The 103,123-nt window shown below is 33.9% G+C and overlaps 11 protein-coding genes, 3 non-coding genes and 1 pseudogene across 18 annotated transcripts; 13 read left to right on the forward strand and 2 right to left on the reverse strand.

Moving 5' to 3' along the window:
• Nucleotides 1-11: 11 nt before the first annotated feature.
• LOC114727376 (pyridoxal kinase-like) lies at nt 12-3,965 on the forward strand (the record flags this gene model as incomplete). The annotated part of the gene is made up of 7 exons (XM_028914086.1): nt 12-76; nt 1,551-1,614; nt 2,296-2,361; nt 2,613-2,669; nt 3,366-3,410; nt 3,509-3,562; nt 3,783-3,965. Coding segments are annotated over 7 exons (492 nt in total), but the record flags the coding sequence as incomplete, so codon positions are not given.
• An 8,307-nt stretch (nt 3,966-12,272) lies between these two features.
• Nucleotides 12,273-19,540, forward strand: LOC114727366 (protein AAR2 homolog). Of its 2 annotated transcripts, none has more exons than XM_028914074.1 (13): nt 12,273-12,449; nt 13,081-13,163; nt 13,456-13,513; nt 14,429-14,488; nt 14,981-15,110; nt 15,228-15,457; nt 15,606-15,698; nt 15,783-15,854; nt 16,667-16,699; nt 17,319-17,402; nt 18,026-18,082; nt 18,827-18,922; nt 19,007-19,540. In XM_028914074.1, exons 1-13 carry the CDS (start codon nt 12,354-12,356, stop codon nt 19,052-19,054), a joined length of 1,140 nt encoding a protein of 379 aa, XP_028769907.1. In that variant the 5' UTR covers nt 12,273-12,353; the 3' UTR covers nt 19,055-19,540. The 2 variants fall into 2 exon arrangements, with proteins under 2 accessions (XP_028769907.1, XP_028769906.1); XM_028914073.1 differs by having other exon boundaries at nt 17,277-17,402; nt 19,007-19,538.
• A 5,670-nt stretch (nt 19,541-25,210) lies between these two features.
• Nucleotides 25,211-28,821, forward strand: LOC114727365 (receptor-like cytoplasmic kinase 176). The gene is made up of 6 exons (XM_028914072.1): nt 25,211-25,619; nt 26,141-26,466; nt 26,586-26,721; nt 26,830-26,972; nt 27,056-27,179; nt 28,191-28,821. Exons 1-6 carry the CDS (start codon nt 25,568-25,570, stop codon nt 28,622-28,624), a joined length of 1,215 nt encoding a protein of 404 aa, XP_028769905.1. The 5' UTR covers nt 25,211-25,567; the 3' UTR covers nt 28,625-28,821.
• A 2,849-nt stretch (nt 28,822-31,670) lies between these two features.
• Nucleotides 31,671-40,746, forward strand: LOC114727367 (receptor-like cytoplasmic kinase 176; annotated as a pseudogene).
• Nucleotides 40,747-41,244: 498 nt separating this feature from the next.
• LOC114727356 (uncharacterized) lies at nt 41,245-42,281 on the reverse strand. The gene is made up of 2 exons (XM_028914060.1): nt 42,273-42,281; nt 41,245-41,949 (listed from the first exon to the last, which is right to left on the reverse strand). The coding sequence occupies exons 1-2, from the start codon at nt 42,279-42,281 to the stop codon at nt 41,245-41,247; spliced, it is 714 nt and encodes a 237-aa protein (XP_028769893.1).
• Nucleotides 42,282-45,364: 3,083 nt separating this feature from the next.
• On the forward strand, nt 45,365-48,453 carry LOC114727357 (alpha-L-arabinofuranosidase 1-like). The gene is made up of 13 exons (XM_028914061.1): nt 45,365-45,517; nt 45,600-45,654; nt 45,768-45,970; nt 46,075-46,193; nt 46,277-46,430; nt 46,532-46,601; nt 46,703-46,848; nt 46,952-47,050; nt 47,131-47,570; nt 47,668-47,724; nt 47,813-48,005; nt 48,086-48,229; nt 48,358-48,453. Exons 1-13 carry the CDS (start codon nt 45,365-45,367, stop codon nt 48,451-48,453), a joined length of 1,929 nt encoding a protein of 642 aa, XP_028769894.1.
• A 1,116-nt stretch (nt 48,454-49,569) lies between these two features.
• On the forward strand, nt 49,570-53,909 carry LOC114727385 (serine/arginine-rich SC35-like splicing factor SCL30). 3 transcript variants are annotated; one of them, XM_028914098.1, is made up of 9 exons: nt 49,570-49,645; nt 49,985-50,144; nt 50,238-50,315; nt 51,664-51,828; nt 51,943-51,983; nt 53,023-53,101; nt 53,182-53,361; nt 53,473-53,597; nt 53,671-53,909. In XM_028914098.1, the coding sequence occupies exons 2-8, from the start codon at nt 49,993-49,995 to the stop codon at nt 53,594-53,596; spliced, it is 819 nt and encodes a 272-aa protein (XP_028769931.1). In that variant the 5' UTR covers nt 49,570-49,645; nt 49,985-49,992; the 3' UTR covers nt 53,597; nt 53,671-53,909. The 3 variants fall into 3 exon arrangements, with proteins under 3 accessions (XP_028769931.1, XP_028769929.1, XP_028769930.1); XM_028914096.1 differs by having other exon boundaries at nt 49,571-49,645; nt 53,692-53,909; XM_028914097.1 differs by having other exon boundaries at nt 49,579-49,642; nt 49,983-50,144; nt 53,692-53,909.
• Nucleotides 53,910-59,150: 5,241 nt separating this feature from the next.
• LOC114727388 (elicitor-responsive protein 1) lies at nt 59,151-61,052 on the forward strand. Of its 2 annotated transcripts, XM_028914102.1 has the most exons (6): nt 59,151-59,217; nt 59,433-59,498; nt 60,268-60,406; nt 60,572-60,707; nt 60,868-60,965; nt 60,994-61,052. In XM_028914102.1, the coding sequence occupies exons 1-5, from the start codon at nt 59,151-59,153 to the stop codon at nt 60,922-60,924; spliced, it is 465 nt and encodes a 154-aa protein (XP_028769935.1). In that variant the 3' UTR covers nt 60,925-60,965; nt 60,994-61,052. The 2 variants fall into 2 exon arrangements, with proteins under 2 accessions (XP_028769935.1, XP_028769933.1); XM_028914100.1 differs by having other exon boundaries at nt 60,868-61,035.
• A 493-nt stretch (nt 61,053-61,545) lies between these two features.
• TRNAK-UUU (transfer RNA lysine (anticodon UUU)) lies at nt 61,546-61,617 on the forward strand. Its single transcript has one exon. It is a non-coding gene; the product is annotated as a tRNA-Lys (tRNA).
• Nucleotides 61,618-63,343: 1,726 nt separating this feature from the next.
• Nucleotides 63,344-63,415, forward strand: TRNAK-UUU (transfer RNA lysine (anticodon UUU)). The gene has a single exon. It is a non-coding gene; the product is annotated as a tRNA-Lys (tRNA).
• Nucleotides 63,416-64,886: 1,471 nt separating this feature from the next.
• Nucleotides 64,887-74,291, reverse strand: LOC114727375 (AP3-complex subunit beta-A). Its single transcript, XM_028914085.1, is given in 16 exon segments — nt 64,887-65,516; nt 66,217-66,480; nt 67,341-67,915; nt 67,918-67,970; nt 67,973-68,330; nt 69,236-69,436; nt 70,764-70,873; nt 70,951-71,077; nt 71,429-71,537; nt 71,539-71,600; nt 72,331-72,963; nt 73,190-73,389; nt 73,392-73,438; nt 73,603-73,651; nt 73,654-73,680; nt 73,983-74,291. Coding segments are annotated over 16 exon segments (3,402 nt in total). The 5' UTR covers nt 74,206-74,291; the 3' UTR covers nt 64,887-65,152.
• Nucleotides 74,292-80,878: 6,587 nt separating this feature from the next.
• LOC114727373 (uncharacterized) lies at nt 80,879-82,068 on the forward strand. The gene is made up of 3 exons (XM_028914082.1): nt 80,879-81,338; nt 81,493-81,707; nt 81,822-82,068. The coding sequence occupies exons 1-3, from the start codon at nt 81,126-81,128 to the stop codon at nt 81,940-81,942; spliced, it is 549 nt and encodes a 182-aa protein (XP_028769915.1). The 5' UTR covers nt 80,879-81,125; the 3' UTR covers nt 81,943-82,068.
• A 2,878-nt stretch (nt 82,069-84,946) lies between these two features.
• LOC114727372 (CASP-like protein 4A3) lies at nt 84,947-86,363 on the forward strand. The gene is made up of 3 exons (XM_028914081.1): nt 84,947-85,278; nt 85,395-85,536; nt 85,639-86,363. The coding sequence occupies exons 1-3, from the start codon at nt 84,956-84,958 to the stop codon at nt 85,837-85,839; spliced, it is 666 nt and encodes a 221-aa protein (XP_028769914.1). The 5' UTR covers nt 84,947-84,955; the 3' UTR covers nt 85,840-86,363.
• Nucleotides 86,364-92,955: 6,592 nt separating this feature from the next.
• On the forward strand, nt 92,956-96,171 carry LOC114727371 (serine/threonine/tyrosine-protein kinase HT1). Its single transcript, XM_028914080.1, has 4 exons — nt 92,956-93,223; nt 93,581-93,988; nt 94,550-95,005; nt 95,757-96,171. The coding sequence occupies exons 2-4, from the start codon at nt 93,629-93,631 to the stop codon at nt 96,009-96,011; spliced, it is 1,071 nt and encodes a 356-aa protein (XP_028769913.1). The 5' UTR covers nt 92,956-93,223; nt 93,581-93,628; the 3' UTR covers nt 96,012-96,171.
• Nucleotides 96,172-97,242: 1,071 nt separating this feature from the next.
• TRNAL-UAG (transfer RNA leucine (anticodon UAG)) lies at nt 97,243-97,322 on the forward strand. Its single transcript has one exon. It is a non-coding gene; the product is annotated as a tRNA-Leu (tRNA).
• The last annotated feature ends 5,801 nt before the right edge of the window (nt 97,323-103,123 follow it).

Genomic DNA, 103,123 nt, shown 5'->3' on the forward strand with positions numbered 1-103,123 from the left:
AATTTTGTTAGGTTGTTCCAGTAGCTTCGATGTTGACTCCCAATCAATTTGAAGCTGAACTGTTGACAGGGTTCAGGTAATCATATAACAACTGAGATTGGCTAAATTTTCCCCCCAGTTTTATGTGTTCTTTATTTTCTGTCTCTTCAAGTTCTGATATATTGCGTGGGCTGGTACTTGGTAGCATAGCGCTATGCTTTGCCTTATATTGTTCAGTATATAATACTGAACGTAAAAGAATATTCATAGGACTTTGAAGTTTTGCGGTGGATTTGGAATATACTGTCGATTATCTTCAGTGCGCATCAAGTTTTGCCGGCTTGTCTTTGAGCAGGGGTTAGCTATGAAGTTTGGAGACAGTGACATTGGAGATAAACCTTGAAAAATTGTTCCAAAGAACAATGAGAAAATGAAGGTTATAAGCATGTGGCAATCCTAAACAAGTAGTTAATCGAGTTTGGAGAGAGTGTATACAAAAAATAAACGTGATATTAATACTGCCATGAGATTGTGATAGATGTTTGTAACTCTGACAGGAGAGAGAAAGAGGGAAGGGAGGGAGTTGAGAGATAATTGAGAGAAACAGGAAGGAATGACGAGAACGGGGAAACAGAGTCTGAGTAATGCGCACTGAATATTCACATCATAATTTGAATACAACCTAAGTGTATACTCTATATATGGGTTCAATACCTTTCAACTACTCTTATGGTCTTTTCCTAATTAACTTCATAAACTCCTCTTCCCGTCACCTACGTGATTACAATTATACAAATTTTTGAGACTAAGGACAAAAATGTTGGACCCAAGTTCACGAGTACATGCCCAGGCATTGGAAAAAATGAAGATTGTGACCTAAGGCATTTGAAACTCAAAGAACACGAGCCTAGTGAAATAGAATTGGATTTGGACATTTGAAGAGTAGACTTATTAAAAGAAATTATGGCCTGCTCAATAGAGTTCCAAATCCAGGATTGGACAATGAAGGACCACACCCAATGTTAAGGCAACTGAATAACTGCATTCAGGAGAAAGGGGAAAAGAAGAAGAGTGAGCCAAGTCCAGTTACATTGATGAGATGAATGAGTCCAAGTATAAGTCTATTTTGGATGTTGAGTTGATGGTGGTGATTGATAAGTCCCAAAAAAAAAGAAAAAAAGAAAAAAGGATAAGGTTCCTTTTTTTTTTTTTTTGGTAGGTGAAGGAGCATAAGTTTCTTTGGCAATGAACTCCTTGTGGCTTGAGGATTTCTTTTAATTATTTATTTTTTATTTCTTAGGGAGTGCACTATGGGGATTGACGAAGTGACTGGAAATCTCATGAGCTAATTTTATTTGTTTTCTTATCAACGTTATCTTGTTCTTTTTTTTTTTTTGGGTTTTATTTCCAAATTATGTAATTTTTTGAAAAATAAAAATGTTAACAAGTGATTGAAACAATTTCCGTAGACTAATTTAAGTTCTTCAATATTGTTTATGTTTTACTTCCACACCATAATGCTACTTCACAATATTTTGCTGTTTGATATCTAAGCGCTTGCAATTTTACAGGATTCAGTCTGAAGGAGATGGCCGGAAAGCCTGTAACCTTCTTCATGATGCTGGACCTTCAAAGGTTGCATTTGTGCTTGCACCTGGGAAGCCTATGTTCATATTTTTACTCTCTCTCTCTCTCTCTCACACACACACACACGCACACACGGACACACCCACACTGAACTCTTTCTGTTCTCGAATGTTTTCTTTTCCTTTGGAAATGGACTTCTGATCTTGATTCATGCTTTCTGAATTGTCTATCTGAAAGGTGCTTCTCTCTCTAAATCCTATAAACTTCCATGTGGTCATCCATTGTAACCAATCAGCTGCAAATGTCTCATGCTTTTTGCTACTCCTCCGGTCCTAATGTAAGACCCTTATACTAGTGTATATAAGGATCTTATATTTAGGACTAGAGGAGTATAATGCATCACACACTGGAATCTAAGCTGCGTGCTTAGGGGGAACGAATTTTCACTTATTGAAATACCACATGCAGTGTAGCAATCTAAGCTATATCTGTTTCAGTTCACTTATTTGTGTAATAAAATTCCATCTTAATGCTCCCCACAACGGACAAATCCATGGCTCAAATCTCTGTTACACGTGTTAATTATGGGCAGTAGAAACTGAACTGTCTCCGAGATAATGTTTGGGTTCTTGCATTTCACTGTAGTATAATGTCAATAACTTGTCTTTACTTAACATCACATGTAACTTGCGTACAATGGATGTCAATACAAGTTCTGTTGCCTTCCAGGTTGTAATTACTAGCATAAGTATAGATGGCAGTCTCTTCCTAATAGGCAGCTATCAAAAAGAAAAGGTAGGTATATCTCATGTACGATTCCATTCAATTTTCAATTTCTGATATTTGAGCGGTTATGTTATTTGAAGTGTTTACTTTTCATAATTACCCTGCATAATATAGTTGCTTGTATCTTGACAGTCATAAACAATCTTTTTCCACAACTTTTTCATACATTTTATATTTTATATGCTATACTTTCGATTTCTAAAATCCTATCTGCCTTCCATTTGACAATGGCTTATGATTGCATTACCTTTATGTGGCAGGGACAGCCTCCCAAACAATTTAAGATCGTGATACCCAAAATTCCAGCTTATTTCACAGTATGAATACTTCATTGCTGTAAATTTATCGTTGAATCTGTGCTGAAATCCATCAGATTGTTTTTCACAATGCAATGCTATAATTGTTTTTTCGTAAAGGAAAGTGAATGTCACTGTTCATTCAACCACGGATGATTTTTAGTTGAACTGGTCCATAGTTGAGTGCTGTATGACGTATGGATCTACAATTATCTATTTTTCCCCATTATTTCAGAGTTCAGGCTCCAATTTATTAGCTTGACAGTCCTAATAATGAGATTTTTCTGTTGTTCCCATGAAATCAGAATTGACAAAGATTTTAAGAGGCCTTTACCACCATCATTTGTAAATTTATGACTGGGCCATCGATCCCTTCAGGGCATCTGATAAAATTGGGATGACTTGTTTACCGCAGATTTCTCTTTCATCACTGCCTGTCTGCTGCACCGAATGGAAATACAAATAATGCAATTAGAACTGACAAGTTAATGCTTCCAAAAAAAAGGGGCAATTTCAATGAACTTATTTGATTGTTCTTACAAAAAATTAAAGAAGAGGGATTGCAACGTCATTTGAGGATTTCTTGACATCACCTGTTTGTTCAGAAATTTATAATAGTTTTTCCTAAAATCTTATTCTCTTTAGAGTTTCATCCATACATAGAATTACTGGAGCTTACTTTTTTCCTTTTTTTGTTATGCTTTTTTATTCTCGTAGGGAACAGGGGATCTCATGACTGCTCTTCTTCTTGGTTGGAGCAATGTACTGCTCATTCTTATTTATCTTATGGCTTTAATTGTATTCTTTATTGCCTAGTAATTCCATAATATTCATAGAAAATCTCTTTCTGCGCGTTCTAGAAATACCCGGATAATCTTGAGAAGGCTGCAGAACTTGCGGTATCAAGCCTGCAGGTATTTGTTTTATTTCTCAATATTATGATTCATTTTATTCATCCCTCGCAATATTGCGGAGCGTTGCCTCAGAAATGGGGAGTCCTTCATCATTTGAGATTTTTCATTTTTCTCTGATTCTTGATTCTCTGTCCTGCAATGCCGTGAAATTCGGTTTTCTTGATTTCAAAACTTCTGAATGATGGGTGATTAATATTTTTTGTGCCACCAAATCATGCAGGCACTTTTGCAGAGGACAGTCAATGATTACCGAAGAGCTGGACATAATCCTCAGTTAACCAGCTTAGAGATCAGATTAATTCAAAGCCAGGATGATATTCGTAGCCCCCAAGTCCTATTTAAAGCTGAAATATACAATTAAATTGGTGATATGACCGCCTACGATATGTGATCTTTGCTTCTCGTTATAATATTCAAGTGCTTCCAGAACTCCAAGCTGTACGTATAATGAAAAGGAAAGATGGTTTATTCATATTTGTTCATCAGACACAGAAAATAAATTTGTGATATGTTTAGCAACAAAGGCCTACAAAAAGTAGACTTTACTTTGCTAGGGTGACAATGATAGAATAACTGCTGATATGATTGGCAAGAATTAAGTTATTATACATAATGATTATTTACAAAAAGGGAAATCGACAAAGAATTAATAATAGAATTTAAATTGGGTGGTTTAAATGAAGAAAAGTTATGTGAGTTATTTATGACTAGAAAGTACTTAATAAAGTGAAAAGAAAGCTTTATCACATTGTTACAAGACCAATAATGCTATATGGAAATGACTGTTAGGTTTTATAGGGATACCATGGGTATAAAGTGGGATACTGAATATGAGAATGTTTAGATAGATGTATGGTCATATAAGAAAAGATGGGGTTGGAAATAAACATATAAGCCAAAAAGTTGGAGTGACTTCTATTTAAAAGAAAATGGTAGAAATTTTTTTGAAATGATTTGATCACGATTAAAGACTCTTTGGATTTGTGGATAAGGAGGGTTGATTAAATTGAGTGAGATATTTTGATCAACAATTTTCTTAAGGATTTGGTCTTTTGTAGAGCTTAATGGTATCAAACAATTCATGGAACTGACTCTACCTAACAGGATAAGTTTTATTGTTATTGTATATAATGATCAGTGTGGATCCTCTTTTGAATAGGAGAGAATCTAAAAAATTCTAATGCCAATGTTTGAATCTTCTCTTGGACATCAAGGTGGGTCATGGGCATAGAATTTGGATCTTGGCTTGATCCCTTTTTACCACCTCTCTTCCTTCTCGTTCAAAAACCCTTCCATATGAGTTAGCAGATGTCAATAACAAAGCATAGAAACTAGAAATGTTTTCTCGATCTAGATGGTAAGCCGCACATCCGTTTATGGTTTATTAGTTAACGGATGTTTGTATGAATTAACGGTAGTAATACTTTTCCACTTACGAATGCTTTATGGGCAGATGTACGTCTTAACTCCATAAATAATGTCCAATTCGATTCTCATTGATGCTACCATTGTGAAGGATCCAACATAAAAGGGAACGAAAGCAAGAGTAATGAAGTCTTGAGGTAGCACATCTTTCCTACGCAATTCCTTGAAAATTTGGAGTGCAGCGTTATGTTGTTTTAATAGAAAAACAACCAGGTTATAAGGACTAGCAGAAAGAATTAATCCCTCACAATCGAATGAATTAATATTTGAATTCATGTTAGAAGAGGTGTTTACATTTAGTGCTTGATAGTCGCTCAAATAAGATTGTCTCTAATCGGGAAATAATCATGCATAGCCAAAAAAAAAAAAGGGTGTATGTGGGTCACTGATGTAACCTGTATTATTGAAAAAACCAATAGATAATCTCTTCGAGTCTTTGATCTGAATAGTGAGTCTCATGAATCACCAATAGGATAATTCCTCGGTACAGCAACTCAACAATGATAAGACCGATTATTTACCCCTTGATTTAAATATTTGGACAAATGCAAAATTTTCTTATGTAAATTATCATTTTCGTTTGCTTTCCATTCCTTTTTCTATTTCAGAGCGGGTGGGTTTTAGATTTTAAGACTACCAATAAGAGAAGACAAATTAATATATATTTTAAAGAAAATTAGTTAACTCTGTAATTTTTTGTGCTCTCATTTTCTAATATCAACCAAGATTTTTGCAAAAGAGGAACAGAAATGAGGAACATTAGGAAATCATCAGAATAATGTTAACATAAAATATAAAATTTATGACAAATTACATTACTTATAAGCAACGACGCATAACTTATTTTTTTAGACATTGTGATAATATACAAGCGCATCTAGTTGCACATGTAAGTGACTTTTACCTTGCACATACTTTTATCTCTTTGAGGTGTAAAAATAGAGATACTAATATTATTTTTTTTGGAATATTTCTTTTTAAAATTTAATTCTTGCCCAAACATATGGGGAAAAAAAAAATTAAAACTGAGTTTTTTTTTTCAAAAAAAAAAAGAACCTGTAGAAAGCATGATTGTTAGTCGTATTTTATCACGGTATATCGTTATTTGTTGATGAGTTGCATTTCATTATCTTTGATCTTTGATCTTTTTGGTTAACAATAACAAAAGAAGCACTAACTTATGACTTGTAAGAAGTATAATTTACTACTAATTTATATGCATTTAAATTTGGTGGAAAAATATGCATTTGATTATTGTTAAAAAAATTGATAATATAGATATTTTTCGGTTGAATTACATTAAAAATGTTAAAGAAATTTTTTGGGGTAATAACTTGTTTAGAATTTTTCAATTCATAAAAATTCGCAAAAATTAAATAAAAAAATCACTCGGAAAAAAGTATGGTTTTTTCACTTTTTACCCCTCTTTAGTGGGGAGTATAACGGAAGTTCACATTTCTTCTCAGCAGAATTTATTTGGAAAATGACATTGAGGTCCCACAGAACAAAAATACAGCAAAAAGGTCTCCTGAAATCCCATAATTTTTTTGAAGTCCCAAAGGGACTTAGATGCAATTTTCAGAATCTGGAAATTACCCTCTTGCCCTTGCTTATGAGATTCGAAAATGCTGAAAGGAGATTAGAGCCTCTGTTTTTTGTTTGACCGGAAGAAAGCTGAAACCCTGTTGTGCTTTTGTGCTGCTGGAAATCCGGTGACAACCCATCGCGATGCTCAAATTCCCCTCACAACCCGCCGAAAATCGTGAGCCTTCGTGCTGGTTGGTGTGTGTTGTGATTTAAGTTGGGTGTGTAGAATGATAATGGGTGCTCTGTTTTTGGGTTGTTTTTGGGTGGTTTTCCTCTGTTCTGACGTTGGTTTAGTGGCAAAGGAAGAAAAAGATGAAGGTTAGTGAGGGTAGAAACCCTTAGCACGAAATGGGACTGTGTTGTCAATCAGGCCGCGATTGTTGTCAATGTGTGCCGCTACACTTGTCAATGTAGCTCTTTAAGTTGTCAATGACAGTTGCGTGCTTCTTGATGCAGGTTTAAGTTACTGATGGTATTTCAAAGCTTTTGTTTTTGGTTTAGGATTCAGAAGTTAATGAATGGAAAAGCTGTGTTTTTGGTTGGTGTGTGTTTGATTTAAGTTGGGTGTGTAGAATGATAATGGATGCTCTGTTTTTGGGTGGTTTTCCTCTGTTCTGACGTTAGTTTAGTGGCAAAGGAAGAAAAAGATGAAGGTTAGTGAGGCTAGAAACCCTTAGCACGAAATGGGACTGTGTTGTCAATCAGGCCGCGATTGTTGTCAATGTGTGCCGCTACACTTGTCAATGTAGCTCCTTAAGTTGTCAATGACAGTTGCGTGATTCTTGATGCAGGTTTAAGTTACTGATGGCAAGTACGTCTGGAAAACATCTATTTTGCTTTGTTCACATAAGGGGAAAGTTTATAAATGATGGAGAAATAATATGAGATATGTGGGAGGTAGTGTAAGAACAACCAATGTAAAGGAGGGCACAAGTTATGAAGAATTGAAGGAAATTATATCATCAATTGTTGGAAAAGAAAGCAACTCATTTCTTTTGAAATTCTCAGTTGTGTTTGATAAAAAAACTTTTGTGGAGTTGGTAGATGATGATGGGGTGGAACATTTGATAAAGTTCAATGAAGAAAGTGGTCATGTGTATGTCGAAGAAAATGAAAATGAGGACCACATAGAAGCAACAAGGGATAATACAATGGAGGAGCAAGATGTGCAAGTATAGTTGAACAAAACTGTAAATGGGTGTGAAGGGAATTTTTTGTAAATGGATACACACCAATAGTTAGTTTCTCGTAATTACATGCAATCCCTGTGTTTTTTTGGGATGGGTTGTGAAATAGGTGTAGTTTCATGTATATGAAGGTGTAAATGAAAGCTGACTATGAATTGGCATGTTAGATTCTGCTGTCATTTAAGTTGTCATACCTGCACCTTGTATTGTCATTAGACCTGTTATGACTTATCAATAGAGCACTGTCACTTGTCAATTAATTTGTTGATGTAAGTTGTCAACAATATGAATTCAAATTACATAACTTGTTTTAGTAACATATGATATTTTCAATCACTCTGTCATATTATATTTTTGGTTATTTGTCATATATACCATTATTAATGAAGTGTCAATGGTGGCACTGTGACTTGTCAATGGTGGCATAGTGACTTGTCAATCATGTCCTTAAGACTTGTTAATGGTGGCGCTGTGACTTGTCAATGGTGGCACTGTGACTTGTCATTGGTGGCACTGTGACTTGCCAATGGTGGCACACTGACTTGTCGTTGGTGGCACTATGACTTGTCAATCATGACACACGGACTTGTCATTGGTGGCAAGATGACTTGTCAATCATCGCACCGTGACTTATCAATGGTGGCACTGTGATTTGTCAATGGAGCACTGTGACTTTTCACTGGTAGCACTGTGACTTGTCACTGGTAGCACTGTGACTTGCCAATAGAGCAGAGTGACTTGTTAATTGAACATAACTCTGAGTAACACCTTCTGATTAATTATATTTTAATATAAATATCACTTAACATTACAAATAAATAACACATTCAGTTGTAAAAATTTTGAATATCAATTGTTAATATCCACATATTCATTTGTTATATCACTTGTCATTAACTCATGTTATATTACTTAAATATTACATAAATTTGTCGATATCAATAAAGATATAAAACAACAAAAATAAAAATGTGAGTTGTCCCCAAGAAATTGGTATCATAACATCTGATAACAAAGATAATAATATTATAAACATAATTTGATCAGTTTGTTACAAAAGGACCTATTGACCATTAAGCTATTGCCACTCATGGCTCACACCCTTAGGTGCCAATCATCTCATAACACATCCTGGCATAACAGAACAAAAAATTAATGGACTCCTCTATCTCCTCCTCTTGCTCTTGTTGAAGTCCGATAGCATTGACATCACTTCATCCCTATGTTCATTTTGTGGATGGGTAACCAACCACCACAAACAGCCAACCTTCAACTCTTGTAATTCATCATTGGAGTATCGTGGCATGGTATATCCTGCAGCATCACGAATAGTGCCATCCCACTCTTGTAGCCAAGAGAGGACATGAACTCCACATGAATCATTGCCAAGCAAATTCAATATGTAAGCAGCATGCAATTTTTATTGTGAACAAACACAACATAACACAATCAAACAGAACAACTACACTCACGTATCATTCTGCACATAAACTTTAGCCCATTTCACTTCGTTGCCAATTTTGTCCTCATTGGCAAACAACTCTGGCTTAACAGCACGCAACATCGTATGGAAACAGTTCATCTGCAAAAAAAAAAAAACACACATAATCAAAAGGTTTTACTAACAACACAGCATCCAGTGACAAGGGACAGAGCATATTGTGACAAGTAACATAGCATCCAGTGACAAGGGACAGAGCATCCAGTAACAAAAAACAGCATCCACTAACAACTAACAGAGCATCCACTGAGAAATGACAGAGCATCCAGTGAGAAATGACAGAGCATCCAGTGTGAAGTAACAGCATCCAGTGACAAGTAATAGAGCATGTAGTGACAACTAACAGAGCATGCAGTAACAACTAACAGAGCATGCAGTGACAACTAACATAGCATGTAGTGACAACTAACACAGCATCTAGTCAACTAAGCATCCACTGACAACTAACAGAGCATGTGATGACAACTAACACAGCATCCAGTGACAACTAACAGGGCACGTGATAACAACTAACACAGCATCCAGTGACAACTAACACAGCATCCAGTGACAACTAACAGGGCACGTGATAACAACTAACAAACATCCAGTGACAACTACATAGCATGCAGTGACAACTATAAGAGTAGTCATTGACAAGTATAACAGTAGCAAATAAATACACACAGTCTGTGTTGCCATAAGGTGTTTGGGATTGAAGTGCCCTTTATTCATCCTCTTTTTCAGATGCAATCATCAATATGGAAATAGAAATCCCCATAAAGGAATATAGTAACCACTACAGAGCATACAATCTTCACAAATACTTTGAACTCCAAGCAAGGCATATCAACTATTCAGCCTCATTTTTGTAACTTTAACAATCCACCGTGGTGCTCAAAATCCACTCAGTGTGTCACCATTGGCAAGTCAAAATGCCACCATTGACAAGTCATCTTGCCACCAATGACAAGTCCGTGTGTCATGATTGACAAGTCATAGTGCCACCAACGACAAGTCAGTGTGCCACCATTGGCAAGTCACAGTGCCACCAATGACAAGTCACAGTGCCACCATTGACAAGTCACAGCGCCACCATTAACAAGTCTTAAGGACATGATTGACAAGTCACTATGCCACCATTGACAAGTCACAGTGCCACCATTGACACTTCATTAATAATGGTTATATATGACAAATAACCAAAAATATAATATGACAGAGTGATTGAAAATATCATATGTTACTAAAACAAGTTATGTAATTTGAATTCATATTGTTGACAACTTACATTAGTAAATTAATTGACAAGTGACAGTGCTCTATTGATAAGTCATAACAGGTCTAATGACAATACAAGGTGCAGGTATGACAACTTAAATGACAGCAGAATCTAACATGCCAATTCATAGTCAGCTTTCATTTACACCTTCATATACATGAAACTACACCTATTTCACAACCCATCCCAAAAAAACACAGGGATTGCATGTAATTACGAGAAACTAACTATTGGTGTGTATCCATTTACAAAAAATTCCCTTCACACCCATTTACAGTTTTGTTCAACTATACTTGCACATCTTGCTCCTCCATTGTATTATCCCTTGTTGCTTCTATGTGGTCCTCATTTTCATTTTCTTCGACATACACATGACCACTTTCTTCATTGAACTTTATCAAATGTTCCACCCCATCATCATCTACCAACTCCACAAAAGTTTTTTTATCAAACACAACTGAGAATTTCAAAAGAAATGAGTTGCTTTCTTTTCCAACAATTGATGATATAATTTCCTTCAATTCTTCATAACTTGTGCCCTCCTTTACATTGGTTGTTCTTACACTACCTCCCACATATCTCATATTATCTTCTCCATCATTTATAAACTTTCCCCTTATGTGAACAAAGCAAAATAGATGTTTTCCAGACGTACTTGCCATCAGTAATTTAAACCTGCATCAAGAATCACGCAACTGTCATTGACAACTTAAGGAGCTACATTGACAAGTGTAGCGGCACACATTGACAGCAATCGCGGCCTGATTGACAACACAGTCCCATTTCGTGCTAAGGGTTTCTAGCCTCACTAACCTTTATCTTTTTCTTCCTTTGCCACTAAACTAACGTCAGAACAGAGGAAAACCACCCAAAAACAGAGCATCCATTATCATTCTACACATCCAACTTAAATCACAACACACACCAACCAAAAACACAGCTTTTCCATTCATTAACTTCTGAATCCTAAACCAAAAACAAAAGCTTTGAAATACCATCAGTAACTTAAACCTGCATCAAGAAGCACGCAACTGTCATTGACAACTTAAAGAGCTACATTGACAAGTGTAGCGGCACACATTGACAACAATCGCGGTCTGATTGACAACACAGTCCCATTTCGTGTTAAGGGTTTCTACCCTCACTAACCTTCATCTTTTTCTTCCTTTGCCACTAAACTAACGTCAGAACAGAGGAAAACCACCCAAAAACAACCCAAAAACAGAGCACCCATTATCATTCTACACACCCAACTTGAATCACAACAGACACCAATCAAAAACACAGCTTTTCCATTCATTAACTTCTGAATCCTAAACCAAAAACAAAAGCTTTGAAATACCAAAGGCAAAAACGAGTTTTTCATTTTCCATTCCCAAATAAATGCACAATCTGTCAAGAAAGGTAGGAGAGGAGAGAAAAAAAAGTTCCACACCTGAAGATTTGTCAAGCTTCAACATTTTCTTCACCCATGGAAATCCTCGCATTTACAGAAGCTTCACCATGATAATTTTGCGTGGGAAATCCTCACCAAATGAACTTCTCCCGTCTCTTTTTCTAATAACAGGTCCAGGGCAAGAGGGTAATTTCCAGATTCTGAAAATTGCATCTAAGTTCCTTTGAGACTTCAGAAAAATTATGGGATTTCAGGGGACCTTTTTACTGTATTTTTGTTTATGTGGGACCTCAATGTCATTTTTCCAATTTATTTTGTTGGACATCCACGACGCTGCGCTAGAAGGCTCAAGACGCTTCAGAACATTGCCCCGCCTTGTTCTTCCATCTACACGAACACGAAGGACTGCAAACCGAAGCTTCATAGTTGGAAACATGGATCCTGAAACAGCGTTAGAACTTGTGAAGCATGGAGTCACTCTTCTCCTCCTCGATGTTCCTCAGTATACCCTCGTCGGAATCGATACTCAGGCAAGTGAATTATTAACATTTTCCCTCATTTCCTTTCTGGTCAAATAGGATAGCTGGAGCTTTCACTGCATTCGGTCAATGAAATAGTAAGCTCGATATGGTCAAGAATAGCATTTGCTATCTTTTCCCTGAGTTGTCTTGAAGCATACTTAATTGCGCCCCCATTGTAAGTGAGTTTACTTTCCACAGTCTTGATTTACATACATACGTTCACTCACACACACATGCATGCATACATTCCTTTGTGTTTGGTTGCACATGCTGTTTTGTTTATGCTGGAGCGAACATTGTATCACAGAAGTGTTTTGATACAACGTATTACGGAAGTTAAATTTAATACTGCAAATTTTGTTTTTGTTGGCTTGTTAAAAATTGTAGATTACGGAAGGGCATACATAAAACAACTGATAGGGCCAATTAAGATGGAAATTTGATCTTATTTTCTCAGGTAGTGTAGAGGTCATCCTTTAATTTTCTTTTGTTGCACGTACTTTTGTTTTAAAAAAAAAAAATCTTTGTATCTGGAAATTGAGTGTAGCTATGTCGGTCTTGGAAAAGGAAAAAGGGGGAAAATTTTCTTGTTGCTTTCAACTTCCTCTGACACAGGTGACATCAAAATTCCTTTTGGCAGATGTTTTCTGTGGGACCTGCTTTTAAGGGTATTAAGATGATCCCTCCTGGTCCTCATTTTGTCTATTACAGTTCTTCAAGCAGGTAAAATCATGCTTCTTATTATCCAGCTCTAACTCTTCCTTAAATAAATTAGCCTTTACTCTTTGGATGAGGGAAGTAAGCATGAAAAAGATGTCAGACTGGAGCAGTACTTATCGGTACCATTATTATTTTGTTTAGCAGATCATAAAATAATAAGCATTAATGCATGTTTTTTATTGAACTTTTGATACTTTGGTTCAACTGCATCCTATATTTCAATACTCTTGTCCATTGTGTGCCTCAATAAAGTTGTTGCATCTTTTCATTTGACATTCTATTTTTATTTTCACAGGGACGGCAAGGAGTTCTCACCAATAATTGGGTTCTTTATTGATGTTGGTCCTTCAGAGGTTAGAAACTTTATATCTCTCTTGTCAAATCATCCACATACATGCTGAGATGGTTACTATAACTTATAATTGGTTTTTCCCCAACTCAAAATTTGATAAATCAAGCGCAGCTGGAGATAAGGAATGCTTTAGATTTTCTTTTAAATTGGTTATTCTGATCTGTATTGATATTACCTCGAGAATCTTGAACATCAGTGTCTATTGTCATCCTTGAGATTTTGTATCTTTTAATTCCTCCATGCTTGAATAGAATTATTCCTAGATTCTACCAAGATCCTGTTCAGACACTTTGTTGGGTTGTGTACATTGTTGTCTTGTTTCATTTCAGATAAGCATGAGAGTTTTAACAAGGAAAGGTAGTTGTAATGTGGTGTGTTGTGGGGGTTTGTTTCATATTGAGCGACATCTTTGGCTTTTAAAGTTTCATTTGGAGTTGTCTCCCATCCACCGTAAACTCTCAAAGGAAAGCATTCTTGATATGCAAAAGACTGGAAGATTTTTGCAAAAACAATTATTTTGCATTTTACTTCGTGAATAACATTGTAGGAGATACTGTAGAAAGAAGGCAAAGTGAATAACATTTTTCCTGTTTATAGTGTTAGAAGTGTCCTAATGCCTTGACGTTTAGAATATCTTTTCTCACTAAACTCTTATCTCTGAATAAATTGAGGTTTATACACTATTCCTACACTCCTAATGATACTCAACACCTGAGATGGATTGGTTAGAATTAACTAATGGCTTTCTTGTTGAAGACTTGAATCCATTCTTTGATGGACATCATAAAGGAAGAAAATTTATTCATTCTTTAATGGACATGATAAAGGAAGAAAACTTAGTGCGCGGCATTGTGTGTCCGAAAAATCTCAAAGGTCTGTATAACTGTGTTTCCTGATATTTAACATGGATACACAGGTAATTGTTCGAAAATGGGATCAACAAGAGGAAAGGCTGATAAAATTATCCGAGGAAGAGGTAGGTGTTCCTTGAGTTGTATATATATTCTTTATCTAATTATTTTTTAATGCAAGACTGATATAAATAAAATAATATATAGTTATCTTTTATTCTTGTTTAGTATTATGTGATTTCTTGGTCAATTTAGACATTCTAAGACAATATTAGGCGAAATTATGCATCAATATAATTAGTTGGTGTAGAAGCATGAATTCCAAAATCTTTACAAAGTTAGAATCACGATCCTCTTCTTTTATGTGGCAGAACAGGGCATTTTGCTTCTGCTAAGCTCAGAGGTTTATTGTTAGTACTAGTGGATAATTAGTAGATGGATTGATTTTTTAGTTGGATTCTTAATAATGGGGTATCTGGAGCAATTTGTTGTTATTCTTTGCTTTTGGCAATCTATCATTTTTATCTTTTGTGTTTCTTTTACTGTCCATTTTTTATAGTTTTGTTATTATCTTTATGAATAAATGGTTTCTCATTTGCCCCCACTTTTTTACCTAGGAGGAAAGATACCGTCAAGCAGTTAAAAATTTGGAGTTTGACAGACATCTTGGGCCATACAATCTTAATCATTATGTAGACTGGAAGCGATTATCTAATTTTATTTCAAAGAGTGTGATAGAAAGGCTAGGTATGCTATTTTCTTACTTGCAAGGCGTTCTGTATTAAACTGATGGTGGAACGCCTTTCTTCTGACTTACTGTTTTGCACAATATTCAGCTTTTTAACTGATAAACTTTATGGGCAGAGCCCATTGGAGGTGAAATCAATGTTGTACATGAGAGTGGGATGGTTGGAAACACTCCAAAGACGCCAATGGAGAAGGCTCTAGAAAAGCAACTTAAGGCTAGTAAGTTTGCAACATCAGCTGACAAGTCTCAGAGTCAGAGGAAAGGATGCTACTATACATCTGTTCCCAGCGTTATAAAATGTAAAGGGATGCAAGGACAAGAACTTACTTCTTTGAATCTTGACAAGGTTGTTTGTGTACATATTATTGAATACCTGGTCCCAAAAGGGGGGGGGGACTTTGTATGTTGGTATTAATTTAGCATGTGATCTCAGTGCAACATTCCAGTCCTTTGTTCTCTGATTTATGTGGATTCTCTTTTGTTGGTTTATTCAGACACAATTGTTAGAAACTCTGCTGGAAAAAGATTATGGAGGTTCTGAGGACTTGCTTCTTGGAGAACTGCAGTTTGCATTTGTTGCCTTCTTGGTATAGCAGATTAAACTTGATTTCTTGGTAAATTATTTATCATATTTGACCAAATATGAAATTTGATATTTTGTAAATGTGCAGATGGGGCAATCACTTGAAGCTTTTCTCCAGTGGAAGTCCTTAGTTAGCCTTTTTTTAGGCTGCACTGAAGCAGTGAGTATAGCTTTGTAGTTATATCCCAGTTGAATGATGCATGCAAGGACTTTTCAAATGACCTTTTGAATTTTAGTTTTCTTATTTATGCTTGTTTCTCATTAAAGACACAAAGTTAAGAGACTGAACTGCGGATGCTGCAAAATAATATATCTTCCGTAATATTCAATTTGATAGGATAATTAAATCAATCTTGGGGCTCCTGCTTAACAGAACAGCTTAACCTGCAGGGTTTTTCGAGGCTCAAAATCTGGCATGCTTAGAATTCATTTTTGCTATGTCTGGATATTTCTCTAAAAGGATATTCTGCATATTTTGCTTGCAAAACTTAAGAAGGCTCTGAACCTTTCAGAAAACTTGGTTGAGAAGATCGTTTTGACCAAGTCCAACGTACTGTTCTTGAGAGTGGGACACAACATTGAGGGTTTAAAAACCCTTTACCTTCAGGGAAAGGAACTTGTCATATTAAATTTATGTGATGTAGATGAAAATTGAAGCTTCTTTTATTTGAGCAGCGCTGAAGCTTATACACAGAACAGAAAAATAACTTGACATATCAAAATGGGGTTCTATATCCATTGTAATATCTTAAACTTGATAATCTTCAATTTTGTCCCCGCATGGAAATTTTTCTCATATTTCTTCATATGGCAGTTTTTCCTTATTTCCTGGGACATTTTGTTGGTAGGCTATGTATTAGGTGTCATGTTATATGCTAAAATTATAGTATGGGATCAAAATTGGGTGGAGTGGTGTTATGAAATGATTATAGATATATTTATTTCTCTAAGACTTTGTCCAATCTTTTGCAGCCCTTCCATACACGGAGTCAACTATTCAAAAAGGTAAACGTTGGAACTGTATTTTATTCTTTAAGATTCTGATGGGCATCTGCTTGGGAAACCCTCCCCGTATAAGCCAATTACTCAAGCATTCCATGTAACATAATGCAGGGCTTAGGCACCCCATACCATCTTGGTTCGTATACAGTACAAAACAATCAACATATTACTTTGAATATTTTTACTCTCAGAAGGCCGCCTAGGAGCATAAAGGCGGCTGAATTTGGATAACGAGTAAAAAAAGCTGTGACTTTTATCAAATTTCTTTGGATGATGCAAAAGTCCTCAAATCAGGACTTTAGATGAAAAATGGGTGAAATAATTCTTAAAGGGTGAACAAGTTTTGAGGAGCTATGAATTGCAGAGTTTGATATCTTCTAAAGTTTTTGGTGTTTAACTAGTATATTACCATATTAAATATAGCTGACTTGTATTATTATGCTATGCTGTGGTTGCTTGTAAAAATAATTTCCTATTTGAGATACTTCTTCGATTTACAACCTGCTGCTTTCATCTGCTCTTGTGTTTGCTTTCCCCAACTTCACTTAGCTGAAATTTGGAATTTTATGGATTCTCATAGTTCATAAAGGTAATCTACTATCAACTAAAATATGGACTACAGAAAGATCGCCCAGATGAAACAGGGCCAGCATTGTTGGATGATTCTTGGTTTTCTGCCGACAGCTTTCTGCACCGTCTTTGTAAGGTAGCTTGATGATGTTATGAACCCAATTTTTAACTTCTCAGATTTGTTGTGTTATCTTGCATACCTATTCTGGCACAATTGCACTGGTTCTCTTGATTTTTTTTCCCCCTTCACCCGGTTAACTTTGTTGAATAGCTTGATTTTTTTAAGTGTTCTAGAGTACATTTTCCCAGCTGGAAATATTTGTCGGTATATGTACCTGCTTTTCCATTTTTCAGATATTCCATCCGTTGTCAAAAAATTTCCTGACATCATCAATCATCAATAACATCTAAATGAGAATTCTCCTTTAATTATCTCTAGGAATTAAGTTGATAGCAGCAAAATGTGTCAAGGATTCGTTAAAGTCAGAACTAACACAAAGTAAAGAGGACTTAACGGGAAATGTAATGTCTCAAATATTGTCGAGGGAGATCTGCTTTGTCTATCCGTTCTTGTTCAATCCTCCTCCCTACAAGATGTAGTCGCTTTTAAGGCCTTGGATTCTTGTGATCTAATTGCCCAATATTTTGGCTGCTTCCGCTAGTATTGATTGAATCTTTATCTCAGTACAACGTCCAAATAGTTGATTTAGCTTGTTGAGTTTGTGTTAATCTATGACTCGTACCATTTTTGAATTCCAGGATTTCTTTTCTCTGGTTCAAGATGCCTCTGTTGTTGATGGAGATCTTTTGTCATGGGTATGAGCTCTGATCCTGTTTTTATCATACTGGTACATCTTCTGCTTCTTCCCTCAAAAGAAAGAGAATTATAATTAGGAATTGAAAAATTGCCGGAACTGAAGGATGGAATGAAGATGAAATCGCAATTTCTTTCTGGTTTGGTATGCCTGGAATGTATCGTGCACTAGTAAGCACAACAGGGAGGGATTTGGCCCATTTGGTAACTGTAGGGGGAAAACAAGTTAATTGCCTAGTTACATGTGTCTCCTGCATACACAGCTACACAAGACAAGGAGCAACGCAGCCTTCCCCTTTTTTTTTTTCATTTTAAATAAACAATTATTACTTACCTTGATTATCAGATGATTAGATATGATATGCTTTTTAATGTTATTCAAATAAGCGTGTTGTTGACATGTGTAGAATTAAGATTAAAATGCAAATATTAAAGTTCACTTTATAGTCGCATGTGTAATAGGAAAATGTCAAACCTATGTCTTAAGCCTGGGCAAAATTGCAATAGATGACAGTTGCTGTTACTTGATGATGGCAGTCAACAGCATTGAATCATGGTCATTGATGGCAGGTATTGGTAGTTAAGAGGGCCAAAATAATTGCATAACGACCCTTCTGTAGATCCGTACTTTTGATATAAATTTGGTCTGCTCTGAATGAAATTTTTTGCAGCCTGTTCTTCTGGCTGCAGGGTTTTGACTGGTTATTATGAAGAAAATAACAATTGACTTTTTTCATTCATCGCAGACGAGAAAATTCAAGGAGCTGCTTGAGAGCAGTCTGGGATGGGAGTTTCAGCAGAACAGTGCCGTTGATGGGATATATTTTGAAGAGAATGACGAGGTGAGTTTATTCAATAGTATTACTCTCTTGTCCTTGCAATCTGCGTGCTTCCTACATGGACCTTAGTCACTATTCATTGTGCAGTATGCTCCTGTAGTGGAGATGATGGATGATGAACCTCCGGCCTCATAGAGATTATGTATATCACACACACACAAACCAACATCTGAGAGTTAATTATGACGTGGAATTTCAATTTGTCCTAACCTGCTGTCATGACATGACTTCTGGGAAATTCCATGTATTTACATTGTACAGTAGAATGCAATAACATTCTTGGAAATGAAGCATTTTAGTATTTTGCTTGGTATATTTAAAGAGTTGGTCGATGTGAGATCCGTGTAACCACCCTCATGAATGATACAAGGTTTGTTGTTATTGTTATTATTGCTGCTGCTGCTGACCGCATGGGCTTCCTGAAGATGCAGTCAGCAAAATTCTGTAAAATGGCTTTTATTTGGCTCTTGAAGATAATACAAAGAAGCTTGCATGGTTTGATTCAATTTTGAAAATGTGCGGTGCCCACAATTACAGTATTTTTACTGGAAATTGAATTTTTCCTTTTGGAAAATTGGTAAACAGTAGTCAGAGACGCCAGACAGTTAATTCTACCCAACAAGGCACCAACTGAAATAAGTTTCCGTGGCTTTCAAATGATGGAGGGAACTCTGGGCATGGGGACTTGGGCCGTAGTCTGTAGACTTGATAATGTACAGTTGGTAGAATTATTGGAGTCACAGCAGGGAAGGGCCCAAGTGGAGTTGGCTCCACGTCACGAGACAGAAAGAAATACTATCTGTGGTCCTCAATATAAGATCCTGTTTGATTTTTATTTTGATCCTAAATATAAGATCTCAATCCACTTTGTTTTTCATATTTACTTAATTTTTTTCAAGATAGTCGTTCTAATAATTATAGTTCTAGTCAATACATTTGATTAGTGAGGATATTTGAGGAAAGACGACACCTATTTAGGACAAATAACTAACTCAACTTATATTTTTAATCTCTTCAAATTAATTAACTAACTCTTATAATTAGGACCAGAAGTAGTATTAAAGAAATTACAAAGTCCACTGGGCGGTCATAGTATCAGTAAAAGGTCAAAAAAAAAATGGGAACTCTATAATGTTGACTTCCTTTAGTGGGAGTGACAATCACGAAAGACACAGATCTATAGAGAACCGACACTTGGGACCTCATGAAAAGGTTAATATCATAAAAGATTTTTTTAAAAAAAATATGGAAAAATCCCAGAAAAAACCCTTGGAATATACCAAATCTCAGATTGGGTCCTTAAATTTCGAAAATGACAGAATGGGTCATTGACCCAATCTGTCATTTGTGAAATTCAGGCGAATTAACAATTTTGCCCCTAAGCAAAAGTGAGTAGTTATTCTCTAAACAAATCTAGGTAACGCTTACACTGTTCTAGTAATTACAAGATTTGTTGTAGTTAATAATAAGGTACCTGACAATAATAAGATACCTGACTATGAAAAAATGAATAGTTATTCTCTACACAAATCTAGGTAATGCTTACATTGTTCTAGTAATTACGGAATTAGTTGTAGTTAATAACAACACACCTGACTATGAAAAAGTGAGTAGTTATTCGCTACACGAATCTAGGTAACACCTAAACTCTTATAGTGATTCCTTAAATCATTGTAGTGAATGAATAAATGAGGGCAAAATTGTCAATTCGTCTGAATTTCACAAATGACAGATTGGGTCAATGACACATTCTGTCATTTTCGAAATTTAAGGACCCAATTTGGCATTTCCCATATTCCAAGGACCTTTTTTGGGATTTTCCCAAAAAATATCTTTAGCATTAAAATATAGAAAATTGAGGACTGTGATCATGTGATGCCTCCTTAAATCTAATGCTGACTTGCTCCATATCTTGTTGCATCCTCTTTTATTTTGTTTCTTTTTTTTTTTTTAAACTATTTGTCAATATGATGCTACTAAACAAGTTTTAGCAATGTTTGAATTGACGTGCGCTCGTTTCATAATTAATACTCATGAAACTAAAAAAAAAAAAGAAAATAATTACTAGCTAGTCCCAATAATAAGTGAGCAGTTACTGTTTACTATCCTATAACTTGTTACTACATATTGCTCTATTATTACTAAGATTTTTTTGAAATTATATCCCTTCATAACAATTCTCCCAATAAAAAGCATCATATCACACAATGTAACGTGAGTTGTGAAGGGGAGTTGAAAGTTAGGGTCTGCTAAATATCTGGAAGTAAATAAAAGACCGACACATATTTTAAATTTCCTGACAAAAAAAAACATATATTTTAAATGCATTTCTTTTTGAGGGTTCCCTTACAAAGAAGTTACACAAACTTGCAAAATGTCAGACATTTTAATGGATGAAGATGGGAATTTATTGTTTTAAAAAAATATTTTGAGAAATTATCAGGCTGGCCAAATAAGAGTCAAGTCAATGGAGCAAATAAATGTCAAGTCAACGGTCCGGAAGATGAAGAGCTGAATATATTTTTTTAATTATTCTCGTTTGACTTTTATTTTAGTCCTAAATATAAGACCTCAATCCAATTTGTCTTTCATATTTATTCATTTTTTTCTAAGGTAATCCTTGTAATACTGATAGTTCTAGTTGATAGACTTGATTAGTAAGGATCTTTTAGGAAAGACAATACCTATTATTACAAATAACTAATTTAATTTATTTTCTTAATCTACTCAAATTAGTTAACTAGTTCTTATATTTATGATAATAGGTAGTATGTATGTGTGTGTGTATATTTAAGTGCTTCTATTCACGGACGAAACTGGTTTCTTCTGCTGCTTGCTATTATTTTAACATCTATGCGATATAAAGCTATCATGTGTTATACGCAAATTGGCATAATAATACAAAATTATGAATAATGATGCTTTTACTTCACGTGTTTTTCTTTTTAAATAATAACGCCGTGGTACAAAACCTTCTGGTCCGAAATATGAGATTTAATTTGTAATGTTAATTACATTACATCTTATATTTAGAATAAAAGGTACTAGCTCCGTTTCTTAATATAAGACTCAGTTTGATTTTTATGTTGGTCCTAAATATAAGATCTTAATCTATTTTATCTATCATATTTACTCAATTTTTTTCAAGATAGTCATTCTAATAATTATAGTTTTAGCTAACGCACTTGATTAATAAAGATATTTTAGGAAAGACAACACCTACTTATTACAAATAACTAATTTAACTTCTTTTTTTAATTTTATCAAATTAGTTAACTGGATCTTATAATAGAACTGGAGGTAGTAATAGTTATAGACATATAAGGCTAAATCTGATCACAAAAATTTTCTAAAATATGGTCAATAAAAAGACCTTCCAATCACATATAAGAATATTTCTGATCCTTTTGACAACGTTGATGAGAGGATGATTGTGTTTGTTTTCGCTTTGTGTGAGCTCAATTTATTTTCATATAATTTTCTTCCCATTAGAATTTAAGACTTTCAAGAATGCCCAAAAGTTCAGCAGTATTATTTTGAATGTAACCCAAAAATTTTATGAACTGTTTCAATCGAAACTACAAATCCATCCCCATCTAATTTGACCCATCCAAAATTGAGAGATATCCATTTAGGGTATATGTCTCTTTGCTAATTTTTCCTTTTTTAAAATTTTTTTTTAAACAATTAAACACATGCATGCATATAAATAAATAAATATGTCAACATTAAGTTTAAGGAGGACCTTATTCAAGCGTGACAAATACCGTTATTAAAACAACTTGTATTGACATTCTTTGAAATACTATTGTCTTAATTTATCTTTTTATATATTTTAATATATATTAATGAACAACATTTGCCTGGTCGCGTTTCATTATTTGAATCTCATAAAATCCAATGTTGTTAAGAAAAGAGGAAAAAGCGCTCCCTCAATTTTATTTATAAATTACTTTGAACGTGTATTATCTAAAAAACTAAACTAAACTAAATTAACTCTATCTTGAAATTTAACATTTAATAACAGTACAATTTAGTACATATATTTTTCAGACAAATAACAAATTATACATTAATAAATAAAAGGTAAAATAATATATTTATGTTAAAAATTTAGTAAAAAAATTGTAGTCCAATATATAAGATGTTGTCAGGATAATTAATGTGATTTTTTAACTTTCACTCTTATTATATATATGAGAGAGTGGAGAGAGATGAGAGATATAATAAAGTGTAATATAAAATGCAATTTTATCATTTTTTAGGCATAAAATAGAAAATTATTATTTTAGGACATATCTAATGACTAAAATTTTATTTTTTAGCATGTAAAAAAAAACTAATTTTTTATATCATAGACCGAAGGAAATAACTAATAAATAGAACAAGACAATCTCTTTTGCGAGTCTGTAACTTGTAAAAAAGATGAAAACAATATTAATTGTAGATCTCTCCAAGTCAAACCCTGTATTGCTCTAAATCACAATCCTTAAAATATGCAGCAACTTGTAGAGGGACATTGGCTTCAAATGTCAAACAGCTTGATTTTTCAAAGACAAAAAAATCCAACCTTTTCTTGTTTTCATTTAACTGTTGTCTTGATTTTTCCAAAAGACAAACTTTTCCTCATATATTTTATTTAATTGAGCATATGCTGTCGCCCACGCTGACTTTTTGGCTGTCGATTTTCCATTCAACTTTCATTATTCTTTTGTAACTGCACATAGTAATTATGAATTGTCTTAAATATGAAACCACATTTTTGTTTTTTGTATCTGAGTTACTCAAGCAAACCTAAATAGTAAGAACTTTTATCTTTTTGTTAAGTGATCTGATTTAAATTCTTTGGAAAGTACATGATTTTATTTAATTTCTTTTTTTTTTACCAGCAGATTTTATTTAATTTCCAACCCTTATAGTAAGGAAAATTAGTATTTTGCTACTGGCAGACAATACTCCTGATCCCAAAAAAAAAAAATGTCTATATGAGTATTTGATACACAAAATTACAAGTTGATATTTTAAACCAAAGTAGTATGAATGGATTGGTGAGTGTATTTTATAAATAAATAATTTAACAATTATTGTATTTATTAAAATATTAATAAAAATAGGAATATATCTATTTATGTATATAGTGTATAATATAAAAATGTTTGTATATGCACCGTCACCTACCGAGCACCAACCCGAGCGGCATCAAAATTTGACAAGATAAGAGAAACGGTAGGTGCCAAACTCGATGGAACTTGTGTTCTCTCAAGAAGGGAAGGGTTTATTTCAAAAATTATTTTCCTTAAAATTACTTTATTTAATTTAACATTACTGTTCATACTCTTCAAAATATTACTAACTCCGGTCCTAAATATAAGAGTTAATTGACTAATTTGAACAGATTAAGAAGATAAGTTGAGTTAATTATTTGTAATAAATAAGTGCTATCTTTTTCTAAAATACCCTTACTAATCAAGTTTATTAGTTAAAACTATTACTGCCTCCAGTCTTAATTATAAGAGCTAGTTGACTAATTTGAGAAGATTAAAGAAATAAGTTAATTTAGTTATTTATAATGAATGAGTGTTTTTTCCCCTAAAATATTCTTACTAATCAAGTGTATTAACTAGAAATATCATTATTAGAATGACTTTCTTAGAAAAAAAATACATAAATATGAGAGATAAAGTGGATTAGGGTTTTATATTTAGGATCAAAATAAAAATCAAACGAGGTTTTATATTAAGAAACGGAAGTAGTATTATTACAAAGACTATTTTGGAAAAAATAAACAAATATGAGAGACAAAATGAATTGGGATCTTGTATTTAGAACTAAAATAAAAATTAAACGAGATATTATATTAAGAACTAAAGGTAGTATTATATAGTGTTCTAGACTAAATGAGAATTTATGATCTTTTAAGACCACCTTTTATGTTTTTCTTTTGATCTCTTTTCATAAGAAATATTTGACTAAACCACTTGAATGAGAAAATTAGTTAACGTTTTGAATATATACAAGTAAGAATTGTAAAGTTTACAAAATGACAGCCTGTATTTGCTTATAATCATGAAAATTCAATGTTTAGAAACTATTACCGAATAAATTATGTATACTTAGCTACTTAAATAATTAATTAACATCTTTCCTCTTTTGTCAAAAGCTCGGATGGGGCCATGCGCAGATGATGGGATTGGACAAAGAGAAGGATAAGCTTGAGATTGAGAGCGTGGAACGAAATGAAGGTATTTTCCGAGTCTCCTTCCCCACTAGCTCTCTCCTAAATGAATTGAAAAACCGGAGTGACAGCTTGGTCAACGGTCCCTGCATTTTGTCCTTCTCGACGGTCTAAAATTATGATCTTTCCTCGCAATTCCTTCTCACCCCTGTTCACACGTTTACTTTACCCATTCAATTCGTTCCAAGTAGCTTTGCGCATTCAATACATATATTTGAGGATGAAGTCTCCGCGGTTGACAGCTAACCCACATGTGGAAAAAACCTCCCTTTCACACTTGGATATCTGTTTTTCCCTTTTCCCGAGTGCCTGTTTCTCATTGAAAACAAAGGGTTTTCGGTTCTTTCTCCACTGAAGCTGGTGGGTTCACTGAAAATAGCGAGAAGCAGTTCTGGGCTCTGAGGTTTGTCGCTATGGGTTGCTGCTTTAGTGCGAGAATCAAAGCTGAAAGCCCTCCACGAAAGGGTAACATTGCTGTTCTTCTTCGTTGCTTCCTCAACTAATTTTTGATTGATCAGCTTGTTTGGTGCTTTCTCTGGTTGATTTGGCAGGGGTAGTTAAAATTGGGTTTTGATTCATTTAACATAGTCATATACTTACAAATGCTCCGGCTACTTTATTTGCGTCTGTGAATTATGGATTTCTTTTTAATGTTTTGACGGCTTGAAAGAGAGGAAGAAGATAAAGGGTCTGTTTCTTTTCTGTCTTTCAGTTATGAAATCAACCCTTCAATCATGGGATGCGTGGGAAAGAGTTTAAGTAATTTCTCTCGTTTCCGCATAGCGTAATTTCTATGTTCAGTGTTCCGGTACCGTCAGGCTCCTTTGTTAACTTAACAATGCGTCTTAAAAATGCTAGCAAAAGTTTTATGCAACCTCTACACCCTAACCCACGTCTAGGATGTTTCCATGCAACCAGAAGCTTAATTTGTAATTAGAGTTCTTATAAATGTCCTGAAAGGTGGATCTCTTAATTTGAATGTGCAGCGAGGAACTCAAGCCATGACAGCAAAGAAGAGGATGGTTTGATGGGTGGAAGCAGCAAGTTCTCCACTTCCTCGGTGCCTCCAACTCCCCGAACAGAGGGTGAGATCATGCAGTCCTCCAATTTGAAAAATTTCACATATAACGAGCTAAGAACAGCTACAAGGAACTTTCGTCCTGACAGTATGGTGGGCGAAGGTGGGTTTGGTGGCGTATTTAAGGGATGGCTTGATGAGCAGACACTTGCACCTGCTAAACCGGGCACTGGGATAGTCATTGCTGTCAAGAAGCTTAACCAAGAAAGCTTCCAGGGACACAATGAATGGTTGGTGAGTGTCACTTGTGGTTTGCGGGGCTTATTTACAATAAGAAATTTGGTCCAGGCATAGATAATGTCTTAGATGTTTGTTGTTATTTGATGCTGTCACTAATTAGTCTTGTGCTTTAGACAGAGATCAATTTCCTGGGACATCTGCACCATCCTAACCTTGTGAAATTGATTGGCTACTGCTTAGAGGATGACCATCGACTTTTGGTATATGAGTTTTTGACCAAAGGCAGCTTGGATAATCATTTATTTCGAAGTGAGTGGTTAATTTTCCTTCGATTACTGCCATTTTAAGTTTATGTGGGTTGACACTATTTAGTACCTTAAAGGCTCAGACTTTCAACTATGTTTATATTTGGAACAGGGACATCTCATGTTGAACCACTTTCTTGGAGCAACCGCTTGAAAATTGCCCTTGATGCCGCAAAGGGTCTTGCATTTCTTCATAGTGACAGAGTAAAAGTGATATATCGAGACCTAAAAGCTTCTAATATCTTGCTTGATTCAGTATGTGAATTCCCCTGAACTTATAAGATTAGAAGTAGTTAGCTGGATTTACTATTCTAACATCCCATTTTTGTTCTCATTAGAACTTCAATGCAAAGCTATCTGATTTTGGATTGGCCAAGGATGGACCATCAGGTGATCGGAGCCATGTCTCTACAAGGGTCATGGGCACATATGGCTATGCTGCTCCTGAGTATATGGCCACAGGTATCTTTCATATTGATGATTAGTTTTTACATTATGATCACCTTAGATGGTCTATCCTGTTGTGTGCATGCAATCCTGTCTCCGTAGTTGTTCTTCATTTGATATGTAGCATTTCATTTCACATGACAACCTTCATCAATTGTGCATCACCTTTGTCAGCTTCTCATTTCCTTCCTACTGCAGAACACATTCTTCCTACTTCCAGTATTGGAGCAGTTTCTCTTCTCCTTTGGAAGTTAAATAATTCACTGGATGCCGAAAAGGTTGATGCATCTCCCAATAACATCTACGATCAATTATGATGCCAACTCTTTGTTTGAGGCCTTTATCCGTGAATTGGCCGCCAAGGATTGACTTGGTTACATAATTTCCTGGGAAATATGATGTTGAGTCCGGGACTTGTGTTGGCCATCAAGGGACCTCGTAAAAGCTAGGTTAGACCAGGAGAGATAGATGGGGGTGAGAGCAGGAGAGGTAGAATTTTAGTATTCATGTGGGTGTTCCTTGCCCCCGATTACTGCAGACATTTTTCTTTAACCTATCCGCATAATTAGGCAGCCGTCTATGTGAACTGTAACTGGATCCATTTTTCATAGGCTTTATGGTACAAATAAAATAAAGTGAGTGAACCATCTAGTCTTAAACACATGAAAACATTTCCCTCGCCCTTTTTGCAAGATAGCACTGATCAAGTTCTCGTCAATATCTTTGCTGAAAGAAATCCAGAGCATCCCTGAAGTGTGATGTACCATAACTATGCGATTTCATTATCACAAATGCAGTTTGTAGGCTATGTAGTCTGTTTCAACTAGTTATATTTTGCGGTTGTACTGGTTTTGCTTTGAATTGTTACATTTTGAGAACCCGTTTTCTAAGCTCTATGCTGCTGCTTCCTAGTTCACTTCACTTTATTAAGAGCTCCTTTATGCATTGGCTTTCACTTAATAATTCGGCTTGTAATCTCTGCCCACACTTTCACTGCTAATCCTTCTCCATTGTCTTTCTCTGAAGGTCACCTGACAAAGAAGAGTGATGTATACACTTTCGGGGTTGTTCTGCTTGAAATCATGTCAGGCAAACGTGCGTTGGACAGAAACAGGCCATCCAGGGAACAGAATTTAGTTGAATGGGCCAAGCCGTACCTTTCGAGCAAGCGCCGGATTTTCCAAGTTATGGATGCTCGTATCGAAGGCCAGTACCTGGTACGTGAAGCCATGAAAGTAGCGAAAATCGCAATCCAATGCCTGTCTGTAGAGCCCCGGTTCAGACCGACCATGGCTGATGTGGTCAGAGCATTGGAGCAGCTTCTGGATACCAGTGATACTGGTGGCCCAAGCAGCAGCAGTACTAATAATGTTCCTAAACAGCACAAGAGAAGTACGAGTGAATCTTTAAATGGGGTTGACACTTCTAAACCCACATCATCTGCATCTCATTCCACATAAACGGAGGTAAATTGATTGGATTGAACTCATACTTAGCTCCTTTTTTAATCGGCTTCAAAGAAATAGAGTTGGCCCATTGTATATCTCTGAACTTGAGCGTGTCTTTTTCAAGACAGGTGATTGCTGTACAGCTTTTTGATTCTCTCTATTATTAAGGTGGGAATCAGGGGACCTGTAGGGCTAGCGGGTTTAAAAAAGCCAGCTCTATAGGGTGGAAATTTTAAAAATACTCTAATTTATCAGCCCGATTCTTAAGTTAACGGGCTCAAAGTCAGTCCGCGGGCTTTCGGCCGTTTAAGGTGGGGAAAATGCTATTTTTAATAATTCTCATATTTTTTTATCAAAAAATGAAAATAAGCCAATGAAATTATTAATAAAAGACACAAATATGAATAAAATTAAGTTACAAATACAAAATATCATCATATATAAATATGTATTAATATCCAAAAATATCTAAAACATTCATTAAGAAGATAACATCTAAAAGTTTTATCTATAGTATAAATGTGCAATAAACGAATGTTATCATTAATATTTGAAACTTTATCATCATTATAATCAACTCTTTTTGTGAGTATGCTTTTCTTTCGTAATAAAAACATCAAGTTTTTCTTTTTTATCGAAATTTTACTTTTAAATTTTACAATCTAATTATTATTTTATTTTAGTTTGAGAAATATTGTTGTTGAAATTTATAAATTTCTAATTCAAATTGTAGAATCACAAGATATATAAGTATAAAAATACTCTCTTATCAAATATATGGAGTTTAAAAATATCAATGCATATAATATAAATCAAATCATTATTAAAGTCCAAACTAACTCATTTTTTAAAAATTTAATTGGATAAATTATTATCTAAAACTAAATAAATCAAATCATTTTGTGAAATTTAATTTTAAAATGATAATAATAACTAAATATTTAAAATATCATTAACAATAAAAAAAATTAATGATATTAGAATTACATAAAAAATTTTAAAAAAAACAAAAAAAAATTATAAAAAGGCCAAAACAAGTCGGGACTGAGGCCCGTTTAAGCCCTCAGCCCTATAGGACTAGCCCTGTAGGGCCTGTTTCTCATTTGAGAGGAAAAATTCAAAGCCCGGTTCTCGTAATTTTCAGGTCTAAACGGGTTCGGTTCGTTTTTCCGGCTCTAATTATTATATCCTAAATTCCTTTGTCTTCCTTGACGCCAAAAAAAGAAAAAACAAAAAAAAACCTTTGTCTTCCTCCATTCGATTTCCTCGTTCATAGGCATGAAGGCCACCTGACTCTGATATGAGATGGGGATTGCTGTTCAGCTTTTTATATTCATACTAACAGAAAATTAAACCTCTTTTTGTGCAAATTCATTAACAAAATAATTATTATAATTTGGTTACGAAATAATTATCTTCAAAAAAGAGACTCAAATTCTATGGGTTTGTTGTCATTATAGTACGCGGTGCTGAGTTTGCTGGGTTATGAGCTGCGGTGTTTTTTTGGATTTGGCCTCATATATAAAATCATCCTTGATATAAGAACTAGATGATCGATTTAAATAGATTAAAAAATTAGTTTAATTAGTTATTTGTAATAAATATATTGTTTTCTTTACAATATTCTTATTAATCATTAGAACTATCATTTCATGAAACCTTTAATATGTGTAATTACTACAAGGGCTATTTTAACAAAATAAATAAATAAAAATGAAAGATAGAACAAATTTGGGTTTTATATTTAAAATCAAAATGAATGTCAAACTAACTCTTGTATTAAGAATTAGAGATATAGTATTATTCACTCTTCGGCATTGTTAACTACCTTAATAGAAAGAAGCAGTTTATTAATTGATATTCCTAGGTTTCCTTTTAAAGAAATTGCCCCCATTTTTAATTACAATTGCTACTCTTAATATCTAGTGCCAATCATTGATAACTTGCAAACTTTGACACCCTTCCCTCCCGTTTTCAGTTTTATTCACAAGACATTTTCAACTGTTGTTATTAACCCAGTAACTGTTACATTCTGAACTTCATCCACACATCGTAAAGTGTATAACCGATGAGCTTGAACATCAGTCACATGTACACCTTCATTTAAGTTGATATGAAAAGAAACATCATTAAAAGAAGACCTTCAATCTCAGTTTGACTTGAATTTCTAGAGATAGGTCTAAACATGCATAAGCTGATCAACCTGCTGCTGAAAATACTCGATCAGTCCCTCCCTAATGAACATCAACTTTTCGGATCATGAACATCAATCTGATTATCAGTAATATTAATAGAGTCCTCTTGACTGTTGTTGAGTATAAAATAGAAATGAAAACCACCATCTTCTGTGATACGCTTCCTATCTTCTGGCTTTTTGAACTTATTAAAAGGGAGAAATGGTTGGACTGTAATTACCCACCACAAGTCACCAAACAGGTCCTGTCATGCTGCATGCATGCAAAGCCTTACGAGCCCCTTCGGTGAGCATCTTCTTAGCATGACGTAAAATGAAAACCAGTGCATGATACGAAAATTTTACTTTGGTTAAATCTCAAATCAATTCCTTGACGAGGATGCCTACGGGGATCTCGAACAGTGTTCTCCATCAATTCAAGCAGATGAAACTTATGCAAGAAGAAAACTTTGATGGAAGAAACCAACGATTGCAATTCAAACGAGAGAAGAACTTTCTAACTTCTCCATTAAAGAAACAAACAGAGCAAATGAGTTGTTGGAATGGACAAACGAAAGGATCCTGAGAAGAGGTATCAGCGTTGAGAAAGGTGGCCTTCTCGCCGGCGGGTGAAAATAAAAGTAGATTCCGGCGAGATGGGTGCCATTGCAAGGGTCGGACATCGAAGCTCCGGTCGGCCGACGCTAGGTCAACGGCTGCTGAAATTTGCCTTTCTCAATGGTCCAAACTTGTGATCTTTCCTCGCAATTCCATTATCTTCCCTCGTTCAAACCTTTACTTTACCCATTCAACTAGTGGAATTATTTTTATGTATTCAATAATTACATTTGAGAATGAAGTCCTCGCGGTTGACTGCTAACGCACCTGTGAAAAAGGCTCCACTTCATAATATCTTTTTCTCTTGAAATTGAAGGGTTTCCGATCCTTTCTTCGCTGAAGCTGGTGGGCTCACCGAAAACAGAGAGAAGCAATTCTCGGCTCTGAGTTTCACAGTCATGGGTTGCTGCTTTAGTGCGAGTATCAAGTCTGAAAACCCTTCACGCAAGGGTAACATTGCTGTTCTTCCCTACTTCCTCAACTAATTTTTGCTTCATCAGCTTGTTTGTTTGGTGCTTTCGGAGATTGATTTGGCTTTGGTGGTTAAAATAGGCTTGCATTCACGTAACCTAGTCATATGCTACAAATGCTCCTGCTAGTTTATTTGCGTCTATAAATAATAACAATAGATTTTTTTAGGAAGAAGATAAAGAGTCTGTCTATTTTCTGTCCTTTTGTTATCTGTACGGTGTACAAATAAACTTCGTTGAAATGAAATACATCCTTCAACCATGGGATGCACGGTAAAGTGTCTAATTAACCTGTCTGATTTCCGTGTAGCCTAGTTTTTACGTTCAAGCATTCCGGTCCCTACAGACTAACTACATAATGAATCATAAAATGGCTTGCAAATTTTTTGTCATTCTCCCTACAATCGACCTATTTATCGGGTATTCCAGTACAATGAGTAGCTTATTTTATAACTAGAGTTCTTATAAATGTTTTGAAAAGTGGACCTCTAAACTTAATGTGCAGTTGTGAATATAACCCATGATAGCAAACAACAAGATGGTTTGACTGGTGGAAGCAACAAGGTCTCCCAATTGAAAATTTTCAAATACGATGAGCTAAAAACAGCTACAAGGCACTTTCGTCCGCACAATATGGTGGGCGAAGGTGCATCTGGTAGGGTATTTAAGGGGTGGCTTGATGAGCAGACACTTGCACCTGCTAAACCAGGCACTGGGATAATCGTTGCTGTCAAGAAATTTAACCAAGAAGGCTTCGAGGGACACAAGGAATTGATGGTGAGTGTGACAAAGTGGTTAGCAGGCCTTGTTTACAATAAGAAATTCGCTCGAAGCATAGATAATATTTTAAGATGCTTTATATTATTTGTTGTTGTCACTAATTAGTCTTATGTTTTAGGCACAGATCAATCATCATCCTAACATTGTGAAATTGATTGGCTACTGCTTAGAGGATGACCATCGGTTTTGGTATCCGAGTTTTTGACCACAGGCAGCTTGGAAAATCATTTATTTCTTAGTGAGTTGTTAGTCTTTCCGTTTATTATTGCCATTTCGGGTTTATATGTGGGGTAACATTATTTAGTACCTTAAAGATTGAAACTTTCAATTATCTTTTTTTTTTTTTTTAAATAGGGACATCTTATGATGAACCACTTTCTTGGAGCAACCGTATGAAAATTGCCCTTGGTACTGCCAAGGTTCTTGCATTTCTTCATAGTGATGAAGTAAATGTGATATATCGAGATTTAAAAGCTTCTCATATCTTGCTTGATTCAGTATGTAAATCCCATTGATCCTACAAGATTAGGAGTCGTTATCTAGACCAGCTATTCTAACATCCCATTTTATTGTCATCAGAACTTCAATGCAAAGCTATCTGATTTTAGTTTGGCAAGGGGCGGACCATCGGGTGATGAGAGCCATGTCGCTACAAGGGTCATGGGAACCTTTGGCTTCACTGCTCCTGAGTATATAGCCACAGGTACCTTTTAGATTGATGAGTAGTTCTTAAATTATGATCACTTTAAATGGTCATATCCTATGTTGCCTGTAATCCTGGCTCCGCGCTTTCTGTTCTTCATTTGGTATATAGCATGTCATTTCTCTTGACAACCTTCATCAAATGTGTATCACCAGTGTCAACTTCTCATTTCCTTCTTATGTCAATGGCACACACTTCCTACTTCCTGTATTGGAAATAGCAGTTTCTTTTCTCTTTTGGAAAGGGAGGAAAAAAAAGAATAGACATACATAGTAATTCACTTGACACCATGAAGGTTGACGTATCTTCTAATAATATCTTGAATAAGTTATGATGCAATCTCATTGGTGGAGGCCTTAAAACCTGAATTGGCCACTTTAAATTGACTTGGTTACATAATTGCCTGGGAAACATGACAGTGACTGGGATTTGTGTTGTTCATCAAGGGAACTCGTAGAAGCCTGGTTTGAGAGCAGGAGAAATAAGAGTTTTAGCATTCATGTGGGAGCTTCCTTGTCCCCCGAATACTGCAAACATTTTTCTTTCTCTTTTGTATTAATTGCTGCTAGCTTGTCATATAATCAATATAAATTGCATAAGAAATGCACAATTTTTAATCTGTGAACAGCGCGGCTCATTTTTCAAAGGCCTGCCTTTTTGGAGTTATTTCGGTTGGTTGACTTTCAAACCACCTGCATTATTAGGTAGCTATATATCCATGTGAACTGTATCTGGATGTACTTTTGATAAGCTCTACAGTGCAAGTCAAATCCAGAACGTGAACTATTTAATCTTAAAACAAATGAAAACATTTCCCTCCTCCTTTTTCTACCTCTATAGGACTGATTAAACCCTCCTTACCCTAGCACTTGATGCACTTTTTGAAACTGTTAAAGTGGACATTTCGAAGAAATTCACAACCATCCCTGAGTTAACAGTGTATAACATAAATAAACTACGCAATTTCATTATCACAAATGCATTCTGTGGGGGCGTGTGGTCTGTTTCAAGTATTTTGAGGTTGCACTGGCTCTATATTGAATTGTTACGTTTTGAGAAGAAGTTTTCGAAGTTCTGTGCTCTTCTGCTTCTTAGTTCATTTCTCTTTATTGGTAGCTTCTTTATTCATTGGCTTTTACTTGAGAATTAAAACTTAAGTTGAAATAATCTTGACATCAGTAATTCAGTACTGCATCTTATAATCCCAGAGCTGACTCACATTTTAACTGCTAATCCTTCTCTATTGTCTTTCTCTGAAGGTCACCTGACAAAGAAGTGTGATGTATACAGTTTTGGGGTTGTTCTGCTTGAAATTCTGTCAGGCAAACGTGCACTGGACAGAAACAGGCCAGCCGGGGAACAGAATTTAGTTGAATGGGCCAAGCCGTACCTTCTGAGCAAACGCCGGATTTTCAAAGTTATGGATGCCCGTATCGCAGGCCAGTACCTGGCAAGCGAAGCCATGAAAGTGGCCAAAATCGCGATTCAATGCCTGTCTGTTCAACCCCAGTTCAGACCGACCATGGCCGATGTGGTAAGAGCATTGGAACAGGTTCAGGATTCCAGTGATACAGGTAGCTCAAGCAGAAGCAGTGGTCGTGTTCCTGAACAACGTTAAAGAAGTACTAATGGATCTTTGAATGGGGCTGGCGTTTCTTTGAAACATAGCAATTAAATATTTTAATATAAAATTTAGTTTATAGTGTAAATTATATTATAAATTAAATTTATTAATGCCAAACTCAAAATAACTTTTGAGTCCAAAAAAAAAAAAAAACTCAAAATAACTTCCGTTCCTCCCAGAATCTATCATTCAGACTAAGTTCTATAATTGAACTCTTTCTTACAAATTCGTAAAAAATTTCTTATCTATATACTCAGACTACGTCTCAGTCCAAAAAGAAAAAAGAAAAAATTTCTTTAAAAAAATAGTTAAATAATCTAAATTTTCATTTAGGTCATTAAATTTCTCAAACTTCTAATTAAGTCACATGGCCTCAAAAAAAATTTTAAAAATTTATGAAATGACTCTAATATTTTTATCATTAAAAATTAAAAGAGAATTCTAAATTAGTATATTTTATTTTATAATTAACATATTTCAATTCTAAATTAATAACTTTTTATTTTTATAATACATTTACAAGAAGCCTTTAATAAAATTTTATTACAACACAACTTTAAAAATAAAAAAGTTTAATTACGTAATTAACAAGTTTCAGTTTTAAATTAACAGCTTTATATCTCTATAATACACTTATAACAAGTTTTTAAATAAAACTTGATTACAATATAATCTTTAAAATTAACATATTCCATTTCACTGTTAACACATTTTAATTCTAAATATTTTAATATAAAATTTAATTTATAATACAAATTATAATATAAATTAGGTTTTATATTTAGAATTAGAGATACTCTGAGTTAGCCAGCAAAATGATAGTATGCCAAGCTCAATTTAAGTTCTATGATTCAGACTAAGTTTTATAATCGAACTCTTACAAATTCATTAAAAAAATTCTTATTCATTTACTCCTTCGTGTCATGACAGAGTATTAAAGATCCAATTTAACTACCATACAAAGGAAAAATTATGAAGAGGTCTTAAAAAAATTTTAATTATAAAAAAAGTCTCAATAATAAGTAAATGTAGTCATTCTCTATTTTAGCATTGCTTACTCTGCACTTATTTTTTTTGGGCCAATACTCTTCACTTATCGATATTTTTAGGATAATTAAATCCCTTTCTTGATATTGTAATTCTCTCAACTAAAAATGGTAGTTAAACACAAGTTACATGATCAATAGTTGTATTTGAAAATGAAGTTTTCACGGTGTGCTGCTAACTCACCTGTGAAAAGCCTTCGCTCTATAATATTACCTCCAGTCCTTAATATAAGAACTATTTAATTAATTTAAGTAGATGAAAGAAATTTATTAAACTAGCTGTTTATAATAAATATGTACTCTCTTTCTTAAAATACTCTTTTAAATCAAATATATTAGTTTTAACATTTAATAAAACATTTCACATGGGCAAATGTTACAAGAATTATCTTGAAAAAAATTAATAAATATGATAAATAAAATATATTAAAGTCTTGTATTTAAGATTAAATTAAAAGTCAAACTGTTTCTTATACTACCTCCGGTCTTAATTATAAGAGTTAGTTGACTAATTTGAGAAGATTAAAGAAAGAAGTTAAGTTAGTTATTTATAACAAATAGATGTTTTTTTTTCTAAAATATTCTTACTAATCAAGTGTATTGACTAGAACTACTATTATTATAATAATTACTTTGAAAAAAATAAATAAATATGAAAAATAAAATGAATTAAAATTTTATATTTAGAATCAAAATAAAAATGAAATAAGATTTTATACTGAAGAAAAGAACTATTAAGTATTATATGTTTTTCTCTTGAAAATAAAGGATTTTCGATCCTCTCTTCGCCGAGGCTGGCGGGTTCACTGAAAATGGCGAGAAGCAATTCTGGGCCCTGAGTTGCGCGGTCATGGGTTGCTGTTATAGTGCGAGGATGAAATCTGAAAACCCTTCACGCAATGGTAACATTGCTGTTCTTCCCTACTTCCTCAATTAATTTTTGCTCCATCATCTTGCTTGGTGCTTTCTGAGATTGATTTGGCTTTGGTTTTTAAAATTGGCTTTTCATTCATGTAACTTAGTCATATACCACAAATGCTCCAGCTAGTTTATACGCGTCGGTAAATAGTGGATTTTTTCCTTAATTCTTTGTAGAGGAAGAAGATAAAGGGTCTCTTTCTTCTCTGTCGCTTTGTTATCTGTGCGATATACAACGGAACTATGTTGAAATGAAATAAACCCTTCAACCATGGTATGTATGGGAAAGTTTTTAATTAACTAGTTTAATTTCCGCGTGGCCTACATTTTACGTTCGGAGTGTTTCGGACACTTCAGACTCCTTTCAAAACTAAACAATGCATCTTAGGGTCTGTTTGGTTTGAGGGGAGGGAAGGGAAGGGAAGGGAAGGGAAGGGAAGGGAGGGGAGGGAGGGGTAGGGAAGGGGAGGGGAGGATTTATCCTCACCTTGTTTGGTTTGATTAAAAAGGAGGAGAGGGGAGGGTATTTAATGATCTCTTGTTTGGTTCAAGGAGGGGAGGGGAGGGGAGGGATAGTAATAATCAATTTACTATTTTACCTTTACATATTAGTTTATGTTTTTTATTGATATATTATATAAATTAATTTACATCTTAATTTAAATTATATAATTTAATAAAAATTCAGTCTTTTTTTTTTATAGTAATAAAAATTCAGTCTTATCATGTTACTATGTGTACTAAAAAATTGGTATAGTAATTTTTTATTCTAATTAATATAATAATATATTTAAAATAATCAAATTAACAAATTTTATATGTTCTAAGAAAAATGAAATTTTATTTTCTTTAGGCTATCTTTTTTTCCAGCTTTAAAATATATTTAATAAATAATATATTTATAAAAAACAATTAATTTTATATATTATAATTTTTTATTTTTAAATAATTTTTATAATATATTTTTAATTATAATAATGTATATATTTTTATTTTTTTACTTAGGATAATATATTTTTTATTTGAAATAAATATTATAATAATATATTTTATGGGTAAAAGTGGAATATTAAAAAAACCATAAGGGTATAATGGTCCAAAATTTTGGCTCCCCTCCAAAAACCCCCAATTTGGAGGGGAGCCAAAATGGGGGAGGGGAGGGGACATTTTAGCTCCCCTCCCCTCCAAAATTTTTAACCAAATGAGGGGAGGGGCTCATTTTCCCTCCCCTCCCCTCCCCTCCCCTCCCCTCCAACCAAACACACCCTAATTTTTTGTCATATGATCGGGTGTTCCAGTACAATCAGAAGCTTAGTTTATAATTAGTGTTCTTATAAATGTTTTGAAAAGTGGACCTCTTAATCTGAATGTGCAGTTGTGAATATAACCCATGCTAGCAAGCAAGAAGATGGTTTGATTGGTGGAAGCAACAAGGTCTCCCAATTGAAAATTTTCAAATACGATGAGCTAAAAACAGCCACAAGGAATTTTCATCCCCACAATATGGTTGGGGAAGGTGGATCTGGGAAGGTATTTAAGGGGTGGCTTGATGAGCAGACACTTGCACCTGCTAAACCGGGCACTGGGATTGCCATTGCTGTGAAGAAGCTTAACCAAGATGCCTTCCAAGGGCACAAGGAATCGTTGGTGAAGGTTACTTTGTGGTTACCAGGGATTATTTGCAAAAAGAAATTTGCTCCAAGCATAGATGATATTTAGAAGCTTTTTGTTATTTTATGTTGCCACTAATTAGTCTTGTGCTTTAGAAGGAGATTACTGTTCAGGGACAGCTGCATCATCCTAACATTGTGAAATTGATTGGCTGCTGCTTAGAGGATGACCATCGGCTTTTGGTACATGAGTTTTTGACCAAACGTAGCTTGGAATATCATTTATCTCCACGTGAGTTGTTAATTTTTCCTTCCATTATTGCCAGTGGGTTGGCATTATTTAGTATCTTACAGGTTCAAACTTTCAATTATCTATTGTTTTTCGAATAGGGATATCTCATGTTGAACCACTTTCTTGGAGCAACCGTAAGAAAATTGCCCTTGATGCTGCCAAGGCTCTTGCATTTCTTCATAGCGATGAAGTAAATGTGATATATCGAGATTTAAAAGCTTCTCATATCTTGCTTGATTCAGTATGTAAATCCCATTGATCTTACAAGATTAGAAGTCGTTAGCTAGACTAGCCATTTTAACATCCTATTTTATTGTCATCAGAACTTCAATGCAAAGCTATCTGATTCTTGTTTGGCGAAGGATGGGTCATTGGATGATGAGAGCCATTGCTGGGTCACGGGAACCCATATCTATGGTGCTCCTGAGTATACAGCCACAGGTATCTTTTAGATTGATGAGTAGTTCTTAAATTGTGATCACTAAAAGGGTCATGTCCTTTTTTTTTCCCCGCATGTAATTCTGTCTCCACAGTTGCTGTTCTTTTGGTATATAGCGTGTCATTTCGCATAACAACCATCATCAATTGAGTATCACTTGCCTTTGTCAACTCATTTCAAGGCCTACCTTTTTGGAGTTAACTGTTAGCAGAATAATCTCCTGAATAGTGGCTCATTCGTCTGACTAACTTTCCAACCATCTGCATTATTGGGTAGCTACCCATCTGAACTGTAACTGGGTTTACTTTTGATAAGCCTTGCAATGCAAGTCAAATCCCGAAAGTGAACCATTTAATCTTAAAACACATGAAAACATTTCCCCTCCTTCCGTTTTTCTTCTGTCGGACTGATTAAATCCTTTTCACACTAGCACCAGCTGATGTACTTTTTAAAACGGACATTTTAAAGACATGCACAAGCATATCCCTGAGGTATGGTGTACCATAAATTGACTATGCAATTTCATTATTACAAATGCATTTTGTAGGTGTCTGTGGTCTGTTTCAAGTAGCTAGAATTCGAGGTTGCATTGGTTCTTTATTGAATTGTTGTGTTTTGAGAACAAAACTTCTAAGTTCTGTGCTGCTGCTTCCTAGTTCATTACACTTTATTGAGAGCTCCTTTATTCACTGGCTTTCACTTAATAATTAAAACTTAACTTTAAATAATCTTAACATCAGTAGTTCAGTACTGCATCTTACACTGCTAATCCTTCTCCATTGTCTTTCTCTAAAGGTCGCCTAATCAAGAAGTGTGATGTATACAGTTTTGGGGTTGTTCTGCTTGAAATTCTGTCAGGCAAACGTGCATTTGACAGAAGCAGGCTAGCCGGGGAACAGAATTTAGTTGCATGGGCCAAGCAGTACTTTCCGAGCAAATGCTGGTTTTTCCAAGTTATGGATGCTCGTATCAAAGGCCAGTACCTGGTACACGAAGCCATGAAAGTGGCCAAAATCGCGATTCAATGCCTGTCTGATAAGCCCCAGTTTAGACCGACCATGGCCGATGTGGTAGGAGCATTGGAACTGGTTCAGGATTCCAGTGACACAGGTAGCTCAAGCAGAAGCAATAATAGCGTTCCTAAACAACATTAGAGAAGTGCTAATGAATCTTTGAATGAGGCTGGTACTTATTAGACCCAGATCATCTGCTTCTCGGTTCTGATTAGGTAAGTTGATTGGATTGAACTCGTGCTTCAATCCTTTTTACTGGCTTCAGGAAATTGGTGATTGCTGTTCATCTTTTTGATTCGTTATATGCTAAACTAGATATCATCTTCGCGGTGGTGGTGAGAGATTGTGAGGGATGAAAAATGTAAATGTGATAGTGGAAGAAAACGAATTTGATAACTAAATTAAAAAAAAGTTTATAACATGAGCCATTAGTCTTGTGTAACGTTAACTTTAATATTCTTTTCATGTTCATGGCAGCGACACTCAATTTTTAAAATTTGATATTTTGGCCAAAAAAATTGATGTAAACGTTTTTATTTGGGGGAAAATTTTGATATAAACCATGTCAATTAAATTATGATGAATGAATGGATTATTTTTAAAATAGTAATAAAAGAACATGTTAATATAGATATTGGTCCTTTAAGTTTGTGCTTATTTTGTTTTTGGTCTCTCAAGTTTTAAGTCGTAAATTTTTGTCTTTTTATTTAAAGCATTAGTCTCTATAATATAATAAAAACTTAGATTATTTTACTTTTTGAGAGAGTAAAATCTATGGTTTAAAATTTGAAGGATTAAAACTAAAATGAGAATATATATTAGTCCTAAAAGAATTAACAAACATTGCATGCAAGCACGTCTTTGACAAGCAAAGCAATAGAATACCGAACTCATTTTTTTTTTTGGTCAAAGAAACGATGTATATTAATTCCAAAGAAACAGAGTTTCATCCTATGCCTTCTCTACAGTTCGACCTATCAGAAGTAAGCAAGATCAAAAGAGGGGATGGGGGAGCCAACTCCCAACCAAAAGACCACATCCCCTTACAACCAGATTTGGCTAGCCAATCAGCTACCAAATTGCACTTTCTAGGAACAAAGGATAAGCTAGAGTCTGTATAGGAAGCAAAAAAGCCCTTTAAATCAGCAACCAGCCCGTTTGCTTTCCAATCAGGACAATGAGTATTTTCCTTGATTGCTTTTACCAAAGGAAGACAGTCTGATTCCACATCCACCTTGCCTAACTCTCTATCTTTATAGCGAAAGATAGCCTGATGTAACGCCTCAGCTTCACTCTCAAAAGCTGATAGCACTCTACCTTTTTGGCAGAATAGATCTACCACTTGGCCCTGAGCATCTCGCAGTACAAAGCCCACACCACTACGATTTGTACCTATTACAAAAGAGCCATCAACATTTAATTTTAAACTATTAGGAGGAGGAGGAGACCAAACCATATCTTCTAATTCATTAGCTGAGGAAACCGAATGAGATTCACTCCAGCGCTTAACACGCCACAGTTCATTTACACCAGTAGAAGCAGCAATTAAGATCCAATTCAGATCTGGGTTTTTGTTCTCAAAAATCAAACCACAACGGGCCTTCCAAATGTACCAACACACATAGGCCACCACAGCTTTCAAAAAGTCATCCTGCTTAAGGTCATGCAAGATTTTAGCAAGCCAAAAATCAAAAGAAACCACATTTAGCTCATGCACCACAATAGCAAGCGGTGAGGCAAACCAAAGAATACCGAACTCAATTTAACTTCTGTTCTCTCTTAGAATTCCTGATTCAGACAATTAAAATTCTTATTTATATACTCCTTTGTTTCATAATATAGGTCATAGATCCAATTTAACTATCATAGTAGTACAGACTAAGAGTTGTGGCAAAAACAGAATCATACGAACTTAAAGTGGTGGTAGAATAGAAGTTGACGTAAGAAAAAATTTGTTGTACTTCATAAATTTACCCTTATCATTGAAAAAAAAAAATGCTCTAGATGTTATAAAAGTTCCACTTATTATCAGAACTAAGTAAAGTTGAGAGAAAAAACTTATATTGCGTATCAGAAGGTTCTTTTTTTTTTCTTTTGAGATACCATATAATATAATGACAAGTAATAGTCTTAAAAAAACTCGAAATTCTACTGGTGATATTTTGTGGATATGCTGTGAATTTGTGATTAGCGTTTGAGGTATTGGCCATTGGATTTGCTAGAGGTATGAAGTACTCTAATCTTATTTATAAGATAAACAGAGGAGTTTTATTTTGATTCTTGAATTTTTAACATAAATATACTATTTCACATTTTATTATTATTGTGTAGATTATTTTTTTAAAAAGTGTATACATTAAATAGAGGTAAAATTAAATTATCAAATCTTAAGAGAAAGTTAATAAAATTTAGGCTTTTCTTAATGTTAATAAAACATTTTGAAAGTGAGTTACCAATTTAGCACCATCTATGGCACTCTAACCACACTTCCTCAATGTTGAGTGCTTTTCATTCTACCATTCTGTATGAATTGGCAGTATATCCTTAAATGACATTAATGCTATTTAATAGTGAAGAAATTAGTGCTCCCTGCACTATAATATTCGCGTTATTAGTATCCTTTTTATAATTAAGTTACAATTTACATGTATAACGTGTCTCTTTTTTTTTAATTATTCTCTTTTTTTTAACTCATTTTTTCTCGCTCAGCCTCTCTATAAATACGAATATATTAAGAAAAAAATACATTTTCATATATTTATGCCTTTAACCGGCTTCTTATATATTTATGGAATTTAATTATTTGTAACATATGTAGTGTATATATATAGATAGAATATAATGAAAAATAGAGCAGGTTCCTATGAAACAAGACATGGAATGGAGCTATTATGAAGAAGTTCCGAGAGTGACAAGGAAACTTCAAATTCATTCAAGTCATAGGCTCAGAATATTGGAATGTAATTTCCCATTTTGTCCTCAGTGGAAGAGTGGCCACCTATTAACTGGCTAGTCATGACTTCTAAGTATTGCATTATACTGCAAATTATTATGGGTAAATGAGACACCATGCAATAATAATGATGACGATAATGCTAAATATAATAATAAAATCTCAACACAAAAGCATGAGCAATGGTTGGATCAACAAGATTGATATAAATGGGTCACATTTCCTTGCATCACCCTTTAATTTGGACCCCATTATTAATTATTAAATTATCAAAATATATATGATACATTTAATACAATTATATTCCTATCTATTACGATGATTTAACGTAGACAAACATGTATTAGCTAGTTTAATGGAATAGCAATTCACTAGCCAGAATCTTATAATCTAATAATGTCTTTATGAAATTTTTCTCAAGCCTGAGGTGACGAGTTTGAATTCTTTATAAAGGATATAATTGGTAGTAAAAAAAAAAAGTAATTTGCCAAATTTTTTTAACTAACATGTATTTAATGAATTAGAATATACTTCATTGTAATATTCCCACTTTATACAAAATAAAATATCAACAATCTTAGCAAGAACTAGACTTTAGTACTTTTGAGAATTCTACCTACCACATTCCCATTATAATGTCAAATGGACGTACTTTTAAAAGCTATAGGTACTGAATTAGCCTCTTTGATCTGTGAGTTTGCAAGTCAAATCTCAAATTCTTACTAGGTTCGAAAAAGTTCAGCCCTTTAAAGACAATTCAAAATTAGTAAAACAATAATGAATATAATTTTTTGTTTTCCATTTAATAGTTTTCTGTACAAATTAAATTAAAATTAAATTAATTTATTATGGTCAATTCAATTACAATCCGATTATAGCCAAACTAGTCAGTTTTGAGTGCTGACCTGAAAATAATAAGACTAATGAATTCCAAATAAGTATATATCAATTCAATAATGATTCATTTAGTTTTGAAAATTTGAAAAGCAGAATACAGATTCACTCTTTATAAGCGTGATTGCAACACAATGTGAAATTTTAATATGGTTCACGAGTCACCTGTATATCTTAATTAAAACAAACAATATAAAAAAGAATCGTGGTTGGCAAAAAAATAAATGAATATATAAAAAAGGATCATGAATAAGTAAGTATCATAAAAACATATCAAATGTTCATCTTTTTTTCTTTCTTTTTTTTTAAAAAAACATTGTACATATGATATGACATGTATTTGATAAGGCTTTACTTCAACCCATTCAATGTCTTCATTTTACCATCTTAAGGAAAAGATAACATCAAATCTGATTGCTTTTTGAATTGCACCCCAAAAAAGTTATATTTTCTCGTAATATTCATATATCAGGAAACCAAAATTTAATATGCTTTAATATTTGATTCATTCACGCAAAATCGAATGTCATGAAAGTAAATGTGGAGAAACTCACATTTAATTGATGACTTAAATGTCAAAGATATATGTTTGATTTTTTTTTTGATTATGATATATGTTTGATTTTAATGTTTTACAACATTCATTTGATTTGAAAAAAATTGTAATTTTGGATAAACCTTCATTCAATATAAATTTTGTTTCCCGAAATTACCTGGATATATCCACTCTAAAAATTTTTTATCAAACACAATGTACACAAGGATTTCCTTGATTATCACATAATTAAATACGCTAAAGAATGTGCGGATAATTAGAAGTCTGAAAATAGTAATAATCTCGAAGATTAATTTATACTTTAGGTTGGCCGAAAGAAATTTTATACGTCACTAAAAAAAATATACAGTTTTTAACATTTGCAGCACAGAACTAGATTAATACATTAAAGAATACACATAGAAACAATTGCGAAAAACCAGAAGAAAAAATAAAGAAACGAGGAGACACGTAAGGTTATATCTCTTATTAGGATAAATGGAAAGAAAGGAAATAGGATAAGATCTCTATTAACCATAATAAGTCCATCACTTGGTCCAAAAAAGAAAGCTATAACAAGTCTATTTTGATCCTAATTAATCACCTCTTTGGTTATAAATACTTGTTAGCACAAATGAAATAGACGCAATCCTAAGTGTGAATTATTGTCTGTATTACGTAAAGATGCCATCTTTCAGAGCTTTTGTTCTTCTGTTCATATTCTTTGCCTTTGCTTCTCTATGCAATGCAGAGCACAAGGCAAAGCACGCATCGCTGTCTGTAAATCTTGAATCTGGATGGCCAATTTCTAAACACTTTTTTGGAGTATTTTTCGAGGTTGACACAAACATATGTTTTGCATCATTTGTTTTATACACACAATATTGTATAAGTAATTAACCAAATGATTGTTTTACAGGAGATTAATCATGCTGGATCTGGAGGGTTATGGTCAGAACTTGTAAGGAATAGAGGTGATTAATTATACAACTTTCAGTTCGCCTAACTCTCAAGGATTCAAACCCTTTCTCCCTTTTGCAATGTAATGTTTTGATAACTAAGTAAATGCAAGCTTATGATTTTGAAGGATTTGAAGCTGGTGGAACAAGTGTTCCTTCAAGTATTTCACCTTGGTCAATTGTTGGAAATGAATCCACTGTTCGTGTAGAAACGCAGCTTGCCTCTCCTTTTCCTCGTAATAAAGTTGCAGTGAGACTTGATATCCTCTGTGAATCTTCTAAAGATTGCCCACATGGTGTTGGCCTCTCTAACCCTGGATTTTGGGGCATGGTATGACTATGTTTTTTAGCTCTTGATTATATATCATTATTTTCCTTGTGGTTGAACTATCTTAGATTAATTCTTTATCTTATTTGCATGTGTTGTTCCCCTAGTCTATTGAAGAAGGGAAAAATTACAAAGTGATCTTCTACGTTAGAGCATTAGGACCAATTGATTTGAAAGTCTCATTCAAAGGAACACTTGGCCATGAACTAGCTTCTACTAATATCAGGTTATTGATTGCCTTTACTCTCTTTGGTAATTATTATATGCGTGTGTGTGTGTATCAGCTACTTGACTGATGGATTCATGCAGGGCATCTGCAAGTGATGTTTCAAAGTGGAGAAGGATGGAAACTACTCTTGAAGCCATTGGATCGGATTTTAATTCTAGTTTGCAAATTACAACCACAAAAAAGGGAGTGATTTGGTTGGATCAAGTCTCAGCTATGCCAACAGACACCTATAATGTCCGTAATATTTGAAATAGAATTTTTTAATTATATTAAATTACATATTTGTTATTTTATACTTCTCTTTATGTTTAAATTTCCTTTTTTCATTATTTTAGGGACATGGTTTTCGGAAGGACTTATATCAAATGGTAGCGGATTTGAAACCAAAATTTGTTCGTTTCCCAGGTATCTATGATGTTAATGTAAAATTATGCATCCTCTAAATTTGTATTTTTTAAAGATGTTATAATTAATTTAATTATTAATTATATCTTGCATTGCATCAGGTGGTACCTATGTTGAAGGGCAAAAATTGAGAAATGCATTTAGGTGGAAAGAAACCATTGGATCTTGGGAAAATAGACCTGGTCACTTTAATGATCCATGGGATTATTGGACGGATGATGGTTTGGGTTTTCTAGAGATGTTTCAAGTATGTCCTTTAAGTTTTTTCCAGTTCATTATATTATTTTGTTCTTCTGTATGTAAAAAAATCAATAATCGATAAATTGTTACAATTTGTTGTGTTTTAAAAGCTTGCAGAAGACCTTGATGCACTACCAGTATGGGTATTTAATGCTGGAATTGCTCGCCAAGAAGAAATCAATACAACTGAGATTGGTCCTTTTGTTCAAGTATAATTTAAAAATTCTTACTTCCTCTTTATTTTTAATTGATTAAGTTGGACTAATATTTTGCATTAATCATTTAACAGGAAGCTCTTGATGGTATAGAATTTGCTAAAGGTCCAGTCACATCAAAGTGGGGCAAGATTAGAGCTTCTTTGGGACATCCTAAACCATTTGATCTACAATATGTTGCTATAGGAAATGAGGATTGTGACATGTATAATTATCAAGGGAATTATCTTAAATTTTATAAAGCCATCAAGCATCACTATTCAGATATGCAAATAATCTCAAATTGTGATGCTACTGTGAAACCATTGGATCACCCAGCGGATTTGTTTGACTATCATATTTATACAACTGCTGAGGATATTTTCTCAAAATACAACAAGTTTGATTCTGTAAGACGCATTGGCGCCAAGGCTTTTATTAGTGAGTACGCTGTATGGAGAGAAGATGCTGGATTTGGATCCCTCTTATCTGCCTTAGGAGAAGCCGCATTCCTCATGGGATTAGAGAAGAACAGGTTTATTATTCCTTAAAATCATTGAATATGTTTTAATGACTTAAATGGTTATATTTTCTATGGCTCAAATGCTAACATATTGATATTTATGCTGCAGTGATCTTGTGGAAATGGTCTCTTATGCACCACTTTTTGTGAATTATAATGACCAAAAGTAATACATTTGAATTAATTGCTTTGGTATATAAATTTTTATGCATGCACTTCGATTGAAATTAGGTAATTTTTGTGTGAATATATAGATGGAGACCAGATGCAATTGTGTTTGATTCATATCGAAGCTACGGAATTCCTAGTTATTGGCTGCAACGACTTTTCACAGAATCAAGTGGAGCAACATATGTTAACTCAAAACTCAAAGCCCCGTCCTCTATTGTCGCATCTGCAATTGTTTGGCAAGATAAGGCGAATCATAGGAATTATTTGAGAATTAAGGTATATTCAATTCTGGAGTTAAAATTAATTATTTGGGAGTTAATTTTTAGCTTAATATAGATTTGAAATGCTTCTGTTAGGTTGTGAATTTTGCTAACCGAGCAACCACTCTTAGCATTAAAATTGATGGCTTGGACTCCAATATGGATCTCTCTGGCTCCACACTTACATTGCTCACTTCTGGCAATGTTAGAGACGAGAATAGCTTTTACAATCCCGTTAAGGTATTTATGATTTTTTTAAAAAATCATTTTGAGTATTAAGTTATTTACTGGAGAAAATTAGTGTAAATTTAAAGCTCATTCTGAAATTACACTTACATATATATGTTTGTGTGTGACTTTGTATATAGGTTGTACCATCGAAAAGTCTATTGGAGAATCCTCAGGCTAACATGAACGTCACACTTCCTCCAATTTCAGTGGTATCAATTGACTTCCCAAAATGAAGAAAAGACAACATGAAATTGGTCGAAGGATATGAGAAGATAGAAATAAAAACTGCACTCCTTAGGCAAAATTGTTGGATAATATGTTTGTGATGCTTTTGGGATTGTGGTTTTTTTTGTCTGTTTATGATCAGTAATTTTAATATTGATGTTGTGTAGTAATAAAGACTACTACTGGGTTGTTTGTGCCTTTAATTTATCGTCACAAAGTTTCCTTCTCAAGTATTTACGTTTAATCTCCTTCTAGATAATACCAAAAAGAAAATATGGAATTGTGTGTGGACCCGATATTTAAGAGAATAAAATTATATTTATAATACAAATTTTCTTAATTCTTAATTAAAACACGTGCTTTTTAACCATGATATACATCATCATGCGCCTACATGTCTGGATTGAAAATTCAATAATAAAAAATATATATAACTAAGTAATTTGTCCAAAAATGATTTATAAACCTCTAATTAAAACAAGTGATTTTTAAATTTATTGATTATTGACATTGTAATTACACATAATAATATAACTTGAAATCGAGTTTGTTTAACTAGAAAAACGCAAAAGTATATTTTTAATTTTTGTAAGATTTTATTTTAATTTCTTAATTTTAAATAGTATTTTTTCAGTCATATGACTAAAAATTTATTAATTTAATTAATAAAAATTCTGTCATCAATTTTAAATGCTAACAAAATATTTTCAAATACTGACAAATTATGTTTAATGTCTAAAAATAATAATAATTGACACACAAAAATTATGATCTGAGACTAATAATAATGGGTTCAGAGGACTACAAATATTTTATAAAATTAACAGATAAAACTAAAATTTTATATAAAATTATATGATTAGAACCACACTTTTATGATTAAAAAAATAAAGTAGAAGATACAAGAAAGCTGATGGATTTTCTTCCCCCGAGAGCACAAATTTTATGGGCCTAAGTTCTGTGGGCTTCGTTAGTTAAGTTCCGAATCCAATTTTTGGAGCCCAAATTGAAATTAAGCTGGTTGGGTTTCGCTTTCTCGCCCAAGTTGAATTGCCCTTTTGTTTTCCCAGCCGAAACGACGCGGTTCCGGCACCTAGGGTTTAAATAAGAAGGTTCGCTGTTGTTTTCAGGGACGGAATCCAATTGACTTCTGAGCTCGGTCTTCCTCTCTCTCTCGCACTCTCAGGCGCTGTTGCGAAGGTAATCATTGGTATTCCATTTCATCCTTTATGATACCCGAAGCAGATGAATATTGTGTTGGTTTGATTTGTATTGCTTTTGCACGTTTCAGCTGTTTTTGAAGTTGATCTTGATATATCAATCTTCACTAGTCCCTCTTGTGAAACTTAGACTTTTGGCGGGCCTTGAGCGTCTCAGTCTCGTCTTTTATCTGATCAATTTAAATGATTCATGTTCCCTTTACCTGTATATTTGATTTTTATGTTTGATGTTCTGACGAGGTAATTATCATCAGTTGGTCTTTGTAATTTGTGTTTTTAATATTGTTGCTTAAATTTGCAAACTTTGTATCACTATTAGGCGATAAGATGCGGAGATACAGTCCAGCATACTATAGTCCTCCTAGGAGAGGATATGGTGGGGGAGGGAGAAGCCCTCCCAGGAGGGGATATGGTGGAGGTAGACGAAGGGAACAAAATCATGGGAGCCTTTTGGTTCGCAACATTCCTCTCGATTGCCGGTAAAATTATTTATATGTGATTGTGCTGTGCATGCATGCTGTAAATCTTATTATCTCGACTCTCATGTTATCCTATTCTATCATTGTTTTCAGACCTGAGGAACTTCGAGTTCCATTTGAGCGATTTGGACCCGTCCGGGATGTCTATCTACCGAAGGACTATTACACTGGGTGAGTTATATTTCAGGGAAACGGGTGATCTCTCGCATTGGCCTGCTTTAGTTTCCCCCCTCGTCATTACTATATCTCTTTCGTGTTCTGAAGTCAAAGTGTGTAAATCTTCGTGTCAATTTAGTAAGCTGGGGCATTATAGTCTTGCTTGCCGATTGAGTGCCATTGCTAGTATAAAGTGGCTCGAATTTTGCCTTCCACGGCAATGTGGCACTTTTGCAACAACAGATACTGATAGAGGCTCACTGCAACTTTGAGCATCACTAAAAGTAAAGGTTGAGAGCAAGTAATACTGATAGCCGCTCATTTGTAATAGTTGATAAAGCTTATGATTACTGTATTTATTACCTCTAGATTCTAATTAAGCACCCAGAATTAGTTTCGTTATACTTTGATGTTCACTTGAGCTGCTACTAGCTACCTTGGCGGGAATATTTTACTCTGAGTATGTGCCTTAAACTTGTATTAAGCAATAATCGGGGAGTGTTATGCATCTGTGATTAGTGTCTTCCTTTTGCAGCTATGCTAAGATTTTGACCTTGTATGAAATATAAGTATATAATATTTCATGAAAGAATTTACTGAATACTTGCAGGTGAAACTCTCCAGATTGGTAAGAATAATTGAATTGTCAGTCAATTATTGGTTTTCTTGTATTTTCTGTCCTCTTAAATCATTGTCAAAGTAGGGGACGGATGTTTCTTTCTGTTGAACTGAATTTTATTGTTTTCCTAAATATTTTACTTTCCATTCATGAATTAATTTTGTACTGGTTTGTCAGGGGGTATGTTGGTTTGAAATTGAAGTATAACAAGACCAAGCCCCACAATTGAGGAGATCCACTCTCACTGTTTATCATTGCCTAACATATTGGTTCCCAAGTTTATAAATGTTCATGCGAAGAGTGTTCCTATGTGAAGAGAACTTAGATAATTACACTATCAATAGAAGTTTGATGGAAGAAGATTGATACTTGTCCTATTGAAGACTTCATGAAGATGTTTTTAAGTTTGTGGGAACGTTGAATTCAATTGCTTATAAATTCAAGTGTTGAAGAATTTTCAAGTCACTTGCCTTTTTGAAGTTGCCTTTACTACTTGAATGTATAGAAAAAGGTCAGCCACTGAGCCTGGATTTTAGCGGCTTTGGTTAATTCAACATCCTGCTGTGTTCATGTCTCTGCAGTTACACATTTTCTAGTGAATGCTATATTTATTACTAAGTAATGTAATTTGCAGTGATTACTGGGTATGCAAATTCTGAACCATAAGTGTAATCTACAGTGTAGTTTTGCCAGTGTTTGGTCTAACATTCTTATAATGGTGGTCTACTTGTTTCTCCTATACAGAGAGCCTCGTGGTTTTGCATTTGTGCAATTTGTGGATCCTTATGATGCTTCAGAGGCGCAGTATCATATGAATGGACAGATTTTTGCTGGAAGGGAAATATCTGTAGTTGTTGCTGCAGAGTCAAGGAAAAGACCAGAGGAGATGCGTCAGAAGTCAAGGACAAGGTATTTCTTCTACTTTTTATTTGATGTCTTGCTTTCTTATGGTGAAAACAACATATTTGGCTCATGTCTAAGATAGTTCTCTTTAATTATATTTGTATCATTTACCTTATACAGAGGACCAGGAAGCTATGGGGGGCGAAGGTCAGCTTATTATGGTATGTTGTTTCAAAAATTGATTTTTTTAAATATTCCAAACTGCAGTGATTTTCGGAATTAATACTTCTTGTTGTCTAAAACTGAAGAGGTTCCCCGCAGTGTTAATAAGCAGCTTCCAGTCAATGCAATCTGATTTTTTTCCCCCTTGCTTCATTAGAGTTATCATATTTGTTGGGTGCGCGTGAAGTTTATGTTGTTTATCATGTTTAGATATATACAAAAGAATGAATTGCAAGTTCAAAATTTTACCACTGATTATATATTGATATTTGTTATAAAATTCGGGGAGCTCTTCGTATCACCGATTTTGGGTGTAGGTTTTGTTAAAGTTCTGTCAAAATTTATGATTCATCAAATACGAATAGGTTCCACTAGGCCATTACACTTTTCCGGAAGGAACAGGACAGGTGTATATGTAGTCGTTCTGGACTGCTAACCTGACATTTCAAAACAACGCTTTATGTTTTCTATATAATAGATAAATTTCATATATAAAGGTTCAAGACTTATCCATGATGTACTTGCTGACTTCCAATCATACCTGATACTCAATTGTCTTGTTTTGTTCATGCAAAGTCTGTTGCATTTATGTTGAAGTCTGTCCTCTTCAGTGGTGTCCGGATTGCATCATTGACCTTGAGTTGTTGAAAAGTAATTTCATTTATTGGAATTTTCTTGTCTACCATTTCTTCTAATTAGCTTATTAAAAGCTGTTTAATTAGGGGCTTGTAGGCTGCTTTCATGATGGACTGGGGGATTGAATCAATGATTGATATGACTTAGTTTTGGCCCAAAAAATGGTTATCAACATGGATCAAATCAAGGACATGGTTTAGGCACCTTCCTCAGGACGTGCTTTAATAATAAATCTATTTTGTGTATTGAAGCCTTTTCCACTCACCTGGAGGACATTTACTTTATATTTTTCTTCCCTATCACTGACAAACTAAACTCATTTTACATTGGAAACCCTTTAAATGAATGAGGTTTTTGTATTGTATATTTTATGGAATCTGTTCTTAATCTAATATGTATCAGGACGATCCCGATCTCGTTCAGTGTCAAGATCACGCTCCCCACGTTATCACTCTGGTTCTAGAAGTAGATACCATTCAAGGTGAGGTCTAGAATATGAAAACATTTTGTTCTATAGCATCATAGAGGCATTTGATCATGCTTGTGATTTGACATTGTCAGGTCCTACTCTCCTACCACTAGAAGGCGAGGTGACTATTCTGTTTCCCCTAGACCACGTGGTGTGCATCCTAGGTCACCAAGGGGTCCTTCTGTGGAGCGAGATGGTGATCAAAAGCGCAGGTCATATTCTCCAGGTTATGGCAATGGCCCAGATTATCATGCTGCCAATGGATATGATGAGTGAGTCTTTGACGTGTGCTTGTGTTTTTAGCTCTTGGTTACATGCGTTGTTTCTGTCCTTTTCCTGATTTTAGGGAGTTGATTGTGTTTTCCTTGTATATCCTATAAAAGGAAATCTATGTATGAATCTGAGGCTGCACGAGGCCAGTGGGGACAATCACCACGCAGAGCATCAAGATCACCCATTGGGTCAAGATCAAGGTCTGCTGATTTGTCTCCAAGACATGGCAGATGAGGTAAAGTGGTTTAATAGTAAGATTTTCTTCGCAAGATGATTGTTTCTCCGTTGGGTTGACATTTTCTTGATAGTTTTTGTGGTGCATGCTGCAGATGGTTGGCAATGTGATGCTGGGCTTCTGTACAATTCCATGAATATATGAGAACCTATACAAACCTTTGTATCTTGCTTGAATTTTAAGCGATGTTATCTTCAGACTTAAGAATTGATTTGCTACTCTGAGCGTGCTGAACTTGATATTATTATAAAATTTAAAAACTGGTTGATTTTGGTTAATTGTGAAACTTCAAATCAAAATTTTGGTTCTTTCTCCTTAGGGCCTCTTTCGTTCATAGAAAGAGGATGAGAATGGAATTAGGGAAAATTATGCTGGAGGGCCAAGTTCACGAATATTTTATTTTTAAGGACTACTAATGGTAAATACTCATTGTTCTATTTGTAAATTGGTGTTGTTTGAGTGGTAAGTGCTGTTAAATACCCGTAGTCTGATTATTAAATGTATATTAATAATAATTAAGTTGTGAATTTGGTCTTGCAGTATTATTTTATCACGGAAATAAATGGACTGGTGTGAAATAGAATGGAATCTGACCATTAGGAATTTCCTTCGGCCTTTGAACTTAATATGACTGTAAAATCTAGACTCGTTTCTTTATTTTTGACTAATCTTGAAGGTTGAATTCCAAATTCCAGGCCATTCTCCGGAAGGTTTTAGAAAAGATCCAAATTAGGGGTGGTTGCCTCACTCCAAGAACGTATAAATAGGTTCAAGCACGGCATCAATGACTTCTAAATTGATGTTTGTTAGGCTAGCCAAACTCTAGCCAATCTGCCAGATTCATTTTGTTGGAATCATTCTATAATTTTGGCGTTTACCGTTGAATAGTCATTTCCATTTCAATTCAATGTCAGCTGTTGGACCAATTGTCCAAAAGAATTTTGAACAGCGTTTCAGTTTCAAATTTTTATCTTCTTTTTTTTTTTTTCACCTTGTGAAACTAGGGACTACAAAACGTGAAGTCCTAAAAGAGCAATATACTTGCATCATGACGGGGATGAAAAGTAAAATTTTCAACAGGAGTAGGGATGGATTAGAATTAAATAAGCAACAATTAGAGTTGGGAGGACGAAAGCCCCAGGTTACCACTAATTTTACTATTTGAAAGAAAATGCTGCCAGAAGATTTTGCCGCCTCGCTGTTTATCAACCAATCTTTCCCCATTTGATCCTTGCTTGCCCCGGATGATGGTACATTCATCTAATATTAGTTCTGTATAATGAGTTTCACACGGATGGATTGGATCTTGATTGTTTGATTTAGCTTTATTAATCCAAAATATAGGGTATTTCTTATTGGGAGAATTCCAGTTAAATCCCATCATGTGGACCCAATGAATTTCAGTCCCAGGAGATTCTGAAATGGCCATTATAGCCCATAAAAGACATAATGCACAGCCCCCCGTATAAAAATGTACAACAAAAAATAGTGAAAAAATTACAATTCTTTATACAAAAAATTACAACAAGGAATAGAAAATGTACAACTCCACGTGTAAAAGTTTATAACAAAGAATAGACAAATAACAACTATACATGTGGTCATTTACAATATTAAATAGAAAAGTAACAACTAACATAATCTTTGGCCGTTCAGGTTTACTTCATTTTGGTATTAATCCTTCAAATTTCAAATCATAGGTTTTGGTCTCTCAATGAGTAAAAAAATTCATATTTTTATTAAATTATAAGAACCAATTATAGGAACAAATGTTTTAGACGAAAAGAAATTTAAAGAATTAAAACCAATGATTAATTTAAAAAGCACTTTTAAAAAGTAATTTCACGCAAATTCAGATAAAACTCCTCTCATATACTTACTTTGTATACAATAAAATTATTTTTAAAACCATGATTTGGATTTTATCAAAACACTCTAAAATGAAAATAAACTTTAGAGACCAAAATTTGCATTAACTCAAAAATTTATAACAAACAATATAAAAATAACATATATATGTATATGGTGGTTTACAGCAAACAATAAAAAATATATATAAATATGAAAATTTACAACAAAAAATAAAAACATAACAACTCTACGTATGAAATAAAGCCTATAAGATGTTTTCTACAAATTTTAAGGGCTAAATGGTCTTTTACTTGTTCATTTAATTTTATTTTGGGTCAGGAAACTGAAATTCTCAGAGTCCTTTGGGACTGAAAATTTATGAAGTCCACATTGTAAGGCTTAGCGGAAATTTTCCCTTTCTTACTGCTTTGCCATAACTAAAAATATAGTTAAATCATCAAAATGATCTAAAAATAAAATAACTTTTCAGGGTTACTCCTATTTAAAAGTATGGATTAAAGCCAACCGCCTCTTGGCGGAGTGGCACCTAGCATGTGCGTGTGTTGGTAATGTGCGGGTTCGATCCCGCCCCTCATGTAACCAAAAAAAAAAAAGAAGTATGGATTAAAGAAGTCCTTTTAAGTGTAAACAAGGATAATTTTTTTTTGGAAAAAAAAGAAAGTAATACTCTTGTCATGCATAGTGTAAATATGAGATCAATAATTTATTCTAGAAGATGGCTAATGAATAGTACTGGAGAGGGAACTCATACTAATATTGTGCATGACTTTTTCTCATGCAGTTATTTAGTATTCAATGTTACTCCTCCGGTCCTTAATATAAGACCTATTTAACTAATTTGATTATATTAAGGAAGTTAGGTAAGTTAGTTAATTATAAGAAAAGTGACACATTTTTTCTAAAACACCATAATCATCTTTCTTAATACCTCATCTCCCTCTTCTACTTGATTATGGTTGAGAGAGTATTTATAGGGGTAATTTAGAGAAAATTGATAAATATAAGAAATGGGTCTTATATTTAGGACCAAAATTAACTCAAGAATTGGGTCCTATATTAAGGACCGGAGGAGTATTAGATAATTCAATTTTGAACATCATAAAGTCAAAATAAGGTATCTCTCTGAATATGGCTTTATTCATTAATATCACTCCCACAGTGCGTAGCATTACATATGATCCCTCCAACACCTCCCTCCCTCGCTCCCTCCCCTCTTTTTCCACACGTGAATACACTATACACACACTTTTATTTTATTTTAGTTTTTATAGGAAAAAATTGTGTTGGATACCAAAGATTTATTACCCACTAATAAGATTTTTGTTATTGAAAGCAAAATCAAAAATACATTTTTATAAAAATATGAGCTACATCTTTGTCATAAAAATTCGTTCTTTTTTTTTTTTGGCTCTGTATGGACATTCTCCTAATGAAAGTAATCATATTTAAGATGTTGTTAGGCACTAAATGTGGACATTCCTCTTAATAGGGATTTAGACATTGGTTCATCATATTATGAAAAACTACTGACTCTTTTGATTAGACCAACTGTAATTGATCATATAAATCCATTCTTGTTAGCCACCCAAACATTCTTTCAAGTACTATTTGGGCAGTGTGATTATTGTTTATCTTATATAGGGTTAAGGTGTATTAAGCACCTCGATGTATTTTATCATGTGCGTTTAGCGTCATAAAATATTTTATAGTGCATTTGTCATTCTAAAGTATTTTTTTTTAGGTATATCCAGTAACCTATAATATTTTATAGTGTAATTTTTCTCTTAAAATATTAAATTTTTCAGAAACAATTGTGCTTTTAAAGTACTCCTCCGGTCCTTATTATAAGACCCCATTTGACTTTTTATTTGGTCCTAATTATAAGACCCCAATCCATTTTGTCTCTTATATTTATGCATTTTTTTCCAAGATAATCCTTCTAATAATGATAGTTTTAGCCAATATACTTAATTAGCAAGGATATTTTAGGAATGACAACACTTATTTATTATAAATAACCAACTTAACTTCTTCCTTAATCTCCTCAAATAAGTCAATTGGGTCTTATAATTAGGACCGGAGGAGTATTATTTTATGAGCAATTTTAATTTCATCATTAACTCTTCAAAAGGTTCGTTAAATGAATATATTTAAGCACCATAAATGTTTTTTCAATATTTTTTAAAGTGCTAGATGCATTCAAAAAAATTATTTCAAGATACTATACGTATCACAAATATTTCAGGGTATTGAACATACCTGAAAAAAATTTAAAATATTGGGTGCATCACAAAATATTTTAAGATATTAAATGTATCTAACAAAATAGGATATTAAACGCAACTTAACTCTAAATTATATATAAATGAAATGATTCATCGTTAAAGACACATGCTATAAAATATAATGGTGATGATGATGCTTTTTCCCCCCACGAATGAACACCAACACCAACTGGGATTGGGTTTTATGTATGCTCCAATCCCTCAATTTTAAAATCGCTGCTTCTTTTATGAGGGTAAAAAAAAATCACTATCACCAACGTGTTGGCTCTTGTGACTTAAATAATGCCAAGTGCTTTTTTGAAGATTTTGTTTAATGTGAAGTCTACAGAATATAATGATTACTTAAGTTACGAGGGGGGGGGGGGAGTTTTCACGTTTGTCGGCCATGGCATTAGCAAAATATTGTAATTTATTAACTTGTAAATTGGTAATTTGCATCTCCCATGAGCATGTGGGGGAAACATCATTCAAATATACTACTCTTGGTACTTAATATAAAAAATAATTTGATATTTAATTTATTATAAATATAAGATTCTAATTCATTTTGTTTTTTATATTTATCTTTTTTTTTATAATGTTTGTACATATTAAAAGTTCCATCAAATGATAATTCTAACCAATATACATAACTAGTCAGGATATTTTTAAAAAAATAAAATATATTTATTACAAATAACTAATGTAACAAATTTTTTAAATTTATTCAAATTAGTCATTAGCTCTTATATTAAATACAAAAGAGATAGTATCAAATTTAAATTAAATGCGAGAGAGGGGGTCATATACTGCTATGCTTCCCCAGCCTCCTTTCTTTCCCTTTCTTTTTCTTTTTCAATTCCTTCTTACTTGGCGGCTCGGTACCTTGCTCGTTTTTTTAACCAATGCTTCATCATTTTTCTTATTATTTAAAGACTAAATTACACATAAATTTCTTCAAAGTTAATCATACGAAAATAATGCTACTTCTAAAAATCCAATAATAAACTCTTCAAATTTTAAATTTATACAGTTAATTAGTACCTAATTATTTTCACCAATACAATATTGCATATTATGAATTATTTGCATATAGCTTAACATTTATGTGATTATTATTTACGAATAATAACAAAAGCATAAGATTAATTTAATCTGACAAAGTTGATATATTCTCATATGATAAAATTAATTATCAAAATCAAATAGAGTTTCTGGAGGCCATTGACCCATTACAAACCAATGTGAAAACCTGGAATGGGTAGGACGGCGACCTTTAGCTTATTTCCCTCTCCCTCTCCCTCTCTCTCTCTCTATCTATCTATATATATATATATATATACACGCACATACATATGTCTTCGACTATATCGTCAGTTAATTTTCCCCCCTCGTTGTTTGATTCTTCTAAGTTCTAATGGCAATCGGATTCATGGAGGTGCTTGTGGTCAAAGCTAAGGGCCTTCCTCTGTCTGATCTCTTTGGTGCGTTTCAGCTTTAGCTTCTCTTTTCATCATCTTTCTCACTCATAGCTTGAGAATTTCTACATTAATCCCCAATTCTTGAGTTATTCGCTGTTTCATCGATTTTAAAAGGGGTTGACTGAAATTCTCTAGTTTCTTGAAATTTTCAGGTTTCTCATGCTATTATATGTTAAATCTAACAATCTTCATTTCTTATATTTGTCTGTTCTCAATAGCTCGTATCGATCCCTACGTTCTGATCCAGTACAAAGGCCAAGAGCGCCAGACTAGTGTAGTCCATGGTTAGTTTTATTTTCCTCAATTTTCCTATGCATTAATTCATGTATATACATAACTCCAATTAGTCCTGCTGGAACCAGTTTGAACATGCATACACATGGTTGAACTAGGGATTTATTCATCATATATAACAGTTACTTTTGAGCATTTTCCTTTATTATTTTCCCGGCTATCGCTATGACTGTGTTCTGCTGTACCTGAATTGTATAAAGGACGAGCAGTATGTATCTAAGAGTATTCCTATTTTGATTAATTGATCATGAGAAGGGTCTATTAATTATCTGTACTTAACCAAATTGACCGAATAAGCCATATAGTATATGCTCTCATTTGAAATTGTCAGACGATCCATAAGATTGATCTCTCAGAATGCTGTGATTAAGTTTCATGTTAATCGAATACCGTGTAAAATGGTGGAATACTGTGTGTGTGGAATGGGGGGAGGAAGGGAAAATGAAATATGAATAACCAAACGATTTGTTAAATCTGAAATAGTCTATTGATTTGTCTGATTTTTCACTCAGCTGATACTTAAGATTGAATATAAGTTTCCGTTTTCTTCCTAGTATATAACTATAAGCTTTTGCTGATTCCGTCTTTTTCATCATAAAAGTAATAGGATGCTGATATATAAGAAGTTTTTCCCTCTCTTTCTGCAATTGAATCGAACTTGCTGCTAAGTTGAAAAGCTAAACTTATAGGTTAGGGTGTTGCTTATCAGAAAATTATGGCATATGTTTGATCACTCTATATCCATATATAATGATGCAGAGGGAGGTAGCAATCCAGTGTGGAACGAGAAATTTGTATTCAGAGCAGAATATCCTGGATCAGGCGACCAATTCAAGCTCTTCTTTAAAATCAAGGACAAGGACTTCTTCTCTGCTGATGACTTCCTTGGCCAAGCCGAGTAAGGCTCAACCATATTCTTCAGTAAACTTGCTCCCTGTGAAAGAAATTGATAAGTCAACTCAAATGTTCAATAATGATGAAGATTTTCTTTAAAGGATGCTAACTCGAGAGCACCAAATATCATATTGAATATGTTTGTGATGAATTTGTGTGTGGGTGGCAGAATATATGTGGAGGATTTGCTGGCTTTAGGAGCAGAGAATGGAAGATCTGAGCTTCATCCTCGAAAGTATAGAGTGGTTGGTGCAGATCAATCTTACTGTGGAGAAATTGAAGTTGGTATAACTTTCACCCTTAAGGTACTTAGCTTCTCAATTTCCATGTTGCTTATGTTGATATATGTGTGTGTGTGTGTATATATATATAATATTATAATAAACGTGTGATGATGCAATCAGTTTGAAGAAATTTACGACAGAATCATTTTGTTTGATGTTGTTGTCTTGTTTGAATTCACAGGAAGAAGACGAATCTCTTGACGAAGACATTGGAGGATGGAAGGAAAGCGACTACTAGTTATTAAGTTCATCAGATGTAGATTTTCGAAATTAAGATTGTGAAAATGTGAGTTTGAAGAGAAGGGGGGAAAAATATAGCAAATTTTATGTACTGTTACCCTTGTATTACTCTGTTAATTATATAATTTTAGATTTTTTTTTTTACACATAGTCGTGAAAACAACTATCTTCATTTTTCTCTTCTTTTTTCTTCTTATAGAGCAAGGTATTTCGAGAAATAATAAGTATACAATTACAACATCAAAGCTAATATAAAACTTAAAGATTGTTTAAGTAGAAACCAAACTATAGTTTTAAGAGTGATTTTACAGAATACAAAATAAGTATATAAAAAAATTTTGTCTCGACTTGTATGAAAATATTCTTTAAAAATACTTTTGACATCTACTAAACACTTTTTTAGGGGGGAAAAAACTGTCCATCACAAACTTCTGCTCATAAGATTGGATTTTTTTTGGTTAATGATTATTGTTCATAATACCACAGGAACACTAAATCATATGTTAAATGTGTGGGGTTTTTATATTTAGAATATGTATAGGGGTTTTATATTTAGAATTGAAAGAGAGAAAATCGTGAATTGTGTAAAGTATAATTCCTACTAACATCATGTCAGTCAGCCGACCTAGCTCAGTGGTAGAGCGCGTGGCTTTTAACCACGTGGTCGTGGGTTCGATCCCCACGGTCGGCGGTTTTTTAGGATTTTCATCAATTCCTCAGTCTCGTGATTGTGATGTACCGTGCTGCATGTGGTCCCACGTCAGCTTTACCAAAATCGCTATTGGCCAACTTTTGTTCCGCACTTTTACAGAATATAATCAAAATACTACAAGCACAAAATTTTTTATTAGAACATTATTATATTTTTTCTTACATTATTAAATTTATATTTTTTTTTGCCAACATTATTAAATTTATATTTAATCAATATTAAAAATCATCAATTTAAAATTTTCTAATGAAAAACTAAGACATTTTAGTGTCTAAATATACAAGACCAAAAAAAAGCTAATTTTGGATCAAACTCAACTATTCTTGCCAAAAAGAAGACAGGATATAATAGAACTTAACTATTGAATTAATTTTTTTTTGCCCACGAACTATTGGATTAATCTAAAAAATTGAAAGTGTGTGGGATATAACATCTCTAATTTAAATGTCTTTTTAATGATTATGACAGTAATTTATACCATGATGCAAAAAAAATGACATTAATATAAAGAATACAAATCTGAACATTTTCATAATTTTTAATTGCATCAAATATGCTAATTATCATAAGTAATTTAAAATTAATTAGTGAAAATGGAGATCTCAGTTACATTAACAGTAATTAAAAATATATATGATTTAATAGTCACTACTATCCAAGAGGATCTAGAAATTCTATCAGTAGACCCAAAGTCAAAATTTATATGTTACCTCCAACTCTGAGTTTTATTATAACTTTTTAACAACTTTATGAGTGTTAAAAAATTTTGCTAAAATTAGGCCATGTTAAAAATCTATTTAGAATTTTTAAAAGCGTTTAGTAAGTTGGAGGTTATGTGATCAATCTAGCTTAGAACCTCAAAATGTCAACAACTATTTTTCTAATTAAAGAAAATTGGGTAAATTGATCAGACATAATTAAGTTTATGCTTCAATAAGAGAAAATTAAATCAGGTTCAGGGTCCATTCAATTTCGCATTTTATATACTAATAGAGGTTTAAATTGTTTTTTTACCCAAAAAAAAAAGCTTTAAATTGTTTTTAATGAGAACGGACATCACTTTTTTTTTTTGGACAACAGAGTAATGGTCCTGTTAGACTTGATGTGCTTTCATAACCTAGTGTTTTTGTCAAGTCAATATACAACTAGTGTTAGTTCAAATTTGCATCAAGCTTTTTTTTAAAAAAAAAATCTAGTATTGTCTCTTATGCTTAATATAAAAGTAGTTGAGAATTAAATTCTATTTTAAATATAAGATCTTAATGCACTTTATTTTTTAAAGTTATAATTTATTCTCTAGAATATCCCCATTGACCATACATATTGAGTAATTTTCATTCCATCATAGTCAATATTGAAGAGTGCTTTAGAAAAAATAACTTATACTTATTATAAATAATTAATTTAAGTAATTTTTTTAATCTATTCAAATTGATTAAGTAACTCTTATATAAAAAAACGTGAGGAAGTAACATATAGGTTGAAGGTTAAATCAGACTATTTGCACTACCTTTTTCCAAAACAAGTAAATTATACAGACGAAGAAAATAGAAACATCGTTGTAAAGGCATCAAAAACTTCTGTGAGCAGTTCAACAATAACAGCAAAAACAAAGAAATCAATCAAGTGAAACAAACAATGAAGAAAAGAGGGAAGTCCTCATTGTTTGATTTACCTATATTGAATTGCACACAGTGAACATCAAGCCGACCTAGCTCAGTGGTAGAGCGCGTGGCTTTTAACCACGTGGTCGTGGGTTCGATCCCCACGGTCGGCGGTTTTTCTTTTAGATTTGCTTTAGATCTTTCCAGAAATACGACGTGGTTCTAGGCTCTGGACTCCCATCATTTATTAATTTAAAATTAAAATGATGAAAAGATGGCTTTACTTATGGTGAGGTTCAGTACATTGACAGCTTTAGGCTACAGTATCGAGAGTTCGGTCAACCTTTGGAGCTCCAAATGTTTAACCGGATGAAATAATTATTTTCCAACAAAAATTTTAAATGTATCTCTGTTTTATTTTTTTGCGAGAAATTTTAAATGTATCTCAGGTTTTATCAAATTATCTTCCTTATTTTAAAACATAAGAACTTTTTGCTTAAATTGATGCGCAATACTCACTTTCTTTACGGGAAAAGAATTAGACCTATTTAGCTACAGTACTCTTGGTACTCCCCCCCCCCTTTCTCTAAAACCATAGATTAGGATAGAATGGTTTGAACTTCCCACTTTTGCGTACACCCCATTCCATCTGGACCATCAGTGCATTTGTTTTACCAGCCATGTCCTTGTTTACCACGCAGCTCAAAAATGCAAAATATATTTGACAAACACAAAAGGATCATATATTATGTTTTAATTAATTTAAACGTATAACTTCCAACATAAAATAAATGACTTTCAAATTTGAAATAATTTTATTTTTTTAAAGAAAAGTGGATATTGCTTTAATAATTGTGTTCTTAGTTATACGAAATGATAACATAATCTTTGGAAGTATCTTGGTCTTTGCATTTTAAAAAACAATTGTGGATATATTAATGGCAGACAAAGTTAAGTAACTTATTATTTTCCCCCGATCTCAATAACCATATATTGGATGTCGCTAGGACCAAATCGGTATATAATAGTACAAATGAGGGCATAGAAAAGCATACAAACGTTGTACTGCCAACGAAAAAGGCTTGTACAAAGAGAGAATTGGAAAATGAAGAATAAAAGAGAACACTCTACCCGCTTCCCACTCCCAGTAAGAAAAAGAATGTCCTTCATCGGGCCACAACCTTTTTGCCAACATACCAATATGTTAACCTTATTTTTTTCAAGTTGAGTAATATCTACTACAGTATCTCCCACTCACTTGCATTCAGACCACTAATAATTATGATAGCTAAGGCACAAATCACCAATGAATGGCTTGACCGTTAGACCAGAAAAGGTCAGTTATAGGCTTTTAGCATACAAAAAATGCATTATTTGTTCAAATCCATAAAGAATTGAGCACCTGAAAAAAAATCTGCAGACCACCCCAAATCCACAATTATTCATTGCTTTTAATAGAACAGTTTTATGTAGATTAAGGTGATTAGCACCAGTATGCACCGTTTTGTTGAACATTTTTCGAAGCTAGTATGATTTGTACACTCAGGACAGCAGAAAAATTGTGCCATTTCCATGAGATACAACTTTGTTGCTCAGAACTAGAAAAGATTGCAGCCACGTGCAGCAAGCAATAGATCAAGGCAATTGAAAGAAGTGTAGAAGCAGCAATGGATATTGATGAAACGCAAAGGTTATGTTCCCCTCCATGTAGCATAGAAGGTATAAAAAAGGGTATTTGGAACCAAGTTAGCATCCCAAAAACGAATAAATGAGAGATAAAGTCATATACATGTTGAATCATCACACGTCCCACCCACCCCAGAAAATAAAGTGTATAGTTCGGAGACACCACACTTCAAAACTCTGATCATCGAGTTTTTCAAATGAGTTTCTCAATCGAACTTCCAAACTCACGATTGGGTATGAGACTGTTCAACTAAGAAATTGACAACCCTGTTCAGGAAATTCAAACCAAACACAGTCTCTTCACAGTTGACTTTTATAGAAACACTCAAAGGGTCGGAGCATTTACCTTCAACGGTAACTGTAAGCAAGCATGGCATGGAATTGCTTAAGATCTCACTGCTAAAACGCAAGCACAAACCAGATGCATCATCAAGGTGGGCAGTAACAGGCATATCCACAGATACGAGGGAAACATTTGTGTTACTGAGCATCTTTAGTGCTATGCTTTCGCAGATCACAAGAAAATTGTCCTTTGTCAAAGAGTTGCTGTCCTTGTTCAGCTCTTCAATGTGATCAATGAAAGAACAACTGACACATCATACAACATAATAGACTTTGAAGTTTAGAATCTCAAAGAATCATGCTCACAATGAAGCAGAGTAAACTTGTAATAATGTACAAAGTCAATTTTTTGTCTGCTGAATTCTTCGAGTTAACAAGATTCATATATGCTTCAACCTTTGCAGGTGACGCTTTGTTCATCTTAAATCTAGCTGTTGCATCATTTCAATAGGAAAGGATTGCCTAAGCAAGATGGTTACATCCTGAAGCTAGACGTAACAACGATATGCACACCAAGTCTTTTAACATCGCTAATTTTTCTCAGTTCCATTCCCCGAGTACAAATCCCTCAGAGAAATTCTTCCCGTTAAAAATTTGAATTGTTGAGACCAGTTGGGAAACTCTAAGATGCACTATCAATATAGCAGTATGGCAAAATGTAATTATTCAAAGGTTCAAACAGAATAACAGAAATAAGATGAAAATCAATTTGCTATGGAGGACAATCTAAAGCATATTCAATTATGGATTCAGATAAAAAGAGACTATTTCAGAGATGCGTGTTCTTTTGCTTTTTTTTTTTTTTTTTTTTAAATTTTTCCAACGTTTTAAGATGTGGGACCAAGAGTTGTCTTGAAGGAACTCAATCAAATTGATGGTACATATCCCATGGATTGGGATTGTGAATACTAAATTTACTTACTAGATGTTCCACATCCTGACTTACCTCCTCACATATTCAAACATCCCGCGAAGATGAGATTCTTTATCTCTGAAATCTTCCATACTGATTGGAAGTGGTTTCACAAAGTATCCAATATCAGGCCTTAGCTTTACAGGAAATTTTTTGCCATTGCAAAACAAAGCCAACTTTCGAGGCAATAGGTGGTGATGGAAGTGAACTTGCAGAGTCCTCTTTTCTGTCTGACCAGGCTCCAGAGAACAAATCTCTTCCATAGAAACCAGAGTTGGTATATCAGTATTCGAAGCACTGGAGTGCAATGCCAAAAGCAGTAGGATCCGTTAGTTCCAAAAGACCAATATGTAAAAATCATGCAAATATAAGATGCAAACATGAGAGCCAAAAACAACCAGAAGAGCATATAACACAGCTCTCAATATAATTTATCAATTTCAGAGAAAAGAACGATGGTAAACGGGTAACCATAAGTTATAACCCTCTTGAAGAGTAATGCCAAATATGAAATCAAGGAGAGAATATGCTGGGAAATCCACCCAATCCAAGCAAAGGATAAAGGCAAAATTTGACAAAATTAATATTCCTGAATGGCTGAATCAAAATCCTCATTAAAATAAAAAAGCCTAAAGCCCAAATTGAAATTCTAATAAAATATCCTCCTCCTGCATTCGGTAAACTAGAACTCAAGCTAATTCCTAAACTATGTTTAGCATATAGAGTTATAAATCACAATTCACAAAGCGAAAAAACCTTTGAGATTTAAATTTTCACCCTGAAGGTGACTGTTAGAGTCCAAAGTCTCTTATTGGCTTATTCTAGGAAGAGGCGTGGGAGTCCTTCCTCGGAAAAGAACTGAAGATAGGAATTTAAATAGCTTTTATGTTTAGTTGTCGTCTATCTTATGTTCTAAATGTCAGTTATTTTCAGTTTCTATCCCAGAACCTAGGTGATTATTTTCAGTTATTGTGTCAGACTTCTCAAGTCAGTTATACACTTGTTCTTCATCATGAATGAAGTATAATTCAACACACATAAAATTTTGTGCAAATTCAGCAAAACAAAACACAGAAAAATATACTATATTGACAATCACAATAGAAAAGGCACATCAAAGTTTACCTTAAATAAGAAATGGAAAATTTAGAGTTTACCTCTCAACAGGGGATGATGTATGGTTCGTAGAATCTGAACCCTTGCTAGAATCCTCATCTATTAAGACTACATCAGATAAGGACTCCAAAGAACAATTTTCAAAGAATAATTCTAAACATATGAGTTGAGGGGATATGTTTGACGTCTCAGATGAAAATGAATAATTGACCTTCAATCCATTTCCATTTGTAGGATCTAGGAGCACATAGCATTTATTTTTAACTCGACTTCTGATATTTCCTATTGTTATTCTAGCTGAAGATCTACGGGCTCGACCTTGTTCCATTGTACATTCTGTAGACAATCCAGGCTGCTCATCCAGCCATGATTCCAGAGCTCTTGTAGACAATAATTCCCCAAAATCAGTTGTATCCGGGTGAGACACAACATTCTGATTTTGGCCACCATTACCTGTGTCTGAAATCTGAATCAAAGGATCAGCATTGTTGTTACCTTGATGACCAGAAACAGTCTCATCACTGCGACTAACATCACTTGAACCAGTATATGAACGTTCAGAACTGTAATCAGAAGCACTTTCCTCATCCAAAGATCCAGATGCATCAGGACCATTCTCCTCTCATCAAAATCTGCTGAAGAAACCCCATCATCTTGATCAAGGTCAGTGTGTATGGAAGACTAGAAGGCTTTGGAAGAGGCTCATAGCCTGGAGCTGCATGGAATACTATATGGGAAAGAGAACCAGGGAGATAAAACCGGGAATTGATAGGTTCAGATGACACTGTCAATGTTTTTGTCTGTCCACCATATATGCATTGAGCAAGTACATAGGACAGGTCTTTATTTTGTGATTTGTTATTTTCTTCTTCCTCATTTTGTTGGGACTCCAGGTTCCGTGAGAAAAGTTTCTTCACAAAACATGACCGATCACGAATATCATAGTTCAAGTCATGCTCAGCCAGTTCAACTACATAACTTAAGACTCTACGCAAGGACCCAATATCATCTTTCTTAGTGCATAGTATGACCTGCAACCAAAAGCCATTAAAACAATGAATAAAATTCATTGCATCAAATGAAACTTTTGCTTTTCAGCGCAAATAAAAATTATAAATTTGGAAGCCTTTAACCTAAACTAGCTAAAAAGCACAAATTATTAATATCAGAGAATCCAAAACGAAAAACTTGCAAGTATGTCGCCATATATTCATTTAACAGTGCACAGAATTCAAACAACTGAGAAAGCAAAAAATTAAAATAGGATCCATCGGGTCATATATTCAAAAAACAAGGCACAGAATTCAACCACGTATGCACAGAAAAAGTAAACCGTGCCAGCAAATTTAAGCAAGAAAAAGCTGCATATTAAAAAATATGTAGCTGTCCAGCTTTCCATTAACAGTCCAACCTACTTGCTTTCAGGAGGAAAAAATTATGGCTTTCAAGGTTAAGATTATGACCAAAAGGATAGCACCATTCAAGATAGAATTTCATTTTCCCTTCTACCTTTTTCCCCTCTTCAAAGGGAGGCAAGGGGCCAAAGAATGCAAAGTATAGAACCATATAATTAATAAGCTACACTGTAAAAGAATTTAACAAGTCTGTGAAGAAACATAAGCCTACATTGAACTACATAGGAAAAAGAAATCTATGATCGAAATAGTTTCACAATGAGTTCTGGTCAAGGCTACATGTTGCAACCCAAATTAAGAGATTAAGGCTTATAATCACAGCCAGTGGCCAACAATATAAAACCAATTATTAATCACTGTTTAGTTCCATCTTTGTTTACATTTGAGATATAAGTACTTGATACTTTCGGTTACCAGAGAAAAGGATAGGGATAATAACAATATAAATGCAATAAGATTTGTTCAATTGTCATATGGATCAATCAGTAGCAAACAAGCACAAGATTAGCTTCATGGCGTACCTTTGCCATTGTATTAAGTATCTGGAGCTTTGTTTCTAATGCTTCTGAGGCAAAGCACCAAGCTAGGTACTTAAGCACTGTGCTCAGCATCCTTGGGATTATCTCACCTAAAGAGCAATACTCCCCCATCATCCAAATAATCATAGCACGGGCAGCAGGGACCTTGATTGTATCCAAACTACGGATTAACTGAATTATGACCTATAAAAAATGAAGTCACCAGCAGACTCAGAAAGAAAGCATCCAAAGACTGCAATAATTACTAATAACTAACTCAACCATAGCAGTGCTGCAAGCAAGAAACTAGAATATTCTCTGTGCTGACAAAACTAAAGGTGGAAGACAAGGAACTCTAAAATGCTACAACCAATTACTACTAATAATAAATTAACCACAGCAATGTTGTCTGCACTGACAAAAGGGTGGTAGACAAACTCCAGAAAGCAATAACCTAAAACAAAATTGAAAACAATATAATTACGATAGAACCTGTATGGGCAGAAAAATCCTAGGAACGCTTGTGAAGCACATGTCAGACATAAAATAAGGTATCATTATACAAAGTTTACAAACAAATACTTTACATGAAGCACGTTTCTGCTTATTACACTTTTGGCAAGAATGCCCTAGCACTATAGCTTGAAATACACATAAATAGCTATAACATGGGTAACAAAGAGACAAGAAATCTACTAATAGGGTTTTGATCACTAATGAAAGGATGAAAATGCCTAAAGGAGGATGAAATAGCACAATGCTGGCGCACCACAAACATAAAAGCACAGAAAGAATAAAAAAAATTCAGTTCCATCAGCATATGATGAAATTCATCTATCTTATCTATGCACAAGTTAGGACGATTTTGCTCATTTTTTAACACTTTCAAGGTTATACTACCAACAAAAACTTTCAGATACCTGCAGCTCTTATGCAAAATTTCAAGGCCAAAATTGGACCTTAACCCTAAAGGATTAGTCAATCAAATAATAGACAGTAAATGGGTTGGTTTGAAAATAAATGAATTGCTGGTTGATATCATAAATCAGAAACACATTTGTACTAAAGTTGTATTTGCACACTGGATTTTCAAAGCTGTCCTATCCCAGGAGCTAGCTACATCAAAAAAATCGGAAAATCCTTTCCCCTCTTCAAACTTGTACTTCTCACAATAGCATACAGAAGATAGAACTTTATATGCCTCCTCCAGGAATATAAAAATACATTGAATAAGCCCTCACCACACTAAATACGTTAGAATGATGTAAGCAGTTCATGATATTAGCAACGAGCAGAATTGAGGTCTAAATAGCAACAGAAAATAATAAACTAGTTTTTCCAAACTAACAGCTAATGATCAAAATGGTGTCCCAGGAGACCAGAGTGCATACATTGTATGCTACCCAAGCTTATTCCAATTTGCCTGCATCTTTATATCGTCTTTTGGAAAAAAATAATAATAATCAATTTAAAAAAACAGCAGAAACACGAGGGTGGTTTGAATATTTCAGAACAAAGAAAACATAAAAACCTTCTCATAAGTGAGTGGATCTAGCTTTATGATTGATTTAATGGATATGATTGCCTGAATTAGCACGCCATCTTCTCCAACCACAGATTGAATTCCGCTACACATAAGTTCTGCAACTACGAACAATAAACAAGGAGCTGGACAATTTTAAATAGATGTGAGAAAAAGAAGGTAAGTATTAGCATACCACGTCTTAACAGAGTCAACAACCAGTCCAAACATGCATTTGCCATTTTTGGAATCCTTTGACCACATAGACCAATGGCAGCAACAGTATCCGCAGCAAATCTCCTGTCTGGATCTTTAATATAATCCTAGCAACGCACTAAGAAAAACATCAATTTATGCAGAAACCTAGTAAATGGAATTTACTTTCTAAGTTCATGGTAAAATTTAATTCACACCCCAATAGAGTGAAAATATTAATTATACCATTTGTTTCATTTAACCATCACTTTGATTTAAAATAATAAAAAATATTAACCAAAATTAAGAAGCAACAGTAATTTTCAGCGTATATGAGAAAGTAGAATGACATTTATTCCATACAATTTGCACAGGAGGCCAAGGTTTGATGCTGACAAATACTTCATTTCACAAGGCAGTGACTCATCTGCATGCCACAACGTAGCTGAAAAGGAATCCTTGGATTTGAGGTGAAATACCTGAAATTCTTTGAGAATGAATGGAACAGACGAGTCTGTGGCAATGGCAGAAAGTATCTCAAGCTTCAGAGCTTTAATCTGATATGAATCTGAAGAATGTATAAGAAATCTTCATAGTGAGCAACAAGAGAGAAGGCAAGCCTTAGCAAAAACTTGGCATATTGCACAGGACCTGCAAAGTAAATCATAAACAAAAAACAAACAATCATTTATATCTAAACCAAGAATTATCCAATTCAGATATATGCCAATCACAAAAATTTTGAAATGGACCATCACTGCAGCTAGGTTATCAGGAAGGGAGCAGTCCCAACTCCTACAGGTTGATTGTGGAAAAATTGCATGTACGCGGTATTAAATTTTGAAATTATGTCCCCATGTCCTTGTCTCCAGCTGCAGTATTCCTTCCTAGTTTGAAAGAGTGGAATGTTTTCCCCTTCTTGGGGCTTAGCACAATGTTCTGTAACCGAGCTATACAATGCCTCAATTTTTGTCTCTACTAAGTCTACTTTTTGCTCCATTTTGGAGTTAGACACAAAAAGGCGCCACTATGATACCAAGAGTGATGGTGGCCTCTGAAATTGTTGTATTGTTTATGTTAAGTGGTCTGCACGCCTTTCCACAGAGAAGGGACAAAGAAAAACATGCAGAACCAGCGCTGACAAGAGAAAGCAAAAAGAAAAACACAGGTTCTCTTGAGGCTAGGCGTTTAAAGGGCCAAGACCCATGGGGTTTGAGGCCATCATATATGCAATAATGCATGGAATTCAAGAAAAAATAGAAAATAAATGGAAGAGTAGAAGGGCTAGAGCAGAAATACTGAAGTGATAGCAGCATGTGCCATTCTACTCAAAAGCATAGAGCAAAATAAGACGAAAACAAGGGGTTCAAGAAATGCCTACCACAAATCTTGACGTGTATGATGATCGCAGGACAAACAAAAGTGGTTTAACAATTTTCTTAACATCATCCCGAGAGGCCATTATCCAATGCACACCAGCAGCTGCAAGTACAACAGCAGCACTGTTATTACTCCACAACAGTGGTGAAGTACACTGGAGCAGGATCTTCACAGCATCATTGCTGGAAGACGAAAACTGGGATACGTCTAATTTAGGAAAACCCTTGTTTGGAGAACTTGACCGTGACAGATATTCATCTGGCCTTTCAATGTAGCAATGGAAAATCATATTTGCTAATTCAGATAAAGTATTCCCAGAGCCATCCACAGCTTCTTTCGCCGTAAAGTCTGGCTCATCATCTTCAGATACAGTCTTTCCAGAGCTGCAATCCTTTTCCTGACACAAAGAAAACATGATTGATTCTTTGACAAGTCCATGCCTTGCTATCACATACCGCAGAAGGATCCCAATTAAGATTATCTGACCCCACTCTTCAACATCAGGAAGAATCTCACACAACCTTTTGAACTTTCTTCCTAGCAACAAAAAATTATTTGGACAAACAGTAGCAAATGCAGAAGCTGCAGCTCCAACAACTTCTGGGGAATTGTCATTTAATAATAGTCCAACAATCTGCACAAAATGGAGCATCGCTGTTAATTAATTGAAACTATAATGGCCTTATAATCCTACATTGCCAACCCTCCAATATCTGGCATAGAAGTATCTTATGCAAATTCAGATTTCAAAGTATAAATCCCATGGAAATTATGGATGCAGCTGCGTTCAGAGGGCACAAACACGCAGAAACAATGGAAATGATGATGAAAGCGATAAGCAATGAATATGTTAACCAGACCTCTTCAATTGCAGAAGTATGTTCCTCTAGCCGCAAATCATGAAGCTTAGGAAGAGCATTTGCAGCACATTTTCTAACAAAAACAGAAGGATCTCTTGCACACTTCCCCACAGCAACAAGAACAAGAGGTGCAATTACATGAAGCCTTATACCAGCCATGGCACGAAGTGCCCATGCCCTCACCAGTGGGTTTGGGTCACGAGGTCCTTCTGGAAACAATTAATTGATAGCAATGCTTCATTTGGACGCCTAAATCATAAAAAGATGAAAGAATAAAAGCACTATCAGTGAGAGTAACTCATCATGTGCGAAACCGAGTATAGAATGCCAAGAGTCAGGAAATAAAGCATGTACTGACTTCTAAATGCATAATTATAAAATATGACCATGACCAGCTTACTGCAGCTACATACTTTTCAGCATAATGCAGGAGGTACAAGTAGACCAGCTTCTTCACTTCCAAGATTGAGATGCAACATTTTTAAAACAACCTGCAATCTCATTTGATAATGGAAAGAGAAAAATGGAAAAACAGATGAGTACATGTTAGGTAGAAAAATCTTCGAACTAGTTTAAGTCATAGAACTAAATCGTTTTCTAGACGAACTGTAACTACAAGTAACCACTGAAAATGTTCCCCATAAAATTTCGATGGCGAAATGAAGTTCGTATCCGGTGATTTTGTTACACCATGAATGAAGTACAAATCGAGCACCGCAAATCAACAACATAGGTTAAGAAGCTGACAAATAATGATAAGCTGCAACACAAAATGAAATTGATTTCTTTACACTTACTGAGGGAGGGAAGAAGTTGGCGACATCGAAGCCCTGGGCGATGAGGGCAAGCAATCGCTTAAGAGCTTCGCATTTCTCAGAATCGAACTTGCTGTCGAGTAGGGGAGCAATACTGACATCTTCGGGATCGTCGTAGAGATGGGCGTCTGTACCGATCCGGAACACCAACGTGGACGCTTTACTCAAAGATTCCGCCGTCGCCCCAAACTGTGGGAACATATTTTGGGAAGAATTTTTCCTGTCGCAACTCTTCTCTCTGATCCTCTACTAACTGAATTTGGAGCGAAGTTGGGAGTGCTTGGATGCCGAGAAAAGAGTAGATCGAACACTGGAAAATACCTTCGCTGGAATTGCCCCTGCCCCTTTTGTCCGCAGCCAAACACTCCATCCGACAATCTTCATGGACAAACTTGCCACGTGTATACTGAGTCATCATCCACCACTCATCAAACCTAACAATCATCAGTACTAATTATAAGATTTTATTTGTAATCTCTGCAAATAATATCTTATAATTAAAAATGGTTAACAAGACTGATATTTAAAATGGACTGAAAGAAGTATATGGACGTGATTTTGTTTTTTTTTTCCAAGAATGTCTCCTATTCTAATTCTTAAAATTTGTTATTTCACCTCTTTGAACATTTGGGCCAATAGAACTTTTTGTCTCCACTGTACAAAATCAATATATTATATCATGATTTGAAAATGATTTTACAATATACAAATAAATATATAAAAGAATTTATCTCATTTTGTGAAAAAATACTTTTAATATGGATTAAACCAAACAATCCCAACAAAGTATAGTGTTGATGCTTGAACTTGAATGTACATGGGAAGTTATGCACGAGAGAAAGAGATATAATAATTATATTATTTTTGGTCTTTAGTACTATCTTCGGTCCTAATTATAAGAGCTGGTTGACTAATTTAAGGAGATTAAGGGAATAAGTTAAATTAATTATTTATAATAAATAAGTGTTACTTTCCTAAAATATCCGTACTAAATCCGTACTAATCAAGTTTATTGGTTAAAATTATTTATTATTAAAGGGACTATCTTGGGAAGAATATATAAATATGAGAGATAAAATGGATTGAAGTCTTATAATTAGGACCAAAATAAAAATCAAATGAGGTTTTATATTAAGGATCAGAGGTAGTATAAGAGTTAATTTAATTTTTAATTTGATTTAATCTAATCTAAATATAGTATAATTTATACCCTTTTTTTTTTTCCCGGATAGTCTTTTTTTTTCCTTCTTTTGACCAGATAGTATAATTCAGAGGCTTTTTTATCCAGACACGACAAACAGTAAAAATATTTACTCAGATGCTATAAGATCAAAAATATTTACTCAGATACTACACTTGAAATCGTTCAGACGGTGAACGAGTTTAAATTTTGTACAGAAATTGTTCAGGCCAAAAACGACTTCAGTGGGACCCACATCCAAATATGAAAGTTGTTCTTGGTCTGAACAACTTCAGTGGGACCCACATCACAAAATGGAAGTTGTTCTTGGTCTGAACAATTTCAGTGGGACCCATTTTGTCTTACACTTCGTCTTACATCCATTGTTTTCAGCTTTCATATTTTGACCAGACTATTTCTGCCTTTTCCAGCCCCACGTAAAGTGTTCCTTCCTTCCCCAATATCCCATCAATATAGAGTAGTCATTCCTTATCTCTCATGCGTGAGTACTTATTTTTGCATGTGAGTGTATAGTATGAATTCTACTTATATAAGGCATTCGGCATTCTTTTTATTTAATTATTCCAAATTATAACTAAAATTCTAAAATTATAAATAGAATATTATTATTTTTTATTTAATATTATTTATTTTTAATTAATTCTATTTAATTAATAATTAATAATTAATTAGATATTAATATAGATTTATTAAAATATAGTATATTGAGGAAATTTCTAGATTTCACATCTAATTGAATTGTAGAAGTATATTGAGGAAATTTCTAGATTTCACATCTAATTGAATTGTAGAAATATGAGAAGCTCCTCCAAGAATTTTTTAGAAAAAATCCGTCAGATTCACATTTTATTTTATCCTTAGTTTCTTAGTCGAAAGCTAATAATGTATTCCTACTCATCATAAGCCTTCTCCTCACTTAACGAAGTGAAAGGGCTTTTGTTTTGCATCAAACCCACTTTGGGTTTTGCAATCAAACCCAACTTTGTTGTTACTCTTAGGGAATTTTTAGCAAAACGCTGCAAACAAGAAGAAAAAAAAATTCTTCAAATACTACATAGTGGAGAATTATTTCCCCAAATGCTACACTCAAAGTTTCTTCTTAGCTTAAACAACTTTAAAAGTTCATTTTAACGAGAGAGCAATTTCTTCGATAACAAATTGGTTCCCATGCAGTTTGAACTTCATCTGGCTTGAACAACGTTTAAAATTCCATCTCAGTAAGAGCAATTCCTCCAATACCTTTGTCTTCCTGTCTAGCTGAAATTCATCTTGATGTGAACACTACTTTTAAATTTCACCAGCATCTGAACAACTTCTTCACAGTCTCTCACCACATAAATATTCCTAACAGGGATGTTAATATGGTCATATCATTAGAACAATGAGTTAATAATTATATAATGATAGTAGTAATAATTAATATTATATTAATTAAAAAGTGATTAAAGAAAATAAGTAATGATTAAATGTTTAAAATTAATAAAAAATAAAAATTAAATTGACATGAACAAAAATAAGAATTAATTTACCTCACAAATAATGACTCCCCGTGCCACATCTTGGTCTCCTCCGCGCACGCTATGGCCGTTGTTGTATATTTACTTCTTGAGTTGATCTAATGTCTCATTTGTCTGCGTAGTTGACGTATTTAAATCAAACCAAGGTGATTCGGCTAAGAAATTGATTGTCAAGGGGTGACAATGCTTAATTTGATGGACCACCTTGCTCAAAAGAAGAAGTGTTATATTGATCGATAAATAATGCAGGATCATCAAATAAGGACATGAATGACTGAAATTGAGGAGGATTGGATTAGTCAGAATGGGATAATGTTGATGATGATGGCATGTGATGAGGGTAAAAATGAGTTGGATTGGAAGAGGTGATAGGGCTTGATGAGACTGGTATGTTATCAAAATGACTAAAATTTTGAGACTCTTGTTCACTTAAATTTTCATTTACAATTGGTGGCTGAGTAGACAGTAACCGCCTCGCCCGTTTGCTTAGTCTATCTCGAGGAATTTGTGGACGGGGTAGCTCAACTGGTGGTGGAGCTGGTTGAGAATTCATATTAAACCGTTGTTCTCTAACTGCAAGTAGATGTTATGCTGGTCTCGAGCAACTCTTTCTCGATAATCAATACAATCAGAGCATGTTGGACGAGAATTAATTGCTAGCCTATATAACTGTTCTGCTATGTCAGCCTGAAATAAATAAAACATTAGGTTTGAAAAAATTTTCATAGAAAATGATGATATTGATCAGAAAAAACTAAAAAAAAAACTTACCACATAGCCAGTATCACCACTAAACGTTACATATTAAAATTTTATTATAAATTCTAATATATCAATATAAAATTAATATAGAATTACATATTTCAAATATATTAAATAAATAATTTTCTATTCATTCCATTTTATTCAAAAATATTATAATTAAATATTATTAAAAAATTAGCTAAAATCATTACTTCTGTTTTATTATCAAAAGGATCTTAAAAACTATAAATATTTAGAAGGATTAAATATATTAAAAACATTAAATTCTCCCACAACTACATTCTAAATTTTTTCTAACTTATGTTCCATTATTGGATATTTTTAATGACTAAATAGATAAATATTTGATTAAATAAATTAATTTGAAAATATTTCTTATTCAAAAAATTGCCTCTGCTTCATTTTTCTCCTCCTGGTCCCAACTTCATACTTCAAATGTTCAATTTTAATTTATCTATATTATTAAAGAATAATTATATTCCTTTCAACCTCTAATATTCTATATTGCGAATAAATGCTTTGATGAGATATATACTTTAGTTAACACATAAAGGTAAATTTACATTAAATAATAATAAGCTTATAATAAATGTACTTGTGTAATTTTATATTAGGTACCGTTTAAGTGACCCCAAAAAACATCCTTATATGAATGAAACAAAAATAAATGTTAATAACTATTTCACATTAGTTATTTAGAAATTATAATTACTAATATGACGAAACATTAGCTATTACTCCTCTTTAATAAATATAGTTGAGTACTGTTGAGTGATTTTTTAAATTTATAGTTTATTATTTGGTTCTGCCTAAATAATTATAATTTTTAAGATCCTCTTTAATAAATATTGCTTTCTCTAGGTCCTCCCCTCTAATTTTTCCAAAAAAAAAAATCATTTCTTTTATTATTATTAACCCCATCATCAGTACTCTTTTTATTAGGAAAATTTTGACACCATTTAGTGCTAGCTTTTATTGGCTAGATACAAGACTAGACTAAGCTCACAACCAGGGTTGTCAAACTCACGAGTTTAAGTAAACTCGTGACAGGTATGTAAACTTGAATTTATGAAATTCATACATGAAGTCACTATGCATAATCAAATAATAAAATAATTATAATTTAATAAAAATTATAACTTGGACCACTGATTTGGATTTTCAATATTTTAAAGGTTTTTATAGTTAAATAATTTAACTGTCTTCTATGCATGCTTTGATATAAATTTTACGTAATTTTAACAAAATAATTTTATCATTGTATATTAAAATTTTATGAGTGAGGAATATTATTCCATCAATTTTTCTTTAAATATTCAAGTATTTTTCATGACGTATTGACTGGCATAGGAGAAGTTTGATTACCATGCTCACAACCAAATATTATCTAACTAAATACATATTTAATCTGACTACATATTTACTCAAACACTATCTACTAAAAAAAAAAGATATATATTTAATCAGATTATAAAAAGTAAAACTGTAATTTATTTTATATCTACATTTTTTTAATTAAAACAAACTCAACATGTAAAAATGACTAAATATAAAATTCTTATCCATCATTTAGCAAAATACATATCAAAATTTTTAAAAAAATTAATCAAGAGAATGTACCTTAATCAGAAGAAAAATTAAGCCTCAAGTTGAGATAAAACGTATGCAATATTTGCAAGGCCACACACACCACCAACTTCACGTGAAATTGTGGAAAGAGAAAGAAGAACTGAAGGACCTGCAGATAAATTCAATTCTTCACGCACAATGCCTTATATATAGAGAAAGAATAATTGAATTGTATGAAGAATTGAAGTTGAGATAAAACGTATTTCCCTACTTCACGGGAATGCCTTACACATAGAGAAAGAAGAATGTGAGAAGTGAAGAGAAGCCTTCTGATGAGTGGGAATGGCGAATACCTTATATAAATAGAATTCATACTATACACTCACATGCAAAAACAAAGTATTCATGCGTGAGAGACATTGAATGACTACTCTATATTGATGGGAATATTTGGGGAAGGAAGAAACACTTTGCGTGTAGCTGGAAAAGGCAGAAATAGTCTGGTCAAAATATGAAAGCTGAAAACGCATGGAGTGTAAGACAAATAGTGGGTCCCACTGAAGTTGTTCAGACCAAGAACAACTTCCATTTGTGATGTGGGTCCCACTGAAGTTGTTCAGACCAAGAACAACTTTCATATTTTAGATGTAGGTCCCACTGAAGTCGTTTTTGGCCTGAACAACTTCTGTACAAATTTTAAACTCGTTCACTATCTGAACGATTTCAAGTGTGTATCTGAGTAAATATTTTTGATCTTATAGCATCTGAGTAAATATTTTTTATGTTTGTCGTGTCTGGATAAAAAAGCCCTTTTGATACCTGTTGCTTTGGTGGGACTTCTTAGGACAAATTCTTTATTTCAAATTGTCAATTCAGAGCATGCGATCCAGATGGCTTCTATAGTTTGCGGCCGACGAGGTTGATGGGACTCCGCATGGAACAAGTCCTTTTGAGTAATATTTAATTTATTAATAAACACTTTCTGGTATAAAAAAATATTAATAACATGCCCACGAGGGGTTGGTGTTGAGTCACAAATCTTCGGATCTCCCAATGTAATTCAATTTGGAATTCAACCCTATTGCTCATCAATTAAGGCGCGAAGAGCTTTCGCAATGTCACACCATGCCAAAACTAAATTTAATCCCTCCAATTAAGTCAACGTTTGAATTAATTCAGCTAAAAGAAGTCACTGTTTGAATTGGTTTAAAAATTATTTTTTCATTGTATGAAATAATATATAAAAAAGTCACTCTTCCAGTCCTTAATATAGGATTTAATTGTTGAATTAATTTTGATCCTATCTATTTCTATCTATATTTATCTTATATTTATTCTAATTTTTTCTAAATACTCTTATGGATACTCTCCAACCATAATCAAGTAGAAGAAGGAGGAAGATATTAAGAAAGATGATTTGATAGAAAAGACGTGTCATATTTCTTATAATTAAGTAACTTATCTAACTTTCTTAATCTAATCAAATTAATTAAATATATCTTATATCAAAGACTAGAGGACTATCTCCTAAAGCATAGAAGTAATTATATTATTTCAAGAGATCTTAAACTCTCCATACAAAATTGGTGGGACAAGTATGCAGAAAGATTGACGCCATTTGATTTCAAACTATACTAAGAAACAGGTTCGAATTCTGCAGTATTGTGTATTAATAAGTAAAATCAAAACCCAGGCAAGGCAATTTTTTTTTGTTACAAAAATATAGATGAGTTGGGTTCCAGGATTTATCAGAGTTAGAATATGTCTCTACACTCAAAAAAATACTTACAGATATACTTACAAAATTTTTTTTTTATTTTTATTTTCACCTTTTGTTGAATGGACTGCTTCTGATCCTACTATTAGAAGTTAATTGATATGTCAGATCACTTAGAGCGACTATACTTTGGAGGACAAGACTGATTCTCGCTATAAGTAATATCCACTTAACATTTGTTATTAATATCCATGAACATTGCACCAACGTTTTGTCCTATGTTGTTTTCCAGTGACAAATTTATCTGCTTTTTTCATTGACACAGTCACACTAACAGAGAGGATCGTTTGAAATGTTGCTTACATGGTTTCAACTTTTAAGACATCCAGAGCAATATTTTTCACTTAAAATGTGCCATTCCATCTTAGAGCCAGGCTGTGCTGCACAAGAGCTGAGCGTCCTTGTCGATTTCTTTCATTTCAGTTTTATAGTCCCAGAATACAGCTTTCTGGATGCCCGTGGGTTGGGTGCTTATGAAGGCAAAAACTTGGAATCCATGTCAGAAGTAAGATTTCTCCCTGGGCTGTTTAGCTGCTTTGGATGCATATTCTGTTAGATCAATTTCCTTACTACCATTATCTATCATAGCTTAGAGGAATTTATAGGATAATGGTGTTATGTGTGATCTACTAAACTTCAGTATCGTTTGAATTCCACAGATATATGCATTAGATGGTATTTCTCCAAACAGCAAACCACCTCCTGTGGATGATGGAACTCCAAATGAGAGTGTTAGTGATGTTTTTGTTCGAGTAACACAACTCATGTCAATTCTCGAAACTCAGTACTCCGGCGATACTGTGGTTATAGTTTCCCCAGATTCTGACAATTTGACAGTTCTTCAGGCCGGTTTGATAGGACTTGACTTGCGAAGGTAATTGACTGTACTACTGATAAACCATTTACTCTATCATTCTACTCTTCAGAGTATAAATGAGGTTAGATCCTTTCACAACTTGCTTACCTTTCTGCTTCTTTGATATTTCAGGCACAGGGACCTGTCTTTTGCGCCTGGTGAAGTCCGTTTTGTTGACATCAAAAGCATTCCCACTTATAAGCAGCCCGCATCTGCAGTATATAAATGTTTGAACCCCCCAAATTGTAATTAACTTTTCCCTTCTAATCAAAAGCAGAAAAGAGGGTATTGATGAATCAGTTTGATATTATCGATTTATCATGTATTGTTATCTTGACCAACAGATCGAAACAGAAATTCTATCCATAATAGTTATGCATGCATGATGACTTTAACTTAGAACTCAATACTAGGAAATTTAAAATCAAACCAAGTGAAACAATTATTAAAGATTTAAGATCTCAATTTATGAGATTAGTGCTTCGTACGCTTCTTTGGCTATTCGACCGGAATTAAAGGAGGAAAATCAATTGGATACCATGGACTAATTATAACAGGTCTTGCTGTTGCTGTTATTTGCTGTACTGGATAACTCCCAATTACTTCTGATCAGATTTGTTAAACAGTTACCCGGCCCAGTGTTCTAAGCCCAGCGAGCCCATAGTTGTTTTAGAAGTAGAATATCACTCTGTTCCTATTTATAAATCACTTGTATTGAAAAAAAAATTTAAATTTGTTGCTAAATATAAGTTGTAGGATAATTATTAATTTTTTTTTTCATTTTTACCCCTGTTGACTTGAATAGGTAAAAGAAAATATAAAACATAGTTTTTAATACCCTTCTTTTAATAAGAGCAAATCTTAAAAGAAAATTATCAATTTAATGTATTTCTTGATCTGTGGGCATTGAATATAAGTGACTTATAAGTAGAAATAAAATGGTAAATCTTTATAACAACTGTATATTAGCTGTAAATAACTAATTAAGCATGTGGTTCCCGTTTAGATTAGCTTACATGGATATAGCCTACAGGCTCTCTGTACATAATACACTCATTATAAATAACAGGTGTTAAGCCTCAGATCATTATGGCCCTGCTCGCATTTTCTTATCTTAAATACTTATAAGCACATACACCTAATAAAACAAAACTCTCATTAGATTGTATTTGGTATATCACCATTGAAAGTTCAATTTTAAAGGCTCTTTCAAATCCTCTCATTTCTCTAATTAGATTGTATTTTTGTTACAGTTAAAATCACAACCTTTTTTATTATTTAAGGCAAATGGGCGGGTTTGCCCCAAAATTTTTTTTTTTGGGGATCAGGATGACCTATTGAAATTGAGGCTGCAAACTCGATACAGAGCTGAAGAACTAAGAATATATATTTTTTGGCTTAAGAAACTGAGAATATATATTTTTGGCTCAAGAAGAACTAAGAATATATTAGATGTCCTAAACTATTCCAACATTTCCTGGATATTTTGAAGGATGATTTGTGGATGGACTAATAACTTGGGTTAAGCTTGTAAAATTTATCAAAGCTGGTTCACAGCCACCATGGACATAGTTAGATAGAAGCCTGCTGGGTCAACTATGTGACAAGCTGCATTACTTCTCAAGTAGCTTTCAAAAATTAATCCAACATCCCAACGCATAAATGTTCGTTTTATGACCAAGACTAACAATCGTGTTGCCAACCCAAGCTAAAATAGACCGTAACTCTCTAGAGAATCAGGGCACAATATGAAGCATAACATTAACATACCAGTGATCAAGTAGAAAACCGCTCTTCCAATTTGGGAAGTGATCCACTTGTTCATGTAACTGGAGGACCGTACTTATGCATCACTCAGCAAAATAACGTAAATGATGCATAAGTTGGGTCTCAATTTGATTCCTTAAATATACACCAGCTAACATTGCCAAACTGTAAATACGAGGAATGAGAGTGAGAAGGATTGTAAACTCTGAAATTCCTCACTAAGTGGTCCTGTTATAATAAAAGGATTTCTTTTCATGCAGGAAGAGAACTACAAAAATAACTGATGCCAGTCCTTTTCCTATTTTGGGTGCAACGAACATTGATTAGAACCGCATATGTGCAAGCCCCTTTCTTTTTCTGACGAAGACGTAAACAAAGTTGAAATTTATCATAGTTTTATGTTCAATTTTGTCGCCGCCTCTGTTCTTGTTTCGTGTGGTTACGTCCTTCGCTTCTAGTGTTGATGTTTTCTTTGTGTTTTTTTCCTCCCAGAATAGTGTTCATGCTTGATGCAAAGCAAGAAATACACGAGCTAAAACGACGAAGCTCTCACATTTTCATAATTTTCCGAATGTTTGAGCGTGTTGATGACGTAGACGATTTCTTACTTCAAAAGTTGGGGAGAAAGTAGCTATTGTTGCTTGTAGTACTCAGATTCCTGTATAAAAGACCAAATTAAACAATGGTGCAATAAGAAAGATATAAAAAAGAAGTATTGGGAGATAAAGGGCAAAGGCTCCATTATTTGGCATCAGTAGGTTGCTTTCCCCAATATTCTTTATACATATGAACGAAAAGACGTTATTAAAGCAGAGATTTTTCCACTTTCCAGCAGACCAATGTTGGGAAAGCTTAGTCTGAAAGAAAATTGATAATTCTTTCATCAATGAATCCTGTTTAAGCTTTTTGCGAGGCCCCACTTCGATTTTCTTTGTATTTGTATTGATCCCATTATCTTGTCTGTACATTATTATGGAGACACCAGAATTTCGACCTAAAAGACAACGCATTATGCATAGATTGTGAGGGGAAAGCTTTCTAATTCAAAGCCTATCTTTATGTGATGCTGACGCTGAGTGATCGTTTTAAGTGAAAGTATGACGAGCATAAAGAAGATGCTTAGGATATCTAGATGTGATTTACTTTAGTAGTTTGGTGGGATCTTATATAAGATGCACAATTTGATTTTGTCCCCGCAGGCTCTCCACCAATAAAAGCATGCCACATAAAGAAATCTGCATGATTGGCTTATTAGGTTGCAAGCTCATTGACCAGAGCCTTTGTTGGCCCCACTGGAACACTCAAATCGACTTGGCATGGCCCTACAGCTGAGAAACACGAGGAAGTAACTAAAGCCTTAGACTTTTTTTACACGGTCTTCTCTTCTTCTTCCCACCCTTTCTCTTTTGGCTTGTAATTTATTTACTAAATTTTCTGCTCCTTTCCTTTTAATGTCTTCACGATCCTGAATTGAAGTCCGAAGAACTAGCAATAGTGAAATGGCAAGCATGAAGCGGGAGTCTCGTGGGGGTCATCAGTCGGAGCTGCATCACGCTGCAGGTGACACACCAGGGTCACGCTACCACACGGCTCAGAACACACCGGACGTGCAGTGGGATAACAGTCAGAATCAGCAGCAAGGAGTTCCGGCGGAGACGGTTGCAGCAGCGTTGAAGAGGGAGACGTCGACGGTGGTGAGGACGACGGAGCTAGGGTTGAGAATGAGCGAGGTGGTGTTATGTCTAGTCTCTGCTTCGATAATGGCCACGGACAGGAGCCAAGGTTGGGCTGGTGACTCCTTCTATCGCTACAAGGAATACAGGTACGATAATACTCTTCATCACATCGATCATTGCGTGTGTAAGCAAATATATATATATAATTAAAGAGAGTAATATTAACGAATGATCATCATATACTTATGAATGATGATGGCAGGTATTGTTTAGGAGTGAATGTGATAGGGTGTGTATACTCAGGATTTCAAGCTTGTGAGAAGGCGTATCAACTCGTGTCTGCTAAAAACAAAAGCTTCTTCAATCCCAATCTCCGCTCTCATTTTGATTATCTCATGGATCAGGCAAGTTATATCACACCCTCACCTTATTAAGATGCATGTTAGCTGAAGAAAAGAATAAGTCATGGATTATTATTGAAGTGCGAATATATGTATAATACACAGGTGGTGGCGTATCTGTTGGTATCGGCGTCATCAAGCGCAGCGACGAGGGTGAAGGACTGGGAATCAAACTGGGGCAAAGACGACTTCACAGAGAAGGCGAGTGCTTCCATTGCGGTGGCCTTTCTGGCTTTCGTTGCCTTCGCAATAAGCTCCCTCATTTCCTTCTTCAAGCTGGGAGCTTCCAACTCATCTTCCACTTGATCCATCCTTCCTTTTGCTACTTTTTCGCCCCTCGCTTTATAATTTCCGCCTTCTTGGACCTGCTTTTACTGTTCATTATTATTCTAATTTTACTGTCGTAGTTTCTGTACAGACGGAAAGTGAATGCAGCACATCATTTGAGTGTTAATTAGTGGATGAGTCTCTTTAACCAGTGGAAGGTGGGACCACATGATCTCAGAATTCCAACACTTATGCTCTCGCTGCTACGTTGCTTCCCACTATCGCCTGTCTTCCTCCCTTTTTGCCTACAATTTAGTTTTTCCTGCGTTGTTCATGTATGCATAGAAGCCTCCGCGACTTCGAAAGTTTTTTTTTGGCAAGAGCTGAGACGCGAGAATTTGTTGGGCCTGAGAGAATTGGCAGTGATAATACAAAATTGCTCTTCGGCCCAAGTACGAATAGGTTAGCCCAACCTAATTGTTTTCATCAATACGCAAAGTTGGCTGGATAATATTTGTAAAATATGTGTCTATATAAGTCAGAGCCCAGGCCATTCTGATTAATTTTGCGAGACCAAAAGAAGTACTCCATTCAGTTCTAAATATAAAACCTATTTTATAGTATAAATTATATTATAAAATGGATATTATATTTAGAATCGGAAGAGTAGTAGTTATCAACTAACATGACAAATTAATATTTAAATTCCTGTTAAAAGCTATGCTCACATTTATTGACAGTATCTCAACTCTTAAATATGATACTCAGTCCGTCCTTTTTTTATAAGCAGCCTTGGATTCCATCACGTAGATAAAAAAGTTACTTAAAAATAATAAATGAGTAGAAATTAGAAGTTCTATCTTTAAAATACTTTTATTTATGGAAAGAAGAGAATATAAGGAAGAGAAAAAATTATTATAATAAAGAAAATAATGAAAGAAAGAGATTGTATGATGGAAATAGATGATGGTATTAAGTATTAAAATAAATAATTAATAAAAGTAAAATAAAGAATTTGGACAAAAATTTAAAACAATTTGTAAATATTGTTTATATTTAGATACAAGAAAAAAATAATAGTTATTGTTTATAAAAATCGACGGATGGAGTACCTTTAACAGGAGAATAACTATACATAAAAAGAAAAGGTAGTTCTTTTGCTTTGTAAATTAGAGTCGTAAACATGGGAAAAGATAATGATCGACGGGAAAAATGTCAATAAAATTACACTTGAGGGGGGGGATATGCAGATGAATGAATTCAGATTTTGTGATAATCAGAAATCGTAAATGATTTTTTTAGGGAAAAAAAAAAGCAGTGTGCTTTTTGAGTGGTACATTTCGCCTCAAGACCGATTAGAGCTTGTTTTATTTTTGTTTTTGTGTTTGTTTTTATTTCTCTCAGATAGAATTTTGGCCTTTGTGCCGCCAACATGGATCCAAACAAGATGTTAGTTGCTGTGGAAACTCTTGAGCGGAGAAAGTACACATAAATAATTAAGGTTATGTTTTTTTGTTTTCTGTTTTTTGGCTTGAATAGTTAAGGCGTCAAGAATGACAAGCTCTGGCCAACAGTGATAGAGATTGCTCTGTTTGGATTGTTTCTAAATTCAACAATTCCTTTTTTTTTTTTGGTTTTACGTGTTCAAAACTGACCAACTCACATGCCCGTTGCTCATAAATTATGTCTACCATTTTTTAAAAAAATCTCACAACACAAAAACAATAAGGACAGTCCATCATAAATGTTCTGCTTCGTTCTGTTTCATTATTTTTAAAAGAGTCGTGTTTGAATTGTCTGTTCATTAAAAAAAATATCAGGATATTATTGCTAATCTTAGACTCAATTACTTCTAACTTGAATCGTTTAGCCTTTTTTTTAAAATAAAGTTTATGATTATATTTTGGGAAAATAAATTTTAGAAGATAACAATACAATGAAATTACTATTTTGTGGCAGAAAAAAGGATCCATATGCGTGCATTGGAGAATCGGGGAAATGCAAAGGTTGTATTTTTAGCAATATCAGAAAATCAGTACAGAATATTCGTTCTGGTGAGATCTCATCTGAGTTTGCTGAAAATAGATATGAATAAATAAAACTTTTTGTTATTAAAAGTATTAATTTTTTTGGCTCTAAATATCCCTTGTTTTTATATCTCTTTTCAAGTTCACTCACATTATATTAAATTGGCACGATACAGGGACTGCCAAGATGAAGGCATCCTCACTGCAGGTGATTTGCCACTATACATCAGATTGGTAACAAGACTTTAACAATTAGGAGCCAAAACAGCATGTAATTGGACTGAATTTCTTCAAAGCCGGAGCGGTTTTCAAAAACATTTACAAGCATTTATTAATAATTTTATATAATTTAAAAAAAATTTAAAATTAGTTATTTATTATAGAATTCTGAAATTACAATTATGTTATTAATAAGAAGAACTTTTCTAATTAGTTAAAAAATTTTATAATTTGGTAGGCACATTATATGGAAAAGATCATTACTCCCTTTCCTTATTATAAGAGACATTTGATGCTTATAGCATGTTCCTAAATTAAGACACTTAAAAGTTGTCTTTACTTTTGTGTTGATTTCCTATTTTACCCATATTTATTGTTAACTCACACTCTCTCTCCTTCCCATTCTCTTTCTTTAAGAATTTACTATTGTTCTCTTTCATGCTCTCTCTCCTATTAATGAGGGCATTTTGAAAAAAAAATTATACTTTTTACACATTAATTGTTCTTAACTAATTTTGTTTAAGTAAACAAAGCATGGAGTACTTTAAACAAAGCATGTTGTACTTTAGACTCATTTGGCTTAATTATAAGTAATCGTATTTACATTTCATAAGACAAAAATCTTTTTTCATGTTTATCTCATCGTATGAATAAAATAAAGAATGTTTTTTTTTTTGTTGAAAAAAGTGACTCAAACTGCATAGAAACATATATACTTCTCCTGTCTTAAATATAAATTCTTTTTTATAATGTAAATTACATTATAAGATTTTTATATTTAAAACCAGATGAGTACGAGAGAAAGAGGCTAATAATTGGGATGATGCGCGAATAATTGGATATGAGAAATCCTATCACACATGGGTGCCCTCGCCTTGATTTATTTATCACTTTTGTTTATACGGCGGTGGTACCATTTGTTGGCGCATACCAAAATCTGCCTCAATCCCTCCATACTTCCACATATCTTCCCCCATCCCCTTCTCCACTCCTTACTCCTTGCTCGCTCTAAGAGAGTGCGGACGCATTTGCATCGGTTCAAAAGTAACCGTTACAGGGACATGTTTAAAAGGATACATAAATATCTTTTTAATTATATTTTATAAAATACGAAATAAATATATGAAAAAAAAATTTGTCTTAACTTAATTAAAATGTGTCCGTAAGCACTTATAAAAACATATTCAAATGAGCTGGAGAAAGTGAATAGTACTCAACCCGATAACAGACCGACCAGGCAATCATTCCGGCCCCAGGAGAGGTGGAGACCATTCTCAATAATTGAGTTGAGCCGAGGAAAAGCCTCGTCAATTTATCTTAAGTTAAAAAAAAAAAAACTACATGCATACATTTCTTAATGCCTTTTCATGTTAAATCTTACGATCTTGTTTGTCAACGCTTAAAAGTACTATCGGCTCTATAATATAGAAGTTTAACAAGTAATTTAAAAATATTAAGAAATTTGATTAAATTAGCTGTTTGTAATAAATATGTATTAAATTTTTTTTAAATTACTCTTATTCAACTATATATATTGAAACTATATTTAGGTAGAAATACCTTATAATTAATAGAAATATTTTTTTAAAAAATTATAAATTAGAAACATAAAATAAACTGAAATCTTATATTTAAAACAGGAGATAATATAAAATATAAAATATGTATTTAAATCTGTGGCTGTTAAATCAAGAAGATACTTTCAAAATCACTTTTAAAAGTAGTTTTAAAGTAAAGACAGAATTTTATTTTATATATTATTTTATACATCATAAAATTACTTTTAAAGTCATGCCGGAGATTCCACCCATATATCCCTCAATGAATTACAATGACTGATGTCTAATTGAGCAAATGGAACAGCAAAAGATGGGTAATGGGATTTTACGGGAAGGGTACGGTGTTGGGTTGCTGCTGGCATCCAAAATTTGGGGGTATCTGTGGTCCCCACTATCCAACAATCACGATCTTCCCTCCACCCCACGTGGTGGCCCCCATTTTTCTCTGGTTGTTAGGTTGCTCAGTTTTTTATTTAAAAAAAATTCAAGCAAAATTTTAACTAAATTCAAGGATTTAACTGTGATAATAAAAAATAAAAAATATGCTAGTTTACCACATCTATCATTATGGGTAAGAATTTAAAAAGGGTGAGCTAAGCCCATACAAGCAAGAAAGGAAAAAGTGCGCTAAGCCTAAGGATTAAGATAATATTTCATTATTATTATTATTTTGCTGGAAAATAAATTTATTAAAAGGGGAGCTCCCTCGGGGGGTAAATGCGAGGAGACCGTATACGGAAGAGGACCATCCGTCTTGTCCCCACAATTTGATGCATCAGCCGCCCCTCAACCACCCCCCCCCTCATGCCCTCTCTCTCATTATTTAATAAGACATTTCTAAGTTTGTTACGAAATTATTCAAATTCCTAATTAAGTTCTTTCTCGTCAGTTTTGAATTTCGTTTTCACTTTCCAACGAAAACCTCAATCTTCACCCAGTTTACTTAATGGCTTTAACCCAGCCTATTTGAAAATTTGTCTTCTACCAACTCTAATAAGAATTTATTTATTGCCCATGTTTTGCTTTTCTTTTCTTCCCCTTTTGCATTAAGATTCTATTTCAAACCAGAAAAAAAAAATGCAGTGATTTTAAATTCCAATAGAGAGCAATAATCGCTTCACACTGTTTTGTATATTTGAACTGGGTGTTAAGAATCGCAATAAAATAATTTTTTAACTTAAATAAAATTCAAGGCTGTCAAGCTGTCACGACATTTTATTCTAAAAAAAATATAAATATTGAAAACGAGTAATCTAATTGAAGACTAACTTTATTCGTCTATAAAAGGAGGTTCCTTTTTTTTTTTGCCATGGAACAAGGCTTGTTATATTATTAATAATAAAAAGTAGTATATAATTATTATATTTAAATTAAAACTTAGTTAGCTTTCATTTTCATTGGGGGAGTCAATGTTCAAGGCAGATGTTACATACAAACAGGACATGCAGCATTTGCTAAATTGTCACTTTCCCAAATGGCATTCCCACACATAAAAGCAACCTTTGCCCAATCATTCCTTTCGAACTCGTTTACTCCCCCTAAAAAGAATTTTGTCTTTTATTTCACCCCAAAAAAACAATTATTATGCTAATAAGATTGGTCCAGCTAGTAAGAAATTTGCTTATAACTTATAAGGTCGTAAATTTGTATCCTACTATGAATTAAAAACCTTATTAGTAGATAATTTATAAGTACTTGTGTAAGCTCATTCTAAGTATAAAGATATGTCTTGATCCTAATGAGTCTCCAAAACCAAACTCACATAAACTATAATAAAACAACAATTACTATATTCCACTCATCATTCTTTTATGGCCATAAAAACTTGAGAGATCCGTATCGAAGTAAATTTTTTTTACTAGCTTACATGTTGCAATCTTCGTTTAGTTAAAAAGTTAATGAGAAAGAAGAAGGGTTCTGTACCCGTTCCAAATGACTTATAAGTACTCCTCTACTTCTATTTATAAGACATTTTTAACATATTTCATACAGATAAAAAAAACCTTAAATTGCATTAACTTTCTATTAAAATATAATAATTTTCTAACTTTACCCCTATTTAATATATACACCTCTAAAAAAAAATATTCACACTATAATAAATTAATGATAAAATAACACATTTACACTAAATTTTAATAAAGTGATTTATAAATAGGACCAAGAAAAAAATTTCTCTTTTTACCTTATAATAGGACTAAAAGAGTAACTTTTTAATTATAATTTAAGAAATACAAAATAGGTATATAAGAAAATTTTTATCTTAACTTACATAAACATGTTTATAAGTGATTTCAAAGATAATTCTAAACATGACTTTAACTCATCAAATGCACAATATAAAGCACAATCAAAATACAAAACCATGACATGCGACCTAATGTTTGACCACCTTTGACTGCTGATGGGGAAAAAGTGATAGTTTCTGAAAACAACGGTAGGACGTGTATGGTTAAGATACGGGGCAAACCGAGGACCTTGAGCCAGCAGGGGAAATATTTTTTTTTTATTTTTAAAATGGCATATAAAACTAAATAAATTAGTCTTACAATCTCCAGCTGTGTCATTAGCTACTAAGAATTTTATGTTGTCAGGCTAAAAAAAATAGCAATTCGAAGTTCAATTTTTTTATATTCAAAATGAAAAAAATTACTATCCACCTATCTTAAATAATTTTTTTGACATTAAAAACATATCTAATTAAATAAAAGTAGCCTAAAACATCACATATTCATAATTATTTTTAACTAAGTAAATAAAAAATAAATTATTTCACTTAAAAGTGTATAAGGTAAAATAAAAAAATAAATAATTTGTTTAAAAAATAAAATATAAAAATATAATCATTGAAGAAACATAAATCATCGATGCATATGGAAGGTCCCACGCTGGCCCGTTACCCGAAACCCAGTCTCTCGTGCTTTACTCTCTTACCCCGCGGTGCCGTGATTTGCGTTCTCCTTCCAAGCCTGGCTGCAACATTCTGAGAGGTATTTTATTATTACTCCAGTGTGCATCTTCACCTTACTCAATAACTACTATTTCAACCTCATTAACCAGTAAACGGTCCATGCATCACAGGAGTATAAAAAAAATCATATGCTCATATATATAGGCCAAAAAAATCCTAAAATGGGTAAAATAAACTGTATACCAACCCTTCATTCCTTCTCATGATATTGCTAAACATGCAACATGGTGATGTCCCATAGTATATTAAGAACGCGGTAAAATGGCATTGAGGGAAATAGAGGACAAAGAGAAGGAGAAAGAGAAAAAGAAGGAGGAATGTCCCTATCAGGCAGACCCGGTTTGTCTGCTTAGCGGAGGATCTTGGCATGTTACTCCGCAGCGTACAGGAGTGTGTGGGTACTGTGTAATTAGCTCCTCAGACCCCCGCGGAATTTCCTTCTCTGATCTTTTTTCTGTTTTGCATTTTTTTTCTCTGCTTCCTTGAATTTCTAGGCCATCATCTTCTTCACCCGCTTCTCCTCCAACCCATTCTCTTCTTCTTCTTCTACACTCCCGCTTTCAAATTTAACGACGCCATACCTTTGCTGTCCCTGCTTTTCGCTTCTTATTTTTTTCAAATTAATTCACCGTTCTAGCCCCCAGAAGGTAAGCCTTTCTCAATTCCATTCTTATCAGAAATGACCCAAATTTCTGTTTTTCTGCTTTCCCCGAAAATTGTAGACTCTCTCTTCACACCTTTTGGAAAACTTAGCCGATTTGGTCCGTGAATATGAATTACCTTATTATCGTTTATGCAGTTACAGGACATTAAGAGGAAAGTTAGAGTTGATTTATGGTTTTGGTCCCTGTTGCTATTGCAGGCATCAGAAGAAGCATTAAAATGTAGTCTGTTAGCAACAGTTTAAGCCATCAAAATCAAGAGTTCTATTTCAGACCTTTTTTCCCTCCTTCATATATATATTTATTTATTTTTCTTTTGGATCTGCATTGGGTTCATCTTAGGGGTTGAATTGAACCTGGGTGATTCTGAAAAGAACTAACTCCGATTCCATGAGGAATTTTTGCTGGTCTAAACAAGTTCCGCTCAACCAGAAAATTGGGAGACGGCTTTCTCTTGGCGAATACAAGCGAGCAGTGTCGTGGTCCAAGTATCTGGTCTCCCCTGGGGCTGCAATAAAGGAAGATGGAGAGGAGGATTGGAGCGCCGACTTGTCCAGGTTGCTCATTGGCGCTAAATTTGCTATTGGCAGTCATAGTAGGATCTATAAAGGTGTATACAAGAACACCGAAGTGGCAATTAAGTTGGCAAGTCTGCCGGAGGAGGACGAAGACTTGGCTTCTTTGCTAGAGAGGCAGTTTAATTCTGAGGTTGCCGTGCTCTTCCGATTGCACCATCCGAATATCCTGAAGGTAAAGCACTGCTTCCTGAAATTCCTCTGTATCTACTGACTTTGATTCTTTTGTCCAAAGTTATGTATCTGCTTGGGACTGTTAAATATCTCAACCAAAAAGGGAAAAAAATTCGACTAGTTATCCGCAGAGACAAATATGAATTTTACTTCTTTTGTTCCTCCTATTCCCATAGATGGTGCTAGAGAAGTTCTTGCAAAGCCGATACTGTTGGTGCCAAATTGAACAGAGCTGAGATTCATCATTGATTTATCTTATTGCTTCTTGCATTGTCGTAAACTGTGATTTGGTAGGTCCCCAGAATGTCCTTATCCGTGTAGTTCTCACTGTTCAGACTCTTACGGATGTTATTGCTGTTAAATTAACAAACTTGGTTAAGTACTAACTGAAATCGGAGTTTTTGTTGGTGATTTCATTACTTGTTTCGAAAACCTATTATATGAGTGCTGAAAGCAGTCTACGCTGAGTTATTTTTTCTTAAAAGAGAAGAGAAGGCTTCATGCTTTGATATGAGAGAAATTGTACATTTCTAGCAGCTATTGACTTGTGTCAGTCCTGCAGCTTGTTGCCGCTTGCAAGAAACCTCCTGTTTTCTGCATAATTACTGAATATATGCCAGGGGGGTCGCTGAGGAGGTACCTGCGGAACCAAAATCCCTATTCACTCCCACCCAAAATTGTTCTGAAATTAGCCCTCGACATTGCACGGGGTATGCAATATCTTCATTCTCAGGGGATACTTCATAGGGATCTCAAATCAGAAAACCTTCTGCTGGGAGGAGATATGCGTGTAAAAGTTGCAGACTTTGGAATCTCATGCCAAGAATCTGAGAGCTTTACTACTAATGAATTTACTGGAACTTATCGTTGGATGGCACCTGAAATGTTGAGAGATAAGAATCATACCAAGAAAGCAGATGTCTACAGTTTTGGCATAGTTCTATGGGAGCTTTTAACAGCATTGACGCCATATGAGAACATGACACCAGAGCAGGCAGCATTTGCGGCTTCCCAAAAGGTATTGTATCAAAATTGTTGACCTATCCTGGAATCTGGCTAGTGTAACAGGTACTATTATTGTGAGAAATAGTAGTCGCGCTTCTTGCTGCTAGCCAGCACTGGATTTAGTATGGAAGGGACTGTAGCTATCATAATTACAATAATGATATCAGTTAGGATTATAAGTTAATCGGATAGAATTTTTAGGGACAGGATGTTCAGTTAGTATGGAGATGTATGTTGAGTATAATGGCACTATCTGGTTCGGCAGTTTGCCTTTTTATGCGTATGTTTGTATAAAACAAAAAATATTGCGTGAATGTCCATGTAATGTCGTTACGGTACGTGTATACGTGTTAGTGAGTTGTTTTCAAAAAGAAAAATTGGCCATCATTGTGCATGATCTTTACCAGCACGTGGACTTGTTTGTGATACCCCTACTACAAGATTGATATGCAATATGGGCAGATGCTAATCTGTTTTGGCTGACATATAAATGATTCTTACAACTCATAAGATTATTGACATCTGCTATACCAGTTATCCAAATCAATGATTGTTGATGTGCTCCCACTCCTCTGACTCATTTTCTCTCACACTGATACAGAACATCTGGACGATGCATATTGATACACAGTTGAATGAATCACTGATTAGTTAGGAAAAATTCATTTAATTTAGATTGGTTTCTGATCAAGTAGAACAGGGTGTGTTCATTTGTATGCGTTTTCCCATTTCTGATGCAAAAACACTTGGTGGGTTTTGTGCAGAATGCAAGGCCACCATTGCCACCTGAATGTCCACTGGCGTTCAGTTGTCTGGTCACCAGATGCTGGGCAGCCAATCCACATAAACGGCCGCACTTCGATGAGATAGTTTCCATCTTGGAGGGCTATTCAGAATCCCTGAAGGAGGATCCAGACTTCTTCTCTAATTTCATACCACCGCCTTCTAATACTAATATCATTAAGGAATACTTACCAGAATGCATTTCTGGTCGTAAATCAGCTTTGTGTAATGCTTAATCTCCTAAACGGCAAATTTGTTCAGTGAATAAGTACGAGCTGTCCATAATCCTTTCTTTTCTAAATTTATGGAGATTCGTTTTTCCCCCTCCTGGTGCAAGAGAAGAAAAACAGCTGTATCCTTCCTGGGTTATCGATGAGTTGATGTGGCTATGGCCATTATTTCTAATACCCGAGAATGTAATTTCTTAGAAATTAATAATAAAAGTGAGTCAGAGTCTGATTCTGAAAATTCTCAGCCGATGTCTCAACAAATCTGAGTAATTTGTCCATGAGCTTGCAATGAAAAATGTCCTAAATAGAAGGTCATTAGCCAGATCCGTTCGTAATCTCTGCCCCTCTAATTGAAAAAGAAAAAACTGTGTATTTTTTTTTTGGCTGAAGTATAAACAAGTCTCCCAACGATGATTCGAACATTGGTTAGTCACGTTGTAACGAACTAACCCCTTCAGCTAGATTCAATCTTTGTTGGTAAAACTGTGTAATTTAATTGTTGGATAAAGAAACGGAGTCGACCCAATCACCATTGGTCTTCTGCTGAAAAGGTTCGTGATTGCGTATTTGAGCCGCTTTTGTCGGCCGAGGTGGGGTGGGCCACAAGAGGGTGTAGAAATTTGACTGCGCCTGGAAATCATCATATCATGACCCAAGAGTCCGAGACTCCTCTTGCAATTCCCTCGCCTTAAATGGATGCATATGCATAGTCTTACATATGAATCGGTAATTTATTTGAACATTAGGATAACTATTGATGCATTTCTCAAATTATCTCTGTCAATACTTCCTCAACATTAACTAAATATAATAATACACCCATGCATTTCAGTAATTTGTACTGTTCATTAATGCCACACACATCAATTCTGCTATTTTTCTTTTTACATTGAACTGGAGCTCGCGCCATAAATGCTTTTTTTCCTTCAAATGCCTCATTTTTAAAAAAATTAAATAAGGGTAGTTCAGAAAAGATATGCCATACTAGTTATAATTAAGTAGGTTAACTAATTTTTTAATTGAATTAAATTAGTTGCATATATTTTAAATTAAGAAGCAGTGAAGTAACATTAATTATCACGCAGGTGTACGATTTTGAAGGATGATATAACGATTTATGTTCCGCCGTTGCAAAATAAATGGGTGAAGTGGGAATTGGGAAACGCAACAATGAGTTCAGATGCACGTGCATGTTTACTTGATATATAGTTTTTACATCATCCATCACCATGTGAATGACAGTTTGGCCGAGTGGTCTAAGGCGCCAGATTTAGGCTCTGGTCCGAAAGGGCGTGGGTTCAAATCCCACAGCTGTCATTCTTTATAGAAATTCTCCGCAGCAAGCGTGTTTTGGGCTAATGCCGGCGCCTTGGTATTTTCTTCTGGGCCAACAAAGGAACAGACTCAGGCTTTTTTGCCACTGGCCCAAAAACTTCTTGGTCCTAACTGCACCCAATCAGTTTGACCTGACTTCCCATTTCTCATTAAAGTAATAGATTGAAATCAGATAAAATAAGTGAAAAACTGAGATGTTAAATAAAATTAACAATAGGAATGTTTTGCCGCCTACTTTTCCTTCCTAATGTTAAATAAATTAAGAAGGAACGGTAAATAAAAATCAAAAGAAAGCCTTTCTTGTGTAATAGCATGTGGAAACAAGATATGATGCTGATATCACTTCAAGAGTGGAGGGAATGAAGTCCTGGGACGCCATGAAATAATTTGTATTTGTCGGGAAACTGAATTTCTGAAGTTGCGCGTGCATTTAAGTAAAGAAAAATTACAAATAAAGACCCTCTACTATATAAAATAGCAATGAGGGACACTGAATTTGGAAAATAGCTGGAAAAGACCGGGTCCCAAATTGTAAATATGAAATCTTAGTTAAAAGATAAAAACGTCCTTCTGCTTTTCATATCCTGTTCCCATATCCATCTCTCTCAATTTCTTTTATGATCTCCATTTTCATCTACTCCATTCTCACAAACCCATATTCTAAAACTTAATTGCATCCACCATCTCTCTCACTAGATTCCTCTATCTTTCTCTCTCTCACCCACAATGACGAAGACGATGAGGCTCGTTATTAATCACTTGGAAGTTGCTTCTCACTGAAAACAAAAACCCAATATCCATTTAATGCTTCTCATAACTTTGATTATGAGCTGTGGACAGTAACTAAAGGACATGATTCATTCACTCGATCGCGAGTAATAGTACGCCACCTAATGATATTAGGAACTAGGATCCATCGTCACAAACCCACCTTCCATGGATAGCTCAGAAGTAGGAACTATTATATAAGATCAACTAATGATATTTATACTGAATGGAAATGGTACGCCACCTATTTAGCATTTGAATGTAAATTGATTAGGAGCAACATTGTGATGAAATAAGAAGGGAGATTAGTCTTGATGTCATTTTGATTCTCATTATAACTTTGTGCCCACCATATCGATGCTCCGGATTGAACCTCAATCTTCACAACATATATATAGCAACATTGTAGAGTTATTTAAATTCTCATTTCAACAGAGGAATTTAAAATTGTACAACAACCTTATCAGAACATGTCATTGGCCTAACTGAACTTGTCATAAATCCTATATCAGAAGTGCTTGCTGTCAAATAAATTTGCAAATTCTTCGGAACTTGTTATTGGCCTAACTGAATTTGTCATCAATCTTATATCAGAGTGCTTGCTGTAAAAAAAAAATGCAAATTCTCATTTCAACAGAGAAATATAAAGTTGTACAAAAACCTTATCGGAACTTGTCATTGGCCTAACTGAAATTGTCATGAATCCTATATCAGAAGTGCTTGCTATTAAAGAAATGTGCAAATTCTCATTTTAACAGAGAAATTTAAAGTTGTACGAAGACCTTATCGAAACTTGTCATTAGCCTTACTTAACTTGTCATTGGCCTAACTGAAATTGTCATGAATCCTATATCAGAAGTGCTTGCTGTCAAAGAAATTTGTAAGTTCTCATTTCAACAGAAAAATTTAAAGTTGTACAAAAATCTTGTCAAAACTTGTCATTAGCCTTACTTAACTTGTCATTAGCCTAATTGAAATTATCATGAATCCTATATCAGAAATGCTTGCCGTCAAAGAAATATGTGAGTTCTCATTTCAACAGAGAAATTTAAAGTTGTATGAAAACCTTATCAGAACTTGTCATCGGCCTAACTGAAATTGTCATGAATCCTATATCAAAAGTGTTTACTGTCAAGAAAATCTGCAAATTCTCATTTCAACAGAGAAATTTAAAATTATATGAAAACCTTATCGAAACTTGTCATTGGCCTTACTTAAATTGTTCTGTTGAAATGAGAATTTGGAGATTTCTTTGACAGCAAGTACTTCTGATATAGGATTTATGACAAGTTCAGTTAGGCGAATGACAAGTTAGTAAGGCCAATGACAAGTTCTGATAAGGTTTTCGTACAACTTTAAATTTCTCTGTTGAAATAAGAATTTGCACATTTCTTTGATAGCAAGCACTTCTGATATAGGATTCATGAAAATTTCAGTTAGGACAATAACAAGTTAAGTAAGGCGAATGACAAGTTTCGATAAGGTTTTCCTACAACTTTAAATTTCTCTGTTGAAATAAGAATTTGCACATTTCTTTGACAGCAAGCACTTCTGATATATGATTCATGACAATTTGAATTAGGCCAATAACAAGTTAAGTAAGGCCAATGACAAGTTCTGATAAGGTTTCATACAATTTTAAATTTCTCTGTTGAAAGGAGAATTTGCATATTTCTTTGATAGCAAGTACTTTTGATATAAGATTCATGACAATTTCAGTTAGGCCAATGACAAGTTATGTAAGGCCAATGACAAATTTTGATGAGGTTTTTGTACAACTTTAAATTTCTCTGTTGAAATGAGAACTCGCATATTTCTTTGACGGCAAGCACTTCTGATATAGGATTCATGACAATTTCAATTAGGCTAATGACAAGTTAAGTAAGGCCAATGACAAGTTTCGATAAGATTTTTGTACAACTTTAAATTTCTCTGTTGAAATGAGAACTTGCATATTTCTTTGACAGCAAGCACTTCTGATATAGGATTCATCACAATTTTAGTTAGGCCAATAACAAGTTAAGTAAGGCCAATGACAAGTTCTGATAAGGTTTGCATACAATTTTAAATTTCTTGTTGAAATGAGAATTTGCAGATTTATGTGACAGCAAACACTTTTGATATAGGATTTATGACAAGTTCAGTTAGGCTAATGACAAGTTAAATAAGGCTCATGACATGTTTCGATAAGGTTTACGTACAATTTTAAATTTCTCTGTTGAAATGAGAATTTAAATAGCTTTATAATGTTGCTATATATATGTTGTGAAGATTGAGGTTCAATCCGGAGCATCGATATGGTGGGCACAAAGTTATAATGAGAATCAAAATGACATCAAGACTAATCTCCCTTCTTATTTCATCACAATGTTGCTCCCAATCAATTTACATTCAAATCCTAAATAGGTGGCATACCATTTCTATTCAGCATAAATATCATTAGTTGATCTTATATAATAGTTCTCACTTCTCAGCCATCCATAGAAGGTGGGTTTGTGACGATGGATCCAAGTTCCTAATATCATTAGGTGGTGTACTATTTCTCACGATCGAGTGAATGAATCGTGTCCTTTAGTTACTGCCCACAGCTCATAATCAAAGTTACGAGAAGCATTGAATAGATATTGGGTTTTTGTTTTTAGTGAAAAGCAACTTCCAGTTGATTAATAACGAGCCTTATCATCTTCATCATTATGGGTGAGAGAGAGAAAGAGAGAGGAATCTAGTGAGAGAGATGGTGGATGCAATTAAAGTTTTAGAATGTGGGTTTGTGAGGATGGAGCAGATGAAAATGGAGATTGCAAAAGAAATTGAGAGAGATGGATATGGGAATAGGATATGAAAAGCAGAAGGACGTTTTGGTCTTTTAACCAATATTTCATATTTGCAATCCGGTCCATTCCAGCTATTTTTCAAATTCAAGGTCCCTCATTGCTATTGTTATATATTGGAGGGTTTTTATTTGTAATTTTTCCTTTAAGTAACTCTATTAACAACCTGTTCGTTGATGTTTTTTATTACTCCCTCCGTTCCTTATTATAAGAGACATTTGATGCTTATAGCATGTTCCTATATATAAGAGACACTTAAAAGTTGTCTCTATTTTTTTGTGTTGATTTCCTATTTTACCCATATTTATTTTGTCTCCAATTCACACTTTCTCTCCCTCCCACTTCTCTTTCTTTTAATAATTTAATTGTTCTCTCTTATATTCTCTCTCCTTATTAATGAGGGCATTTTTAGAAGAAAAAATTATACTTTTTACACATTGATTGTTCTTAACTAATTTTAACTGTTTTTTTTATCAACGTAATTCAGTTATTTGTCTCTTATAATAAGAAACGGAGGGAGTATTTTACACCACAATCATGTGATTGTTGCCATGAATACTGTTGCCAGATAACTCCATGAAAGATGGAGACCCCAGTGTAAGGAAAAGCACTGTTTGCCTTCACTTTTTCCCTTTATTATTGAGTGATTCTCCAAAATGGAATCAAAGTTAAAATAATATGAAAAAAATTGAGTAATCAAAACCTATAATTTAAAACTAGAAAATAAGAAAACTTGAAAGAGTAAAAATTATATATTAATCCTTAAAGTTAAATGACGAGTGGGCCTCCTTTCTGCATTCATTTACATTATGATAATGATATCATAAAGTAACACTTTCCATAATAAACAGCCTTCTCAGTTACTTAACTAGCGTGCACGCATTTGAAGTTTTCGGCAAAATTGCGGTGGTCCTATTATTCCACTTACAAAATTGACGCAGAAATATAAGGAACACATTATTTGGAAAAAGCATGGAAGCCGGATCAATGGGTGGAACCAAATTTGAATAGGATCTAAAAATGGGTAAAAATTATCACTAAAAAAAGAAAACGGGTAAAAATTATGTGTGAAGAAATGCCAAGAAGCGAAGCTGACGAAAGCGCTTTTAAGAGAGACGGGTCCAAGCCTTGACAGGGTCCCTACAATTATTTCTCCCCCACGTGCTCTATCGCAGTCTTCATTCAATGTCCCATCCCCCACCCCAACTTCATGACGCTCCTTCAATTTTTAATGACATCACAATACGCACTTTAATATCTAATCAGAAAATTTAATATAATAGATATAAAAAGTATGATTTTTTTTTTACAAGAGAAATATAATCTAAGTATTGTTGTTTTAAAAAAATATTAAATATGAAAAATAAAAAAATTAAGATATTATTTTAGGATTAAAAACAAAACCATTTATAGCTAATTCTCACAAATAATACCGAAAGGAAGGAAGTGCTTTGTACTTAGAAAGTGTCTGGGTAAGAACAAAATTATGATTTCAGAAGTGTTTTTATAGTATACAAAGTAAATATATAGAGAAATTTATTTTGATTTCTAAAAAAATATTTTTAAAAAGTGATTATAAGGTTATCTAAATATTTTTTTAGTTAAACATGCCCAACTGGTAAAAATACTAAGATGGTTGATGTTTAGAGAGATTCGCAAACTCAAACTGCACCAGTTTTTGTTAGCAATTTTAGCTTTCGCCGAACTCTTTTGGCATCCTTTTGCACATACACTGTATCCATTTATACACCAACGGTATCACAACTATAACTAAATAAATTTAAACGTGCCGCCATCCCTTAAATAATCTAATATTTATCCATTTTTTAAGGTAATCTTTATAATAATAATAGTTTTAGTAAATATACTTGGTTAATAAGTATATTTTAGAAAAAATAGTATTTATTTATTACAAAATAACTAACTTAATTATTTTTTTTAATCTAATCAAATTAATAACTAACCCTCATATTAAGGATTAGAAGCAGTACTAACGTAGGATGAATAAATTTAGTTATTAAATAAGTTTTTACGTTCATAATTTTTTTTATTTTATAAGTATGTCATGTAAAATTAATTTCTATTGTCAAAACTGAGTCGGACAGGTGTACAATTATAAAAAGACTAAATTAATTTTAAGAGAGGGAGCGTCTGTCTCTGTCGCTGATGTTTCTGGTCATTCCA

This window comes from Neltuma alba, unplaced genomic scaffold (assembly GCF_004799145.2).
Source record: "Neltuma alba isolate B1F8T4 unplaced genomic scaffold, ASM479914v2 tig00012467_pilon, whole genome shotgun sequence".
NCBI classification, from domain to species: domain Eukaryota; kingdom Viridiplantae; phylum Streptophyta; class Magnoliopsida; order Fabales; family Fabaceae; genus Neltuma; species Neltuma alba.

What these genes read in the sequence shown, in the direction of transcription:
- LOC114727388 (XM_028914102.1), top strand. Translation starts at nt 59,151, where the DNA reads ATGGCAATCGGATTCATGGAGGTGCTTGTGGTCAAAGCTAAGGGCCTT. An exon ending in TCCTCTGTCTGATCTCTTTG is followed by an intron (nt 59,218 to 59,432) that starts GTGCGTTTCAGC and finishes TGTTCTCAATAG; the next exon opens with CTCGTATCGATCCCTACGTT. An exon ending in GACTTCCTTGGCCAAGCCGA is followed by an intron (nt 60,407 to 60,571) that starts GTAAGGCTCAAC and finishes TGTGGGTGGCAG; the next exon opens with AATATATGTGGAGGATTTGC.
- LOC114727372 (XM_028914081.1), top strand. Translation starts at nt 84,956, where the DNA reads ATGGCAAGCATGAAGCGGGAGTCTCGTGGGGGTCATCAGTCGGAGCTG. An exon ending in TATCGCTACAAGGAATACAG is followed by an intron (nt 85,279 to 85,394) that starts GTACGATAATAC and finishes TGATGATGGCAG; the next exon opens with GTATTGTTTAGGAGTGAATG. An exon ending in TTGATTATCTCATGGATCAG is followed by an intron (nt 85,537 to 85,638) that starts GCAAGTTATATC and finishes TATAATACACAG; the next exon opens with GTGGTGGCGTATCTGTTGGT.
- LOC114727373 (XM_028914082.1), top strand. Translation starts at nt 81,126, where the DNA reads ATGTTGCTTACATGGTTTCAACTTTTAAGACATCCAGAGCAATATTTT. An exon ending in ACTTGGAATCCATGTCAGAA is followed by an intron (nt 81,339 to 81,492) that starts GTAAGATTTCTC and finishes TGAATTCCACAG; the next exon opens with ATATATGCATTAGATGGTAT. An exon ending in ATAGGACTTGACTTGCGAAG is followed by an intron (nt 81,708 to 81,821) that starts GTAATTGACTGT and finishes TTGATATTTCAG; the next exon opens with GCACAGGGACCTGTCTTTTG.
- LOC114727357 (XM_028914061.1), top strand. Translation starts at nt 45,365, where the DNA reads ATGCCATCTTTCAGAGCTTTTGTTCTTCTGTTCATATTCTTTGCCTTT. An exon ending in TTTTTGGAGTATTTTTCGAG is followed by an intron (nt 45,518 to 45,599) that starts GTTGACACAAAC and finishes ATTGTTTTACAG; the next exon opens with GAGATTAATCATGCTGGATC. An exon ending in GGAATTATTTGAGAATTAAG is followed by an intron (nt 48,006 to 48,085) that starts GTATATTCAATT and finishes TGCTTCTGTTAG; the next exon opens with GTTGTGAATTTTGCTAACCG.
- LOC114727366 (XM_028914073.1), top strand. Translation starts at nt 12,354, where the DNA reads ATGGATCCTGAAACAGCGTTAGAACTTGTGAAGCATGGAGTCACTCTT. An exon ending in TTCTGCACCGTCTTTGTAAG is followed by an intron (nt 17,403 to 18,025) that starts GTAGCTTGATGA and finishes TTTGAATTCCAG; the next exon opens with GATTTCTTTTCTCTGGTTCA. An exon ending in ATGGAGATCTTTTGTCATGG is followed by an intron (nt 18,083 to 18,826) that starts GTATGAGCTCTG and finishes CATTCATCGCAG; the next exon opens with ACGAGAAAATTCAAGGAGCT.
- LOC114727371 (XM_028914080.1), top strand. Translation starts at nt 93,629, where the DNA reads ATGAGGAATTTTTGCTGGTCTAAACAAGTTCCGCTCAACCAGAAAATT. An exon ending in ACCATCCGAATATCCTGAAG is followed by an intron (nt 93,989 to 94,549) that starts GTAAAGCACTGC and finishes TCAGTCCTGCAG; the next exon opens with CTTGTTGCCGCTTGCAAGAA. An exon ending in CATTTGCGGCTTCCCAAAAG is followed by an intron (nt 95,006 to 95,756) that starts GTATTGTATCAA and finishes GGTTTTGTGCAG; the next exon opens with AATGCAAGGCCACCATTGCC.
- LOC114727385 (XM_028914098.1), top strand. Translation starts at nt 49,993, where the DNA reads ATGCGGAGATACAGTCCAGCATACTATAGTCCTCCTAGGAGAGGATAT. An exon ending in CCGAAGGACTATTACACTGG is followed by an intron (nt 50,316 to 51,663) that starts GTGAGTTATATT and finishes TCTCCTATACAG; the next exon opens with AGAGCCTCGTGGTTTTGCAT. An exon ending in CGTCAGAAGTCAAGGACAAG is followed by an intron (nt 51,829 to 51,942) that starts GTATTTCTTCTA and finishes TACCTTATACAG; the next exon opens with AGGACCAGGAAGCTATGGGG.
- LOC114727365 (XM_028914072.1), top strand. Translation starts at nt 25,568, where the DNA reads ATGGGTTGCTGCTTTAGTGCGAGAATCAAAGCTGAAAGCCCTCCACGA. An exon ending in CTAATATCTTGCTTGATTCA is followed by an intron (nt 26,973 to 27,055) that starts GTATGTGAATTC and finishes TGTTCTCATTAG; the next exon opens with AACTTCAATGCAAAGCTATC. An exon ending in TCCTGAGTATATGGCCACAG is followed by an intron (nt 27,180 to 28,190) that starts GTATCTTTCATA and finishes CTTTCTCTGAAG; the next exon opens with GTCACCTGACAAAGAAGAGT.